The following is a 105,773-nucleotide window of genomic DNA, read 5'->3' on the forward strand; positions in this document are numbered from 1 at the left end:
GCCGAGAGAAAATGTTTCTATTTTTATACTTTACCCCAAGGTGGTTTAGGCACACATTTAAACTTGAAATATGCATTTGGACCAGTAAGAAGTCATACTTGATTACTGGAAAGCTTTCCCTACATGCTTTGTTTTCTTTATCTGTTCGTAATTCTCTACCCCTCTGCATTGTTTTTGTCCTCCTCAGCTCAGTTGTGTGCTCATGCCCCACCTCTGCATCCTGTCATTCCTCAGCTGGCAGTCATCCTGAGCTGCTAGTGCTCATAATCTGTCGTGAAACGTGGGATCCCTCCTTCCCACCTGTTCCTTAATAAAGGTTTTAGAGAAGCTCTGCTTTACCAACCTGTTTCTCAGCCATTTTTTCAGCAAGAAAAAGAAAATATGGAGGGGAAGAATAAAAAAAGCAAACAGAATAAATATAAAAATATTCACACCATTCACATACTCACTGTCACTTCTCTACTCCACCTCACACTTATCTCATAAGCAAAATCCCTAGAAAACAGCACAGACTTTATATTTCTAGGTTTTTCTGTTTCTAGATTTATCTTTATATTTTTAGATTTATCTTTATATTTCTAGATTTTTTTTTTCTTCTTTGATTAAAACTGGAATTCTATCCCAGAATAATTAGTACCTGGAAATTAAAGCAGAAGATTGTAAAGCTACAGCTGTATCTCCTGGAGAGAGCAGTATTTTTGGGAGGGGGCCCCTTAGTGGGCATTTGGAGAGCCTGGGTTTCTGAGCAGCCATGAGCTCATGTGGGTGCCCTTTGCTCTGTCAGTTGTTTCCTTCATCTCTCAGTCTTGCAGCTTGGCAGGGACTGGTGGCCTCTCAGGAGACAGGTTACACCCAGGCTGATGTGTTCTCACTGCAAAGAGAAGGAAAATGCAAAACAGGGACCTGGGATGTGGCTCTGGAGTTGGAGGCTTGATGCCGAGAGCTGCTGTGAGTGGGATTTTGTGGGCAGGCTATCTGGCTCAGCAGTGTTCTTGCTGCTGTTCCCTTTCTCTCCTGGGTGTTGCATGGAGTATTTCCTACCAGGTCCAGGAAGAGACCCAGAGATGCAGCAAGGCTCTGGAATAAGGGTGCTGAGTCAAGGGACTTGTGCTGGTCAGCCAGCAGAGCTGTGTCACCCCAGAGCACAATTAAAAGCCCCAAGTCCCCTCAGAGCAGAACACTTGTCCAGCAGGGAGGTCTGCTCCAGCCGAGACCACTCCTGAAGGTCTGACCTTCCTGAACCTTTGTGCTGGAAAATAAACACAACAAACCCCCCATTTTACTGAAGTGCACAGCAGTCCACATCCAGACAGCCTTTCCATAGTGTTCTCCAAAGCTGCTGTGGCAGACTCCAAGTTGCACCTGCAGCTCAGGAACAAGCAAGCAGTGCCAGGCACGTGGTTATGTACCTTACCTGGCTCTGCACACTCAGTCATCAGGCATAACCACTGTGTCCACAGTCAGAGGGCAAGAATCCCTCAATGTAACCACTGTGGCCTCTACAAATTAAAATAATAATGAGTTTCATATAATCAATGCTGAATTAGTGTGGTCATGTAGATCTGTGCTGTTGTTGATCATTCTGTGCATCTCACAGACAAATTGTCCCGGATTCCTCCAACCACCTGAGTTAAAACAACCAGCTCAGAGCCTCAGACATCTCTATAACAATCACAACAGCACTTGTCAATCTGCTGATGGTGAATGATTGTACCGCAGATTTTCACAAATCTAGAATGACAGCTCCCAGAAGAAAAACAGCTCTCTGCTTCTCAGCTGGAATTGAGATGTCATCACCAGACATTGGATCACAAAACTGGACTTCATACTTACTTTCAGCCAAGAGAAAAATCACAGCTACTAAAATTTACTCAAAGCTGTTGGCAGGTTTGCAAAACAATGCCCTCCAATGACCTTCTTGGCTTAGCCATGAGCAGCTCACCAGGGCTTGGCTAGCGTGGAAGAGCCCCTGAAATCTGGAACTGAGGGATTTTCTAAATGTACTTCTCCTCTTATTTCCTCCTCAGTGGAAACCCCATTCTTCTGTCTCTCCCTTTGCTGACCCCATGAATCTTGACCTTTTGCAATATCTTCTGTGAATTGTGTAAGTAGTGGTGGGATTCTGTGCTGGGTTTTCAGGAAAGCTTGTTAAGAACATAAGAAAGACAAAAGATCAATGAACTGCAAGAACTTTAACAGTTTAATTTTGTATTTTTTTGCATCTAACATGAATTCTTCTGCAGGAAATGTTTATCTGTAATCTGCTCTGTAAGAACTGCTATATGATTTTTTTGTTGCAAGATCCTCTACTACAGTACGCTTTATGCCCAAAGGACATGGAAAATAGTATTAGCATGCTTTTATTTGTAAGTGTAATAGGATTTTCTACAATTCTAAGTACTGGCATTTTGACAAATAGGTACCAGTTCTTTATTGTTTCTCTAAAAGTACAATGCACAAGGTTATGTCTACACTGGACAAACAAGGGACTGCTAACAAATCAAAATTAGCCAAATGGCTGGTGAAGACTGCAGTGAGCACAGCAGCAGCACAACCATTTTGGTGCAAAACCCCACTGTGAAACACTGTGTAAGAGTATAAAGTGACTTGCTCTGATACAGCTGAATTTGAAAATGTGCAAGATAGCACAGAAAGGCTCTCCACCAGAGTCAAACACTAATGACCTCTGTATTATAGATCTCCAAATATGATTGTTAGTAAAGCTGGTTAACATTTTAATCATATCCACTGGTCTCCCCAGAAATAACATCTTAAGTGTCCATCTCTTCCTTTCCTAGAGCTTTGTTTACCCTGTGTATCAGCACACAGGAAGCCCAAAACAGCACGCAGCATTTAGTGTGACTTGTTCTGCTCGTTCTAGGAAAGGTGTTACTACAGCCCATGAGCACTCCAGAGGCTGGGAGAGGAATGACTCAGTCCTGCCTCCTGCATTCCTGAGCACGAAATGAGGTACCCAGCTCTCTGGAATTCCAGTGCAAAGCAGAGCAGTAGCTGCAGCATTGCGTATACAGAACCAAGGATTTAAAAGTAAAGAAGGACTAAGCCACTTTGAGTTTTACAGAACAAAAGGAAACATACGCATCAACACACAAAATCCTGGCCAGAAAAAGGAATCACTGTTCTATGATCAAAGACTGTAATGCAAGGGAACCTGCCCACAGGCAAACAGACATTGCACAGGTTTCAGAGAGCCAAGCAACACCCGTGCTCCTGGTACAGAACAGCATTTCCCACACCCAGGCTACTGGAAGATCCCTCCTGAGAAATAAGGAAGATCATCACACAAACTTTGACAACTTTTGGACTGAGGGGACCTTTTATCAGAAATCTCAGAGTATTTTCCAGGACTAGTGACACAAGCTGGTTTAGGAAGTCACGACTGCAGGTGTGCCTTTATCTAGAAATCCACCCCGGGATATGCTTTGTGTGTGCTTTACATTTTATGCAGCTGCAAGTTTTCTAGACAAAGGGTTACAGATAGGCTGCTATGTTTTTAAGGCCACAAGAGAACACTACTGTCATCTGGCCTGACCCCAACAGACCTTCTGTAGAGATCTGTTAATTTCTGGGTTTCTTTTGCATAAAACATGTAATCTGTGAGTCCTGCAGTGTATCCTCTAGGAGGATGTCTAGTTACTGGAGTATGTACATTGATCATTATGCAAACTGCATAGGAATCATCTGCTAATTCATCTTGTGCTGTGCTCTTGGCTACTTGAGGTGGTTTGCACACTTTCAAAGTTATAGCAGCTCTGAAAATATTTCAAAGTGGGTTGCAGGATGATCAAATTTATACAAAACTGTAGCAGTATTAAAGAAACACAAACTGGGATATTAAGGTAACTGCATATTTCTTCATCTCTAAAGTGTTTTCTATTCAGATTTTCAGAAGTATTTGAATATATCTGAATTTAACTCCTTCATCTGGCAGAAACAGAGTACAGTATGGAATCATTGTACCTCTTTGTTTTGCAAAATGATGTCATCTATATTGCCAGTATTCAGAAAAGCAAAGGCTAAAATTATTTTTGAACTGTAGTAATTAGAAAGAACAATCTTGAATTTTTATTTAGAGAATGGTAAAATTGAAAAGAAATTGAATAGGGCTCAAGTGAATCTCTTTAATCGTATCTGATGGAGGAGTTGGCAAATCTGAAATGCAGCAGTACAGATCCATGCTATTTTAAAACATATACAATTTATCTTTTCATTAAGACTGTAAGCATATTTCTCAAACTAATTTATATTAGCCGGTTTCATGGGGTTACGCTTCATGTTGTAAAAGAATAAGAGAAAATGTAGATATATACAAGAGGTCAGCTTGACCTTTAGATAATTAGCTGGATGACTGACAGCACAATGACATTTTTCATTCAAGACCATATTTAAAACCCAGAAAAATCTTCAATAGGCATTAATTTGATATGTCCAGCTAATGTAGCAGTTGGAGATTTCGCTGTTCCTTGAACAGCTTAATACATGTTCTGAAATAGAACAAGCAATAGCACTGCTGAAACAGCATCAGTCTTCATTATAAATTAAACACATCGATATCATAGTGTGTAGTGCATATTAAACCAAAATGAGGATTGAAAACTAATATGTTTACAAAGTAGCAGGCAGAAAAGCTTTTACCAACAGTTTCTTCTGTTCCCTGTTTCCTTAGGCATGTTGTCTATACTATAAATCCAGGGAACATACTGCTCATCTTTCTGAAACAATTAAAAGATTATTATGTTTTAAGAAAACAGAAAATATTAAAAAATATAATCTACACACTGAATTCCCAACCTTCCCCTTCCTAGAATTAGTTTACTCTGCCCTTCACAAAGATGATTAACTAATTTCATAATTATAAGATACATGAAGTAATTAGATAAAAGAGCACTTGATATTTTTCTTCTTATTAAATGGTTCTTCTTATTTAATGGTTTGTCTCATGACTGTTAATGGTAAAAGACCGTTCTTATGGCATTACTGTAACTCTTGATACTAGCAAGTGTTTCTTCTTGCGATTTCCTTACTTGTCTTCCTGATTATTTTCATCTTCTTATCTATTCTTACATTCTCCACTTTCTTTCTTTTTCATCTGGTCTTAATTACAACCATAACAATGTCAAAATGGTTCAGAAAGTATTAAACAATATAACACCAATGCAATAACATTGGTCATAAGACAAAAACTTTCACAAATCACAGTAACCTATTACAGCAACCCAGTCTTCAAGCTGAGAAATTCAGGTACCAACATTTAAATCATATTTTTTAATTCATCCTTATTCAGGACAACACAATATTCATATTTAATTTTATACTAGTAGTTAAAACTTCTCCTAAATGTAAACCATGTTCCACTTGCTTTCAGCAATGAAGTCTCTCATGTATGGGAGCTGCAGTGACAGAACAGAGATCTCAGCTGTGTTAAGGTAGTGAGTGCCAAAGATTCAGTGAGATGAGTCAAAAGCCTCAACAACAGTGGAAAATCAATCATATTTGAAAAGGTGTTAATGATTCAGCCCTCAGAGTAGACAAGGACAAAGATGATTCGACCATTTTAGTTAACCTTGATCAAGTGAAATTTAAAACATGGTGGTTTTGCTGCTATGGAAAAGCTCACAAATTATTGACAAATACAGTGAGAAGCAAGAGCAAAGCATTACTTTCCTACATCTGTATAAGTGCTTAGAGCTGTAAAGGAGCCTGCAGGTTGCACTCTGTGAAAGCTATCAAACACCAAATTGCAGTGCTCTTTCTGCACGCAGAAGGAATTTCCACAGATGCTCTTTCAGCTGCACTTCCCCTTCTCAAAAGCACAATCCTGCTGTATGTCCATAAAAGAGAGACCACCATGTGAGATGTTTTTATTTACAGCCCTGTAGCAGAGAGTGGAATCTTTTCTGTTACTTGGTCAACTATTGCACAACATCAGCAGGCAAAATGTTCCTTTGAGTGCAACACATATAATCCCACTGGTGTCAACACATGAGACTAAGGAACTTCTCTTTGTATTTTGGACTCCTGAATAATTGACACGTAATTTTATTTTCTCATTCTTCTACATCATGTTGGTACTATCAATTACAGAGTCTAACTTGACTCATGAGATAGTACCAAAAATATTTGCCTTTCTGAAAATGTTTAAAACACATAATAAATATCATTGCTAAATATTAAAGACTGAATATTCTCTTATTGCTGTAAAGTGCAAGAACAGTAAAGAGTTCACAATTCAAAATATGTTCTCATTTGATTGCATAGACAATGCAACTAAAATATGAAATATCCTTAAATACGACCAAGTTATTTGCTTAATGACTGATTTGTTTACTGGTTTGTTTGGTTGGTTGACTTTGTTTGGGTTTTTTATTAAGATTAAGTTGCAGAAGTAATGCAGTGGTGATTCAGCCTCAATGGAATTGTTAAGGTGTGCATGTGACTGATTAGGGCATTAGTGGACTTTGAACTCCATCAGCTGACAAGGACTTGCTTTCCTCTATGCCACTTTATGTTCCTGTCCTGTTATCTGTAATAAAAGGTATCTCACCTGTTGAACAGGTGAAACTAATACAGCTATAAACAGATATAGCTATGCAACAACTACAAAGTGAAAGTCTGGTGACCATTCATAAAAAATATGTTTCTTTAAATTACTTTTAGTAGCATTTAAAGCAGCTGTGGTAAATAATTCCAGTGTAATCATCACTGTGACTTTGAAAACTATGGACTCAGTAGCTTCACAACAGTTTTTCAATCAAACTTCCTCCTTTACAAATAAAATTCCATTTAAATATATTCTGGTTTTAAAAATGCACTGCAAAATCTGAAAGACTCTGTCAACTCCCATTGTTTTTGGTAATACTAATTTAAATGAGATTCACAAAATATGAGAAGAAATTGAAGAAAATTATTTCTAAATATATACATCAGATTATCAAAATTATTGATGATTATGCACAAGCATCAAATCACCAAGATTTTTCAGATCCCTATATCAATTTAATTTGTTGAATCAGTTCAATGGCAAACAAATTTGACCTTCCCTAGAAGGACAATCTGCCATCCCCCCACCTCCCCAGGTGCTCACAAGACAAATGTATATCAGGTATAAAAGTGACACAAAGAACACTGAAGTCCAAAGGAGAAAAGTATCAAGGTCTTGAGTATAAAACAGAGGCAGAAGCCATATAAGGCAGGTAAGGTCAGATAGCTGGATGAGTTTTGCAGAAACAGAAGATGTATTCTTCTTGAAAAAAATCTCCATGATTCAAAAGACATTCAAATTACATCCAAAACTGAGACAGTTTTCTTGATTGTCAGTCTCTTTATGTTTAGTGAAGAATTTGTTCCTGTTGAAATCAAGTTTACTGTAATGTTTTTCCTTCCAGAAATATCTGTACAAAATGATTTAATGAATTTCTCTCTCCTTTCCTTGTGGTAGCATTAATGATGTTAAATTACATATATACAGATGAGCATGAGAAAAAAACACTCCAAAATCATCAGTAGAGCTATTTAGTTAACTGTAAAATTAATATATAGATGAGTTGCTTAATTTAGTTCAAGTCCAATTCTTCTAAGTAGGGAATAAATCCCAGGCTAAAAATTAGCTGCAGGCCTCTTACAGAGGACTGCAAAACAGATCCATGTTGTGCTAGATGGCACAACTGCCAGACCAAAAATATAAATCATGCAGGTACCTTGTAGAGATCAAGGTGAGGAAAACCTGTGTTGTTGTATTTATAAATACAGGTATAGAGTTACTAATCAAAAGAATGAAACAGAAGACCTTAGGTGGGAGTGTGTGGAGGTTTTATGTATGTTTTAACTGTATTTATCATGTACATTGGACAACAAATTGAAGGAGATCCTACAGCCAGGACTTTTGCTGCCAGTGATGATTGAAAGGGGAAAAGTATCCAAAGACTGCTTCAGGACATGGATGAGGAAACTTCTGATAAAAGTCTCTGACAGAAGCACAGAAACTTGGATTGTTTCCTTGGGTTTCTAAATCCCTTCATGGATATATTTCCAATCAGGCTAGTAGAAATTACTGTATTTTTAATTTAATTTCTACTTAAAGAAATGTGGTAGGGGCAGGACAGGTGGCTTGGCGTGTGGAACAACTGGCACAGATGAAAGCCAGCCAGATGGCATTAGGCTAAAAGAGTTCTCTTGCTCAAAATATAGCACCCACGTCCTTGGCAGATTCTAAAACCAGCAAAGAATCTGTCTCTGTCTCCCTTTACCATTATCACACAGCTGACTTTTATATATATCTGTAGTTCTGATCCCTGCCCTTACAGCTTTGCAATAGCTTCACAAATTTCTCACATGAGAAAAGCACTTAACAGGATTCAACAAGGAAAAAAATTTAATTAGACTTCTTTTCCTTTCAGGTAACTCAATTTTTTAACATTGATGGAATAACGGTCATCTATTCCTGTAGTTCTTTGGAGATTACTAATTTAAAAAGTAATAGAATTTAATACTTGAATAAGCAATGTAATATGAAGATCTATTTTTTAGCAGATGAGCAGATTAAATATAACACAAAAAGTAAAATGCCTCAAATTTTAGATGTTGCACATTTAATTGCACATATGCAGTTATTTGATTAAATGAACTATGTGAGTTACTTGAACCAAGAAGAAATATTTCCAAGCTCAATCTAATCTCATAATTAAGACTCTTCATGTACATTGAATAAGATCTGCCCAAACAATACAATATATCTACATTTGGTCGATGTTCTGTTCACAATTTATTATAAACTATACTAAAGTCTGATTTTCATTACCAGAGGACTCAAAGTTTGCTAATAATGCAATCTGCGAGTTTGCTTAATGTGAAAACCTGTAAAAAAATATATAATTATCTAGAAAGAGAACCTGTGAAAAACTGCATTTATCCCTCAAATCCCCTGGTTAGTTCTAGATTTACCATTCCTTCCATCACTGCACTATGTGAGCCAAATTTTCTTCTCATACACAACTGCACAATTGCTATCCAAGTCCATGGGTTCAGAGAGCTTCATGAAGAGCAGATGGTCTTATGTCAGTCTCTACTGCTTGCAAAGAAATCTCCTCCATCTCCAGCCAGCATAACATTCAACAGCCAGAGGAGTTCTGCACAGTGCTTATGAGAGGGAAGTAAAGCGTGCCCCTGAAAACTGGACAAGGAAATGTCTAAAATTGCAAGCTGACTGAAAGAGTAAAAGGAATTGAGTCAGCATTCAGGAGAAAGGAAGGAAAAGGGAGGAGTGGAACAAGCAGTATATTCTCAGAAAAAAAAAAAAAAAAAGTATGTTCAAAGCAGATACCATGAAAAAGATAAGTGCTACTAGTGTGCCATAAATAATATAAGACTCAGATAATGCACCATTAAAGTTTATGGATCAAATCCTCTTTCCTGGCCATGATGTACTTAGGCATTACAAAGACTCTCAGAGTTGGTTACAGCTTTCTGATTCACTACCCAGCCCAGTTCATCTCTGGCACTGAGATGGGACTGGAGATGATTCATTAACAGAGGGAGCCAAATTGCATTTTCTCTACCCTACAATCCCTTTAAGCCACTGTTTAAAGGGGCTGTAAAACTGGCTAAAATATTAGCTCTTAGTTCATTCAGAACTTCTCAGTCTAGAAGAGAAATTTCCTGGACCTCGGGTGCTTTTCTCTTGTTTTGCCTTGCCTGAGCACTGACTGGGGGTCCAGGACAGTGAACAAGACCTAAGGCTTTCCCCTTCTAAGCCCCCTCAGGTTTCTCCAGCTGTGTGAATGCTTCAATTTGCCCCAGATAAACAGAGTTTATTTAGGTGTGTCATGCACATGTACATGCATATCCATGCTCACTGATCACTAAACTGCAAAGCCAATTCAAATTTCTTGTGTTCAGGGGAACCATAAGCCTGGGTGCAATGTGCCCTCCGAGCATGCATAATCTGAAACAGATGGCTCAACAGACGAGCTGCCAAACATTCAAGGCCAATTCAAATGCCATCCAAAAGTAAAAGTTATGTGGGATAAAAGTTTTCCTTGTCCCACTTTAGATAAACAGGGCCTATCTGCTTGGAAGATGATTTTTTCTCATTTTCTGTTTGTCTACTTATTATTTTCAAATATGGCATGCTCTAGAAAACAAATTCAGTTTTACCAGCTGCCAGCATTTTCCAATCTCTTGTTTAGGTTTTTTTTTTAAATAAAGCTCCATACTCTGGAGTGAAGAGATCGCAGGGTTATTTGAGCATAAGTTAAAAAACAAAGTCGACAATGAAAGAGCAAAATACAGGAACTTTCTGGCCTTCAAGGTTGCAAAGAAAAGGTTGAAAATATGAACTGTTCAGAAATCAAAATTCCTTTTTAACTCATGTTCTGGTTAGCAGCGCTTAAGCACAAATAAATAATTTAAATTGCATGGATTATGAAGTGTATTGATTTCACATTTAAACACTCTGATACATGGTACTAGAGAGCTCTCCCCAGCTTGTGATAGTTCCTAGCTTTTCCACAGGACTCCCTGCCCATAGCTTGCCTAAGTGGAGGCATTTTTCCTGCAGGCATTATTATGCCTTAGACAATGCCTTACTGTAAAGTAACCCTGATTTGAAGCTATATTGACATTTCAATATGTCTTGATTTTCCCATAAAAGCCTTTTTTTGACACCTGGAATTTTTCCTGAGGGTGCACACACACACACATCTATATACATATATAAATCTATTAATCTGTCCATCTCCCCAGATTCTGTATCTAGGTGTCTGAATTTCTTAACATCAGGGATCCTGACACAGGACTATTAAATACATTCAAAAAAACCCAGACAATGGCAGATTGCTGCAGAGTTCTGGTGTGCATGAAAAAAAAAAAGAACATTTCCAAAAAGTAATTACACAGTCTGAGCACTCACAGTACAGAATATGCCTATGTTGCTGCTGGGAACAGAAATGACAGCCATCACTTCAGTCAGCCAAGCACCACTGAGATCAGTCACACTGCAGAACATTACCTATGCTTCACACTGCACCAGCTGACACCGCACTGATTATCCCCTGAAATGTTTAAAGTACTACAGTGCTACAGTTAAGGATTTGTGGGTGTAGAAGATTCAAGCTAAAACACACAAAGAAATTGTAAGTTAACTCCACAGTCAAGACAAAGGGTGTAAGATTGGTCCACTACCCACAAGAAAAAGAAAATTGCTGTCTCTGTGTTTTAGAAATTCTGTGCAGTGTGTAAATGTAATGCAGGGACTGTAGCAATTAAATGTAAGATATCACTGCTGATATTTAGCAGATTAAATTCTCATTCAAAAGCATGAAGCCAAATAGATGTAATATTTTACAGACAGATGGGTTAATGTTATTAGCATGTAAGTGACAGCTGGATCTGTGTAGGATTTTGTTTTGTCTAAAATTGACAGATATGTAAGCCGAAATCTGAAAGACAGATAAGACAACAGCTCATTTGCTACTGGTTTTGCTGTATTGAGAAGAGCTGTATCTGTCCTCTATTTGTCAGACTAGAAACATGAACCAGAGTGTAATGCTAATGATACACTCAGATCCTCCTCTTTTGCTTATGCATTATGAATAGCAGAGCTTAACTGGGTAGTGACATCTCTAAGTCAGTGCAATAAATTTTGCTCTTGATCATGTGCATGTAACTACCTCAACACCAAAGGAACATAAAAGTGTGAGCAATGTTTAGGTTGTTTGGCCTGGAGTGGAAACACCTGACTAAACCTATGCTTTTCTCTGTTGGTAACTTATTTCCAAAGGCTCAAGGCTGCTAATCTCCAAACTATATTGCACATTTGACCAGTAAATTAGAACAAGCTATTTATTGTGCATACCTCAAGTAAACACACCACTGGAAGAAACTATGCTGTCCTAAACATTACCAACTTCAGCTTATGCTATGCAAATTAGAGTTCCACTGGACACTACAGACTGTTTTTATTGTTAGACTTCCTTGTAAGTACATTCCTTACAAGCTTATTTTCAAAAACAAATTCTCTTGGGCAATGGAAAGTAAATTATGTAACTCTTAATTTTGTCAGTTGTCCAGAGAATTTGGTTAACTCCAGTAACACTTAGGGATTTTAATATTAATGTTATTGTAGGATTTTCTTAGAAGTTACATTGCAGTTACTGCTGCAATAGTTTATTGGGGCACTGGGAAGTTCACAGACTGAACTTTTGAAACTTGGAAGCAAACAGATGCAACAAGGCTTGGATTTTCTTGGCTTACAAAGTGAGTAACAGAGCTGCCCTGTGTGTGCTGCTGCCTACAAGCTGAGTAGGATTTCCTTTGTTTCAGACCATTACATCTGGGTGTATTTCAACAGTTCTGAGCAACTTCAGCTTCAGCAAAAATCAGCAAAACTGTTCATGTTGGAGAAGCAGCAAAGTAAGGTCTGACTACTAAAATGTAATAATTAGGCTACAGTATTATTAAAGATCCCACAGAAATAACACTCTTTTACCGGAAAAAAAAAAAGCCCTGACAACCCAAAACTCTCCTTGAAATAATAGTTAAAGAGTCCCTTGGTGAAAATAAGTCCCTAAATGAAAATAAGAAAAATAAATTAATATTAATAATAATATAATATTAATAATAAAAAATAGCAGTAATGGCTCAGAAGAAAGGTGTCCTGTCCAGCCCAATGTTCTGTCTCCAGCAGTGTCAATACCCAATAGCTACGGAAAATGGTAGGAGTGGAAAATGTAGTGAGACTGCTCTGGTTGACTTACCAAACTTCCAATGATTCAGAAGTCACCTGAGCTGGAGCTAATTCTTGTGAGTGGTTGTTTTACTTTGGACAGCAGCTTAATGTATCCAATAATACATCCAAGGCTTTTGTCTTCACCCTACCAAGACTGGAACCTCACCAGCGTGTGCAAAGGCGTTCCCTGATCCTTGAACCTGGGTTTTATTCCTGCTCATACCAAGCTGCTGGAGCTGCTGCTCTGAACTGAAGCCTCTCTTCATCTGGAGATCTGATGTAGCTGAATTCTGCATGAGTCTGAGAGTTCACACATAAATTGAATATTCTCCTGACAGCTCCTGTGAGCTGACACAGTAGCAAAGCACCCATCTGCTTTCTAAATTCTGGTCCAAGTGCACATCATGATTTTTGGGGAGCAATCTGAGTGTATTCTGCTGACTACTTATTTTTCTTCTACTGAATTAGTTTTCCCTTTCTTTTTTTCATTTCTCATAGAAGAGAGAGAGAGAGGGAATTGAATAGGATGAAAAAAAATTCTGTATTTTTGCTTTTATCAGAACAAGGAGAAAGCAAATCCTTTAATTAGGCATAAAAAAGGACTTTTTCATTCTCAGATAAGAAGAAAAAATCTTCTCCAGTTTTTGGTAGGATAAACTTTGCTAGTTTTGTCTCTCATTCTTACACAAGAAACAGTAACCCTAAAGAAAAATCTTTTTGGCATCCCAAAATCAGGGCAGTATTAAATGAGGGCTTATACTGTTCATGGACTCCTCCTACACACAAATCCCTGGGAGTGATGCTAGACCTCAAGAAAAAATTATTTTACCTTAAATTCCAGAATAAAATGTAGAGGAGACAGAAACTCATTCTACATTAACACAATGGAAACTTAGTTTTAACAGATACCCTTTAATACCTCTAGTTATGGAAATTAAATGAGCAATAAAGGCACACATTGTACTTGTGCATTATGATGGATTGCTCAGCTCTAGGTCTCCTTGATTTTACTTTTATCCTTCTTTTCATCACCTATTTAATACCCTAAAAATTACCACAGTCAGATAGTCAGATGTCTGTTATTTACCTGGGGGGGAAACAAAACAAAACAAAACAAAACAAACAAACAAACAAAAAACCTCCACACATATATTTTGCAACCTACTTGTCTGTATGAACACCAGTATTAAATACTACCTTTGATAGTGCTGTATCTATTAAGAACAAATAAATACAAGTGTATAAAGAAAAACAAACAGTCCTTAACTGAAAATAAACACAGCATATAATCCTTACAAATAGTGACAATACTCTAAAATACTAATTGAATTCTTACCTTTTCCATTGCTAAATTTGCTACACATCAAATTCTACTGTATTTTGTGAGAAGATGATGATGATGGATGTATTGTATTCTTGCTAAACTGACTATAAAGAGCAAGTAACTTTACTTGAACACATTAATAGGGCAAACACCATGAAAATAGGTGATGGTGAGAAAGCTTTGGGAAAAGAGATTATACTTATTTGCCTTTTTGTAGCAGTGGGCTGCATACCACAGCTGCAATGAAGGAAACATTCCAGTTGAGCAGCATTCCTCTGTATCTTTTCAAAGTCTCTGTGGAGGCTAAAGTAGGAATCACTTATTTGCGGTTGAGAAAATAGCAGGGACTTCTGCATTAAATTTTAAATGCATTCTGCCCAGAGGATAAGATGTTTAAATCAAATGATGAGACATTACCCATCTAAGCAATGCATTAGGAGTATGAAATGGGATTCAGCACGCTGTGAATTCTAAATTCCTGTACTCAGCAAAGAATCATAGACTCACACAATACCAGGTTGGAATTACCATATTATCCTCAAGGATAATAGAGTCCATTCTTTCTTGGTGAAAGTACAGACTAGTCAATATGGCTCAGCACCCTATTCACCCTGAATTTTAGAAGTGTCCATGGCCTGTTGATCTCAAGAGTAAATGATGATATTTTAACTTTTATAATAAAATAATACAAAGATGACAATGAATTATTCGCCAAAATTCATTTGAGCATTTTTCTACTTGCTAGATTGATTTTCAGATTACCAGAGCTCAACCAATGTAGAGATGGAAAATAGCCTGTATAACTGTTTCTTCAGTATAAAGGCTAGGTAATTTTAAAAAAGTATTTTGTATTAGATTTATACTATGTTTAAGTTACAGAATTTGTTAGAAGGTGCTTTCCCCATTAAATTTTTACTGCCATTAATTCCTTCCTCTCAGAACACTGAAGATCTCAAGTGTGATCAGGATATGTGGGAGGAATTCTTTGTCCTCCAACTAAAGTGAGTGCAGAAGATAGTCACATTTCTTAACAGCCAAGAAATGTACTTCTCAACAAGCCCAGAAATGTACTTCTTGAAGAGATGTTGAGTACTAAAGTGTCAATCTACACTCCTGCAACTCCCAGATAACGTTATGTCAAAGTGTCATGCAAAACTTGAATTTACTCTTAAGAGACCACACCAAAATTTTTTGTTACTGTTTCAAAGCTCCTTCAATTTATAATGTCCTTAAAATGTGTTTCTCTGTAGACCTTGTAACAGGATTTGGCCATTAGGTGAGTCACTGGAGTAGCTTAATTAAGCACCTCCACTCCCTGTTTTTAACACACTGCAACAACATCTGACATCATCTGACAAACTCCTCCCATCCTGCCAAGTGTCCGTGCCAGCGAGGTGAGTCAGCTGCGTCTTTGCTGCATCATCCCTCTGACAGACAGCACTACCAGGGAGGATTAAATAACTACACACAGAATAAATCTGAGTTTCGGCATCATCTCTATCTTAGATGCAAGAGAAAGTCTTCAGCCCTGTCTAAAATGGTATCGCAGTTTGGCTGAACATATTCCATGGGTTTTGAGGAACTGGCTCCAATATTCCAGTGCTCTCCAGTGCAGCTCTAAACACAACCATGGAAGGATGAGATTCTGAACTGCAGGAAGGCAGTTCAGAAAAAAAAGAAAAAAGAAAAGCCCCTTCCCTTGTGAACTTCCACCAAACACAGCCATAAGCAATAAGCAAAAACAGAACAGGGATTCTGAGACGTGATGACTTGATTCCCATACAACCTGCTGTAATTTGATTTTTTTCTAGAATATGCTAATATGGAGTCATTTAGAAGACTCAGAAGGGTCTGCTTAACCCTCAACGAGGTTCCCCATCCCTGACCAATGTAATGAATTTATGACAATTCATTAAAATCAGAGAAAAACCAGACTAAAATGGACAGAATTGGGAAAATGTATTGCTATTGGCTTTTATTTCATAGAATGATAGAGGAATTGGCACAAAAGGCCCAAGAGGATTATTTGTTTGCCTCAGAAACCAGCTACTGTTCTCCTTCCACTGTCTTGTTGATTTTTTCATAAATATTTGTATTAAACCCAGTGACAGTATAATAAATCTATTCAGAAAATCTACTTACAATGGCACTTACTGTCATACTTGATCTAATTATCCTCTTTGAAGAATGACTGCTTGTAGGGTGAAGGTGATTCTCTCCCATCTATCTTCCTCTCTGTAATCCCCTAAACCAAATATAATTCTGAAGAAATAAGATAAAAAATGTTTAGGCTCTGACAGTGCTCCTGTTCTTAGTGCAGTTGGGATGTGCACAGAGGGACTAGAAAATACCTGCAAAGGGCAGTAGCTGAAGACTGAGGATGATACAGAATGCTCCATCTTCTACTTGATTGTAGTTTATTACTGCATTTGTTACCCGTAAAAAATAAAATGGAGGGAATGTTTCCCTGAAGGTACAAATAAAAGACATTATTTGCTATCAACAAGCAAAAAAAAAAAAGAATCATCCACTATCAGGCTAAAACATAAATTATTAATTATGATGATTACATTATCAGTAGTTGACACAGTGAACTTACAGGACAAGCAATACAAAATTAAACTACCAGAACATTTCTGAAGTTGGACAAGAAAATGAAACAAAATGTTATTTGTTCTCTTCTCAAATGCCTTCCTTATGTTCCTCAGAATCCCAAGCAATTGCAGCTGTTGGGAGAACCAAAAGCCACTTTCACTGCTCTCAGTCACACTCCCAGACACCCTGAAGGAAACCCACAAGCCACAACTTCTTCACTGAGGTTCTTCTGAGTTCAGCCATAACTTCAGCAAAATTACAACAGAAAAGTATTTTCTTCATAAAGAATCAGACTTCCAGTGTTCTCTTGCTTCCATTTTCTACCCTGGTCCTTCACTGGTAGTTTCTCTGACCAGCAGTGTCTTCCTTTTGGCTGGAAACCACGAAGATTTAAACTGTAATGGGCAAAAATGTAATTTACTGGACAAGCTTGGACAAAGAAAAATAACATAGAAGAAATTTTTTAAAGCAGGGTGCAAATTGGGATGTCCTGGAAAACACAGGAAGGACACAGGGCATATCTGAGGTTTCCCCCTACATTCCTGCTGGGACAGTCTGAGTACCCTGGAGGCCACTTCATGGTCAGGAAATGTGTGTGTGGCTGGGACACTGTGGCAGGATAACAGAAATGAGACCTCTGTGAGGCAAGAGAATGGTGCTGGACAAGATTTTCAGCTGATGGAGCAGTGCATGAAACAAAGGCAGCACAAGGTAACAGCTGCTGCCTTCAGCCCAGTTCTGTTACTTGTGTAGCATGTTATTCTCTCAGGTGACAGTCAGTACTAAATGGTACAGGAGGTGACACTCCAGTCTGAGTTAAATTGTGTAAAATATGGAGAACATCACAATAAACTGTCTGTAATTACAGAAATAACAGCTCTTTGTAACTGATCCAGATGGAATTCAGACAGAACATGTTAAAGCAAACCAAATTCTTCTATTAAGAAATTACTCACTAACTTCTATTTTAAGCCAATTTTAATTCAAAATCATTGATGCTAATGATTTTAAATAAAAAGGGTATAAAAAGAGATTCTGGCACATTGCTGATTTCAGTTTATTGATTTGTTTAAATGAACTAAAATGTTTTATTGATCTTTCAAAAGAATTTGAATAGGCCCCAAGAATCTTTATCAGAAGGATCTAAGTAGCTCATCCTAAATCCTTCAGTAGTGTCCTCATCATCCATGTTCAATATAGGAGAGTTATCTGACAGGCACAGAAGACGGAGCATCCTGGCAGGAAAGTGCATAAACCTGTATGATATACCCTGGATGCTCAAAGACTGTTATTTCAAATGTATTTATTTCAATTTGTGTGGGGCTTTCTGAAAAACAATGACTCCCTGATCTCGGCCAAATTACTTTAAGAGACTATCCACACTACATTTCTAAAAGAAACCTTGAGCTGAATTCCCCCTTTTATACCTGTTAACACAATTTTTCCTACTCTAAACTTTTAGCTAAAATGAGATATCTAAAATACATGTTTTTTCTAGTGGATACAAGTCTTTGTCACATTTCTTCCCAAAAAAAAAGAGTCAAAGAAAACAAAGAACTATTAAGATATTCAGTGTAAACTGAAGTTCAGGAAATTCAGCCTCTGGCAAACCAAGGTAAATAAAATGCTCTTCTGTGGAGAATTTCCTATTGTGGATGCTCTGCCCACACACAGTTTTTTCAGGGTTAAGCCAAGAGGTTTTTTTTTTTTTTTTTCCATGAGTTCTTTGCATTGTTTCAACTTCTGTTGCATAATAGAGCCAAAGGAGTGATCTGAGATAATAAAGCTCCAGTCCAGCTACAGCTTTAACTGGCAGCACTAGTAATGTTCTGGCACCATCTGATGTTTTTTGTTTTGCTTGCCTGGGTATAATCTCTAGGCAGCTCTGCTTTGTTTAGTCAGTGAAAATAAAGAACAAAAACAGACTACTAAGGTCATATGCAGTTTGGAAAAAAACGTTATCTAAATTAACAAGGTGGATTTCAAAATCAGATTGTGCATTAGGTACCCTAAACTGGTAACCCCACGGGTAAACACACCACCAGGTGACTCCAAGGAGTATCAATGCTCCAAATTCCCATTGGTGACAAACTAGTGTACGATGTGACATGTGATATGGGGAGACAATTAGAAATCTGGAATATTTCTTATTTCCTGAAACCAAACACAGTGATTCTTTTTAACTAAAGGGGTGATTTTCTATTAAATTTTGGTTAACTTAGTATAAAGTTGCAGTGTTGTGAGACACTAAACCTACTTCAGCCCAACTACAGAGGCATTTAAATAGTAAAAGAATAAAAAAGGGCTATAAGGGGGAAAGGAAAAAATGTTACTAATGAACATGCTAGACTGCATGATAAACACAAACCTCATGGTAAAACCACTACTTCTGCTGCTTTATTGTTGATCCCTAGGAAGGAACATGAGTATCCCTATGGGTCCTTTGAAGTTTTCATGTTAAAGTACAGCTCAAGTTCTGTACTTATGTCAGAGGAGATCAGTGCCAAAACCATGCTTTGTGCTGAACAACAGATTTGCAATTGTCCGTAGCTCCTGGGGAATTCATTCCACATTCTTGGATGAGTCCACAGGAAAGCTGTGTCACATTGAAGCCTTAACTTTTAAAGGTCATCTCGACTCATGCTCCACTGTGGACGTGGAGCACTCTTAAGAGAAGCCCCCTCGGACTCAATTGTTGAGCCTGCTTTGGTTTAGACTTAAGGCACTTTGGACATGCAAAAAAGCCGAGAGGCAGAGGGACAAGCACACCAGCGAGAGATGCTCAAGGCTTCCAAGCGGTGCCAGGTGTTTTAGAGAGGAACTCAAAGGTTCCAAAGTGCTTTAGGGGACAGGATGACGCCCTCCCGCCCTCACACCCCGCAGCGCCAGCGCGCCGTGCCTTCACCGCACCGCCTCACAGCCCTCCCTGGCGCCTCGCCCTCTGCCTCCCCCGGGGCCGTGAGGAGAAGCCGCGGGGATGGAATCCCTCAGGCAGCGACCTCAATCCCCAAACTCTATCTCTCCGGACACCGGGGCCGCCCCCGCCGGGCTCCGCTCCCCTCACGGCCCCTCCCCGCTGCGCGCGCAAACGCCGCCCCCCGGGGCAGAGTAGCCCCGTGGCCCCGCCCCGTCGCTGCGTGCCCCGCCCCTCCCCGCCCGGCGGCCGCCGAGTCTCTCCCCCGCTCCCCTCACCGAACGCGCGGCGTGCGCGGCGGTGCCGGTCCGGTGCTAAGATGGCGTCTATCATGGAGGGCCCGCTGAGCAAATGGACCAATGTAATGAAGGGCTGGCAGTACCGGTGGTTCGTGCTGGACTACAACGCGGGGCTGCTCTCGTACTACACGGTGAGGGGCGGCGGGCGGGCCGGGCGGGCGAGGAGGCGCCGGGGACCGGCTCAGGCGCAGGGTGGGGGCGGGGAGGGGACTCGGGGCGTGCGGGCGCACGGGCGGCCAATGGGGAAAGAGGAGGCGGCGGCAGCGACCAATGGAAGAGGAGGAGGCGGCGGGAGCAGCCAATGGGGCGGCGCTGCGGGGAGATGGAGCGGCGGGGGCGAGCGGCGCTGTTGTTGTTGGCGGCGGGCGGCGGCGCCGCCGGCGGGCGCGGCCGCGGGACCCGCCCGGGCTCTCCCGGCAGCTCCGGGGCCGCGCACCCTCCTGCCCCGGAGCCTTGCTCGGTGCTGGCCGCGCGCTGCCGGGTCCCGCTGTCCCGGCGCTCCCCGCCCCGTCCAGCGGGAACTCGCTCTGGCCCCGATCTGGGGGCTCAGCCCAGCCGGCGGGCGCGGGGCGGTGCCGCCTTCCCGGGCCGTGCGCGCCCCGCCGCGCCCCGCGCTTGGTTCCCGCGGCTCGCGGTGCGTTACCGCCGCGCTTGGCGGGCTCGCTGCCGCCCGGCAGGTGCTTCCCGGAGCCAAATCGACTTTGCCGTTTCCGTTCAGGACTTCCCACTTGCCAGCACGAACTTTTTTACTGCGGTGTATTAAGAGACAGTTTTCTTAACTTTTTTTTTTTTTTTTTCATAATAACCCCTGACAGATCCTGCCTTACTGGCTTGTTCACCTATCTTATTCATATTTTTACATAACTTACAAGTATTTTAATGGTAGGAATTTTTTTCGAGGATGCACCCTGAAATCTGAAAGCTCGCTGGGTGAACTGTGTCCATGCACCAAAGTTTTCTTCTCATGGAGCAATTTGTGTATCAGGCTGAATAAAACACATACAACTTAAACCTGTAGAAAGCTGTAATAGAAGTACAGCAAATAACTTGATATATCACATTGTCTATGAAGCTTTGTTCATACAGAAGCATTGCATATAAAACTTTTTTTCCCTAAATCTGGATTTCCATCATACTGGGAGAGTAAGGGGTAAGGCTCTTCCCACAGAACTGTCACAGGCTCTCAATTTTGTTCATGTGGGTTCAAAATATCTCACCTGGGATATTGATGGAGAAATAGAAGTGCTTTTACAGTTGCTGTTTAATGGCTCTTCAAATGTCAGCTACTTGACAGAGATGAATTAGTCAGTGTGGTCTAAGTAGCAGTCCAAGGTGCAAAGTCATTTAATGGTCAGCTACACAAATAGAAACATTTGCTGATGACTAGTGTGTATAATTATAATTCTGGATATTGCACTGACTTTCATCCTATGGTCTTAATCTGTTTAATAGAATTATATTGTTTAATTTTTTCCTATGACTGGGTACCTCTACACATACATTACACTTTCATTTTGTATAATTTATTATGTTCTCTGTTAGTATAACAACTTTTAGTTCAAAAATTTAAAAACCCTTTTTTTTTAACTACCTTTCCTAAAAAGTTCAAGTTGTGTTCAAGGAATAAAATCATGTTCTCTGCTTTATGTACCTTTACCACTAAGAAGTGGCTGCAGTAAACATTTCCTTCAGAATGCTTTTCCCATCCATGAGCTCTTTCTGCACGTATGTCTCTGAAGTGCTCGCTAGGCCATTCTCCAGACATCTGAATTCATTCTCTTACCTAAGGCTGTGTCGTGCTGAAACCTGCCTGCCAAAAGAGCTGGTCCTTGGGCACGCCCTCCTGTCCCTGTGTGCTGGCATGGCTGCTCCCAGGGCAGCAGGGTCAGCAGGAGCAGCGTTTGAAGGATAACTCAGACCTAGTCCCAGCTGATCACACACCTCTCAAGAACCAATCCTACCCCTAAGAAGGTGGTAGGGCACTGTTTGCTTCAGCTTTAGTGCTGGAGTAGTAACTCCTGACTGATGGTTATGAGGCTCGTAAATAGCATTAATTTGAAATGTTGGCAGGTTTGGGATTTTATTGAAATGGGGCAATGGCTCTGCACAGGCAGCCTCGTGTTTGGGATGAACTGTGTGATCAGGTGCACAGGGCTCCCTCTGGGCCAGTTTCAGTCTGGAGCAATGGAGTTGCCTCACTCTGCCTGGGTGAGTGTGGCTGGGCTGCTGTTTGAGCCTGGATCTGGCCCCTCCCAGGAGAGTAATGCAGGGCTGGGCTGGGCTGGGCTGGGCTGGTTCCAGTGGCTGGCTGGACGCACAATCTGGAAGCAGTTTTGTTGGTAGGAGGGATTGCAGGTACCTGATCAGCCTGTGCCTGCTCATCGTCTCTCCAGGCTCCTCAGCCCGTTGCAATCCAGTAAGTTCTGCAGACAGGAGACACTTTGTCCAGCAGGTCCCACAGCCTGTTAACCTTTGGCTAGGGAGCTGTGGAAAACTGCAGGCAAATAACTCCTGATACAGCTGAACTTTCCATTAGAGCCTGAGCCACAAACTTCTTCATAGACATGTCCTTGCACTCCTGTACTTAACCCTCCTTGGTAGTTACTTAAAATAGACTGCAGAAAAGCACCCTTAATGTGAAATAAACATTCAAACAGCATTAGTGTGCAGTAGCACTGCACTCTGGGGGAGCAAAAAGGTTATGCTTTGTCTTTTGGTGGAATGAATAGCTGTTAACCTAAGTATGTTTTGGATACACACATCAGAAGCATATGAATTCAATGAAATTCCTTTTCTGAAATGTTTAGAACTTTAAAGGAGCAAGTCAAAAGATTTTTACATCAAGTCAGAGTCAGAAAAAAAAAAAGAAAAAAATGTAATGGTCACATTTATTTCTGTTTTCATTTGTGTGTTCCATTCTCTGTACTTGTATTGCAGTGAACAATAGTAGCGCTACTTGCATGTGTGAACGTGAATCTTCTCACATGCATTTACAAGGTGTTTTACAGAGGCCTTTTATCCAAATTGCCAAATTGTTGGCTTTTTTTTTTCACTTCTGTAGTCCAGAAGCTTTTTTCCTCGTTCAGAATTGAAATGTTCATCCTCAAATTTGCTTCTAGTTACTTTTGTGTAAAGTTATTTATGAATTCTATAATTTACAGAGTATGATCTGGACTTGTCATCCAAATATTCTTTTCACTTGTTTTGCTTAAATAAATGATTGTCTGATATCAGTAAATGGCCACTTTTTTTTTTTTTTTTAAAGCAAAATATGAATTAAATGACAGTGTGCCATATTTGCCATTTTGGATCAGTTTGACCAATGGCTTGACAAATTATTTCTTTTTTCCCCTTAGTATTCTTGGATTTGTGACTCTACTCATGTTTCAGTGTTTTCTCTTAAGGGAATAACTTATATATGTAAGTTACTGAGGCATTGTAGGTTTTCAGTGCGTTGTTGGCTTCACTGAAATATTTAGCAGACAAGTCTTGAACTGGCCCATTCTTGCCTTCTGTTGGTGCAGGAGCTGTAAAGTTGTTCCATGAGCTGGATTCCAGATGAAAAAATAGCTTTGTGCTGGTTTATTTTTTCAGCTGAATTTGTTCTGTTGTTTGTTTTATGCATGTCAGTGTAGAAAAGTGTGTGTTGACGTTATGCTGGGAAGAGAACATGAAGACAAAGAAATGGTCAAGGAGGAAGGGGGAGTTGAATTCAGTTTGCTTTTTGTTTGTGTTTTCTGGCAGAAGTACTGTCTTAAATACACATCAGCTATAGCCTTGATAACCCTTGGGAATCCTGTAGAAAAGTTTGAAAATCTGATTTAAATTCTAGCTATAAGTGTACTCTTTAAATAAATATTTAAATTGTATAATAAACTGAAAGCAGAACTGGCATAGCTGTGCAAACAGTGCTAAAAACAGTACCAGAGGAAGGTCAGTTCCTTAAAGTATTTTAAAACTTCATGGATATTTGACATTTGGTGGTATTGAAAGGAGAACTATTCAAAATGTCGCAGGCTTAAAGAACTGCCTTGCACAGTGAATGAGGGCTGCCAGAAAAGAATCACTGTGTATGACAGCTCCATATTGTGTGTTCCTGAAACCAAACTGGGGAGCCTCCCATCATCTTAATGGTTTTTGCACCAATGAGTGCCTGAAGAATGGATTTAAGTGCTGTTCTTTTGTTCATCATTCCATCAAACTACTTTTAAAACATTTGCTGGTCGACTGCTTTCAGGAGCAAGAGCTGTGTGAAATCAATTGTTGGGAAAAGTAATTGTGGCAGTGTGAAAGTATCTTTCCCCTCATGCTTTTCAAGACTACAACTAGCTAGCAACTTTAATACTGGTTGTATTGAAGAACTGCTTGTGGGTTGTACAACCCAGCTATTGAGGGGGGGCACTCAAATTTTGGAGCAGTTTTATGAATCTTTGGTGGTGAACTGAAGGCAAACCTTGTTGACTTGATTTCAAACGATGCCTCCAAAGCTGCAGTCATGGCTCAGCAGCCCCATGGCAGAGACTCTCAGTTAAATACTTCTTTCAAATACAGTTTCTCAATCAGCAGCTGTGTGCAAGAAAACAAGAAAAAAACACATCTGCTTTTGCACAGACGTTCCCTCTGAGGTCTCTGTTTTCCATTCTCTTATGAAATTACACTTTTTTCTTATAATAACTTGATCTGTCATGAAAACAACTGCCCTGAAACATGCCCTGTAAACAACTCAGTGAGTCTATTAAAAACAGACAAAACTGTAAGTGAACTTGTAATAATAAAAATAATTCTGGATTTATGGTCACGGGATAAAAAATATTGTTGGTTATTATACAACACTAAATTGAATTTTGTACAAAGTTTAAACTTTGTATCACAGGTTTCCATGCACCGAATAAATTGTTAAAGGATTATAATTGAAGTAGTTGACTCCTCTTTAGTAGTTAGTTTGCAGCTACAGGCAGTTTAGTCCATCGCTGTGCATTTTTTGGGGAAGAGGCTGAATGGAGGATTCCAGGACTGTGCTGTACCTTTTATACCTTGATCCAGTTAAGACCTCACATGTATTAATTTCTCATAGGATTCTCTGAAGCAGTGTAATGCTTTTCTGTGCCAGGACCTATGAAATGTTGCCTTACCTATTTCATATGTGGTATCCATTGGGGTTAGATGAGCCCCAGTGGCACCTCAGCTATTGCTGCAGTGTTTTATCTCCTGTTTTATGACTGCACCCACAAAAGTCCCAGCTTCAGCTGCACAAACAACAGGGCTGTGAGATGCTGTCCCTGAGCTTAGGGAGCTTCTCCTCTGAGACTGGCATGTGCCTTACAAGGGGCCTGGGGGAATGGTGGGGCTTGGAAAAGCCTGTAAAGTCTTTAAATTGTTGAGGTCTGTTTCTGCTTAAAAAATGAGCGTTGCCTTAGGATTTGATGAGAAAAAATGACTGTTATGGAAAGTGATCCAAATTTAAGCTTCTCTTGTAGATGTAGATAAATTGCAAAGATTACTGTTTATAGATACAGCTTGTTCCAGGTTCTTCATCCTTAACAGGCAATAAATGTCCCAAGTGGTTTTGCTCATCTGTGTACTTATGTTAGGGATTTCCATGACAGCACTGAGTGAGTCAGAAATGCACCTCTTCAAGTTCTGCCCTTCTGTGCAAGCAGAACTCGTGCCTGAGAACTTTTGGAGGCGAAGAGCAGCTGGGTTTTATTTGAAACCTTAAACTTTGCACGCAACAGCTAAAAGTCAAACGACATAGTAGTACTTCTTAAGATGAAGGAGGGCTGGGGGTCTTTGGGGCTTGGGTTAGGATTCTAATTTTGTTTTGTTTTCTTTAAATAGGCCAAATAATTATTTTAATTTCTCTTAAGAAGTTGTAGGTTACCTGAAATGCCTTATGTCAGGTCAGTTCTGTATGTGATCAACCTCACAGTGTGGATGTAAAAGAGAAACCAATGAAGGCCACATCTTTTTGGGAGATACCTAAATTCCCCCTGCAGTAATACTCTATAGCCTTATTCATTTTTACAAATTTTTATTTGAGTTTCAGCTGAAATTTATCTCATATTGCTGTCTGCTTATAATCTGTTCAAGTCCTTTATCATCACAATCAGTACAGTGTGTATTGAAAGCTTATGGAAAATGTAATTTTGTCTGGTTATAAAACTGAGCACTGAAAAAGATAGCTGCATATTAAAATTTTAAATATAAAAGGAAAGTAAAATGAGGAGTATTTTTATTAGCCATTTAGAGATGTCTTTCTGCTGCATGAGTTTTTGTTCAGTGAAATGGAACCATTCCTCAAAAAAGTTATGGGTTGACTTTATTTTTAATAGGATATATTGGATAACCTAATTTCAACCAAAGAATAATAAGGAGAAGCTGAAAGTATTTGAATTGTATTTTTATAAAATCTTAGTTGGGGAGGGGGCAAAATGTAAAATGCCAGCTGAATTGTGTTTTAAAGTACTGTCCTGCAGCAGCAGTGGAAGATTTGCTGTCTGCCAGTGAGAGAATCCAGCACTGTGTGTGTGACAGCTGCCTGCTCTGGAGCTCAGGGAATTCAGATCCTGGAATGATAGGTTCTTTACTGCACTTAGGTAGGATGAATTCAATTTAGTGCTTTCTTATAATTGGTATTAACCAAGTAAAGCTCAGAAGATGGTGAAATTACGGGTATACAGGCCCACACTCCAATCTGTTACTTATCCTGTGATTCTTTTTGCAGACTAAGAACATTATAAAGTTTAAACTTAATCTCCATTCCATTAAAATGTGGTGGACAAGAAAAAGGGAGGCTTTTACTCTATCTTTTGCAGCTGAGTTGGTGGTCAGTGGAAATGGGGGTTGTTGGGATTCTGCTCTCCCTTGCACTGGGATGAGCCCCCAAATTCCCTGCATGTCACTAAGGGGTCTAAACCCTTCCAAACCCAATCTCTTCTGCTGCCTTGGTTTTTTGTCTGCTCTGGTTCTGTGCCTGTGCCCAGCACAGGGAGCTGGGAGGGCTTTGCCTGGCTCGTGGGATCTGGGTCAGACCTGGTCGGGTCCCTGCAGCCGCTGTCCTGTTGCAGCCTCAGTCCAGATATTTTCTTTCCTGCTTAGATTATGCCAATATTTCTTCCAGAAACCACCAGAGGGAGTGGTAAGCTCTCAGAAGTGTCCTCCCATTTTAGGAGAACTCTCAAGGCAGTGAATATAAAAAATAAAAGTGTACTCTAGTGAGCTATGTCCCAAATATACACAATTTCTCATAGGAAATTGTTGGAGAAACTTTGTAACTAGATCCTCTCTTGGGTTTGAGGTTAAAAAAAAGAGACCAAAACAAAACAATGTTCCAAAAAGTCTTCCCTATGTACTTGTTGTCTAAAAAGAAATTATATATCTATAGAATACATTATGGAGGCACTGCTGGTCTTTACTTCTATTTCACTTTGACCAGCTAACATGTGCTGATGTGAAAACAAGTAGATTAATACTGATGGCTTCTAGCACTCAGAAGACAGCTCTGATAAATTGGAGCCTGAATTGAATGAGAGGTCAGCTAAAACATTATTTGAAGCCCCAAGTGCTGTACTTGTACATTATCTTTAGTGAGTAAGACTTGCTAGGACTGCTTCACTCTTTCCTCCTAGCTATACCCAAAACATGTGGCAGGTAAAGAATAATTTGTTACTCTTAAGACTGATACTTCTTGTCCTGTGGGTTTTTTTTTTTTCCATTAATGTCAGCAAGATTTTATTGTCTAATTGCTTCAGTGAAAATAGGTCTGGTGATAAGAACATCAATATATTGTCTTGGTGGAATTATTGATACACTGCTGAAAGAAGTGGGTAATTCAGAAGATGACAGCAAGAGTATCTGATTGTGAGCCACCAGTGACAGTTGTTGTTTTCCTGACCTGAAAGAATGTAGTTTGAATATTTGGATGGCAAGAGAGAAGGGGTTTTATTAGACAGGACTACCTTTCAGATAAGGCTACAATAGCAAGTAATTTATCATTTTAAAAGCAGAAAGTGTGTGTGTGGGTAGTCAAAAAACAGCCCTTACCAGAAAGCTGAGTATTCAGGATGACCTAAATATTTTCTTTTTCACCTTAAATACTTCGTGTGTGCTGCTTGGGCTTGCCACTATTGCCCAATAGCCATGGTTACTGTCAGCTGTGCCTGTGACAGTGGTGGGAAGAGCTGAAAGCTCAAGTATCACTATTTCAAGCTGAGTTGACTGTTTAGAATTCCCTACTTGAGTTGGAGGGGGTGGGTTTGAAGCTTTTTTTCACTGCTTCAAACAGGTAATAAAGAAGGGATTGAATAATTTTGCAATGTAGGTTAATGTGCAAGTTTGAGCTCTGATTATGGGCATAAAAATCCTGTTTTCAGATCTAGCAGCTTAAATTGCTACAAAGGTTAACTTTTTAAAATGTAATCATGACAGCAGTCTGTACTAGCTAGGAAGTAGATTTACTGACAAATCTAAACATGAAATTTGTATCTGCCTGAAAGGGGTATAAATCAGGGAAAGTTTCCGACAGATATATAATTTCATTTGTGCAATTTTGCCTGCACAGCTAGATTTTGTTTCATGGACACTTTGCTGAGAATAGGAGAGAAAGGAGGAAGATGTGAATCAGCATACTGCTGATTTTTAATATTTCTCAAGTCCTTTCTTCTTCCTTTCTTTTTACTTTCTATAAAGGCATGGACTGCATTTCATAAGTATTTATTGAAATTACTTAGGAAACTTCTTGAAGTGGGATATTTTATTCTTGTTTTTTTAAGGATTCATTTTCCATACCATGGTGGTGGGAACTAACCTATTTTGTAACAGAAATCGCATCTTGTTTAATCAGTCACTAAAACATGATGAAAAAATGTTTTATTCTTTCTCTGTTGGTTTGAATAACTTTCTTCTTACTGTATCTGTTAACCCACTGATCTGTTTTTTTTTCTGTTTCAGTCAAAAGACAAAATGATGAGAGGCTCACGCCGAGGGTGTGTTAGACTCAGGGTAAGTGTTGTTTTATTCAGTACTTAATGACTTACTGTGTATAGTATGTCCTAATGGAGAGAGCTGCAAGGAGACTTTTTGAGGTTTGGGCTCTATTCCTGACTTTGCAAAATGCTGAAATGGTGAAAGTATTTAAAGAAAGAAAACGTTAGAGGTCAAGTGACATGCTGGGCTAATTGCATTCTATAGTTTCTATATGGTACAAAAATATTATTCATTTTATGTGGTATATTAGAAGGCATTCTGTGGCAGAGTAAGATTGGATAGTAGTAGGACACTGTGAAAAATTTGTTGTTTGCAGTTCTCATTTCTCTGTGTGTGGAGGTCCATGTGAATATACACAGATATATGTGTGTATATATTGTGCTGTTCCTACAGAAGTCATTGTGAAACTGCTTCCTCCTGTCCTGATTTGTTTTTCTTCTCTTAATGTGTCCTCCATCCTGCCAGTCTGGACACTCCTTAGGCCTAGGCTTGAGCTTAGTGAAACACTGGAGGACTTGAAAAGGAAGGGAGAGCACTGCTGGCAAAGTTTTTGAGATATGGTTGGAGGGGGGTATATAAATTGGGGAAAGAGAGGCAGAAGATGCAGAGTGGGAAAGCTGAGCATTACCTGTGTGAGGCACTCTGGTGTGGCACATTTGGCCTCGACTGCTGCTGCTGTAGCTGGAAATGGAAGTACTAAAGGGAGGTGAGAGTGCTGTGATGTCTTTGCATATGATGTCTTTTCTACCTCATGGTCATGCTTGTACCAAAGCTACTTCTTCTTGCACAAGTCCTTTTCCTATATTTTTTTCCCATTTCTCATAGAATTTCTGGTTCTAGCATGCATCAGTCTTGTGAAGAGCTGGAACAAGTGAGGAGTGAGGAGAAAGATAGGTATGAATGGGAGCATTTTGAAAGTTGAAGTAAGAGAAATCTAGAGAAGGGCATCTGTGGTCTTACAAACAGTGTGATGAATGTTGAAGGAAAACTGTGGATTTTCCAGTTACTCCTTCCTTCTGTTGTTAGGCTTTTCTAGTCTTTCTGTGGGTACCTGCAGCCTTCTGAGACTCAGAGAATCCCCATTAACTTGGATTCCAGATGACTTCTTTGCACTTTGCCTTGCTTGATGTATTGAATATTAATTCAGAATTTCTTTAAGGGAAATGTGTGCTCAAACCACTGTCTAGAACAAGACATTCCCAAAGATTCATGAGGAAGGTTTTTTCATTGTGCAGAAAAATTCAGTCCAAAAAGCCATGCCTGCTTTAATAGTGCTGTGAGCCTGTCACTGTGGAGGTTGGCATCATCCTACCAGTTTAGGAAATATTAAAAATTAACAATCTGTTCAATATTGCCTGGTCCATCTTTATATGTGTTTAACATAAAACAGCCACTTTCTCTTCCTCCATATGTCACTCTTCCACCACAAATTGTTCTTTGGAGTTTTCTAAAAACTGATGGACTCCCCCCCAGCCTTTCTCTCAATATGTGTGATTTGCTTGTTTGGGATTTTTTCTTGTGAGGAAGGAAGGAATCTTCCTTTTTTCTGCTTTTGTAGAGCAGCTCTCCTGCCAGATGACAGTGATACTGATAGATGAACAGATGGGCTTTTGCAGTCTGAAATTCTATCAGAGAGGTTTTCTGTTTAGAGTAATTGTTGATTTGTAACTGTAGGTGTGAACATAAACAAACATGTAACTTAAGCAATTCAGCTAAAATATTTCCTTTTCTCTTGAATGCATTGTGAAAAGCTTGTTCCTCACCTTTTTGCTCCTAATGCACATTTCATAGGCCTGAAGTTTTATCTTCAAATTCTTTTGCTGATTGTCTTAGTGTACTTAGGAAAGTGTAGTCATAAATCATTCTGTGTCATCCTCACTATGCTTTCGTCCTGCTAAAGTTTTCTGAAATATCCATAAACTTTCCCACTCTTATTTTTAATTTTACTTGTTCATACGTATTGCCTGCATGACAGAGGAAGCATTTTCTGTGCTTCTGGCTCAGACCCTTTGCCCCAGTGTTGCAGGGACAGTATGTGCACTGTACACAGCTTTGTGCTGAGTTCACAGGCCCAGGAGAGCTCTCCCTGCTCCCACCCTGAGCATGGGGCAGGACTCAGCTGTCTCACTCTGTGTTTATGTGAGTTTTACCTATATCCTCTGGGGAGAATATCTTGGTCATGGTGAGGTGAGGGTCAGTCTCTTCTCCCAGGTAACAAGTGACAGGATGAGAGGAAATGGCCTCAAGTTGCACCAGGGGAGGTTTGGGTTGGATATTAGGGGAAATTTCTTCACTGAAAGAATGGTCAGCCATTGGAACAGGCTGCCCAGGGAAGTGGTGGAGTCACTGTCCCTGGAGGTGTTCAAAAGATTTGTGGATGTGGCACTTGCTGAGGTAATTCAGTGATGAACACAGTGGTGCTGGGTTCACTATTGGACCGGATAATCTTGGAGCTCCTTTCCAACCACGGTGACTCTATGGTACAGCTGCTGAGGAGAAGGATATTGTACAACTTGCAGTGACCTTCTGATTTACTGCACAGCAAAATATGTACTTAAAGTGCCAGATATTTATCTACTGGTATATTTAAAAGAAATCTGGTGGTTGTTGTGTCCTGGCACTAAAAGTGTTCAGAATTATACTGGCTTGGATACACCTTTTAGGTGCCTCTTTTATAGTGATCACAGAGCTGTCCATGGAAAGCCTATATGGAAGATACTCTTGGAGAAGTTAAGTGGCACATTTTATCAGTGGGGGGAAATAAAAAAACCAGCTTGGAGCTATCCTTTCCTGCCACACTGCCTTGGATTACAGATGGTTGGTGCTGTTCTTACCTAGGACTTCCTTTATGGGGCCTGTGCTGGTCCCAGCCATGCATGACCTGGTCCCACAGGCCACAGATCCCATGTAGGGACTGTGAGGAACCGGAGTGGGTAACACTGACTCAGCTCCCTCTGCCCCCAAGTCTGGACCCAAACCATCCTTAGGTTTTGGCAGCCTGGTGTGACCCTGACCCCCAGCCCTGCAGCTGCTGTGGGAAGCCCTGGCTGGAATTGACTCAGGGCTCCTGGTAGTGCTGTTACTCTTTGTGTACTCTGAGAGTAAGGGCAGAATTTGCCCTTTAAATATGTGCACCTTTCAGGCATGTCTGTCTGTTTTGTGGGTGGGGGAAGGATGCAACAGATCCTGGTGCTGTGCCTCCTTGGAGAAGGAGGAAAGAAACTGAGTAAATACACTGGTGATTTTTGAGCTAAATATTACAATTTACTGGAGTTGGCAGAGACTTGGAATTGTCCTTTTTTTTTTTTTTTTTTTTTTTTTTTTTTTTGTAATTTCTCCTGAGTGAAATTGTTATTTATTATAAGTGTTGGAGGGGGCAGGAATGAAAATGTGGATAGATTTGTAAATAGCTAAGCACAGATGGTCTTTAATTTATTTGCATTTTCTTGTAATAATTCATGAAGAATGAGAAGACAAAGCTAGTTGCTTCTGATATATCCTGATTTCTTACTGTTAATATTTACTTAGGGACTGAAAATTAGATCATGCAGTGTACCAGTGACAGGGCATGATGGGCCAAATTCATTCTGCTAGAATGATTTATTTTTTATTACAGGATGGTAGATAAAATCAGGTCAAGAGCTTCTTTTTGTAGAGTACTTATGAATTATTATTTTTATTCACAGAAAATACATATAAAATGTTGCTTCTCACTCTTCTTTAAAATACAAGTTGGAACATAGTAGGGAGCTGCTGCAGCATAAAGCCACCTCCATTATAATAATAAAAGATGCATATTATTATCCAGATAATAGCTTTACAAACATTCACTGTTTTTTTTCTGCAGCTAAAAATTTATTGTTTTAAAGAACTGACTGTATCCTATGACTGAACAGAGAATCTGTCTGCTCTTTACTGTATTCAGTTTGCTTCTAATTTGTCAAAGCTTTTTAAATTCCAGTGGTGTAGTGATAGAGTGTCTGCTGCTGATGTCACTGCTTGCCTTATCAGGATTTTGTTCTTTGTTTCACAGGGAGCTGTGATTGGTATAGACGATGAGGACGACAGCACCTTCACAATAACTGTTGATCAGAAAACCTTCCATTTTCAGGGTGAGCTGAAAGAAGAGATTGTTTTTTCTTATAATAGATCCCACTTGTATTTGATGGATGATTTTAAATGTTTGGCAACAGAACAGCATGAATGAGCACGCTGAGAACATTCTGGATGCAGGGGTGCTGCAGGTTAGGCAGGGATTTACATCTGCAGTGGATACATATGTGCTAGAAAGAGACTGTAGCTCTGGCAGGATTTGGAGATGAATAATGTAAAGAGTAAATCACTCAAGGGGAGAAAGTAATGTGCTTCTGATTATGAGTTTCGCTTACAAAACGTTTCTGATCTTCGCTATCAAGATACAATGATGCATTTCTTTATGAAGAGAATCAAGACTGGTCTGAAGGTTGCAATTTGTATCCAAATAGAACTTAATGCTCAATTATGAGGATTCTAGAGGCAACGTTTGGCTTAACGGTGGAGCTTTGCTTCAAGATTTACCAGCTTGCATTCATTTCATCTACATTTCTGTGTCTTGTCTGCCAGTCACCATTTCTCTGCTATTATCCTTTTATTCACATTTCCTAGCACCAATGCCATCTGCCACTGCTATGTTTCGTCATTGCATGCTATGGCTCACCGGTAGAAAGGGTAAGGCTCTATATAATTGCTATGTACTCCTTAAATGATTTTGTCTGCAGCAGTAGGACAAAATACTGTGCTAGTATTGAATAGAGAGCTTCCTTTTCCTGAATGTTAAAATCCTAGGGAAGTGTGATGAAAATATTTTGCAACTAACATTTGTTAGTCCTTTTGCTTTTCCTCTAAAATGCAGTGACTAAATAATTGCTTTGTATAGAGCTGGAAACTGTAAATACCCAAGAGGCACATTTGCATTTAAGCAGTCATTTTCATTTATGTTAACTGAAATAATTCTATAACTTATATTGTACTGTACATATTTTTGAATCAGTGATTTGCAAATGGGAATTATCATCAATACTGTTGCTTTTGTGAGACTATTTCTAATGATAAATATTAATTGTACACCATATTGTCACTGGCTTCTGTATTCCTTGTGCTGTAGTTTTTCCTAAATGCTGCTGCTGTCCTCTGGCTTTTCACTGCATTAAGCCTTATAAATATATCTTCACAGTGCTGAGCTCACAGTAATACTTAAATCTACTGTTCCCAAGGATAATTGTTAAAATGCAAGCTAATTGCTAGTGCAGTAATGGAATGCTGTACTAGGGCAGTCTTTCAGTACTACAAAGCTAAATACTGCTGAATATTTGAGAACTTGATACAAGTAAATCTAGAAATCACTACTCTTTATTTACTAAGATAGACCTTTTTTAATACATCTTGTTTCCAGTGATTTCTTATGTGCTTTATTCTCCTTTGGGTAGCCAGATATCTTAAGAAAACTGATAGTATTTGACATAAGTAATGTTGTACTCTAAGTAATATTGGTCATTTTTGAACAGCAATTTTGTCACATCTTGTGCTTTATCATTTCTCTTTCTCTGCATTTCATATTAGGCCAGGATTTATGTATCCTTTAGTGTACAACTAAGATATTGTACACTATTTTCTGTATTATGCTTTTTCTATTAGCATATTATGAAGATAACGTCCCTGATACCCAGGAAATTATAATGACATGAGCACAGTATTAATATACTTGAATTTAATGCAAACATGTATAAAGACAGGTAAGATATGAGACCTGTGATATTTCAGTGTCAAAAAAAAAAAAAAAGGTCTGTGGAACTATATATGTAGTTCTTACAGCCACTGTGAATGCATTCTCACCTCATGCAACCTCTGTCATATTTATGTCAAATTTTTGTACATTATATTAAATTAATTCAGTATTACACGGGTTTTAACTTATGCAAAATGTAGGTCACTTTCAGTCATAAATGACAAGTGGTTAATAATGTAAATATTACAACATGTATGCTGAGACTACATAGGATATGTAGGGCAGATTCTGGGAATAATCCAAGACAACATACAAAATTCTTAACAATTTCTTCCTAACTTTTAATACCTGATTAAGACAGAGCTTTTGTTCTGCAAGATAGCCATAGCTATAAATTCATTCACCCTTTATAAAAGAAGTCTTGGACTAGAGAAAACTGCAGGAATGGCAGCTTCCAGTCTCTTCCTTCCTTCTTGCTTCCTTCCTGCTTTCTCAAGAACAGACAGGGATTCAAACAAGCTGGAGCCTTCTTGCTGGGGAAAAACCAGAACTTTAAAAATCCAAGCTTTCAGAGATCTCCTGACCTAATTTGGGGTCCCATCTGCAGTGGAACAGTTTCTCTTGCAGGCTCTCCATTCACTCAGACTTTAAGTACTGATTAGTGCCTCAGTGAATTTTGCTGACAGCCAGTGATAGAATTTGAATTAGTGAAAAATGAAAGAAAAACTTCATTCTGTGTTAATTAATAAAATTGCACATCTGACTAACACTATAGAGATGGAAGTAATGACGTGAAGGGTAAGTAAGTAATTAAAAACTGCCTGACCAGCTTCTCACGTGGAAGTTGATTCCATATGTGTGTAACTGGATTTCTGAAGTGCCAAAGCTCCAGCATCTCCCACTAAGATTTTCCTGTCACTGGATTTTGGCAGCTCCTGAGTCTTTCTCAGAAGAAAAGTTTGTGTTTTGTTTCTGCCTGTGACAATCTCCCTTTTTTCTGTTCTCAGCTGTGCTTCCTAGTGGCCATCCCTGTATTGAACATCAATAAAAGTTAAAGAGTTTTCATTACAAAGATATTGTATGTTTTGAAAGGTGACTGGGTACATCCCAAATGGGATCCACATAGTTAATAACTGGGTATGAAGGACAGAAGTTAACTGAATAAATATGGGCAGTAAAACAAACAGCATGTTTTGTTTTTACTGTCAGCTTGGCTTCAGCTCTGCCAGAGTGCCCAGCAGATTTTTTTCCTGTATTTTATTGTTATGAACAGGTATATTGATGCTTGTTCATATTGGAGGTGGAAGGGAGATAGAATGACCTCAAAAATTTCAAAATAGATATAAAAGTAATGTATTTTATCTCCTGATTTGTCCTTGTTTTGTCATGCTGAATATCCAGTTTCATGGCTTGCTTGTAAGGCTTCTGAATTAGGTAGATCTTAAAGTATTCCCTTGTGGGTTTTTTTCAGATTAGATGCAAAAATCCATTCAAGTTGCTATGAGACATTTGGGATAATACTTTTAGTTTAATTTACCTTCCTGTCAGGAAGCTTTTGCTTGGTAATATATTTTTCCTTGCTGCAGTACATGTCCCTGTTCTAAATGTTCCATAAGTTTCAAACACTGTGGGGGTTGGGTTTGTTTTTCTTTTAACATCTTTATATCATCACCAAGCTTTAAGCTCTTTCCATTTGGAAATTCACTTCTTCAATCTTTCATATTACTTAGCTGTTCTTTCTCCTCACTGGGATGCTTGTGACTTAAATTCAAGAGTGGGAACATGATGTTCAAGAGACTCTGGCAAGGGTATTGTTATATTTCTTCTTGATATTTGATTTTCTGTCTAACCTGAAGCAATAATAGCTTCTATCTGGACTGAAGTACTTCACTAAACGCACATTGTATGCAGAAAAAAGAATTTATATTTTTTAAGAAAACAGATTTTTAAACTCCTATCTGAAAATCCAGCTCTTATTCTTATAGCCTGCAGTACAGTTCCTTGGAAGGCAAATCAATTTTGTCTCCACTGTTTTGTGTAATAAAGGATGGAAAGATTGGAAGCAGTCCAGTGCATTGATCTGAGATGATTTTGCTTTAGCTTTGTCTTTCCTTTCCTATTCCTGCCACAAAAGTATCTGAGAAATGAAGCATGAATGTTGCTGTGCAACTTATTCTCCTATTACATGAAAGCTGTCAGCTGATAAAGGTAGATTTCTCCTTTTTTCCCATCCTTTCTCAGTTATGTAGCTTGATTTGTGTCTGCCCACCATCCCAGCTGAGGAAAAAGGGAGACATGCCCAGCAAGAGGTTGCCATAATGTTGTAAAAGCAAGGATTTTTTGTTAATGTGGGAGGCATTATTATTGAGGATATACTGGGGTCCACAAAGCCTTGGTGCTGAGCAGTATCAGAATGTGAGATTTTAAGTGTTTGTATTACGTATCAAAATTAATTATATTAGTTTTATACCTGTGTTTCAACATTACTTGCAGAAATAGTCAATATTTATAGTCTTCTAGAAATCTTTGACATTGTCCACCAAAGAGATGACAGGAAGCTGACTGCTCTTGTGGTAGAAAGAGGCACTTAAGTCTATCACATTACCTGATTTAAATAACGATTGATAAATTGCAGCCTTTAAAAACAAAAAATTTAAGAGCTTTTTTTAATTTGATATTGAAAATGGCTAGAGAGGGATTTTGGTGTGAATTCTTGGTCTGTGCTGATTTCTTCAGTGATGTCTATAAGTGCTGTGACAACGTTGTTTATCCTAAGTTAACATTTTTCTGGGTCTTTTAGGCTTCTGGTGGTGCTGAAACAGTGAATTCCTCCATGCTCAACTGTGCTTTTATGTTGCAGAGGAGGATGAGAAGCTGTGATCAGAGTAAAGCTGAGCTTCTTGTCATCCTCCCTTTACCTGACCAGGTCTGGGCTGCACAAAGTTCTGGGCTGCATCTCATCCTCCCCTGATTGGCATAACTACAGAAATTCCTCTGTGAGCCAGAGCTAGGTTTAGCTCTGCAGTGATTTTTCTGTCTTCCCTCTCTTCCCTCTGCCTCCTTTTTGCTATTGCTGTATTGCACTGGTATTTTGAGTGGTTGGGACATGTGATCAGAGTGCAGGGAATGGTGCAGGGTTGTGCTTTTCCTGTTTCATGCAGCTCCTTCTTGCACCAGCAGCATCCTGTGTTGTAATTGTTTTCCAATCACCCCATGGTTATGCCATTTTTAATGGGACTTCCCGTACTCAATTGTTATGGTCATATTTAAACACCTCCTTGGTTTTCTGTTTTTAAGGTTGAAGCTGCAGATTTCAAAACATGTGTTAAACTTGAGAGTAGGAAAGAAATAATACCATGAAACAGTTTCTGTGTGGTGTGTAGATTTGGTGGGTTTTTTTCTTCCTCTGGAAGCAATTGTTACTTTTGGCATCAATATGAATCTCTTAAATGTATATGTGATATGTGGCAAGTATTTTGGAAGGGGAAAAATGGCCAGAAAAGGTCTCACTATAAGGAGGGGAAAGATACTGAGTAGTTCAACACTCTTTTCCTTCTGTTTTACCAAGAAATTCCAAATAGCAATAACCTTGAATTTGACCTGTTAAATTGACAACAATTTTATTGGCTAAGAAAATGGTTATATTTTTGTTCTTCTGTTTTGATTTTTTTTTCAGTTCAAGCCAAAATATGGTTTCTACCTTAAACTAGTGGTTTCAGAGCTTTATCAGTGGGATCTGCAATGGAAAAAATCCTTTACTGCGAGGGTGCTGAGGCCCTGGCACAGGTTCTCCAGAAAAGCTGTGGCTGCCCCATCCCTGGAAGTGTCCAAGGTCATGTTGGACGGGGCTCTGAGCAACCTGGGACAGTGGGAAGTGTCCTTGCCCATGGCAGGGGGTTGGAATGAGATGATCTTTAAGGTCTCTTCCAAACCAAACCATTCTGTGATTCTATTATTATTTTAAATGCAAACATACCCTAAAAGCCATTTCCACAAAATATACCATAGGAAGTATTGCTTAGTGTTGCTATTATTAATATTTAAGTATTATTTTTTAGTGAAAAACCATATACTTGCCGATTTGTCCCGCACTCAGGAATGTTTAATTACAAAATTACACATTATATATGGATATCCAGAAAGAATTAATAGCAACTTGATCATGGGTTTCCTGTGTCATACAAGTTTTTCACCCAAAGCCATGTTTCTGGGCTGATTATAAAGCTTGCTAAAAAGGCTTTTGAGCTTAGGTAGCAATAAAAGAACAGTTTAGTTGATTTCTCAAGATCACAGATTCATCTTCCAAACACATTGTACTCAGGAGACCTTTGGATGCCTTTTGTTTGGGCATGACTTTGTACCTTGTGACTGCACAGGAGTTTCCTGTAGGGGCAGGGAGCTCAGGCTGGTCAGACACCTGAAGAACAAAAGGAGGGTTGATTTATGTGTGTGGGTGGAGAATGGCATTAGGAGGAGGGAGAATAATGATTGGGACAACTCCAAAATTATGATAGAGAGGAAATAATGTTCAAGCTACTGCCAGATGTAGGAGCTGCGTGTGTTAAAGGGTATTTGTCAGCAGTGGAAGTACAATTGCCAGGATTGTGTGAAACCCTGCTTCATCTTGCATGTTTTTCTATGGTTTGAAAGGCCTTCAGTGACTTTAAATAGCAATTTATTTAGCCATGGAACAGTCCTGTGATGCATGACTTTTCCACCTTATTGAGCACTACTGATAAAATCCCACTCCATTGAGACTGGTGGCAGAAATCCTATCGGTCTCAGTGTAGCCAGGATTTAATCTCTATTATCTGGTGATTTGTGTGTAAAGATACTACATTAGTTCTGCACTTGGCTGAGAAAATACAGGAATTTTGCATACAAATCAGTGGAAATAAAGGCTGCATAATTGACTCTATTGACTCTGTGGGTGTAATAGACTCTTCTTGCTGAGTTCTGCCTGTAAGTAGGTCACAGTGAGTGAAAATAAAATATGCATTTCTTCTTGTGACAGTATGGTGTTGTTGTAAGTAATCTAGTATTTTTTTTTTCACTAATTCTTCAGGTTTTTCTTTCATCCTAATGCCCATGTAGATGCACACACACACAAATAATCACCAGTATGCAGATTTTGAGGTGATATATTTTGTGTGTATTCTGTCTTCCAAGTACTGCTGAGCATGACCTAGAAATGCTGGTGGTAAATGCTGTATCGTGGAGTAGAGTTGTTAAACTTGTTTGTATCTAATCTTTAGATGCTATCAAGCTTAGGCTGGAAAAAGTAATCTGTTTTATGCTGTACTTTAACATTTGGTATACGTTATATAAACACATATAATCTCTCCACAGCAAAGTAAATATTATAGGAACTCTAAATTATAAAATTTACTCTCTATTTGGAAAATTAATAGAGGCTGAGAGCATCTAATGTAGTTGCATTTCATCTGACTTCTTATCCTCATAGAACAGAACTTTTTTAAATCCCTGACATATCTGATTTAGCAGTTTGGAAAGTTCAGAGATAAAAGACAATTTCATAAAACAAAAGGGAATTCTAAACCACAATTTTTTGGAATTACAGAAATTCTTCAGTAGAAGCAGTAATTCTTGTGTTTAGTACTTTTTTTCATTCTATAATTTTCTCTTTGATCAAATAATTGCTTTTCTTTCTCAGATTTTTTTTTTTTTTAATATAAGATTGATGTGAAAATATCTTAGGAATAAGCTCAACCAGACAGATCACCAAAAATACACATTAAAAAATATCATATTAAAACTCACTTTAATAAATGACATACTTTTCAAGTGTGTTCCTCTGAACTAGTCATAAATAGGACTGTGATCATGTTAAGTACCCTGTGCTTGTCTTAGATATGCCTGAGATGTCACAGTAAATTATACAGGTGTCTTTCAAAGGATACACCATAGACACAGAGGAGGGAGGGCTTGGGCATATGGGAACAAACTGTAATCTAGCTCATAAATACTAATTCTACTAGGGGAAAAAAAAAAGTAAAAATAGCTCAATTGACATAATCACAGTAAATTGCAATGTTTCAGCCATTAATGATTCCAGTCTCTTGCACACAGCAGTGATTATGCAGCTCTGTGTGGATTTAGCTTCTTTCACGTGCAAGTGTTCACTGTTAAATTGCAGTAAAAACTGAATTAAATTCTAGCACTTAAGAGAAAAACACTGTTAGTGCCCTCTCAACTGCAGACATAGCATGGTGATTTTTGTGGATAGTTAAATGCTCTAGCACAATTTGAATTTCAGCTGACCAGGTAACACTTGCATTAACCCCTCAGACTAAGAACCACCTTTATGTTTGTAAGTGTCAGGTATTTCCCATGTCCAGATGTCCTTCAGTGTTTCTAGGTTTTTTTTTGTAATGCTGTTATTCTAGAATCAGTCTGGGGAAAAGCAACTTGTTTATCTCACTTGCCCTTCTTCTCTTTCTAGAAGTTTTGTGCCAGGAGGCACCAGATAATACTCCTCTATTTTTGTATAAGCACACCAGTGTAATTCCTTGGACTAGATAAGAATTGCCTTATCCCAAATGTTTTGTCAGAAACAAATTCTGGAGTAGCTTTCACAGAGGAATTGAGGAGGGGATTAACTTTAAAATGGAGCCTGATCAAATAATGGAAAAGTTGGAGTGATTTCAGGGTACTTGAGGCAAGGACTAATGAGCAGTGCATTCTTGTCCCTACCTGCTGAAGAAAGCATCTGCAGATACAGAGTGGATATTAGGTGGTGTGCATCACAACCTTCTTAGGTGCAAGAGCTTTTTCTTTGACCAAAGTTGCCTTCTTTAAATGAAAAACAGCTTGATATTTAGCTTTCCCTACAGATGGGTAGATAATGATCTCTGACCATTGTGTGTAGATTTTTCCCATAAATTCTTTCTGAGTATGTAGACTAATCTCTTTTTTGAATGTTCCCATTGATTTTTTTTCTTTTTTTCCCATCAGTGATCTTTTGGCAGCTGCTCAGTTCTAAATTGCTTTTACCATTAGGGAGCTTTTACTTGCACCTAATCTCACAGCAGCCATTTTGATTAGATTTAATATAACTTTTCTTGCATCTTGCTTTACTAAAAACTGCATCCTGCTGGTTCTCTCCGTGGTTTTCTTAAGAGTCTATGGAGGAGAGCCAGGAGGATCTGCTGTTAATGATAGATGGCCTGAAATTAAACCAGTGTCCTGAAGAGAGAGTGCTTAAAAGGTTTTGATGCTGTGTTTCCATGCAGTAAGCAGTCTTCTTATGGCAGTGTCCCTGGATTTATCGTACCCAAGACTTTCTCTAAGTAGTAGGATTGATGAGATTCATGTGTGCTCCCTAAGGATTGATCATGTTATGCCAGAAAATTGCAATGTCTAATATATGAGGAAAAAAAACCAGCTTCTTCCCCCTCTGCTGAGCCCTGGTAGAGAGAGCTGTAAAGGGGTCATCGAAGAAGCAGAAGTTTCAAAAATTTAGTTTATTAATGAGCACGGGAAAGTCAGTTTCATTTTGGAACTGTATGGATTAGTTGATTTCTAGGTCTTCCCTGCTGCTGTAAGGCCTCTCTGTTCTGGTGAGGTTTCAGATAAAGTCAGAATGTGATAACAGTTGTTAATGGGCTGCTGTATATTAAGATTAGTATTTAACTAATACTGTGACCTCTTTTTGCTGGCAGTATGGAAGATCACAGGAATCCTGCTGCAACACAAGGATTAATTCATTGGTCTGCATCTTAATTGTTTCCTTTTTAGTTTAAATAATCGTGGGAAAAAACCCTTCAACATAGGATGTTTGTATCCCATGAATTACTTAATAGCTCCTCAGTGACTTGTACCCCAGTTCCCCAGGAAGATGTTTTTTGGGACTAGGAGATGGTTATTAAAAAAACATCACAGAAAAACAGAAAACAAACCCGAGAAACCTTACACACATTGAAATAATGCTAACCACTGTTGTTTTGGACACACCTTTGAAAATTTAAAGCACTGAGACATTTCAAACACTGATAGATTAATGACACAGGTAACTATATATGTTTAATGGTGACTGGAAGAATAACGTAAGAATAAACTGTAAACTATAATAGTATAGGAAGAATAAACTTGATTGGTATGTCTGGCAGGACTAGGCCAAGGAACCTGGTTTGGTAAGCAGAATCAAAGAAACTAATAAGCATTAAAATTGGTTCTAATTGGTTCAGTAATTGAAATTAGTGTTAAGGTGTAATGCTGTGCAAAAAGAACAGTGTTTGTGTGTGCATGTGTGTACAGAATGTGAAAAGAAGAACTGTAATTTGCATGTTGCAAAATGTATTTAGTGTAATGCAGTCACTGGAGGGAGTTCACAGGGCCTCTGTCCCTCCACCCTATCTGCTTTCACTGCCACATATTTTGCAGTATGAGCTTGTCCTCAGTGCCTGCTTCAGCTTCTCAACTAAAATATGCATCACCAGTAAGAAGAGTCCTGTAAGTTAAAAGTTCTTTCTAATGAGGCATATCCAGCTTTTTAATACTTGCTGCATTTCCTGCAGGAAAGTCATCTGCTGTTCTGAGTAACATTTAATTGCTTGCACTTCTTCCACTTTCTCTGTGCATCTGAAAGCACTTTGGTAGCCACTTTTCCTTATGTCTAGTTTTAATTTGTTCAGGTTAATGGTATTGTGGTCAAAATACCTGTGGCAATTGATCATACTCTACTATTTTAAAAGAACAGTGAGTAAAGATTGACTTGTAGTAGATTGGAAAAATGTGTATTTTTAGGAAAAAAAGTAGATAGATTTCAGTCTTTTACCTTGCATCTAGTGAAAATTTTGTCCCACTATTTGTGAGGCCACCTCATCAGTTAGGCTCTGAGCAAGCTTATGTATTAAAAATACAATCTTAATTATTTCTCACAAACACATACATTGTCAGTTCTCTCCTGATGTTTTGTTAACTTGAGATAATTAGTATATATATGCTGAAGTAAACACTGCAGTATGTTTATCTTTAAATTGGTAGGGGAGTTTAGAAAAATCTACATATTCAGAAGACTTGGGGCATTTTTAAGTACTGATAGGTTTAAGCTGCAGAATTCCAAAAAATAAAAGCAATGGAAACAAAAGGGTGAGGAAGGGAACATTGAAACAAAGTATTTTGAGTTGGAGAGTACATTTCACTATAACCTAAGGATATTTCCTCTGAACTCCTTAAAAATACGTGAGATAGAAATCTCAGTTCGCTGATTCATAATAGGTGCTAGATTCTAGCAGGCTTCCTGTTTCCTTTAATATCTTCCATTTCAATGAGGAACTAGAAACAATTGGTAATAACTGTTCTCAATCCATTTACAGGCCAGTTTGTTTACAGTCCATTTAATGCCTCTGGAATTTTCCCTTCTTTCTTTACCTGGAGTCCACTGCCTCTGCTCCTTTGTTTTTTAAGTACTCCTAGAGCACAGCAAAGAGCTCTTTCAGACTAGTGAAGTAAAGGTGGCATGTCTGTACTGGGGGTAGGGGGGAAAGAAAACAGTTTTAGAGTAGGATTTTCTTCAGTTTAATGTTTGTTGTATGTTTAAGATTATTCTTTGTGCTTCATTATTCACACCAGTGACCTGTTAGGGGTGTTTGTCCTGTATTATGAATCCATACCTGAAAGTTATTATGTCCACACTGAAGTAGAATTACTGGATAATTTATTACAGGTCATTTTCTTGTAAATAAGAAAATTTTAAAATTACTTAATGAACTGAGGAATATCTGTGCAAACTCTGTTTGCATGTGTTCCCCTAAAGCTGGACAAGGAACAGAGCTGTAATCACAGAAGAAGAAACAGGATATTAATGTGGAATTACGTGCTTGGTGATAAACAAAGACAGTGTGATTAATTTCCGTATTTAGTGTGGACATCAGATCTGTTTGCCTATGCCCTTTAGTATATAAGACTGCACGAAATTGAACAATATCTTATGAATACTTTTTCAGCTCGAGATGCAGATGAGAGGGAGAAGTGGATCCACGCTTTAGAGGACACCATCCTCCGCCATACCCTCCAACTTCAGGCAAGTTTCACTTTCAGTTTTCACTTGTTTTACTTTTTTTTTTTCAAAGCAATGAAATACAGTGGCATGACTGCTAATATCCAACACATCCTGTATAAAATCTGGCTGTTCTATGGCCTATACAATTGAATATAGTAAAACATCTGTTTAGGTTCAAGTCTGTGACATTTTTCTTGTCCTACCATAATGAAAAGTCAGAATGACACTTTCCATTATTAACTCATGTTTATAATATATATAGTTATCATTAACTCATATTTATTTATAATGTATATTTATGGTAAGGTTCTGGATTTATTGTTGTACATTTAATTTGGGTTTTGGTTGGGGTTTTTGGGGTTTTTTTTTTTTTTGCTTAAAACTAGGAGTGCTTTTTGGGTCAAGCCTCTTGTGTGCTTGTATGCCACCTAATTTGGAAATTAAAATGAGACAGCAGCATTGAACCTCTTTCTGGATGACAAAAATAATAAATAGCTTGTTTGAAGCTGGATATCACTGTGTAAGCTGGGTATCAGTCATTTTCTGTTTCTAAAAACAGATGATTGGATTGAGGATGGTTCTTAGCTTTAGTTACCTAGTTCCAGGAGTCGGATTCTGTCATCCTTGTGGGTCACTTCCAGCTCTGGATACTCTGTGGTTCTATGATCTAAGATCAGTTTCTGGTGATACTCTAGAGCTGAATATGTCTATAAGACTTGCTGAACTTTTTTTTTTTTTTTTTTTTTTTGCCCTGGAGAGAAACCCAAACTCTCATGAAAGGGATTTGGTTTGTACCATATAGGTGTCTGGTGACAGTGTAGAAATCTTAAAGCAGGTGTTCATTATTAGTGTTAAATAAAGCTTTGATTGTGCTTTTGTAGTATGGCAAAAGAATTAGGTCTCTTAACATTTGATTCACTGTGAAGAAAGATAGAGTAAAATCTCTAATATCACATAAAGAGAAGCTTATGAAGACTGATTTAGGTGACATTTGCCCAATCTAAAGGGTTAGAACAAGCCTGAATTTGACCCATTCAACTTTAGACCCTTGTACTATCTCAATTTACCTGTTAGACAGTGAGTTTCAACCTTCTTTCATCTATTAAAGACCACTACAAATTTTTTAGAGAACAGCAGATCCCTGGATAAAAATTCCCATTCGACAATCAGCTTTTTTCCCCTTCTACTGTGCCATGGGTATGTTAGAAGTAATCTCTCCATCTGGACACAGTAGCTGACCAAGGGCTGAAGAACCCCACTCTGCAGTGGATGTGAGGAGACAGGGATTACCTAGGGAACAATATGTGGATGTAGAAGGGCTGAGCTCCTTCCCAAGGGATGCCTCTTTCCCCATTCTCAGCTTAGAAAGTGAATAGGTTAATGTGAGTGGTCCTGTTTAGGGTCTGATATGAAGGAAAATGATCTGTGCTGTTTTCTCCACCTGGAAGACTTTTTATGACCTGGAGAAACAGAGTCAAGGAATGAAGCACCAGAATATACATTGGTTTTATCAAAATGTACGCTTCTGCGCTCTCTAGAAATTGTGAGTGTAGTTATATTGATGGAAATAGATTTCATGATAGCAGCTAATAGTGGAACTATTTCCCATTACATAACTGTTCACATTCCTGGAGATTTTCAAACACATAAGGCATATTTGGGAGAAAAAAAAAAAAAGCCCAAGTTAGTAATTTATCTAGTAATGTTTGAGGGAATAATTAAAAACCAGAATTGAGTACTAAGAAACACATCCTCCATCCTTGTAAATATGTTCACCATTGAATGTAATATTTTGTGGGCCACTGCTGTGTGCTCACCAGTCATTTTCAAGAACCTTCTTCAGTGTCATGTAACCTTTTAGCCTCTGGCCCTTGTTTGCGGAGTCGGTGGAGTAGTGTTCACTTACACCCCCATTCAGGAACTGCCAAGGACTGCCACGGGAGCTGCTGAACTGATTTAAGAATGAAACACGACTGCACCTCCTTGCCAAAACTCTTTCTTTCATGGCTTAGGAGCGCGGTGTTCCTTCTGTTCACCCGCACCGGTGGGACGCGGGGGCGGAACGAGCAGAGGCCGAAGTTTGGGGGGATGCTCGCAGGGCCGAGCGCGGGGTGAATCCCGGCAGAAACCTCCCCGCGCCTCCATGGCCGGCCAGGCCCTGCTGGCCTTCCCCCTCCCTCCCCTGGCCGCGGCTCTCGGGGCCGGGCCGCCCCCGCTCCAATCTCCGTCCGCCGTGTTCGTGACGCGCTCGGCGGGGCCGCGGCCGGGGGTCCTGCCCTTCCCATCCCGCCCCTTCCCGCCCCGCTGGAGGCGGCGCTGCCGGGGCCCGGCGGGCGGCCAGCCCCGCTCCTCCGCTGCGCTCGAAGCACCGAGGGATGGCCGGTGTGAGTACGGGGGGCCGCGGGTCGGGGCTGCGGGTGTCCCTCGGGGCGCCTCCGGGGCGGGCAGCGAGCCCCTGCCCTTGGCGGCCGAGCGGCGCTGGCGCTGCCCCGCCCGGGCACGGCGGGAGCGGGGCCGCGGGCACGGAGCGCCCGGGTGGCTCCGGCTCCGGGCAGCAGCGAGCGGCGCCAGGTCCCGGGTGCCCGCAGGGATTCTGCTATCCGGACACACAGACACGCCTTGGCTTCAGTAGCCTGTGAACAAAACGGCGTTTCATGCACTTGATGTTCTTTCGCTTTCCTTTTCCTTCGGACAAAACAGTGAAATGGGTTCTTTGGGGGATTATTGGCTCAGCGGGATGGCGGGGTCTGAGTGCCACGGCAGAGATTATTTTCTGTAAAGGCATTTTCTTAGGTTCTTAGTTTCTGTCGCTGACTAAACGTGTGGTTCACAGTTACTTAAAATCTTTAGGCGTCTGGTTTTGCCCAAAATGTCTTTTCTGAATCTTTTCAGTCTGCCTGTGCTGGTACAGGAGTGTTCAAGTTTGAAAGTTAGAGCTGACTTCACTGTACCAAAAACTCATCTGAGCTGTCAGAAACTGCACCAAACCCCCGGGGGTTCGTGTGCTGTGTGAACCAAATCAGGAAGGATTACGAGTTAATGCGAGGTGGAGAGGTGAAGTGGTGTCTTTGTGTTCTCTAGTCTGATTAATCTTGCTGGTTTTATTTTTGCCTAAATGTTCTGCTGTGCTGTCCTTCACCATTTATAATGGAAGTGTTTTTGTAACACAGGATAAAACACACTTCTGCCCCCCTCCCCCCAAGCCTAAAATGAGCTACAGTCATAATTGAGTCATAAATACATAGAATGTGTAAAGGGACAAAAACTGTCCAGAGGGCTGACAATTAGTAATGTGGTATCCAAGGGGAACAACAATAGGGAGGAAACATTTCAGAGACACTTGAAGCCTGATGTGTTTGAATTTTGAAACTGAAGTGTGTTGTGTTTTCGTATGCTTTTGTATTAATGCTATTACTAAAAATACACGTAGTAGTTCTAGCATTAGCTCTGTCTGTGGAAAAGTCATTGAACAGATGGTGTGATACTACTGGAAATGCCATTCTGAACCCCGCAGAGTTTTTCCCCTTATCCCCCCAAATTGTTACTGTTGTGGCATTAGCAGGCCTGTGGCTTTGCAGTGGCAGCACAGCAGTTGCCTCATACCCACAGGACCTAAGGGGGAGGGTGTGCACGGGGTGAAGGCATGTTGTGGCTAAAGTTTCACGTTTGTGTTGGGAGATAAGTTATCTCACATTTTCTTCAGTTCCTCACCAGCATCTTATATCAACCAGCAGTCCCATTCAGACAGGACATGCTTCTAATTGTCCTGCTTTCCTTGCTGTCTGTCAAGTACACCCTGGCAGCACCCCAGTGCTACAAGTACTTTTGGGCAGTGGAATTTGGCTCTGGAATTGTCTCGTGAGTTATAATGGATAGCTCATGTCTTTTAGGACCACAGTAACACAGTAACTTCCTTATTTGATCTACACAAAACTACTTCAGCCTCTAAGTGGCCTCTGTAGAGACAAAGAAACTGAAATTATGAAGGTGGGCCATTTCTAACCACTATTAAAGTGAAAGGAATTGAGTGAAAATTAATTGCTTTGTAGGTTGATAATTCCATAATTTAAACAAGATGTTTACTTCCTAAGTAGCAAATGATAAGAAAACTTGATTCTAATAAGTGGGTCTATGCTGGCTGTTGTGAAGAGTAGATACAGAGGATGAAACACTGAGTTACACCATGACTTCACCAAAATGTAGGAGTTGGTGCTGCTTCTGGAAGCAGTCCTGTCTTACTTCTCCTAGCAAAAGGGAAGAGGCAGTGTGGAAAGAAGGGTAGAATTTGGAAGTTAAAATTGCTATTTTTGCTGCTCTCTCTTTCTGCATTTATTTTTAACCCTGATTAGTTTCCACATTGAGTTGTTTATGTGACAAAGTAAATGTTTATGCTGACTCAAAATAAAGAGCAGAGTGAAGGCCAGAGTAAACAGCAGGGGAACTGATTTGTTTCCCATTCATTTATGCTGGTGCAAAGTGTTTATGAAATATTGATAGTAGCAATTCACTTAGTATCACATTAACCAGGATTTTTTCTGACCTTTCTAAAGCTGCGAGCAAGAGCACAAGGTAGAGTAAAATTTTCATGTGTGTTAAGTATATTACACTCTAAAGTGTATTATATTGTTATTTACTGGCTTTTCAGTGCTGCTTCTTTTGTGAGTCAAGAATTCTTGCATAAAACTAAAACCAGGCTCTTTTAGATTAAGTCTATATCCAGTGTAGATATTTTCCAAGTGCTAGGGGGAGGGCATAGGGTTGGTAGCCATGCTGCCCTTTTCAGATTTTGCTAATGAAATAATCAGAATAGTGCCTGAATCCCCTTGTGCATGTGTATTATGTGCATTATCTGCACTGATTATAGATTATAAAGGTAAAGAAATGGGACTCTGAGATACACTTCATATTTGTGAGGTTTCAGAATTGTAACCTATGCTTTAAAGACACAATTTTACATCAGTGTGTAAATGTTTCTGTCTTCTGAACTTTCTGTTCTCCTTGAAGGTCTGATAGTATCTACAGGTACACAGTCTTTGCCAAGCATTTTGTGTTTTGCAGAGTAGAACCTTTTTTTTTTTTCCTGTAAGAATTGCAGTATTCTGTTTGGAAGGGTCATATGCTTTCCACAACCTGTATATTTGTTTTCAAATGCTTACATTCTGAGCTTCAAATATTGCATAAAAATCTAGCAGAGGGAAAAAATAGAGTTGTTTTTGCCACCAAAGTGCCCTTGTTTAGTGGCTTACAAGTTCATTTCTTGTTTTTCTTCAATTTTTTATCAGTGGTCCTTACAGGCAATGTCCAGCTCATCACAATCAAGCATGTAGGCAGGGAATATGTTTCTGATGAGATACTGTGGATGAAAGGAAAACATTCACTCCTCCAAACTAACTTACACAGGAATTTTTTGTTGGATTTGGAATCCTAATTAGATGAAGAATGTAGAAGAAGTGTCTTCAAAAAGATAAGAAATTCCACTTTGTACAGTTTTCTGCCTTCCTCCCCCAGGAAAGCTATTATTATAATGCTTTTATTTGAGAGATATAGTTGAGTTTTTCTGGTATGCTTCTTTTAAGGAGGATGCAATCTTTTCACCCCATCTAAGTTTGAAAGAACTGGTTTAAATTAGGCTGAATTACTTCTCAGCATGGACAAGTTTTGAATACAAATGCATTAGAGATATGTGTGACTTCTAATTTGGAGGACAAGGAAACAACATGAAACTCCCTTGGTGCTAGCAGTTCTGTAGTGAAAATAAGGCTCATAATATGTATTTTTAATTAGGTTATGTTTTGTTGTTGCCCTTCTGTTCACCTCCTCCAAAAAAAGGATTGTGTATAAAGGGAATAATTTTGCAGGACTCAGCAAATTGTTTACTCAACTCTAGAGCAGCATGGAAACCCTTTCCTAGGAAAGCCATCCTGTCTGGTCACTCCACATCACTGGTGATCACAGAGATCCCACTGGGACACTGATCTCAGACTGGTCAGTGCTGCTGGGCCCTGCCTCCTGCAAACACTGGCATTGAGATGTGTCCTGGAGAGTCTGGGCCTTAAGCTTTTGCTGTGTCCTGAAGGGGAGGGACATTCCAGAAGTTGTGGGAGGGAGGGAGGATGAGGGAAAGAATGCTATGGTACCTTTTTCTTTTTTCTCTAGAGTTCTTATCAGTATCGTTTTCCTTGGTGGGGAGCAGTCAGACATCAAATTACTTGTTTTGACACCAAACTTCTTGGTTTGGAAGGTGGTGGTCAGACTAAAATTTTTAAAATTACTGCCTTCTGCAGCTATTTCATCTGTTAATTCTTTTAAACTTACATGAACACAGAGTCTTTATTTGAGGTTAATAAAGTGTACTTACAAATAGATGTAGTTACTCAATGGAAAAAACAAGTAATACTACTTCAGAGAGGTACTGACAGTAAGATAGAGTCAGTGCATTTCTGAAGATCAGAAATAGTCTGGATTCCTGTTCTTTTCCATAATCTGAAGATACTTATTTTAGAATCACAAGATGTCTTCAGCTGGAGAAGACGTCTGGAAATCCCCTATTCCAAGCACCTTCTTATTGCAAGGCAAACTTGTACTTTAGATCAGGTTGTCAAAAGTCAAATCCAGTTGAGTTTGGAGCTCTGCCCTCCAAGGGTGGAGGTTCAACAGTATCTGCAGGCAACCTGTTTTGTCAGTCTGTGAATAGGTGAGCAGAGTATTTTACAAGTTCCTCATAAAAATTTGATTGCTCGTGAGATGTGCAGATTGGTAATGCATGAGTTTACCAAGCTGTTAAATGCCATTCTAGTGACTCTGCTCACCTGGTTCTTTTGAAGCCTCATTTCCTTCATGGCAGGGAAGGAGAGAAAGGGTCCCCATTTTACCTTTACTGTGGCTTTGAGAGACCAGAAGATCAAGAAATAAGCATTTATTATGCAAATGTGCACTTCATGTATCTCCTCTCTGTAAATTACTACTGGGTTTGAAATACTGATTGATCTTGTTTGCTATTTATCCAGACTCTTTTTTTCTATGGTATTGCTCTTTTCAACTTTTCCAAATATCTTTTGGTTTTCAATTCTAAAACTATGTGAGAACTTAGATTATTAACCTAATCTCATATAAGACAGGCTAATGAATTTGCTGAGAAGATTATCAAATTTCATCTTAACTACTCAAGAGCAAACTAGTGAGGTGCTGCAGCTTTAAGTACCTGCGCTTTGCAAAAATTATTCTCATGTTTCATCTCTGTTATATTCAGCTTGACACTTTACCTGGTTTTATGGCTTTCTCTTTACATTGTTTGAAGTTTTAATTTTCTAATAGAACTTCTTAGGTTACAATTTTCACTCTGTGTTTTGTGTGGGTGTCTGCTCAATTGTAACACTGAATGTTTTGATCAACTTTTCCCTTAGTTCTAAGAGCCTGAAATTTAAGAATGGCATTTTATCTTTAAGCAACAAATACTAGATAGTTACATGTTAGTAGTCACAGAGTGAGGACTGAAATAAAAATCAGCATTTTGATGCAGCATACAGATAACATGCACTGTAAACTATATTTCTGTGTATAGTATCTTCAGCAGAAATTTCCTGTATAGTTTGTGTGGTTTGGTGTATGAAATCTGACCTCCAAAATTTTTAACTGAGCTTGCAGGATCATTTGCAGAACTGATGAGGTTGGCTGGTAGCTGTACAGACAATTCCATTTTCAACAAGGAAATTGAATACTAATTTCACATTATTTCAGATGTAGTTTCAGTGTAATTTAAACTAGTTTGAGGGAGTATAAAAAGTTGCTGGGTTGAGAGCACTCTCCCTACTGCCTATTAGTTTTTTTGATAACTTATTAAACTCAGTGCTTTTTGAATTTATTTTTTGTCATAGTCAAAATGGCTTCTTTTTTTCTCTTCTTCTCCTCCCTCCTCCTCGTTTCACAGCACTATTTCTAAATTTGGCTGGTGTTCACTGTCTAATACAGTATACCCATCTGTATGGATAGATATACTCCTGTAGAGCTGTTGTCAAGATCTGCATGCCCATCTGCAGTAAATGAATAAAGAATAATATTTTCTACAGTCAGTAGATGGGTTTATGTTTTAGGCTGTGAGGGATATTGTGCAAGTCATTCCACTACTGCACAAAAATGCTCACACCTCTAAAGAGCCATCAATAAAACTCTTAATATGATGGCCCAGTATCATACAAAAAAATTGTCTGTTCTGACAGAGCAAACAATTCCAAAGAAAACGTTGCAGTAATGTGGAATTTTACAAATGCAGATTGCCTGTCTTCCTCCATGTGGAATGTTTTGTCCCACTGCTTGATCTTTACATGCTCAGACTCCTGAGATCCTCAGCAGTTCAAACAGCAGTTGATGGTTTCAGCAGAGTTTGAAGTTGTCCTCTTTGAGATCACTGTGACCACAGGTGAAAATATTGAGGCTGGTAGCAAAGATGTCACTGCTGTGACGTTCTCAGGATTATGTTATCTTACAACTGATGTTTGCTTCTTTATCCTTCATGGATTTTTCCTACTATATATGCTTAGTGTACGATTTTTTGTACTGGGTGTGCTTCAGTATTTGTTTCTCAGTTCCATTTGCATTAAAGGTATTATATAAATAAACCTTTAATGTGTTTACATAGCATATGTGCACAAAGGCAGAAGTCATGAAGAATCCTCTATTTTCTTTCCTCTAATTAAAGATGTGGTATCCCAGGGGGAATTTGTTTGGGTCTTTAAATCAGTGGTGTATCAGTTTAGAGATAGGAGTTATGTTATATACAGAAGTGTGCTCTGAGTGTTATTAGGAGAAACAAGTTTCCAAGCAAGAAAATATAAAAGTAATCATTCTCATTGCACTGATAAATTGTCCCTGGTGGTGTATGTGCAACACAGTGTCAAAATTCAGATACAGTGACAAGGATGCAAATTGTAATAGCTGGACAGGAACTAGGGCAACCTGGGCTAATAATTTTGAACTTTTCAGATCAAAGGTATTTAAGAAAAGATTTAGCAGTTCTTGCTAGGGAGCTGTGAGTTGAGCAATACTGTCTGAAGTGTGAAAAGTGCAGTTATCCCATTGGGTATGATTTGGGCTTCCCTAGCTGAAGTGTAAGGCTATGGAATCACAAGACAGTCTTCAGAAAAATGTGAATTCTCCTTTATATTTTATAGAGAAACTTTAATCAGTGTAATTTAAGAGGATTTGTTCAATCATAAGTAATGAAGTACTCTGGTGTGTGATGAATATCCCCCCTCTGAAAATGTGGAGCAATTTACTGGTACTGATTTAGTTGCAAATAGAAGCCAAATGTGTTCAGCTGTGTGCCTGTGTTTGCACGTGGTAGGATGAGAGACAAGGCAGCATTTTCTCAGTCAGATGGCAGGCAAAACCATATTGTTGTAATTTTCTTCCTCCTCTGAAACACTAATTAAATATTTGATTTTTATTTGTTTATTTAATTCTAGGGTGTGGATTCAGGATTTGTTCCCAGCGTTCATGATTTTGACAAGAAACTTACTGAGGCTGATGCTTACTTACAGATCTTGATAGACCAGTTGAAGGTATGGTAACTAAATATTGTATTTAGTGTGTTGGGCTCTGTTTGTCAGGCTGGATTTCAAGGCCAGCTTGAAAGGAAGCTCAACAGAGAGAGTCAGTCAGGATGGAAATGCCTTTCTCTTAGGATTGTTAAAAATTGGAATATCTCAAGTAGATTTATATAAAATGGTTTACAATTGCTGAAGGATTCTGTTTTATATAAAACCTTGGTGGAAATGGCAGGGTTAAATATGTTAAGTTTCATTTTAAAGCATAATTAAATCATTGTGTTGCTCATAGCATTTAACTTGAGAAGATTTTGTCAAGTGATGTGTAACTATAGTTGCAGATAGTTTCAGACTTTGTTGCAGTGGTGGTGGATAATCCATGCTTTGTCCTTGAGTGAAACATTCTGTAGGAGTGTTGTACAATACAGCTCTTTTAAACTTTGTATTTTAAGAATAGATGGGACTGCAAGGAACAGTGAGGTCATATCTCTCAGTACTCACCTTACTGAGAAAAACACTTTTTGCTGCTGCTTAGGACACCTTTTTCCCATGACTCAGCTGATTAAAATTGCTGTTAAATTGCTTCAGTTCTGCTGGGTTGGATTTTTTTCCCCTGATATAATGTGCAAGTATTGCATGTGGGATATTCAGCAAAAATTCAGTTGGAGGGTAGGGTGGAGAGGGGGATGAGCACAGCAACAAAAATGAAGGTATGCAGAAGAGATGCAAACAAAATTCAGAGCTGCCCTGCAAAGACTTGATCAGGAGCTGTCTTTGTCTGCCACTCTGGAGCCATCACTTCACTGACAGAAGGTATTTAAATGTTTACACCTTCTAATTCTTATTTCAGGCCAGCTGGGGGGAGGGGAATAGAAATTAATTAATAATGAAAGATGAGTCAGTTTGAGGATGGACAGAGACCAAGATCACAGTCTATTTTTAGAACTAGAAATCAGCCCTCTGGGGAAAGGGAACACATGAGAAGGTTTGAGGCAGGCAGTTGAGTGGAGAGCTGCAACTCACTTCCTAAAAATTACATCCTCTTCTCTAAGCTACAAGGGTGGATGTGATGAACTTTCAGCATTATCCGTAGTCTTTCCTCTTCCTTGAACAGCTTCATGGTTGTGTGTGCACCTCAGAGGCCTCTGTTAACTCTTTCAGCTCAGCTCGTGTTAAATGCACATGCAGGCTTTTCAGTGAGGGTTTGTTTCACTTTGTTTTGTTGCATCTCATATCCCACTTTTAAGAAAATAAACATAAATTAATGCTAGGAAGTCATATCTTCCCCAAAAAATGTGCTTAAGTGATTTGGATCATGTACCTGAATCAAGGTACCTGGAAGGGTTGATAAGAGTTAAAGCTCTTCTGGTGAAATGCTTCATAAGCCCCAAAGGTTTTTGCTGAAATAGAAGAAAGGCAGCTGGAGGTGTTCTGATGAGTTCACTTAGGTTACTTAAGCTCACCTATTTTTTCAAATAATGGTAGAATTGTCAGGCTTAGCTGTGAGATTTGGTCTCTTGCAGGATGGGATGATGTGAGAAATTAGTTACAAATCTGTTATATCACAAATGCTGTAAAGAAATACTAGGCCAAAACTGCTTTGGATCCTAATACAAGGTTTGTATGACTTTATTAAATGTTTTTGGTTTTGAAATGTTGGTGTTTCTGTCTGATTTTATATGGAAAAATAACACTTTCAGTATTTTCACAACTATCTTTTTCTTTCAGCTCTTTGATGAAAAACTCCAGAACTGCAAAGATGATGAACAGAGAAAAGCAAGTACATTTTATCTTAAAAATTATCAGGCGGTGTAGTGCATCAGTTTGCTGTAGTAGAAATGCTAAGTATGCATTTATTGGGTTTCAAAATCACTTCAAGCAATTTTAATAACTTACAACAGTTGTGTTGTGACTAAGTTTCCAAAAAAAACTTTTAGTAGTAATGGGAGTTATAACATTAAAAAAAGGTTGCAGTCTATCAGAAATAATTGCTCCTCTGCTATCCCGTATATTGAAATGCTTCCAACAGTGTTGAAAGTGCTTTAACTTAAATTTGCTATTTTTTAATCTTTAACAAGAATGAGTCTTTAATGTTGGTAAGAATTACAAAGCTATTCCAAAGGAAAAAAAAATCCTCCTAATCATGTATTTCACATAATCAGTCTGCATCATGTATAGGTCTCTGACACATTGGAAGTCTGAGAATACTACAGTTCATTCTCTGAAGTGAGGGTGCCAGAAATGTAGTGCAAATGTAGTAGAAATGGGGAGCACTGCTCTTCAAGCAAGGATGTAATTCAATTAAATGGTTTGTGTTCTTTGCATCCCCTCCTGTTCCATCCCAAAGTCAGCTCTGCAGGTCTGGGTTCAACCACTGTTTAAGAAAGGCTGGCACATACCTTTGGTGGTATAGGTTTGGCCTGAAGTGTCATGCTGGTTTAATATATTAATTTGTGTGTGTAGAGGAGGGATTTAACAATTCTTTATGAAGGGTTTCTTCTCTTCAGAGGAGTTTCTTCTCTTCAGCAAATGCAGTAATTTTGATATCATGAAGTAGTGGTGTATTTCATCCTTGTTCCCTCCCTCAATGTCTCTTGTGGAAAACAAGCTGTGTTCTCTTGGTGTTTGATTCCTGTTTTGAAAACTCTTTGATGTTTTCTGTTTCGTTTTACTTCCTTTTAATGGTTGTGACCTTTCAAATGTTATTCATCTTACCTGATGTGCTAGGTGGTGTCTTGGGAAATTCTTTCTCATGTGCAGGCTTTTAAAAGAACTTTGAAGTACCTCTCTGTCAGTGTGTTTAATTTGTAGACAACTGACCACGGTCTAAGGATTTTGTATTTCTCCTTCAGTGTGTTTTACTGGGAAGAGTTGTCCTTCAACGTTGACCTCCCTCCAGATGCTACTTTGCAGATCAGGCAGTACTTTCTTTTTTTCCTGTGGCAGTGCTCCTAATCCCTAGGGACCTTCCACATGTTGTGCTGACTTTATTTGTCTGTGCAAGGTGCCTGTGGGACAGATGGATCGGCTTTATAGAGAAAGGAGGAGGCTCATTCTGAAGAGGCTGGCGTCCTCTGGTTTTAAATCTTGATGAGGTTTGCTATTACTACAGATTCCATTTATTCTCTATTAAAAATGAAAAAGACTTGACAAAGCATTCTTTTGTCTCTGCCTGTACTGAGAGGTTTTTTGATACAGTATTTAGCAGTTTCCCTGTTTGTTTGTGGAAGTATGGTTCAGCTGTCACATTATGAGCTGAGTGTAATCTGCAGGGTACTTCCAGCAAACCCATAGTTCTTTCCTCCAAGGGAAGAAGTTTTGGATATTTGAGTTTTAAGTGCTTCCCAACCAGCTGAATGCTGTTCTGCAACTGTTTATGGCCAGAGATTTCAAACCTGAGTTGTTGTTTTTGCAAGTTCACAGAGCACTGGTTGAGCTGGCTTTTAGTTTCAGAATATTTGGTCTTTTGAAGATGATGACATAGGTTATTGGTGTTCTGACATGCCTCAAGATCTCCTGGATATCTTCCTTCTGACATGTGGTAATATCTTGAATTTGGATGAAGACAGTGCAGATGTAGGCCTGATGAAAATGCAGGGATTCTCATGTGCTGCATTGCTGTTCTTGCAGAAGTGCAGCTAGCAGGGTCTGGTGGGATCATGCACAACCAGCAGTGCTCCAGTTCTGCTGAATCTCCTGGTGGGGTACAATGTTTGTATCTGATTGCAGAGGAAGGGAAGGGGAGGTGTGATCTGATCTGATCAAGGTGAAGACAAGACAGGATCTTGCTTTCTTACAGTGTGAACAATATTACTGGTTGGCACTCCAACCCAGCTTTTCTGTTCACTTTGGTGTAGTTATCCTGACCACACATCAGGGAGAAGAAAACTGGAGCACTCAAAGGCATCACAACAGCAAAGAGGTGCATGTTTGCAGGCTGGAACAAAGCTGACATTACTTAACAGGATTTGGAGGCAAGTGCAGCCTGTTTAAGCTGTTTGGTTCAAAACAAGTGCTTTTTGTGGAGTAAATCCAAGGCTGAGCACACAGATTTGGGTTGCACCTTACAGATTTCAACCGTGAGTCAGCTCCCCCTTCGTGCCTCTGCTGCCACTCTGTGCTGGTTGAGCTGATCCCTCTGTAGTCACATGATTGTTGAATGAGGCAAAAATCATGTTGGATGAGAAAAAAATAGCTTTCTCAGTGATTTCCTAAAAAATCAGATGTCAAGGAGATGCAATGAGCAGCAAGTAGAGGGAGCAGTTTCAACAGCAGCCTGCAGCTTGATTAGATTAAATATAGCAAATTGCATTCTGCAATTATAAATCTGCATTCTGCAAATGTAGATCTGCAGGAAATTGGTGTGTCAGATGAAAATATGTGTATTCATTACTGAAACCAGGGGAACAGTCTTACTAAAATTTTATCTCGATCACTTTTCAAAGACTAGGGAAGATGAAAAGAGAAAACTGTGATAAATGATAGTAGTAAATGTAAATGTTTGGGGGGTTTTTGTTTTTGTGGTTTTGTGGTTTTGTTTTTGGGGTTTTTTTTTGTTTTGTTTTGTTTTTTGGGGTTTTTTTTGCTAATATCTTTTATCTTCAACATACTTGCTTATGGTTTTCCTTACAATTTTGTAGTGTCTAAATTATCAAAGTTCCGTGTGCTGTGTTCTTGCAAGGTGGTTGTAGAGCACAAATGTAAAAATACTGCATCAGTGCAAACTGTCACGGCTTAATTGGCCCAGTTCACAAAGGATTCATTTCCAAAGAGGAAAAAACTATGATTCTATAATTTGCTGAAAGGCCTTAGAAGTCTGCTTGTCTTGAGGATTTTTCCCTTTCAATCTTCCATGTGATCTTTGATAAAATTACCCTTTTGTCTGTACCTCTGTGTAAGAATAATGTCTCAGTGAACTGTTTGGAAAATTACAGATAGGTGGGGAGAAACTGAATTGCATCACATGGCCTGAGGTCACTTTCTTATTTTCAGCAAAGGTGATGTCACTGAAGGGGCTGAGATCTCAGTTTATTTGGTGTATAAATACTCTATAACCAGTTGGGGGAAAAATGAGTAAAGAATGATCAAAGCTGCTGATGGCTGCCTCCAGTTGGCTGTACAGCCCTGAGACTGCATGATCTCCTTCAGCTGCATCATCTTTCATCCAACAAGATTTGTGTGTTTGGGTGCATTGCCTAGTCTATTTTGGTGCTAAAAGGCTCAGAACTTCTATGCTGTCTTATTTTAAATGCTTTTTTTGATATGTGTTGATAAAGTTTAGACTGGAAGTCTCGCAGAGACGTGAAAAACAAACAAAAACAAAGCCAAGGAATTTTTAGCTGTTGGCATGTTTCTCTTCTAGCAGCAGGAGTAAATATAACATAACTTCATGATATAGCATCCCTCATATGATATATCCTAGATAAACATGATCAAGCTTTTCCAGTTTCTAGTAGGAAGGGCTGAGTCTGGGTTCTGTTTGGCCACCTCTTGCCAATTAATCCTGAAGAAAATGTACAGCATCCCTTGAGTAATATCTAGAGCATAAGAATTATATCTGGAGCATAGCTGAAAATTTCCCCCTAGGAATTGCCTGAGAGGCTGTCACTGCATTTGTTTTCTTTTTAATCCACAAATTGGGACCGTTCATTTCTGTGGATTTATAGCTGCCTGTTCTTCTCTTGTGCTGTAGGCTTTTGCTTGCAATGCCTGGTGCAGGGAAAGGATCCTTTACACACTTGGATTATTCAACAGTCAAGAAGATTGTGACTCAAGTCACATGAGACACTCAAATTAATCAAAACAAAGAGCTCCTGTAATTGCATTAGTAGAGGTTCAGTGCTGAGTCCAGATCAGTGATTTTGCCTCCTGCAGACAGAGCCAAGGACATCAACAGGAAGCATCTGCTCCTGAACCCGGTGACGCCGATGTGGAACATGGCATGCAGATGCCTTTTGCATGCCTGAGGTGCAGTTCCACACAGGAAATCTTTATGAACCAGTGTTTCTAGATAAAATTCAGTAGGCACATTTCCAGATGCACTTTTACTGGCAGTGTAGGAAGAGCAGGAACATGTGTGCACTGTTATTTTCTGTGATTTGTTTCAAGCTGTGCTTAACTGCAAATGTTTATTGTACTTGAATGATGGTCACTTTGTGTAGTAGAGTTGAAATGTGCCACCATTCAGTGCACTTTATAAGGATACAAAATGAACTTAGAATCTTCATGCTGCATTTCATTTTTGTTGATGTTATGCAAAAAGGAAGTATAGATTTTAATGGGTATATGTGTATAATGTCACTGTTAAGAAATTCTTAACCTTGTCATCTTCAAGCTTGAATTATCAGTTTGACTTCAGGCTTGTCTTGCAAATTGTGTCTATATATGGAAATAGTCTTTAACATGTTACTTAAGGGTTTTTTTTCCCTCCCCCAATTTAAAATTAAAATACTGTGTTTATACAGTATTTAGGTCAAACCAGATGCTGGAAATTCTGTCTTTAATCAAAATGTTTTGATTTTTCTTTTACAGAAAATTGAAGGTCTCAAAGAAACAACCAGTGTAAGTTTCTTTAATTTTTGTAACTCTTATATATTGATTCTGAAATTCACCTTGTTTTCTTTGGGAAGTTCTTAAAACCTTTTTACAGAAAAATGAGAATCCATATTAGGTCCAACATTGTGATGGCAGAGACAACCTGGTTCTGGTGCTGTGTTCAGGTTTCTGTCCAGCACCTTGGAATATGGAATAGTTGGGGTTGGAAAGGGCCTCTGGAAGTCTGTAGTCCAACCCTGTGGTCAGAGCACCATCAGCTGGAACAGGTTGCTCAGGACCAAATCTAGTTTGGGTTTTGAGTAACTCCAAGGCTGGAAGCTTTACAGCTTCCCTGGACAATCTGTTCCAGTGTTTTATCATCCATAAAAGAATAAAAGGTGTTTTCTTCTGTTTAAGGTGATTTTTTTGTATTTCTGTTTGTGGCCATTGCTTGTCCTGTCACTGGGCTCCACTGAGAAGAGTCTTGCACTGGCTTCCCCTGCCTTCCCTGTCAGATATTGACCCCCCCTTGAAAAGGTCTCCCTGAGCCTTTTCCTCTCCAGATTAAACAAACCCAGTTCTCTGAGCTTCTCTTCCCATGATAATTTACCTGCCTGCAGCACTCTGGGAGTTTAGAGCTGACCTCCATTTCACCCTGACAGCCTGGCTTTATACTGTCTGTGACTTTGGAAACTTCAGTTTTCTGTTGCTGTGCTTTTGTCTCTTGGAAAAAAAAATGGGAAAGGGAAAGTAGGGGTTCAACAGAACTGAGTGTCCATTTAGTTCACACCCAATATTCTATATAACTAATATATACAAAATATTAAGGGATAGTAACACAATCTTTTCTGATATTTTTCTTTTCCTAGAGCATGGTAGAATCAATAAAACACTGCATTGTGTTGCTACAGATTGCTAAAGTAAGTACACTGTAAACTATTCTGAATTTTAGTGATGCAGCATTAATCTAATTGAAACCTAAAAGTGCCTTGTATATGATCCAGGAACAAGAAAACAATTATAAATTGATTTCTGCTTTTATTTTAATGAAGTTTCTGAAATACTGAGTTCCATAGCAGACAGTCCTGTTAATGCTCATGGTAACAGTCACATTGGTTCAAGTTTTCTTTCAGATGAACTTTCTTTTGCAGAGTTTGCTATTAGACTAAAGAAGAACTTAGACAAATGTCAGGTTGACATACAGGAACTTAACAAAGCTCTTCTTTCTGCTTCATTTAAGAATGTGGTAAAGTAAAAAGGGGAGAAAGATTATGGAAATAATGAAACCGGTTTGGCAAGGTCTGTCACAGATCTGAAGTTCATGATGATGTTGGAACTTCTTGAAGTTAGAATTGTTTTATTTGAGAATGCAGTGTGGGTAAAGCACTTACGCTTTTCACCTACGTGTTCCATTGGATTTTAAAGTTTGGGGGGCTTTGGATTTACTTTTTGTCAGATTCTGCCATTACAGGTTTAACATTCTATGTTTAGCATATGTGAATTATGAGCTGCTGATTTGTGTCTTGTGACCAAAGTGGAGGGAGGTGATATTTTGTGAAGAAATAAAGGTATTTTCAGAATTTCAGGCTAATCTACTCAGAACACATTCTGATTTATCCAGAAATAGGCGTGGGCTTCTCAATTATTTTTTTTCCTGCAATTTAGATCAACCATTTGTTGTGGCTGTGGAATGCAAGACTGCTGTTTGTCTTCATTTTAGATGCCAGATGTGTTGAACAAAATCTTGAGTGCAATGAAAATTGAAGTGTTTAGAATCTTACAGGATCAAAAGTCATTCACTGAAAGGATCAGTGCATGTTTTGTGAAATTCAATTTTCATATCATTTACTTAAGATTTTGTGAAGAAAATGTTTGTTAATGAAGAGGCTTGTACAAAACTGAAACTTTTTTACAAGCACAAGTGTTGAAACACTGAAATAGTTTTGTGCCACCTGAATTTGGAGCTAGCACAGTCTTTATTTAACATGCAGTGATGCTACTTCAATCCTTCACTGTAGTGCTAGCAGAAAAGCTTTTCAGTATTTAATTTGCTGGTTTCTAGTCCTGGGTATATTTAGAGGTGTTCTAGTACAGTGAAGTCAGTAGACAAAATGTCATTTTTTAGGGATTTGATGGAGTCAATTGTAGACAGGTTAGATAGTAATATGCTGATTTTCTTATCTATATGTGATTTGCTATATTGAGGAAGCTGTTGGAGAAACTGCAAGGAATTACTAGCTCATTTTTTCTTAATTACTGTATAAATGTATTTAGTAGTTATTTTCACAGGGGTTTAATTCCTGTGAAATTTTATTCTTTTTTAAAAAACTCTGCTATGTAATTAGCAAATGTGAAATTGCAGAGTTATAATCTTCTCAGACTGTTGATCAGAGCTGACAATAGGTGGCTGAGTCATATTTCTTGTTTCTGTTGAATATCAAATCCTGTTTCTGCTCTGTGAGAGTTTATTGGGAGTTAGACAAACGTGACCACTTATGCTGCATGTTTTGCAGTTCTTTGGGTGGTTTGCTGATAATGGACAAAGCTGGTAGTGGCAGATGAAGTCATTTAGATCAGGTTCAGTACTTTACTGCTCCAGCTACCATATGAGTGTAAAGGCAGGTGGAATTTGAGTCCCTCAAATGTGCTAACACTTGCTTTTTGTTGTACTAAATCAGACCTTGAAGTCCTTCTTTCAGTTCCACTAAATATTAACCAGTGTAAATAGGTGAGCTTATCCACTAAGGAGGAGTGGGGGTTTATTGTTTTGGTTATTTGCTAAACCATATCTAAAGCTCTTTTTGGAGCTGTTGAAGACAAGGTGGGTTAAAGGGGTGCCTTATGCACAGCTAATTGCAAGATCTTGATCCACATATAGTGAAAAAAATTTCCCCAGTACTTTAATAACCTCTTTTCTGCTTCATCTCTTCACATCTCTTCACCTTCTTTGTCTCTCAGGCAACTGTACTTGTTGACTACAAGGGAATTCTGTCTTCCTTCCTCCCACACCTTTTTCCATTAACTGTGTTAGTATCCTGATTTCCTACTGCTGTAGAAAATTTATAATACAGAGGGCTTTGGGTTTTTTCCCACAGTTCTGCAAGTTGCTTGTGTATGATGCAATCTCTGTGTAAAAATGTGGTGTGCCTGACTGTAGCTTTGTGTTCTCCATTAGAGACCTTTTAAGATTCTGCAGGTTTTGTTCCCAAATCTGTAGGGCAAGTATGGCTGCTGACTGACACTGCTGAAAATAAATCATCTTAACACCACCCTGCACCCCATTTTTACTTCCACAGTGCCTTTCTCATTAGCAGACAGATTTGCCAATCTGTGTACCTTGATAGTGTTGCCACTTCTCTATATACTTACAACTCTGTTTCCAACACACAACCATTTATTACGTGGATTATTTTGGAACATCAAGGCAAACCTGGACTTTTGCTTGTTGGAGTTTTGTTTAGTTTCTTTTTTTATTTGTGTGTTCAGTTGTTCTGTTTCATGGATTTTTACCTGTGTTAATATTTGGACAGTTAAATTTTCATTAAACTTGCTGGTAAATTGAGTGTGTAATTACACCACTCGTACTGAGGTGACTCATGACATTTCCAAAATAATGAACTAAATACCAGCTAAACAGGAATATGTCATAATACATTCATTGCTTATCAAAAAGCAGTCAAAATAAGCAGAGTGGGATGGGCAGATGGAGCATTTGGCCTGTGTTGTCCCCTTTGTGTGTGTGGCAGCTGAAGATGTCCAGCTCTGCTGGTGTGTGTGGTGTAAAATACATGAAATGTTCTGCCAGTGATGTGGTAAACCTCAGTCTTAGAAATATATATGTGTTATGAAGTACCTTTTATAATTTAGATATTTTGTTTTGCATCCTTCCCTTCTCTTTTTCACTCCATTTCTGGCCAGTCTTGTCTGCCCAGTTTTATGGAATTTCTGCCTTCCTTACCTTATTGATGCTGCTACTGGTGCATTACTGAGGTGGGATAGCAAGCATCAGTGCTCCTGCAGCATCTTTGTGGTTTATTTTTTAGGTCTTAGATGATGGGCACAACATGGGGCTTTTATGTGTTGGGAAAAAAATGTTGTATTTTGTAAATTTGCAACCTAGTGGAAATTTTTGTCCTTGGTGTTCTTTTTATCATGGAAAGCCAGACTTCAAAAATGTCAACCAGCAGAGATAAAATTTGAACAGCCTATTGCCATCTAGGATGTATTAAGTATCAAAACATAAATATGTGCCAGCTTTTTTTATACTTCTTACAGCTTTTTTTTTTTTCTTATTCCTTTTTTTAAAGGAAATCCGGGGGAGTAGTCTGCAGACAAGTTTTGAGGTTCACACTGGATGGAGTTATGGATTGATGTACTGACTAGTATGAACTTTGCAGCAGAAGGGAAGAGATTTGGCTTAGTGTTCAGTGAAATACTGTTGCTGTACAGTGCTAAAACTGTGCTGGCTGCAGATTGGCATTAACTGGTCTGCTGCTCGTGTCATTTCCCCTGAGGACAGATGTTTTTTACATTGCCTGCTCTTTCACTTATGCTTCTGGGCAAAAAAAAAAAACCCAAAATCTGAGATAGTGAATGATTTTAAAGCATTTTAAAATATAGTGGATGCCAAAAAGCAAAAGTTAAAACCTTTCAACTTAAACTTCTGCCTTTCTTGTATGTTAATCACAGAAACTGAGAACTTCATTTTTCAGGGACTTATAGGAGCTGCAGAGCATATTTTGGGGAGCTCCTAGGTACTTGGGAAGCACCCACATTATAAAGCAGAACTGTACTCTGCACTAGAGAAAGGATATTTTTTTAATTGTCTGCACTCATGTGGACGGGCCCTCAGAAAATGCTGATCTTTAGAGGTGCACTGGCTGTGTGTGGAATTGTGTCTTCCAAGTTTAGTTACTGTATCACATGATGAGGAACATTTTATGGCTGAAAATGTGAACATTCCTGAGGGAAACTCACTGTTCTCGCTTAGCACAGAACTGATAAATCATGCAAGATTGTTATGTTGATATTTTTAACATTTTTTCCTTAAGGACCAAAATAATGAGGAGAAGCACGCAAATGGACTTATAGTAAGTTTAAATCTAATCTTCATCTCCTTTTAATTCTGCAGAACATGTGAACAGAGACCTGAATTTCCACTCACTTTGCAACATGCTTCTTCCTTTCTCTAATTTACTGCTTCCAGTGTCTTGTTAAAATTCCTGTTGAGTCCTTAGCTCCTGAGGTTGGCTAACACCCTTGTCCTTAGAAGATAGAGTGGTCAGTTTTGTATGGAGTGTCTTGAACAGCAGTGTTGTGACTGAACACTTAGATAAAAATCTGCCACGTGAACAGATGAAAGGGAAATTACTGGGATAGAAATAATTCTGTGTTCTGTCTGAAGTGTCACTGTGTAGGAAATAGATCTGCTCTCCATGTGCTTCAAGTAGTTTGTCTTTTCTACAGTGCTGCTCCTTTGATGCAGAGTTGTGTAATGTCTGTCTAAGCAATGTTTCTTCTTTAAGAGACCTTCTGCATTTTTAATGTAACTTCTGTCATTTTTGGTTTTGGTCACACGTGATTTCTCTTTCTTTGTTCTTTTTTTGTCACTTGAGTACATTTCAGATACTTTTAATAGGAGATTGGTTTCAGTAGAAACTCTAAAAATCCTCATGTGTTTTCATTAGAGCTGGCAGTAATTCCTGGGCCTTAGTTGTTTGTCCACTACAAACAGCTTTAGCAGTAGGATTTTCTGGTGTGAACCTTGGACTGAAGATGCACATGCATATTTCAGTTTTATGCTTATCATAAATAAGGTGAATTATTATGTGCCCTGCAGATGGAACATAATTCAGGTCTTAGTATGAGGGAACAGCTTCTGTGATGTCTCCTGGAAAAGAGAACCCGTGCAGGAAGACACTTCCACAGGCACAGGTGACCTGCACACCTGGGCTGCAACTCAGAAATTTCATAGAGATATTGCAGCTTGATATAGTCTGAATTTGACTAGCCACTGATCTCATTATCTCTGGGTTGGCTTATACTGGGGAGGAAAATACATTTCTGTAAGAATATATTAACTGTGGATCAGTGATTGTGAAGTCTAAAATTGTGATGCTGTGGAGGTCAACGTCCCCTTGGGCTAAAGGTCAGGATTTCACTTTAAACTTAGGCAGAAATATAATCACTGTTTGCTGCCATGGTGGGATGAGTTGTTTCTGTGTAATTGTTACTCAATTGTTATTAAACTCAGAGTAGGAGACTTTCAGGTCTACCTTCAGCTGTTCCTAGCCCATGAAGGCATCCCTCAAACTATCCAACATGAAACTCCAGTTCATGTTGCAGTATGGAGAATTATTTAAGGATGAGGTTACAGTCCTCAATACAAAATCAGAGTTACTTTGCTCTTTCTTTATCATACCAGTGTTCTGTGTCATGTGGATCATTAGTTTCCCTAAAAAATAAAGGAGATGTAGGTAGCAATAACATCCTGTGTATCATAGAACCATCTTGGGTTTTAAATCTTAACTCTTAAGATGGGATCATAATTTTAAACTGTGAATTCTGTGGGACAAGGGCCTTCCTGTGTTGAATACATAATTCCACAAGGAGCTGAAGTATTGGGTAAGGGACATTGCCTTTATCCTGGAATACAGTGGAATAATATTACCTGTACTGGATTATTTGTATAGTAAGTAGTAAAACCAATGAAATTGTAGAATGCTACTTTTATGGCTGTTTTTAGGGAGATTTTTTTTTAAAGTGATAAACAGAGAATAATTGTTCTGTTTTTAGTTAAAGAAATCCTGTGCTATTGAAAAAAATAATAGAACTTTTCACTGATTTTTAGAGTCATACAGTGTCCTGAGTTGAAAGGGATCCACAGGGATCATAGTGTTCCAGCTCCTGGCTCTGCACAGGACAGCCCCAAGAATCACACCCTGTGTCTGAGAGCATTGTCCAGACATCCAAAAGTAGGATAAAGTTCAGAATTTCAGGTAACCAGGAAAGAAGGCAAGAAAGAAATCTGCCTTTAGTAGGAAAATGGGAGGAAGGTTAAAATGAGCCTGTTTCCCTCAGTCTGAATGCAAATAGAAATTAATGGACTAAAGGGAGAGTAGAACAGTTGTAGACACTTCTTTTAAATACTGGTGTAAAAAAGAGGATAGGGATGAGCATACTGACTGCCTTTCTGAGCAAACTGGGCAAAAATTTTCATAGTTCTGATAGATCAGGCATTTAAATTGCAAGGTGTTTGGAAAAGGGTTTTATGTGCCTTTTACTCAATTAACAACCAAGAAGTTCTGGTGGTTGTGTGTAAACATAAATAACAAACAGAGCTTAGATGATATTTTGGGTTAAAAGACATGGCAGTTAAGATTTCCAAGGGTCTTGATGCATAAAAACCAAGGACATCAACTGAAGTCAGTGACTTTTGGGAGCATTGAATTGACCTGGTGCTTCATTTTCCAAGTGTCCACATTCAGAATTAGGTTGAGACGTCCTCTACTGAGCTGCACTGAACACTGTCAGCTTGCTTTGGGAAGAATTTTGCCAACAAAGCTGCTTCATGACTCTAAGCATGCTGATGATTCTTGTTTTGATTTATGGGTTGATCTGCAAAATGAATTTTTGACCAAAAAAAAATATTTTGTTTTGAAAATACAGATTACCTATCCTGATTTTGGCCAGATAATTTGCATCTAACTTTCCACTCTTTGCATGCATTATTAATCAATGGACATTGGGTGGCATACCAGAAGCAAGAACCTGAAATAAGAATTTTTTATAGGATGCTTCAAATCTGCATCAAATTCAATTTATTGTGCAGTCTGTGTAAAGAATCAAAATATTCCCACCTCAAAAGTATTTCTCATGTCCTCAACTGTCAATTTGTGTTTCACTTCTTCTCTCAGGGATTCGCTCTCTTGCATTTGGGCATTTCTCATGCTCACAATGTCCTTGCTATCTATGCTTTATTTTGTTTTAACTGAGGGGGAAAAAGTGTGCTTTTCCTTCTCTTGCCTAGAGCACCATCAACCCCGTGGACGCCGTGTATCAGCCCAGCCCCTTGGAGCCGTCGGGGATCAGCACCATGCCTTCCCAGGCTGGCACACTTCCAGGTAGGCTGGACACAGCCACCTTCCCAGGCTGGCACACTTCCAGCTAGGCTGGACACAGCCACCTTCCCAGGCTGGCACACTTCCAGCTAGGCTGGACACAGCCACCTTCCCAGGCTGGCACACTTCCAGCTAGGCTGGGAACAACCAGGAGCAAAGCAGTGACTGCACACTCAGCTTAGATGGGCTCAGCAAGGACAGGAGTGGGAGGTACAGAGCATTCTCACCGACCTGCCCCTGGTTCTGGGGGTAAATTGATGTGTTTTGTTTACTCTCAGTTACTGGCTTGTATTTCAAACACTCTTTTTAAAAATGAAACTATGATTGTCAGAAAAGGCAAATGCTTTCTAGCTAAACAACTGTGGTTTTTTTTTTTTTAATGCCATCTTTGGTTAATAAAAAAAGGACCTAGGCATGGCTTTTGTAGAAAATTAATTAATTTTTGGAGGTGAGGTGAAAAAATGTGGAATCTCCTTCTGAATTTTGGGGTTAACATATCAAAATATCCCCTAGAACCTGCTCAGTTGTGCAAGTCAGAGCAGCGACCCTCCTCCTTGCCAGTGGGACCTGTAGTAGCATCGCTCGGGAATCAGACTCCAACACCAAATAGTACAGGTACAGTTCTGGGTAACTTGCATTGAAGTACAAGAAACCCTGTAATTAGTCATTAAGACAAGAATATTATTGGCCTGCATCTTGCTTTTGATCAGCACCAATTTCAATGTTTTGTTAACACCAGTAATGCTGCTCTTTCTCCCCACCATGTATACACCAGCTCCCCTTTGTCTCCCCAGCATTGCAATCCTGCAGTAATTGGAGAAAACATGTCCCTTAAACTTTACTGGTGTTCTGTACTCTTCGTTTCCTTGTGACTTTCCTTTTTGTCAATTGTTAAACTCTTTATGAACCTGCCTAATTATTGCTTTTAATTTTGTACGTTCCTCTTCTGAGTTCACATCAGTCTTTATTGATTTGAACAATTCTTGTGTAAGTAGATTTTGAAAGAATTCATTTTTATTGTTTCTGTAATTTTTAATACTCCACAGGGAGTGGGCAGTCAGCACCTAGCAGCAGTCTCACCTCTCCAAGCCATGTCAACCTGTCTCCAAATACAGTCCCAGATTTTTCTTACTCAAGCAGTGAGGATGAGTTCTATGATGCTGATGAATTCTACCAGAGCAGTTCTTCCCCAAAGCGATGTATGGAGTAAGTAACTGACAGTGTGCAGTGTGTGCTGAATGCAGCCTGTATCTACAAGGGCATGGCTTGTCTGCTTGCAGAAATTGGTTTAGAAAGGTGGGGGAGGTCAAAAAGCCACTTTGTGTAACAGAGTGAGATTACCCCTGTCCTCAGCCACAGACAGGTGTCTGTGAGGGAGGCAGTTTCTTCCTCTGCTCCTTCCCATTCCATCAGATATATGCTCACAGACTCTAACAAAACAATATTTGGAAGGCCCCAGCTCAGAGTTGTAATCTGAGGCCATGGTGCAGTTCACATGCATTTGCTGCAGCCTTTGGTAAATGGCCAATTCCCTCATGCATTTACTAAAAGATATTCTTTGGAGTTGGCACACTTTCCCCAAAATCTCTATTTATTCTTCATTTTTTAAAAATTGAAAAATTAATTTTAAGAGATGCTACACATTCCAAAGAGGGATTAGTCAGCTATTTTCTGCCTTCATGTGTTATCTGAGGCTGCAGGCTGTCCCATTCCTTCAGCTACAATCCATTCTGAGCTTTCTGTGAGTTAGCATGCACCATGTGTATTAATGCCTGCCACTGCACATATATTGATGTCTATCACTAAATTCCTTGTCTGTGAATATCAAATAATTTGGTCTAAATTACTTAATTTGAACTGTGAGAATTTATTAGTGTTCTTTAGTTCTTCAGGGTCTGCTGCAGTGCTGACTCGGAGCAGCACGGGGAGCAGCCTGAAACGTCCAGATACCACAGAGTCCCTCAATTCTTCCATGTCTAATGGCACAAATGATGCTGGTAAGTGGCCTGTGTCAACTTTCTGTAAGGAGTTATTGATTGCTAATTTGTGTGTAAACTGGGTCAATATATGCAGGATTTTATATATATATATGTGTGTGTGTATATATATGTATATGGCAAGGTACTTATGGGAAGTGGTTTACTGTGTATTTACTAATGGAGGATTGCTGAATTGTAGGATTTAAAACCTGTATTTTTTTACATATATGCTAATGAAATAGAGTCTGGTTTTGAAGGTTTAAAGGAAAACAAAAGCCATTTGGTCTTTCAGATCTGTTTGATCCTCCCGACGATCGAGAAGATGATGGGGAAGGAGAGTCGGTGGAGGAGCACAAAAGTGTTATCATGCATCTCTTGTCACAAGTGAGATTAGGCATGGACCTCACCAAGGTAAACCTGCTAATGTTCCTGGGGATGGGAGGGGCAGTAAACCCAGAATTCTGTGTATAAAAAAAAAAAGTCACATAATTTAATGACATATTTGTTCTAAGAGCTAGTTAAGCTGTAGTCTCTTTAGCATGGTGCTTTTGAATTGGAGTTCTTACTGGAAGGGGAAAAGTAGCTGCAGAATAAGTATATCCAGATGCTAAAATCTATTTGGGAAAATAGTTTTCTATGGAAAGTAGCTGTTTGTTCTCTTTGAACCTAGTAACCATATAGTGAAAAGCTTGGCTTAGTTGGGATCTTAATGAGTAAGTGTATTTTAGAATGCTACACTTAGCTCTGGCAAGGAAAGGGTTGGGTTCTTCATGAATGAAATTCATGCTGGTGTCTGTCTGAAGGTAGAATGACCAGCATTCTGAAGGTGTTGGTCTTTCCAGGCAGCTTGGATAAATTTAAACAAGTAATTCCAGAGTGAGAAGGGACAGGAGAGATCAATCGTTATCCATGGATGAATTGAACTGTCCAGCCTGGAATGAACAGTAGATAATAAAAAGATAACACTTTTCTGGGGAAACAGCCAGCAGCTCACAAGCAAACTGCTCAAGGTTTCTGGCAGTTCTGAATAGGAATTGATCCAAACTGTGTCTGAATTCATGGGATAGCTGAAAATTACTGATCTCAAATTGGGCTGCCACGAATCTTCATGAGCATGTACCTTGTCAGCAGCAGTAGTTGGTGGTGGATCACACTGAGCAGATCCACAAGGATGGACCTTTGGGAGATAGTAGGGAAGAGCTTAACCTTCATATTGACAGAGACGTGCAGCAGGATGGGACTGCAAGTGAGTGTAACTGAAAATTGACAGTGTTTACAGAGATGAAATTAAATCTAGCAGTGATACTGTAATTCAGAACAGCTTTTGATGTGCTCTGAGTGGGACTAGAATCCATGTAGGATGAGACTGTTCCTGTTGAACCTCAGGGTTTGGAGAAGATGCCAACTGACCTGCAGATGTCAGAACTCATTGGTGAGCTCGAGCTCACAGCTGAGAGCACACGATGCTCTGGGTGCTCTGTTTGCTATTTACAGTTGGCTTTTGTACAGGATATTGAAATACCTTCAGCTAGATGAGTTGTTTTTCTTCACTCAGGTGGTTCTTCCAACGTTTATCCTGGAAAGAAGGTCGCTGTTGGAAATGTATGCTGACTTCTTTGCACATCCGGACTTGTTTGTCAGGTATTTGACTTTGGAACAGGAGCATTCACTGGTTCTCATACTGCTTATGGCCCTTGTGGGCTGCCAGAAGTTGGTAGTTTTGAAGAATATTGCTTGGATTTTGGTTGAAACTTCAAAAACAGTCAAATCAGCCAAACTTGTAGTTGTAAAACAGCCAAACACCCATAAAACTTTCCTGTATCCAAGGTCCTTGCTTAGATTTCACTCTGCCTGTCCTTTCTTCTTTCTCTCTGTAGCATTAGTGACCAGAAGGATCCCAGGGAGAGGATGGTTCAGGTGGTTAAATGGTACCTCTCAGCTTTCCACGCAGGAAGGAAAGGGTCAGTTGCTAAGAAGCCTTACAATCCCATTCTGGGGGAGATCTTCCGGTGCCACTGGGTGTTGCCTGGCACTGAAGATGACATGGTGAGTTTCTCGTGGTGTTTTTTTGGAGCCCAGAATGCAGAGATGCAACCCAAAGCTTTGTTAAGTCACTGACTGAAATGGATTATGCTGAGCTTAAGTAGCAAATCAACAAACTGTAGCAATTTCTTAACCAACTCTCCCCCTTCCTTCCTTGTTTTCTTTCGACAGAAGTATAAAATCTTGCATAACAAAATTTGGTTTTTAAAGAACTACTTGATGTTTTGAAAATGTCCTTTTTCCCTGCACTGTTTCATAGCACTGGTTATGAATTTATTTATTCCCAAAGTTCTGGTTTTTTGCTTTTCTTTTTTAAACCCATGCAGCCCAGAGGGTTTGTTGGGGGTTTCTTTTTGTGGGTTTTTTGTTTGTTGTTGTTGTGGGTTTTTTTGGTGTTTTTTTTTTTTTTTGGTGTTTTTTTTTTGTTTTTTTTTTTTTTTTTTTTTTTTTTTTTTTTTTTTTTGTTTTTGTTTGTTTGTTTGTTTTTTGGTTTTTTGGGGTTTTTTTGTGTGGGTTTGGTTTGTTTTTTTTTTTTTTGTGGTTTTGTTGTTGTTTTTCTCTTTTGGCACCTCATTTGGGCTTCTTGCCTTAGGAAGTTGCCAGTGATGGTGTGGAAAGTGCTATTGTGAGGTGCTTCGTGTAGCCTCAGTGTAATACCTCCAAGTCAATGTGATTATCTGGGTATAAGCCATGTATTTTTCCCATTTCCTTTGCTTCCCAGTGATCTGTTTGCTGAAATCTTGCTTCTGAGGTGAATATTTGCACTCCAGTTTGCTGGCAGAAAGGCAGTGTTGTATTTGGGCTTCCACTGCTTCTAACCATGAATTAACTACACTTTGCATTCTTTGCCACAAGAAATTAATATTAGTTTATGGTTTCGTGGTACATGAAATTTGGTTTATACATGAGTCTTTCAGTTTGACTGTTTTTTTCTGGGTAAAATTAAAACAAAGACATTTATACTTAAAAGTAATAGAGTAGAAACTCTATCCTTTAGAAAGGATCCTAATTCTAGTACTAAGGAGTCCTGCAGTACATTTTTAGAAGCCTTTAAAGCTGGAGGCAGCTTCTCAGGGAAGCTTCCAGTGTTTGCAGGCACTGTGAGTGATGGAATGCTCTCCCCTGTCCCACAGGAGCCAGTCTCAGAAGGACCAGTCCCCTGGGTCAGTAAAAGCAACGTCACCTTTGTGGCAGAGCAGGTCTCTCACCATCCTCCAAGTAAGTTGTGACAGTACCTCTGCCAGGAGAGGTGGCAGCTGGAGAGGGGTGACAGTAAAATCAGCTCTTGGCTTAAATCTTGGATTTATGCTTTCTCTTCAGATTTAAAAGCTGAATGTTTATAAAGACTTAAAAATTACAAACTGCTTTTGTAAGAAACTAATTGCAAACTCTGTTGCCACATAAGTGTGAGGCACCTGGGGATATTTCCCAGAGGATGAATTTGGAAACAAAAGTATCAGTGTCTTGTGCTGCTGTTTTTAATACCTGCCTCTCTCTTCAGTTTCAGCATTTTATGCCGAGTGTTTTAGCAAGAGGATACAGTTCAATGCTCACATATGGACCAAGTCCAAGTTCCTAGGAATGTCTATTGGGGTTCATAACATAGGGCAAGGTATGTGTGTGTAAACTGAACACCAGAGGAGAAATTAAATTCTGCAACTAGGATTTTTCATAGAATAATTTACATAAATTATTTAAAGTCATCGTACTAAATGTAAGCAGTGGTTGAATTTATGTAACTGGAGCTTATGTATCTGAATTAGAGATTCCTTCCACACTCTCTGTGTGCTGAAAACACCTATGGCCCAGTTTTTCCCAAAAATACAGGCATCCCTGCCTCCTCCAGAAGCTGGGCATTCTCAGCATCCATTAAAAATGAAGTTCCTCACCTTTCCTTTTCATGCCACGTGTTTTTAATGGTATATTTCATGAGATCGTTATGAAAAGTTCTCTAGAGGTTTTGCTTAATGTTTTTCAAATCTGTTTTTATTTTTCTTTAACAGGGTGTGTTACATGCCTAGATCATGATGAACACTATATTTTGACTTTTCCTAATGGCTATGGAAGGCAAGTAAATGCTCTTAATTGGTATTTTCATTTTTAGTGCCTTGTAATGTTTCATGCTTAGTTTTAATGGTCACAGAGCTTATCATTGTGTGCATTTCTATGTTTCTAATTGCAGGTCTATTCTCACTGTGCCATGGATAGAGCTTGGGGGGGAGTGCAGCATTAATTGCTCAAAGACAGGTTACAATGCTTCCATTGTCTTCCACACAAAACCATTTTATGGAGGAAAGAAGCACAGAATTACAGCTGAAATTTTGTAAGCAGCTTTCTTCATCTCACTTTTTTCTTCCTTAAATGCCAACAGTTCTAACAAGACAGTCAAGAGTGTAAAATGCTGAAGCAGCAACACCCAAAAGAACTTAGCTCATCATTACCTGTCATGGAATTGGCCATTTTATAGCCAAATTTGTGAGAGGAAGCTGCACAGGCCCGTGTCCTACTTTATGCTGCTTGAAAACATCCTCAGCTGGTTCCCACAGGGAACTTTGCTCTCCTGAATTATCAACAGTGACTCCATCATTACCTTTCCTACAAATACAAATACTGCAGCAAGCCTTGGGATACTGCTGATAGCGTGTCAGTTGCAAACTTCACATATTTTTACCTGTGGTTTGGTGGGTTTTGGTTAAACCCTGTGCACATACCCAGCACAGAATTCAGTGGAGATTCCCATCATATTTGGAGATGTGCTGTGATGCCAGCAAGTGGATGCTGACAAAATGAGGTTTAACTTGGTTTTAAATCATTAACACGTTGATAGATGCCATTTAAAAACTGGTGTCTTGTGTTTCCCAGTAGTCTGTAAGCCTTTGTAAGCTTAAACTCACCACCCTAAATCTGTGTGGAAGGCCTGTAACTGCTTTCCTAAACTCTAAATGCAGATCCAGCCCTCAGGCAAGGCCTGTTTTACCCTGATCAGTGCTTCCTGTTAAGGTTTATGTAACTCACTCATGCCAAACTGCCCCCTTGTAAACAGAACCCTCCTCTCTTCTGTGCTGGGCATGGACACTTTAGCTGATACAAACCAGGCTTTACAGAAAACCAAGTTTTGATCCTTTGGGATTTTTCAGTTGCTGTAAGACAGCTGAGAAATGACTGTTTGTTTCTCTTTAGTTCTCCAAATGACAAGAAACCCTTCTGCTCCATTGAAGGAGAATGGAATGGGGTCATGTATGCAAAGTACTCCACAGGGGTAACACAGCTTGTTTTCTTTTTTCTCTTTTCATCAGAAATACAAGATTTTACTTAGGAAGGGGGCTTTGGGTGGTTTTGTAGACTCAGTATTTTATTTCAAACAAACATCAATAATAGTTGGAACCTCCTATGAGGCTGTCCAAAAGAATGCTGAAGTGGGGATAAAACTTGTTCATTTATTCTTAAGGAAGCTTGATTTTTATACAAGAAGAGAATCTGAAGAATTGCCATGTTTCATGTATTTGCTGCTAACCAGTGCACTAGAATGTGAGAGTGCATAAGTTTGAAGTCTATCTAAAGAATTGAACAGGTTTATTTCTTTTTCATCTTTCACTCCAGGAGAATGCTGTCTTTATAGATACCAAGAAAATGCCTACAATAAAGAAGAAGGTAAGGAAATTGGAGGACCAAGACGACTTTGAGTCTCGCTGGTAAGAACTTCAGTTAACTGGGAACATTAAGATTTTATTTCAGTTAGACTCCAGTTTGCAGTACAGGCACTAAGGCTGCACTGATACAAGCACTGCATGCTCTGCTCTCCCTGTGCCCAGGTAGAGGCAGGCTGGGGATTTAAGGGGGAAGAGAGGACTTGGGAGTTCTCAGTCACATCCTAATTGGGATCAAATGTTCAGGGAGGTCTGGAGAGCTCCACCACAACCTCCTCCCTCCTGCTGTAACAGAACAAATATCAAATATCCTGAGGGCTTTTCTGCCCTTTCTCTAACCTGAGATCTACCTTTATTCACTGCTCTGTCTCCAACTTGTAGCACTCTGCTCCCATAAAAGCCTCCCTTGCCCTTTCTCTTTCAAGCTTATGGAAGGATGTCACCTACAACCTGAAGATCAGAGACATCGACGCGGCCACGGCCGCAAAGCACGCGCTTGAGGAGCGGCAGAGAGCCGAGGCCAGGGCCAGGAAGGAGAACGAGACCTCGTGGGAAACGAGGGTGAGCTTTGTTCCAGCAGGGTGAGCTCGGCCTTTGTTGCTTTCTGGGAGTCACGGAAAGCTTACCTGTGGTTCCTCCTTTGCAGTTGTTCCACGAGGATGGGGAGTGCTGGGTGTACGACGAGCCGCTGCTGAAGCGCCTCGCCGCCAGCAAGCACTGAGGGGCGTGAGGCCAGAGCGCCGCGGAGCCTCGGCTGGGCAGGGTTTGCAGCTGAGCCCCGGCACCCGCAGCCATCACGTACGTACCTGGCACAGCCCCACCCCTCCAGCTGCAGCGGTTCCTATCTCAGGGATACTGGACTTACTGAGACAGACAAAGCAATTCACGGGAGGCTGAGCAGCTCCAGGCAGGGACTGGCTCTGGTGGCAGTGCCCAGGCTCAGGCCCTGCTCCCGCTGCCTCTGGAGCAGGGAGAGGCTGGGCCCTGGGGCACAGACACTGTATAACCACTGTGAAGGCCACGGCGGTGGGAGCAGTTGCATAATAATCCTGGGTCCTACATATTTAAAAAGCAAGGAACAAAATGCAAGGTGTCATTTAAATCTCGCTGATGTTTGCAACGTGTAAATATGAGGATTCCTCTGATGGGACAATTTGTTAGACAATGCTACATAAATGTTATCTTCCACCTGTACGATAATCAAATCTTTTGGCATTTCAGTGTCTTGCCCAAAATAACTGTTATTTTGAGATTGAAATGTAACCACAGATAATTCTACCCAATGCATCTTAAAGCTTCATAAAATAGATTTTTCAAACTTCTCTTATGGACTTTTTATTTATTTCATAATAAACCTTTTCAGGAAGACTGTTTTTCAGTTGAGTCATGATAAATTAATTATGTGAAATGTATTAGCAGTATTTGTTTTTCCACTGGAATAATCCTTGCAGCTAGCTAAACCTACTTCTTGAAGTAGTTCATGAACTAGCAAAACGAGCACCTGCAGCATCCACAGAAGTTTTCTGGATTCTGCTTCCAGCCTTGCCAGTACATCAGGAACCTCTGCAAGTTGTGCTTTTGCTGCAGTTAATTAATGACTGAGTAAGTAGCTAGATGTAACAATCAAACTACTTTTCTCTTCACAGTTAAGTCTAGCTTTTATTTTATTTCATCTTAATTTTGTCTATGTTGCACATACAGAAAAACTAAAAAAGCAGTGTGAGATGGAAGCCTTGGGCTTTTTCTCCCCCTCCCACCCACTGTCACTGCTCTGGGAGCTCTGCAGATCCTTTCCTGAGGAGCTGTCACTGCTGTTGAGGAGCTGCTGCAGCACTGCAGGGATGGTACAAGCCAGGCTGAACACAAAGGCAGAGCCCACAGCTCCAGACAGCTGGAGAGGAGAACGTGACACCCATGGGGAAGTCAGGGCTGTGCCTCTTCTTAATGAACTTGGGATGGTGATGAGAGGTTGGCTGGAAACTTGAGGAAAGCCTCCTCAGTGTTTGAATGGGCTCTTCATCCCAGCTACCACTACAGCTCTGGTTTAATAAAAACAGGTTTGTGACGTTGATGTTGCAGAAAGCACCTGTATTACACAGCAGGGCAGGGCAAGGTATCAGTTTTATTTCAATATTTTATGGTAAGGGAGAACATTCAGAGTTGATGTGTAGGCTTTGATGTCCTTGATGGAAGTAATGTCACGCATCAAAGAGGAGGGGGGCAATAAAACAAGATGAGGTATTTCACCAGATGAAGAGTTCTGTCCTGAGACAGCTGTCACCTCTGAGTCCCCTTCATGCTTTCCATATCCAATCACCTGGAAAAAAGGTACCAGAAGAGAAATTGGGATCTCATTCAGCAGTTTCTCTGCCTTGACAATTAACTTGATACTAAAATGCAATTCTAACAAGAAGACTACTTATAAATGAAAAAAGACATGGATAACCACAGTAAAAGTTACATCACAGATCTCCTCTCCCTCTCTCTCCTCGTCCTTTCTGCACTGCGCTTACTGAAGGTGGCAACAAGAGCTGACAGACACTCACATGTACACTGAGCACTTTCCTCTGGTTGCTTCTGTGAGCTTGGAACCAGTTGACCAGGTCTGCTTGTGTAATAGACTTGAGAGCTTCAATCTGAAACCCACAGAAAGGAGGTTTTAGCAGCACAGTGGGATTCAAATCATTTTAAGCATAAAAATATTTCCTCTGCAACCTCTACTCCATTGGATAAAAGAACCTTTTTAAAAGAACATGTAATTTTAGACCCAGTGTGTCACTAGTAGCGTAAGTCCCATTTATGCTTTTGAAACTGCTGCAAAACCAGTGTGGTTTTTGTGTCCCACAGCTGCAGAACACCCACCTCCCGTGCCAGCCTGTCAAACAGGTACTGCTGGGTCACCACTTCATTCCAGTTCCTGTCCACTTCTTCCCCAAGGTGGGAGTCTTCACATTCTTTCAGTTTTATCAAAGCTGTTACCTACACGGGAAAAAGACAATTAGTTTTAATGGGTTTAAAACTACCTTAATTTACCATCACAGTCACTGCAGTTGAAAGAAAAGCTGAACTACATGAACGAGGTAGCTCCTTGCGTTCTGAGCTTAACTGTAAATGGCCAGAGAATGGATGGAGAACAACAGCAGAACAAGGCAGGTTTTAAAAGGTGAGGCCTTTGTCCAGAAAACCTCAGAAAATCACCAGATAGCTGTAACTGAATCATGCAGTTCAAAGAAGAGCTTTTTAAGATGAAGTTTTACCTGGGTGCTAAAAGCCTCTTCAGTTAAATCCTTGATTTTCTCTTCAAAGCAAGAAAGAAACTCCTCTATTTTCCTGTCAACCAATTCAGAACTAAAAGAGAAACAATTAAATTAGGCAGGAAAAAACAAAAAAATCCACAAAACAAGGGGTAAAGTAGCAGCCCCCATATGATGAGGAAGTGACAGGCTCACTTCTGTCATCCCCTGAAAACTCATCTGAGAACACCTGGTGGTCAGTTTTTGCAGTGCTCTCATTTTCAGCTGTACACAGGGACTTCAGGTGCCCAGGCACCCCAGGAGCCACTGCTGTGATGCTGCTGGGGATCTGCTCTGCTGGGGATCTGCTCTGGTGTCCCCAGCTGCAGCCCTGAGCCCTGCAGAGTTAGGGGCTATAGGAGCTGGACTGAAAGAAAATGTGATGTGATGGAGCCTGAGGTTTCTGACACATTAAAACCCTCACTGATGACCCAGACCTCAGTAGTGGAAGTGTCCAAATGTAGAAATTAGAGGCAGCAGCACTGTGCTAATTGAGCTTTCACTGACACAGTGTTATTTGAAGTGGCACATTTTCCCTTCAACTCTGGCAGATCAAATGCTTTTAAGTTCAAAGGCCCAGGTTTGAACAAAACCATAGTGCTGTGCCTGCTGAACATGAGCCACAAGAACAGCTAGACAGGATTTACAGGATTTGAACTCCCCTGGCAGAATAGCTTCAAAAGGGCAGGGGGACATTTTACCTAGTCTTGAGATTACTTTTCACTATTCAAGTCAGGACCACTGCAGTTTTAAGAAGCCTAAGGTTACTGTTTTATTCAGGTGCTGGTTTTGAGTCAAGATGTTGTGACTGTCAGCAGTGTCCCTTCTGACATTCCCTTGAATTAAAAAATCCCTCTGTGGCCTGAAACAGGAGGGAACTCTTAACTGGGAGCAGGTGACTCCCACAGCCAGGGCTGGGAGTAGTGAAGAACTTTCCCCACAGAGCACTTACTTGTATTTAGTTGCCTGGGTTGCCACTGTGACTGAGAAGCCAAGAATCCCAGAAGTGTTCCTGCAGGTGGGGTACACGTGGTAACTTAAAAGAAAAAAGGACACAAGCACAATTAACTTTTCATTTACAGGACATGCTGCAAGTTAAAGTAGTGTTGGTACTTTAGACAGAAAAATCTGAGATCTAAATTTGCAAAAGTCTTATTTTCTTTATTTTCTGCATTGCTGCTTTTCAGTGTTTTCTCAGCTTTAGGAAATCCTTTTAAACTTGGGAGTGTTTGTATTTGGGTTCCTGCAAACTCATCTAAGCAGAGTGAGAGACGCAGAGCTGTGAAAAGCCTGCTCCAGTTTCCTGAGGTAGCAGGGTTCCTCTGAGGGAGGCTGCTCAGCACCACAGAGCTGCTGTGAAAACAGCCCTGGGGAAGGGGGGGCTGAGTGTGGAAGTGCAAGGAACAACCTTATGCTGAATAATTCCAAGTTAACACACTGGTAATAGATGCAATTGTTACAGAAGTCAAAAGCAACTTGGCTTGCACCTTGTATTGATGGGTGCTTTTGGTTTTGAAGTGTTGATGTTGCTGTTTCCATTACAGTAACTGAGGATTAGCCACTATGCAGGAAGGATTCCCAGAGTAAAACCACCAGAGAACAGTCAAGGCAGGAGTGTAGGAGCAGGTGCAGGAGAATTCCTCCCAGTGAACTCACCCAAGGGTCTGCTTGGTCCTCAGGAAGTCAAAGCAAGGCTCCTCCATGTGCATCTGAAACAGCACAAAGGTACAGCAGAGGTGACACTGCCCTGCAGCCCCTCAGGGGCTCCACACAGAGCACGGGGACACTGAAGTGCCCCTGGCCAGCCACAACCACTGCATTAAGAGGGCTCAGTCCTGTGGGTTGGGAGCTACAGGAACAGTCTCCTGTAGTGTCCATCACTGCAGCATTTGGGGACAGCCACCCAAGCATTTCAGCCAGAGGCAACAATAGAACACACTGGGGCCAGTCAGCCTCGTGGCCTCAGCTCCAAGCAGTGTTCAGGGAGACACTGTGCTGAGTTAGGAGACACAAACACAAACTTACCACAAGCAGCTCCATCAGGGTGTATTCCCTCAGGTTCCTGGCACCTGACTGGAAAGAAAATGAAGAATTTAGGGTGGGTTTAATGTGATCCCTCAGGCCAAGGTGACTTGTACCACACACCTCAGCTTGGACTGCAGCACTGAGGGACAATTCACAGCAGGGACAGATGAGAAGTTTTGGTTTTCCCTGAGGGGACAGGCCTGGCCCAGCACCCAAGATCAGAGCTGGGGACACCAGGAAGCCACCACAGCACTAACCCAGCTCCCAGCACCAGTGCAGGAAGGGAAGGTGCTGGTTTCAGGGAACCACCCCCCTCCACAGGAAATTCCACTTGGGCTCAGCCTTGGGGCACCAGGCCTGTGCTCACATGAGGTGTCTGTGTCCCCTCTGTGACATCCCTGTGCAGAGCCTGCTCTCAAGGAGGGACCAGGGGGACCAGGCCAGCACAGCCCCAGCACACATTACCTGGTAATAGACTGTCACCTCGGAGTTGGCGTCGCCCTTGTTGAGAGTTTTCACCTTACAGAGCAGGTGGGTGTTCGGCAAATCCACCACCCGGAACTGCACAGGGCAGGGATGGGCCAGGGGGGCAAAGTGGAGCTTTCTGGGGAGCACAAACAGCACAACTTCAAACACCTGCTCACACCTTGGCCAAAACCAGAGCAACACCCAGCCATTTACACACTTGGTCTGATGTTATTTTCCCCTTCCTCAAACCAGAACTACATCTGCTTAAACTGCCACCATCAACAGCCACCTCCTGCAAACAGCTGAGGGAAGAAGGGAATTTCTCAGCACTCCCACTCTGACTCCCTCCTCCAGAAAAGAATCTTGATTATAGTTTCCATATAATAAGCAATAAAAGAGTCAAGAGATACTCACTGAACAACATAATTCAGGAAATCCTTTGCTTCCTAGGGAAGAAAGCAAACATCAGTTTTATTTAGAAGATAATTATTACCCCAATTCACAACCACACACCCCAGTGCAACACTTGAGAGAGTGAGGCCCAAGCAAAGAACAGCTGAGCTGTCCTGCTCCCGACATCCCTGCTTCCTCACATTGTCCCCAGTCCCTCCAGCCGCCTTGGCACCACACTGCAGAGTCTCCACGCTGCTTTTTGCACTGTTATGTCTCCAGAAGGAGAAGGCACGAGCCAAAGAAATAGCACCAGTTATCCTTACTCCATGTGTATGGCACTCAGTGAGGTTTAACCAAACCATGCAGGTAGTCAAATTCCCAGGATAAATGTGCTCTGAGGGAAGCCGCCTCCTGTGGCACCACTGTGGGAATTTCTCCACATCAAATGTATCAATACACCAGACAATATAAAAAAATACGGCAACAGGAGAAATAGATTACAGACATCTACTACATTTTTCCAATGAGCAGTTTAAATCCAAATTCCTGGAAACTTCTGTTCAAACTGGCAACTGGTGAGTGCCATTGGCTTATCCCCACGAGCACTCCTGAGGTGCTGGAGGTGAAACTGCCCAGTAGCCACGAGACTCCAGACTGCCAGAACAGAGGCAGCAGCAGAGTTCAGTGTGCTAAAGCCCAGTGTGAGCACTGGGACTGCCAGGGCTGCACTCACCCTGCTGGTGAAGTTCCCTTGCACGAGACCCTCCACAAAGAGCTGTGACTTGAAGGCGGTGACAAAGGCGGAGAGGGCCTCGATGGAGAGCCCCTTCATCAGCGTCTGGTACTTGTCGATCATGGACCACCGGCCGTGCTCCAGGATCAGCAGCCGCACGTCCCTGCGGGCCACGGGAACACAAGCACAGCACATCAGCAGCTGCTGGGTGCCAGGGATGCCACTCCTGACTGCAGACAGGGACAGGGCTCCCAGCAGCCCTGGCTGACTGTGCCCTCCCCCAGCAGCCGCTGCTGGCTCCAGGTCACTGCCGGACAGCGGCTCCCTGACTGTCGGGTCTGGCCATGCATCTGACCCGCTGCTGCAGAGCTGCTGGGGCTCCCTAAACTATGAGCAAATCCTGGAACAAGCCCTGGGAGCACAGAGCAGGGATCCCTGAGCTCAGCTCAGCTCAGCCTCAGCACCTGCTGCTCAGCCATTGCTGCCCTCCCCCAGAACTCACTTGGCCAGAGTCTCGGGTTTAATGAGGATGTTGTAGTATGTTTTCTTCAGCTGCTCTGTTATCATTTCAAAAACTGCTGGAGTAAAGCTGAAGTCAGACAAGTAATCAATGATGAGCTGAAATAGAAGCTGTAAAGAGAACAGTTTCAAGTTGGAGTTTTTGTTGGTTTAATTTAATGCTATACAATAATATTAAATCATCATTAATAAAATTTTCATTATTGAGACATGGAGCATTACTAAAGCACATTCCTCCATTCTGCCAGATGTTCTTCACTAAACACTTCTATCCTTTCAGAAGGGCAGTGTTTTTACACAGTGAATAAGCTCAATATCCCAAATCAATAGGAGTTTCCATATTCTATTGAAACAAATTTGGGGGCCTGGAACCCCCCAAACATATCTGTGTTCAGTATTCCATTTTTTCCTTTTACAGCTGACCAGCACAATGACATCACAACAGAGGCATCATTCAGGATTAAAAAAGCGACTATTCAGACCCTGCTGCTTGCATATTTGGCTTTTTTCCGTTAAAACTCCTATTAATAAGTCTGACAGGTGATTAATGGTCTTAAAGCTCCAGCAAAGCTCTTGGAATGGAAGTTGATGGTTGTCTCCTCTTCACTGTGTCCTCTCTGTGCCTGCCAGGTCTTACATGGCAGGGAATGGGAACAGGAAGCCCCCAGTCCTCTCAGCAAGCCAACACAGAAAATCTGCAACTAAAATGAGCATGTTGAGAAGCTGGATATCCAAAGTCAAATTGAAACCAGAATCTCTTTTCAGACACCCTTCTCCAGACACTGTGTAAATAGGCACAACTTAGAGATGGAAAGGCTCCAATCCTCTTTACGGCCATGGGAGACACAAAGCTCTTTTTATAGGAAAAGCTGTTAAAATTTTAATGGAGATACAGTTATTACTTAAAAGGAAGATTTAAGTCAGCCTGAAGTCAGTAATTTGAGCTTGTGTAAGTTCACACAATTCCATCTTTATACACGTAAGCACAAGAAAAAGCAGCACATTTGCTGCAATACCCTGCCAGAGACCAATTCTTCTATTTAAACACCTCATCCAACCATTCAAAGCTCCAGAAAAGCAGACACACTGCAAAGCTGCAGACATAAAAGCAGTAAGGGGAAGTACAGAACTTACAGGTAGTTTGTGATTGAATCCTTTGACTCTGATGATCAGGCCATACTCTCCAGCCACCAGCTTGTACTCCAGCTGAGCTACGTCCGCTTCATAAGCTGGTTCCCCCAGGTTGTGGGAAAGGATGTTTACAAATGTATCAAACAACACTATGCTGGAGGGAGAAAAGGGCAGGGGGTTAAAAAGAAGGAAAAAAACGATGGACTAAATATGAAAGTTAAGCCCCATGAGCTTGATGGTACATGCAGTTGAATTCCAACAGAAATGGAATTTGTGTAAACTGAGATTCAAAAATAAGTTTTCCAAAAACACAGAAATAGAGAATGCAGGTTTCCCTTTGTGCAAAAAGCACATGACACTAGTTAAAAATTATCTGGACATTCAGCTATTCCTTGCAATGTGAAAGATTCCAACTTCACAAGCTTTAAGATTTCTTCAAGGTAAGAATGCGTATTTTAACAAGACAATGCTCAAAACATGGAAAAATCACAGCAAATGAAATTATTTTACTTTGTGTAAAGTGTGGGGAACATATAGACTCAGTTATGCTCAATACTTGAGTAATGAGATAATTATTTATCTACCCAGGTAAAAAATAACAGTAAGCTAGAGCAAAGTAGGCTACACAACCTGGAAATTGCAGTCCCTGCTTTCAGGTATTTGTTATTGCCTGGATTCCAATTCAAAGATTAAACTAACACACCTCATGAAAACAGATTTTAAAAGGCTTTCCCAAAACATGAATGATTTGTGCAGGTCTTAGCAGGCTTATGACAACAGCACTGTGACACTGGTTACAAGTGGCAATGGCAGCCTGAGGCAAGGCAAGTGCAGCAGACCCAGAACTGCACCCAGAGCTCTGCCTGACCCACAGTTGGCTTCTCAAGGCTGCTGCAGCCTCTTCTCCTGCTGCTGCAGGCTCCCAGGATGCTGGGACATGCTCAGGACATGACTGTGGACTGCTCTTTTCAGGAGCAGCTCCTTCTCTGAGCACTGCTGCTGTTACATTGCTTTTCCCCAGACTTGCCCTGGGGAATACCACACCATGAACTCCTGACACATCTGTTGGCTACAGGCAGGACCTGCTGCAGAGCCACCATCACCAAACTGCAGATAAAACCCCAAGGAAGGTGGAAGGATGTGAGAAAAGGACACCTTATGCTATTCCTGCTTAAAATGAAAGTCTCTTCCCATTTTTCACTAGGTATGGTAATTTAGTTACTCTGCAAGGTAAGCATAAACAACACAATCCTCACTTCTCTGCAGACTGCTGTATCAATGGAGAGATCAGATGGAATCGAACATAACCTGGGGAGGAAAAGGAAATTTCAATGAGCAATTGTATAGAAGGTGACAACTTTCTGAACTCAAATATATTTCCAGCAAGTTGCTCTTTGGTGACAGTTTGAGTTTAATGAAAATGGTCATTCATCTATAACACTTTTTTTCTTATTTTAAGTCATCATTAAATGTCTTCTCCTTCTTACTCCAAAAATCTTCCCTTTGAAGTGCCAAATATTAGAAAACAAAGCTGTGCTTTGCAGAATACTCCCATGGCATGACCACTATAAACAAAAAAATAAAACTTCACAGAACATCTGTTTAAAGAGATGCTAAAAACTGTGACATTCTGCTTGAAAGCAGCAATATAATTTACACCCTTGTCTCTGATCCAGGCTGTATTTTTCTCTTCCTGTAGAAGAGACTATGTCCCTTCTAATTAATGTGCTCCTTCCTTCTCAAGCCCTTGTCTCAGCAGCTATCCTGTCTGCCCAATCCTCTCCCCACACAGACTGTTCAGAAGTCAGTAAATTTCAGTGATTCCACTTTTCAACCTGAGGTATCAGCAGGGTGTCTTTGTTGCCTTAGCTCACCTGCTTCTCTTCTATTGTAGCTAATAAACATATCAAAAGGACCATGGAAGAGCTGACAGCAAGCACTCCAGTTTAAATGGTGAACACTACCACGGGTTATTTGCCTTCAAATAAATTCCAGCTGCTAAAAACGGGGTCTTGCTATTCAGAAAGCCCTCAGGCATTTACCTTTTGGGATTTTGAATTTATCATCCTTCCTGTACCAGAGACAGCCTTGTTGTGTGCTGAGCGTTTTGACTGGATATTCTGTCTCAGGGCAGTCAGCAACTTTCAAAGCAAAGTCAGTGGCTAACAAAGAGAAAAATCACACCAAAACCACATGTTAGTGTGTTTCACAGACACAATCAGGCTAAATTCATCTAAGTCTTCAAAAGTACCAAAAAATACATTTTCCCCTCCAGTTTTCTAAATTATTTGTGACAATGCTTTCCTGGACCCAAAGAACATCTCTTTTTCACTTCCACACCAGAACAGTGGCTGAAGCAGAGCAGAAGTGATGGCATCACATTCCACCCAAGACACAAGTCCTGGCTTTCATTTCATTTGCTTTTGGGCAACAAAGCCAGATGGTATTTAGATGCTTTCAGAAACAGGAGGATTAAGCAAATAAAATTATCTTCTAAGATATCTGGAGCTCTATATTAACTGTCACTGACTGTGAGGCCTGCTCTGTTATGGATATATCATCTGCAATTTTATATACCTTAAAATAACTCGGTTCTTAAGCTTATAAATAAAAGAAGAGTAAATAAAATCCAGCTGCACAGAATGCTCATATTTTTTTAATTTGCAAAAACCGGTTGATACCAGTTTAGGTTGTTTCTAAACCACAGCAAATTCTCAAATAAATTGCTGGGGAAGATTTCACTCGTGCCCAGGTGCCTTACCTATGTATTTGTTTTCCTCTGGAAGGTGTAAATCCGGATTTAACTCAAAGTCACTGTCCCATAAATCACTCCAGTACTTGTCAATATCTGTTAAAAACCATGAAATGCATTAGTTCAAGAGGAAGGGAAGGTCATCCTATTTCCAGACATGTTTTCCCAATCTCCAGAAAGATCTGCAGTATCACAGGAGTTTCTTAACATCACCTCATTCCTCAGGACTCTTTCTAAATCCCTTCCTACAAAATCTTCTGGAGCAGGACTGAAGCAGTCCTATTAAAAAGTAATCAAGTCTGCCTCAGTAACCCAGCTCCCCCTAAATCCTGTGCTCCATTGGTGCTCCTTCCCCTGAATGGCAGCCAAGTGGAGCTCACGGGGACCTCTGCCTTCCCAAAGGAACTGCAGGAGTGGGAATCCACTGGCACCAAACAAACAGCAGGTTTGGGTGGCACAGAGACTAATGGTGAGCTCAATAAAGCACTGAGGATTCATTTCCCTGCTTCCATGCACTTGTATTTTGTGTTGTCACCCTTTCACTTCCTCGAATGCAGGAATCAGACATTCTCAGCTCCTGCTGCTGTTTTACCTTCCATGCTGTACTGAGTCCCAAACCACTTCTCCTTGAGGTGACACTGGCCTTCGTTGGCAGCGGACAGCAAAACCAGGTTGGCTCTCTGAGGGCTGAGCTGGTTCAGGGCATCAGCAATGATCTACAAGTTCCAGACAATATTTCAGTTTAAATGCAGCTCTGACTGCCTGAGCCAGCAAAGACTTCTCAGTTGGAATGTAGGAAGAACAAGACATAACAAGCTTAGAAAACAGATTTGCTTTCTGAACACAAGTGTTTCAATTAATACAAAACCTGTGCCTGCATTATGTTTAATTACAAATGCCTGTACATATGCCTGTATTACACAGTATGCACATGTTTTCCTTACATCAAAACATATAATCAGAGTTCAAAGAACATTTACCTCTGGCTTGTATTCAAACAAGAGCTGGTCTCCTGTCAGAAAATCTTCCTTCTGAAACAACTGCATGTTCTCACAAAGATTTTCCACATAGTCAACTGGATCTGTCTGCAAGCGAAGAAATAAAGCTATTTGTCACATAATTAGAAACCCAAGATATCAATTTTCTGTTCTGAGAAGAGCCTGACTAGTCAGATATGTTGAGCATGTGTTGGATGCTGTGCTTGTTATGGCATTTCGTTTCAGTTATTAAATTAAATATATTTCATAACCATATCTGATGTTCAGCCTTCTCTGAGAATCCTGAAATTTCAGACACATCATCTTTGTAGAAGAAACCTTGATTATGCAGTTTACAGTCATGGAATCTAAGTTAAAGACCCAGCAGAATGCACTCCTTGCCTCCAGGGGACATAAGCAGAGCCCTGCAACAGTTCAAGATTTAAAGTGACCTGGAAAGCACAAGGCAAGGAACTGCTGCTGGGCTCTGCTCCTTTCCCCAGCTCCCTGCCATGATGTGCAGGGGGAGGAGGAGGAGGTTCTCTTCTTTGAACATGAAATACACGTTGCCTTTTTAGCAGGGTAAGGCTGCCTGGAGGACCAGGCTGCTCAGCTTCTTGCTAAGTGCTTTTGGGATGTTTGCACCAGCCAGCACAGGACTGTACAGATTCTGGGTCAGACAGAGAGCACAGTACACCTGGAAAGAGCTGAGTTTGGCACATCTGTGTCTTGTAAATGTAGTGGGAAACATGCCCAAGGATTTCTTAAGACACCAAACACCTGAGGAAACATTAAAACTCTCTTGGGCAGCACCTAACCATTCATGCCAAGCCCTGCCTCTGAGACCATCATTCCTTAGCACAGCTCCATCCACCAAGCAGAAAACTGCCATGCCTAAGTCGTTCTTCTGCCCCTGGGATTCACAACCCTGTCATAAAAGCACACACAAATCTATGTTCCTGCTGTATGTTGTATTTGTATGGATGGATTTGTTTTCCCAAAAGGAAATTTCAGTGCAATTCAAAGAAAAAAAAAAAAACAAAAACAAGCTATCTAGTAAAAAACAGAACATGGCTAAATGTAGTAGAAGTAAGAAAGTCTAAACTGAAAGAGCCTACCTAGCAGGTAAGGAATGAAAAATCAACATTAAATTCTGCTAGGGAAAAATCTCAATATTTCTCTGCCTAGAATACATCTCCTTTCAGCAAAATACAGCCTCATTAAGTGCACAATGTATTTCTTCTCAAATGGAACTTTGAAAATGTGTTTCAAAATGAAAAAGTAATTACTTTTCATGGTTTACCTATGTCAGAACAGTGGATAAATACCTGTTCCTGATAGTGAAATTCATTAGCTTCAATCTTCTGTATTTCTTCCCATATTCTGCAAAGGAGGAAGAAGATAATAAAAGTGGATTTTCTCCATTATTCCACAACATTTACCAAGAATCTTAAAAAAGGAGCCTTCTAGGAAAGGCATCAATGGTGAGATCGATGATTCATTCAGGTACAAGACACAGAAGCCAATATTAAATGCACTTCCCAAAATGGCATTTCTCAGAACTGGCAGAAAGTTCTTCTATTTTCCAAAGAGAAAGAGAGTTAACTAAGAAGAGTCAAAATCTGATACCAAATTAACATAAATTTAGGCTAACACCAGAACACCCAGTCCTGACTTCCACAGACCTGGCTCAACAAATTCATTTAAAATGAACACAAAACTGCACCTGACCTCTACACTAGTTCAGCTTACTAAACTGAAGGAATCACATCACAGTAAGTGAAACTGAAAACACCAATAAATAAGCATAAACATTTAGAAAAATTCTTTTTAAACTGACCTGTTTTCCACACAGACAAGCTTTACTAGTGACTCCCTGTTTATGCTCCAGGAACTCCACAAAAAGTACAAACACTACAAATAACAGGATAATGGAGAAGGACACCACCACAAATATCTGCTGCAGTGGCAAACACTTGCCTTTGATCTGGCCCCCTTCTCTGCAGCATCTTCACGTACTGAAACACAACGTGGGCCACCTGCAGACAGAAAGGAACAGATTCATTTTTCCAGACATCAGGGAAACAGCAGGAAAAACAAGCTGCAGGACACCATACCTCATAGAAGTGCTTGTAACCTTCATCAGTCAAAGTCACAGAAATGCTGAAGATGGAGTAAGTGGAGTTCTGTTCAAATCCTGTCTCTCCATTTCCTCCATACAACGCAAGGGCCCAAAACCTATGGAAGAGTGAAAGATACTCATTAATTAATCCTTCCAGCTTTGTTTGAGCTTAATTACAAGTAGTATATTACAGTGTATCTTTATTTCAGAGGCTTTCAATCCATTTACCATTTACAGAAAGCTTAGCCAGTTTAAGGATGTGACCTCAGGATACAGAAAACTCAAGAAAAACAATGAAAAAGCTAAGTAATGTTTTGGAGATCTCAAAGATCAGTCAGAGATACTGCTGATCCATGAATCACAGAAAAAAGCCCATTTATTTCTTACTTGGGTTTATCATCACCTTACAGAATATCACTACAAAACACTGATACAAAAAGGCAGACTTGGCCTGCTTTTACATCTATTGAAAATATAAATACACAAAATATAGTTAATCTGTATTTGAATGAGATCAAAGCATTTAATAACCATGCTTAAAAACCACATACTTTTTCCTAAGGAAAGAAAGAACACTGCCTTTGCCTTCATGTCCCACCAGCCAGGAAATATAATGAAGAGGCTTCACCCTAAGAGAAAGTTTGGAGGAGATTAGATGCCAGGAGGTAACACATTTCACAGAAAGAATTCAAATCACTGGGCTAATGACTAAAATATGCACTGTCTCTTTTTTCAGGGCAAGTTTTGCATTTTCAGGCAGAATTAAGATAATAAGCTGAAAGTGTGGGAGTTCAGAACATAATGACTGATCTGAGTCAGTGAGGAAAGGGAACTGCATCTGCAGAGCAGTTGAATTCATTTTTAAAATGCCCCCCTAGCTGAACCAAAGTAATCTGTTAGACAAGTAAATGAGATTCTTTGGCCTGTTGTGGAAGTCAATGAATTATTCACAGCATAAACAAGGTAGAAATAAAGTGCAGCACAGTGTACCTGTAATACTGTTCTTGTGGGGGAAGTGCCCAAGTGATGGTCAATGAATGAACTTTCCTGATTGGAACGACTGGACACAAATAAATTGATTAATTATAAATATACATGATGAGACAGAGATAAGTAATTTTACATAATGCAGAAAGAATAGTTAAAAGCTTTTTAAAACCACACAGAATTACTCTACATAAAGTATCTGGATCACCCAGAGAAAATTTCTTTCGGTATTCAGGTATTTAAAACATTTAAATCAATTTCACTTACCTCTGTAGAGCTTGTGAAACTCTGGTGTGTCAAAAGGCTGAGTCAGATGGCCAAAGCTGGGTTTGGGTAAACCACTTAGAAGCAAAATGGAAGTGTGATGTTACTGGCAGGGGTTCAAGGCTACACTGAGATATTCAAAGACATCAGGACCTCAGCTCTACAGGGCACCAGAGAGCCTGGGAAGGGCCCTTTTTTAAGGGTGCAGTCCAGCATCCCCCCAGCCCCAGGGAGGTACCCTGGGAGGCAGCCTGCACACACAACTGAGCAATTACCACCCCAACACCTCCCCTTCCTTCTGTACAAGAAGCACAAAACACAGCCAAGAACAGCAAACAACATCCTGAGTTCACCCTGGGCCCAAGGAATCCTGATGGATTGTCTTATGGGGCAGGAGGGATGAGGAAGGGTGTGGCCAGGACAGACAAATGTGGCTCTGAATGGCATTAGGCTCTCACAAGAGCATTTCCAAGCACCACAGAAACAAATATCTTGCAAAAGGGAAAAAAATGCTTTTCAAATTAGCAAAGCTTTTATAGAACCCCCTTTTTAGAGGGCATATTGGAGTGAAACATTATAAAAAAGACTTATTTCTAACCCATTGCCACCCTAAGGATAACACTTAAATTCCAGATACGGTGTTAATTAATTCTGCTTCTAATTATTTTTGACACAAAGCAAAGATAAGAAATGTGAATTGATAACCTAAGTTTGAATGACTTATCAAAGTTAAGGTATCAGCACATATTAAGCAAACATTGATTCAAGTTAGCACCACACAGCTCACAGCCTAAATAATTGTTAAGCAGAAACAAAGTCTTCCTGGAACAATTAACAGTGGTCTTTAATTTAAAAAGTTGCTTTTTTTTTTCCAGATAAGAATGTTAATTAACAAATGGTAATTTCCTTTGTTTCTCCAGTAAGGGATTTTTTAAAATGTCATTTTAAGAAGAGATAGTTTTATCATCTGCAATGTCTTTATGCATCAAATGAATCTTACTTATTTGGGATTTCAGAGAAGATTTCTGTCACCCACTTTTCCAAAGTATCCAGTGTTTCTAAAAAAGAAAGAAGACAGACAGAAATGCAATTTCCTCAAGATCTAAGTCAAGTTACCTTATCTCATCAATTCAGTTATTTCGAAGAGGCTGCAAGTCAGTGTATTTGAAAACTGTTCTAAATTATAAACTTCAAAGCTGTTGATTTGAGCCAATTCTTAACATTTGTTGAGCTGCATCGGTGGTCACAGCTCTGGGCTTGTGTAGGGTGCTCAAATCCCAGGCTGACACAACTGGGATTTACAGTTTAGTAGTGTCTGGAGTGACTGGGAGAAGGAATTACTGTCTTAGGGATCTACAAAATCACCAGGACTTGCAACTCGCTCCTTGACTCTCCAGATTATACACAGGAGTTTCCCCCCTCAAACGCAGCCCTGCAGTCCTAAAGATTCCTTCTCCCCATCCTCTTTTCTGAGGGAAATAAGTCACAAACCAGAAGGATTTTTAAAATAAAAACTTTGCTTATTTAAGCAACCATTCTGAACTCCAAAAGTGATGTTATATATGTAAACAACAGCAGTAAAAAAGGCTGGATGGGGTAGGGGGAGGATTCACTGTTGAGTTTGTTTTAACAGAGAAGGAAATACAAAATTGACCTGGCTGGTTATCAGTTACCACCATTTTTTCCCCAAACACCACAGAAAATATTACAATCCAGCACTGGCTTAATGACTATTCAAGAGGCATTCAGCATCCTAAGTAGTTTACTGTCTAGACCAAAATTAAAAGCAAAGGAGAAGAAAAGAAAAAATGCCTCTATTATTACCATCTTCATTTTAGAGATGGGAATTGCAATCCGTTTTAGCATTCAACAAAACTCCTCTCTAAACACAAACCTAACTTGAATAACTTCTGAGAAATGTGTTTCTTCTATTCTCAGCAGAAACAATCTAAAGGTCTGCAGTTCTTCACTGAAATAAAATTCTAATCCATTTGTATAGAATTTTTCAAGCTATGGGGGAAAAAAATAGAACCTCTACTCTTCCTAGACAAACAAGACAACTGGGAGATTCAGTCTCAGTCTCCCCATCACTTGCTGAGGAGTTTCACTGTTGATGGCATAGAAATCAGCAGCATTAATTTATTTAAGTTGCTTGACTCTTCATTGCTACAAGATTATTTCTGAAATGTTATCTTTGAGATTTTCCCTTCTGTGTTAATATGGAACCCATTCAAAAGGTTTCTCAAGAAGCAGCAGGATGACAATAACACAGCCCAATTGCTCAGGTCTTGTTTCATTTGGAAACCAGGCTAAAATCTCCATATAAACACCCTCTGCAGGACTGGACAAGCCACTAGACTGGCTTGGGCTACAGCTGGACTGGTTCCAAAAGCACCAACAGCAGCAATGAGGCTGTTTTTAAGGAGTAACTGATGTTACCTTTAGACTGGACAACCAAGGTCATGTAGTGAGCAGAGTAATGGCGCTGCCAGAATTCCCTCAGCCTGGTGTAGGTGTCAATATTGTTCATTTTGGGCTCGTGCTTGAGCGTATCTGCATTACCTGCAAACATCAAAGGGGAGACAAGGTTAGTTATCCACACAGTGCTTACAGCAAGAACACACACAGTGAGAATTCACTTTCCTCCCTAGGTCTCAATCATGGTAAAATTAAAAATACCTAACAAAAATTTGGAGTGAAAGGAGTGTTAAGTGAAACTGGGTATTTTCTGATTTCTGGTTCTTATCCAAAGGACAGCTGATATTTTTATGACAAGGAAGGCCAGAGTCCTCCTTCATTATTACATCTCCCACAGGTTCCAGCTCACTGTGTGTTACCAGCTATTCCCTCACCAATGGAACTTGCAGAACAGCAGAGGGAAAAAGAGAAGGAAATATGAAGTTCTGTGTATGTCATCACAGAAATTTATAAAAACAAGCTACACTTCAAAGCTAGTAACTCATCAGTCACACTGCTATTTACACACTCACCAGCACCACGAGGGTGAGGGAGTGAGGACTCAAGAGAAGGACAAATCTCCATTCTGCTCCCCTCACATGGCTGTGAAGGGCTAACTCCCAGTTCAACAGTGAATTATTTACTTTGAAAAGCCTCCTTAGACATACAACTAGAAATAACTCATTTTTCCAGGAAATTCTAATAGGAAAAAAACTAAGCTTAAGGAAGATGGAGATGACTCAGAGAGCACCACCTTTGTGTTAAAAGAAAGTTCCATGATTATACACCTTGTGCACCCAGTTATAACATCAGCAAAAAGCAGTAGCAGAAAGAAAAGTATCTTAAAAAGGAGACAGCTGCTTTTATTCCCAACCATTTTCCTGTAAAATGGATAATTGCTTGAATTCTTCTCAACAAGTTTAATGGTTGCTGTGAATGGTTCATGTTAGTGCATCTAACCACTCAAACTTCTAAGTGGTTAAAAGTTTAATTATCATTACCATTTTATAACAGAAATTCAGGACTTACCCCAAAAGAATTTCTTCATGGGATGTCCAGGCCTGGCAAGACTCCCAAATAACATCTCCTTTCTGTTTGCATCAGAGGGCCTTGCGAGCTGATACTCTGTTAATTATAAGAATTTGCAGTGGCATGCATCAAAGTTTGACACCATGTTCTCACAAAACAAAGCACAAATCCCAGCCAAACTGAAAAAAGACATACCACACAGATGCAGTCTGGAATTTCTTTTGGTATAGGAATGAAGTAGTGAAATAAGAAAGAAAACTTGCTAGTAGTAATGAATATAAGAGGAAAAATGTAGCTCATTACTGAGAAGTAAAGTGTTAAGAAGGAAAAGCATGTAAAGCATCAACTTGTCCTGTCTGAATGCTCTATGTTGAGCTCAATGGGGACCAAAGGCCATTAATATTATACAGGACCAGGCCCTGCAGTAAGAGCCAGAGAACAATTACAAACCTGTTTCTACCATATGTCACACAGAACAAACCCTAGCCTAATAATGAAATAAGAAATTGAAAGGTGAGCAAGATAAGTTTCTAAAAATGCAGTTTTACAACCACTTTACACTAATCTAAATATGGGGCTCTGCCAAAATCAATTCACCCTCCTGAACTGCATTTTCCCATTCCTGTTTTGCTGGTAATAACAACCATGTACAGCACAGCTGTAAACTAACTCCTGTGGCTGGGCTCTCCTGCAGCCAGTGCAGCAAGCTGACACCATTTCCTGGGCAGCAAATTACCACGGTGTCACTGCAAGGGAAGGACTGGTTCTGCACCACCAAGGTGTAAAATGGCTGAAGCTGTTGAAGAACCACACCTTAACTCAAAGGCTACACTGACTTTTATCTAAATTCAAAGATCAAATTGCCCACTTTTCCTTGCCAGAAGACAGATAAAGAAAATTACTTGGAATAAATATTTGACCTAGTTGGGATATCTGCTATTTTTTTCCTAAAACAGTGACATTTTAGAGGCAGTCTTGGAGTATCCATCACATATAAGACAATCAACACTCCACTCACTTTTGTGCCCGGTTTAATTTCCTTCTGGGAAGTGACTTTTTATTGTTATTGTTATTCAGGTGTTAGAATAAGGAGACAAGTAAAATTACCTCAACTTATTGTATTAACTGCACAGGACTGGAGAGAGCTCTGGGGCTGTGCTAGAGCTTAAAGGCATTTTGTTCACTGCAGAGCATTCACATGCTCATGTAACTGCCCTGCCAGTTACTGCCAAACCACTTCAGATTATTAATTTCCAATTAATGAAAATGCAAGGGTAAACTCTCACAGTGCTGGCACCACATCCAGTCTTTCTTCCTCTAAAAGCTACTGATGTTTAACAGCCACAAAGCTTCAACTCAGGAGTTTAATCTCTCTGGTAAGTTATGTGAACGTGACTGAAGTGCATAGAAGGGGAGTTCAACACAGAAACAATAAACAGTGTTACAAAGTAGGTTTTGTTTTAAGAAGATGGGCTAAACAAACAGGAAAAGAGTCTCTTACTTACCACTGTCTACAGCCTCCACTTCTCGATCTATTGCATCCCTGATCATTAATGGGTGAATAAAGAATTGTGCCCACCTATGGAACAGAAAAATTCATATACTTTTCTTCAGTGTCTATTAAACTACGGCAAAACCCCAGTAATTAAATCCAACATCTACTATTTTGGTTTACAAAGCTGCTTGACTAACTACAAGCTATGTCATTCTTGACTATAATGTCTTAAAGAAAGACAAAAGCCATCAGAAAGCAAAGGGCAGGGCTTTCCAGCTCCAGAGTGGGACTGAATTGGTTGGATGCAGTAGGATATGGCACTAATGGCTGCAGGACTATCTGCCTTACGTCCTAAGAATGATCACACCAGATGAGACAAGTCATCCACCCAGTCTGGAATCTGGACCTGATAAGGACCAGCATCAGATGCTTCAGAGGAAATCCTCAGTTTTTCCTCAGGAACAACATGACCACAGGGGAAGTTTCTTCCTAACTCCAGGAAACAAATTGTCATGAAACACAAGTTTCTATTCCATTACAATTTTATTATCTACTATAGAAGTCAGCAGTGTGATCCAAATAAATTTCTTCTGTATCCTCAGAGAGCAGAGCACTGGAAAGAGAGAGATGTGCAGTACATGGGGACTCCACAGAAGGCTGCCAGAGAATCTAATAGTTCTGTTTTGTTTGCTGAGACTTTTTAATGAAAAACTGAACTGGCTGAAGGAAAAGGTTAAGAGCAATAAAAGGTTAAAAGTAATATATCTGTGATGGAGTTCTATGGCCAGAAGACCCATTACACTGAAGACAACTGAAAGGTGATGTATTTCCATTTCTTCAGATCCACAAGTGCTTGAATGAGCAGAATTCATCCTCAGCACTCATTTATCTCCTTTGTATGAGAAGCTGTCCTACAGAACTCCTAATTTCTGTTTTCCTCTGCACTAAGCAAGCTGTTGTGACAGATTGCAATTGTATTTTTTTTATTCTTTCACACTTCCAAACATCTTAAAAAGCTGGATTAATCTGCAAATGGAAGCTGAAATTGGCCTAGTAAAGTAAAATTTAGGTTATACCTGGAAAAATGTGCAAACACTTGCTCTCGTGTCAAAGTAAATTTGCAGTGGAGCCTACTCTCCTCCTGAGGTATTTTATGGCATCAAGAATATTCAGCTACGCCCCTATGGATGAGAAATTCCTCTCACTAAAGAAAACCATGCCAACCAGTGGAGCTCTGTTGTTCCAAAAGCACAAAAGAGCCAGTTAAGCACTTTCTGGCAAAAGAGACATTCAGCAGTGAATAACCTGCACTGGGTTAAATGTCTCCTTCTGAGACACACATTGTACCATAACTTTGAGGGCTGCCTGAAACAAACTAACAACAATTTAGAAAAACAGTAACTCTACCAGGACAGACATTTCAAAGGATCAGTCACTGGGACTGGGAGCACTTCCCCTCTGATCAGTTGTCACATCGCACAACATTTCTCCTGTCATCAATGCTACCAGTTTAAGAGTGCCAAAACAATCAAAGAGCTGCATGTGTTAAGACTTAAACATGGGTCCTACATAATCCCACAGCAAAAGAACCCAGCTACATATCCAAAGGGAAACAGCCCTTTCCTATACTCAGTATCACTGCTGTAGTGCAGGTAGCTATTGAAGTTCAACAACAGCTTTGATCACCCCAAAATGAAGAACTGGACAACTACACCCAAGCTCCTGAGGCACATACAGACATTAATTAACACCTAATCACCATTCATACAAAGTTACCTATCCAGGGCTTCTTTGAAGTACTTCCTCTGCACATCAAACTGGAACACTGTCCTCTCACAGTCCGTCGAGGCGTTGTCACCGCCCCCGTGTTTCTTCAGGAATGCATCAAACCCGTTCTCATCTGGGTACTTCAAACTGCCCATAAAAACCACTGCAACAAAAAATCACCAACATGTGCCAAAATGACATTAATCTGTTAATCCTGACGGCAGCTACAGCAACCCCTCTATGACTGACCCACACCTCACAGGCAGAGGAAACTTCTGAATACCAACAGCCTGGGTGATCTGCCCAGTAACTGCTGCAGCTGGCCTCTGACAGTGCCCTCCCTGGCAGGCCTGGCCTCAACCAGGCAAGAACAGTAGTTTGAGACACACCTGGTCAGAAACTTCATGTGGTTTCTGTGTCCACATTACTAATTCACCACCCTTTACCAGGAGACAAAGGTCTCTAGCTCCAACCTGGGCTATAAAGCCACAGGTAACATAATTCCCCTCAATTTAATGGGTAATAACTAAAAAAGTTGATATAAGCTAATGCACAGCTTGGCAAAGTGTAAGAGACACCTCATCCCATATTAAGAACTCCTTACTAAGTCAGTATTTGTATAAAATCACAAACTCGTGAAAATAAATGCTCAAATAGCCAAATTAGGAATTGATACTAAATACTTCAGAAAAGCAGAGCTACATAGCACCCTTTTTGCTCTGAAGCTGGAGAAGATGAAACAGGAGCAGATACATACTATGTTCCAGGAAGTGTGCTAATCCAGGCAGATCTTCAGGATCAGAGAAGCTGCCAACAGCAACACAGAGGGCTGCTGCAGACTAGAGAAAATACAACATTCTCAGTAAAAGCTGCTTCAAGAAACACTTCAGGAAAATGACAGAAGTACAAGATGAATCAACTGGGACAGGTACAATAAAAAGGTCACATCTGAGCACCTAATCACAAGGTTTCAGACCTCAAGAAAAGTTCACTATATATTTTTGCACCCTACAGCTTTAAGTACATACCTGCTTTTCTGAACAACCTCTCTTTCTTGTCTCCTCCTTTTCAGCCAGCTCTTCTAATTCACTGTCATCAGAATCATTGAAATCCTCATTATCTCCATCACTGTCCTCACTCTCATCCCCCTCATCACACTCATCATCATCTTCTCTGCCATCTTCGATCTCTGCTCCAGAGTCATCACTGCCCTCTTCAGAATCATCATCATTATCTTCCTCCTCCTCTGAAGATGTTGGGGCACCATCCAAGTAATTCAAATCCGAAATCAAAAGTGCACATAAGCCATTCTGCAGTCTGATATACCTGAAAGAATAATTTGGTGCAATGAATATGTTCATTTCCCAAGTCTGAATTTTCAGAATTGCAAGAATTTCATTATTTCCTGTAATACTTAGAGAATGATTTCCTAATGAAAATCTAATGGTAGTCAAGACTGAACAGTTTTACAGCAGGAAAGTAAAACATTCTTCTGGTGTTCAGCAGCTCTAGGAATAAGAAGCAGTTCAGGGCAGTAGCAGAAGCCCTTCTCCCCATAAGGTCAAGCTCACTGGTTTTGGCTTTTATTCTTCTCCTTGTGAAACATTTAAGCTATTAGCACTCACTTCATGCACTCAGAACAGGCAAACCCAAACTTCAATCATCTTTTAGGCTTATCAGGCTCTTGGAAACAGGTATGATGTGACAGAATGAAGATCTTAGTCTTTGCTTCTAAGTAGGCCCCAGAGCATTTGATTTTATTTGTTTTCATCAATAGTTTCTAATAAATGGGGTCTGCAGATGTAGCAGCAAGTGTTAGAAAGGAGAGAGTTCCTCTGCAGGCTCCACAGAACCAGTCACAGGGAACTGGCTGGGCTCCTATCAAGAAGCAATAAGCAGTTCTGCTGTGTGTGTGTTTATACAAGCACAGAAGTTTTTAAATGTGTGTATGTATATATAAAACTCCATAAGCCCTCTGTGCAGCACCCTTCCAACAGCTTTTCACTCTGAGGCCTGCAAGCACCAATGCTCTGCACTACAAGAGCCCTCATCAGTATTCATTTACCATCAAATCTGGAACAGAGTCACAATTTGTCAAATTAACCACAGCATCCCTGCCAGGAGGTTGCACTGCCTAATATACCCACAGCAGACAGGAAGGAATGCTGGGTCCAGAAAATACTTCATCCACTGAATGAACTAGTGAGATAGAGACCTGTGGTATCTGACCCAGCAGAAACACTCACAAAAAAAAGCAAGCTAGAATAAAATAAACCCATGGTCACACCCCATGCTCCCAGAAAAATCTGAGTTCCACAGCACAGAAACACAGAACAGTCTTTGTTGAAAGGGGCCTTTACAGGTCATTTACTCCACCCCCTGAGCTTGTACCAGGTCAGAACCTTGCAACATGGACACAGCTCTTGGACATCAAAAAGCTAATGAACAAATGTCTGATAGTTGTGTTAAGGTTATGACTCATGAGCAGTCACCCAAGGGTAAGTGACAGAGCTTACTCTGGGTCAGGGTTTTGTGGTCATGAACACACCCAGTTTCCTTGCTGCAAGACTGCTGAGCAGGACAAATCTGCTCTACCCAAAAGCACAAGTGCATTTTGACTCATTCAAACTGCAGCACACACTGTATAACTTGCAGGGATGCTCTGATGAACTGAGGCACAGAGAGTGCTGGAATGTCTATGAACAAAGTTAATCCTCCTGCATTCTGAAAGCATGTTTGTGAACCATTCCCACCAGGCAGGTGTCCCAATGCACAGCTGCAGCACTCCTGAATGTCCTAAAACACACACTGCACACGTGGGTGCTTCAGCCTCTGGGCAGCTGAGAGCCAAAGCCCCAGACAGCACCTTCCAGCACAACCAGCACTTCCCCTCCACACACAGCTCTGCTCTGTGGGTCAGCACAGCTCCTGGAGAACTCCAGCCCCCCAGCACTGGTGGAGAGCAGAGAACAGAACGGGGCTGCTCTTCCCGAGGAACAATGTGCCATAAAGCTGCTCAGCCAGGTGTACCCAGCAGCTCTTGTTGATCCTTTGCACAGAGCCCCATTAAGCTAATGGAGCAGATTATACTAATTTTACATTGCTCATCTGGAGGCTCGTGGGTGTTGCACACAGGACAGAAAGCACCCGGCAGCAAGGACACGGCTGAACCACGGCTGGTGCTGTTGGATGCTCTCGGATTTCACTCCAGCATGATTTAAACAGCTTAGGTTATACAGAGCACAGGCACCACTGACATAGGTGTTCTTTACTTTTTCCATGTTTCAGTCCAATGGAAAAGGACAAATGTAACTAATATCCACTAGTATGCAAAATACAGTACAAAAAATGCAATGGCATAAGGTAGAAACAGAAGCAAGCACAGTCCAATTGCTTTTTTGAAGAACTATACAGCATTGATGCAAGTAAGGCCAAATTATAAAATACAATTCAAATTCTTAAAAATACTGCTTAAATCTCCTGAATAAGTTTAAACAGGATTGTTCTCACACAAAGATTTTCTTTGACAATTGTTTAGAAGTTAATATTGAAATACATATCAGTGTATGGTAAACACTAAGAGAAATGCTGTAATTTCACAAATGACGATAAATATAAGACCATGAAATTCCATGTATGGATAATGTAAATAAAACATACATTTTTGGTAAATATAACTACACAGTTACAGCTCTAATGAGCAAACTTTTATCATGGCAAATATTTTGTCCCAGCAAACCCACTTCTGAAAATACATCCTGCAATCTATCTCAGAGCTCCTTTGGTTTTGTGAATGTTATTTGAGAAAGAAAAATAAAACATTTGCTATTAAGTTAAGACTGATGTCACCAGACACAGACACTAATGCCGCTGTGACTGGGCTGCAGCACACATCACTGAAGTGTGAAGAGAGGAAAATGTGTCAGCATCATCACATCACCTGCCAAGACACTCCCTCACGAGGTTTGGGACCTCACACCTGGACAGAGGTTCAGTGTGGTTTTGCTTCCAGACACACAGAACTTCTCTTCCATAAAGACAGTGTCTGTGCTCTGTCAGGCTCACTTCACACACATGGAAATCAGTCTGAAAGGATGCAACTCTGTGCTTCCAACTGAAAAATTCTGTTAAGAATGGACAGTAGGATTTCTGAAATATTTTGGTATTAGTTTATGCTATAATCAAACACTCTCTCCAGTTCTCACATGCAGAGGAGGTTCCTGAACCTTAAAATAGATAGTGGCAGTTTTCAATGGATTTTCCAAGCTTCATGCAGCAGTGTGCTACTTCAGGCAGCAAAGGCAGGAGTTTCTGAACCTCACAGCATCAGCAGCTGAGAGCAGGAGGACAAGCCTGCCACAAAGTAGCATGACTAAGAATGCCATCAGGAGAGGCAGGCAGAGATCCAGAGGAAGCAGCAAGGAAGTAGGGCAAGAAGGGAGGGAGCAAGTTTCTCCCTGAGCCAATGGGCACAGTCCTCTTCAGGCAGCCAGCAGGGAATCTCACTGTCAGCCAATGTCACTGCAAATCCAAACTTCAGTTCCAGGCTCAGGCAGCAGATTCTCCACTGGCTGCACAGATTAGACATCATGAAAAGTAAAGATCAATTTTAAAAAACAGCTCTAACAAGGGCTGAATAATGTTCTGTCTTAGACGAAGAAGTTATCAGAGTGTCCTTTCAAGAACAGACTGCCTTACAGCATGCAAAAAGCTCAACCTCGGCTGGAGTTCTCACCAGAGTCTCTCGCTGGGTCTGGGCCACAGATGCTATGGGCTGTGCTCAGGGAAGTTGATCTTTTTCGTCACTTTTCGGGGTATTACTCAGAAATATTGAAATAAAAACACAAGCAAAATGGCAGCCTAAAAGCACTTTGCCTCAACTCACAGATATATTTGTGTTAAAACTTAGAAGCTCATCTAAAACATGAAGAGTAACAGTTTCTAAGTTGGAATCTGCTCTGAAATACTTAAACCGCACTTTTGCACTGAACGCTTTCGAAGAGGAGCTGCCGGGCCGAGGGCTGCGAACTAACGCTGAATTGGGCACTGCTGTGCCTGGAGAGCAGCCAGCACCGACCAGCCCGGGCACAAGGGCCGCCCTGTGCCCGCACACACACCGGGCAGCCCACCCTCAGGGCGAACACACCCGCGGGCTCGCCAGCCTCCTTTTATCACAGACAGCACCCAACTGCCCCGGCCACCGGGACCGGCCCGACTTCCATTCCCCGGGGTCCCCGGGCAGACCCCGGCCCGCTCCACCGACCGGCCGGGCTGCCCCGGCGGCAGCTCGTCCTCCCGCACCCGCCCTCACCGGTACTGCTTGGGGTCGCTGGGGGACTTGACGATGTCGGGGTCACCGAGGTTGTGTTCGGGACCGGCTCCCCCGCGCTCTTCCTCCTCGTCCCCGTGGGGCGAGCGGCCCCCGGCGTCGCGGCCCCCCTCCGCGGCCTGCTGGCCCACCGCAAGCTCCGGGCTGCCGTAGCCGCACGTTGCCTTGTTCCTGCCGGGCATGGCGGCGGTGCCGACCCTCCACAGCGGCCGGACAACGGCCCGTCCCGGCCGCCAGCCCCCGGCCACGGCCCGCCCGCGGGGACCCCCGGCCGCCGCCGCCCGCCCGCTCCGAGCGAGGGCGGCCGCGAGACTGCGCAAGCGCATAGCTGCGCGGCGCTCCCATTGGGGGAGACGAGGCTGCCGGCGAGAGCGGGTGGGGAAACCAGAGATGGGGGAGTGGAGGGGGGGATGTGGCCCCTTTCAAGAATCGGGCGGAGAGGGCAGAGAAATCAGAGGGATGAGGAGAAGGCGGAAGCGAGGATCCAGATTTCGGGGACTGCTCTGTGCGCCGTCACGTTTCCATGAGTATGCCCGCCCGCCGCCTGAGCTGTGCTCCCCTGCTCTCGCCTTGGAATAGTCCAACAGCCAGCTGGCGGAAGCCAGCCTCCTGCCCTCAGCTCCTTCACCGATTGGTCGGCCTGGCTGTCGCTCAAGCCTGTAAGGACCAATCAGCTCAGGAGGCCGGCCGTCGGCGGCATGGCGAGTTCCGAGGGTCGCCGTTCCCGGGATGGTCCTGAGCAGCGCAAAGGCCGCACCCACGGCTGCTCAACAGAAACCACCCTTTGTTCTTTGCGCGGCCCCTCCGGCAGCTCCCTGCACTTTCCGGTTCCTGGATAGCCTCTTCCCCGTCACACTGCAGTGCCGGTGGAGCGGCAGCGGGAGCGCCGCTCTGCCTCTCGGCCCGGGTCCCCTGGCGCTCATCGCAGCCTTTTCTGCACCGCTCGCGTCCGTCCCGCTCCGCTTCCCGCAGTCCCCGGCTCCCGGTGCTGAAAGCCAAGGCGCGGGGTCAGAGGCCGGGCCTGAGGTACCGGGGCGATCGTTCAGCCCGGGTGCGCACCTGACTCCAGCGCTTTAGTTCCCCACCAGATGGAAGCCGAGACCCGTGTCCAGTCCCAGGCTTTCCCTGTGGCTTCTGCTGAGCACAGCACGCTCGGTGCTGTTTCGTACAAGCCATAGAGAGCCGCTCGTGAGGAGCTGTCGCCTCTTTCTTTTCACACCCTAGTGCGTGCCCCTTTTTTACCTTGTAACCAGGCTGCTTTATTAACACAGCTACCCTGGGCCGCTGCCAGGCAAACACAAGGCTCTCTGCACGCCCACATCACAAATTTCGCGTTTGCCTTCAGTGCAGGCAGGCTTATTTCCCGTGCCGTGACAAACGAGCGTCTCACATTCTGCCATTCCCCTTACAAGTCAATACAAGTAACAATTACTCCTGACTCACTGCTGGTACTGAAACCAGCTGCAGGCCATTTAAGGCAAAAGGCTTTCCCTGTATTCCTTCACAGCAAACAGAAG

The 105,773-nt window shown here is 40.6% G+C and overlaps 2 protein-coding genes across 5 annotated transcripts; one reads left to right on the forward strand and one right to left on the reverse strand.

Moving 5' to 3' along the window:
- Positions 1 to 19,818: 19,818 nt before the first annotated feature.
- OSBPL9 (oxysterol binding protein like 9) lies at positions 19,819 to 77,888 on the forward strand. Of its 4 annotated transcripts, none has more exons than XR_008438374.1 (24): positions 19,819 to 20,008; positions 28,827 to 28,877; positions 32,896 to 32,974; positions 44,595 to 44,671; positions 54,112 to 54,207; positions 55,921 to 55,968; positions 60,724 to 60,753; positions 61,596 to 61,646; positions 65,778 to 65,816; positions 68,756 to 68,849; positions 69,360 to 69,461; positions 69,893 to 70,052; positions 70,731 to 70,843; positions 71,118 to 71,236; positions 72,381 to 72,466; positions 72,703 to 72,871; positions 74,002 to 74,086; positions 74,370 to 74,480; positions 74,872 to 74,935; positions 75,051 to 75,191; positions 76,049 to 76,127; positions 76,469 to 76,519; positions 76,941 to 77,076; positions 77,162 to 77,251. XR_008438374.1 is itself a non-coding variant. In XM_053985201.1 (24 exons), exons 1-24 carry the CDS (start codon positions 19,898 to 19,900, stop codon positions 77,234 to 77,236), a joined length of 2,208 nt encoding a protein of 735 aa, XP_053841176.1. In that variant the 5' UTR covers positions 19,821 to 19,897; the 3' UTR covers positions 77,237 to 77,888. The 4 variants fall into 4 exon arrangements, 3 of the variants coding, with proteins under 3 accessions (XP_053841176.1, XP_053841177.1, XP_053841179.1); XM_053985201.1 differs by having other exon boundaries at positions 19,821 to 20,008; positions 76,469 to 76,560; positions 77,162 to 77,888; XM_053985202.1 differs by lacking the exon at positions 65,778 to 65,816 and having other exon boundaries at positions 19,821 to 20,008; positions 76,469 to 76,560; positions 77,162 to 77,888.
- Positions 77,889 to 78,618: 730 nt separating this feature from the next.
- NRDC (nardilysin convertase) lies at positions 78,619 to 104,597 on the reverse strand. The gene is made up of 31 exons (XM_053985195.1): positions 104,239 to 104,597; positions 99,956 to 100,253; positions 99,685 to 99,766; positions 98,937 to 99,090; positions 97,171 to 97,244; positions 95,666 to 95,761; positions 94,619 to 94,741; positions 93,180 to 93,237; positions 92,183 to 92,256; positions 91,919 to 91,988; positions 91,480 to 91,557; positions 90,924 to 91,044; positions 90,787 to 90,845; positions 90,135 to 90,189; positions 88,810 to 88,914; positions 88,422 to 88,545; positions 87,839 to 87,925; positions 87,120 to 87,239; positions 86,334 to 86,385; positions 85,081 to 85,231; positions 83,930 to 84,057; positions 83,428 to 83,590; positions 82,716 to 82,747; positions 82,299 to 82,437; positions 81,834 to 81,881; positions 81,465 to 81,517; positions 80,761 to 80,844; positions 79,773 to 79,863; positions 79,378 to 79,494; positions 79,062 to 79,151; positions 78,619 to 78,832 (listed from the first exon to the last, which is right to left on the reverse strand). The coding sequence occupies exons 1-31, from the start codon at positions 104,580 to 104,582 to the stop codon at positions 78,638 to 78,640; spliced, it is 3,465 nt and encodes a 1,154-aa protein (XP_053841170.1). The 5' UTR covers positions 104,583 to 104,597; the 3' UTR covers positions 78,619 to 78,637.
- Between the last annotated feature and the right edge of the window lie 1,176 nt (positions 104,598 to 105,773).

The sequence above is a fragment of the Vidua macroura genome, chromosome 9 (genome assembly GCF_024509145.1).
Source record: "Vidua macroura isolate BioBank_ID:100142 chromosome 9, ASM2450914v1, whole genome shotgun sequence".
NCBI lineage: Eukaryota > Metazoa > Chordata > Aves > Passeriformes > Viduidae > Vidua > Vidua macroura.

Excerpts from the sequence above, each read along its gene's own strand:
- NRDC (XM_053985195.1), bottom strand. The coding sequence starts at position 104,582 with ATGCGCTTGCGCAGTCTCGCGGCCGCCCTCGCTCGGAGCGGGCGGGCG. Across the intron at positions 94,742-95,665 it reads CATGAAGAAATTCTTTTGGG|GTAATGCAGATACGCTCAAG; the intron begins GTAAGTCCTGAA and ends TGATGTTTGCAG. Across the intron at positions 81,518-81,833 it reads CCCTGATGGAGCTGCTTGTG|ATGCACATGGAGGAGCCTTG; the intron begins GTAAGTTTGTGT and ends GTGCTGTTTCAG.
- OSBPL9 (XM_053985201.1), top strand. The coding sequence starts at position 19,898 with ATGGCGTCTATCATGGAGGGCCCGCTGAGCAAATGGACCAATGTAATG. Across the intron at positions 76,128-76,468 it reads ATGCAAAGTACTCCACAGGG|GAGAATGCTGTCTTTATAGA; the intron begins GTAACACAGCTT and ends CTTTCACTCCAG. Across the intron at positions 76,561-76,940 it reads GACGACTTTGAGTCTCGCTG|CTTATGGAAGGATGTCACCT; the intron begins GTAAGAACTTCA and ends TTCTCTTTCAAG.